Here is a 143,173-nt window from a genome sequence, read left to right on the forward strand (position 1 = left end):
AGTTCTGTCTTCCAGTTTCCTCCCCCATCAGTAGTCTTGTCCTGGGTTATGTATAAGGACAAACAAAGGGCATGGAGGCAGATGTTGCTTGGATAAATGCCTCTGTCTATCCTGCCTTCAGCCATCACCAGAATTGTTCTGCAGGGTAGTGGGAGGAGAGACACTAGGAAGAATTTCAAAGTCCAGCTGGAGTCCCACCAACTCTAAAAAGCCTTCCCCAAAGGCTCCAGCCCATCTTTAGCTTTCCCTTCACTAGACCTTCACTGGATTTTTCACCTGGATCCAAGTTTGACTTAATCACACACTTTGTTTTGTGATCGGTTTTATGTGTCTCCACAACTGATCAGAAACTTCTAGAAAATATGGACTATGTTAAATATAACTACATTATACAAAATTGCCCAACATTGCACTGGGCGGGGATTATCCCTGCCTGCCACCTAGGTTTCCAAGCTACCAGACACGATGCTGCCACAGCCAGCTTGCTAAACATAGACCTGAAGTAGCCACTCAGGGCTCTGGGCAGTCCATTCCCAGCCCATCTCCCAGCCTCCACTCTCTACACTTTCTGCCTCTGGACCTTCGCTCACAGCTCCACCCCAACCCGACCCCCCACCACCCCCCCCCCCGACGCCAAAAAACAGGCTAAAGCTTACTCTTCAAGATTTTCCAGGTACCTCCAAATACCATCTCTTTTCTAGAGCCTTCTAATGTTTTTGTCAGAAGTAATCACTCCCTGGAATTTCCAGAGAAGTATTTTCATACTTCATATTTCAACATATACTGTCTAGCACATAGTAAGCACTCAATAAATATGTTTAAAATAACTAAACACCTTCTATTGTGGTTATTTATGCTATGACTATCTCTTTTTCCTCCACTAAACTATAAGCTTTATTATCTCTGTATGCCTCATCTGGGCCCAATAGATGTTAAAACAGTAGACATTCAATATATGTGTACTGAATTGAATAGTAGATATTCAGTAATGAATAAAACGAATGAATAAAATTCACTGAAATGAGTGTATCTAAGTAGTAGGTACCAGCTTAAAAGGTTTCTATATTACATTTCTATAATACTTAGTACAAGTGACCAAAAAACCCAGTTTCGTCTAGATTATACATTCACAATGAGTCATGTAACTAACTCATTGGTAGGAACAGCAAGGGTACAGTAGGATATGAGGTAGAGTTGATTCAAATGCTTCCAGAACTTCCTCTTTAGCTTTCTTCTCTGTCTCTCTCTGCAGGTAAGCTTTATTCTTTCCTGTGGCAGGCTTCTTTCATGTGGCAGGGAATATAGTCCCTCATACTTCCAGAGCTTCACTCCTCAGAGTGTCCACTGCTGGAGAGAATCAAGCCTCATTTTCTTTTTGGCCTTAAACTCAAAAATCTCAGGAAAGAATATAATTGGCTCAGTTTGGGTCAGGTAGAGATGGGGCCTCTAATAAAATGACAGTTCCCATATTAACAATGAGGAGAAAGGCCACCTTAAAGAAGACCTGGGTCTGGGTGTGGGGAGGATATTTGCTGGTCTAGACAGATAAAACAGTAGATATTCACAGTAAGGAGAGGTATAGTCTGCATTCAAGAAAGCTGGCGAGAAATGACACAGGTGATTTGGGGAACTCAAAGTGGGACTCTCAAGAGGCCAGAGGAACACACTCTGTTAAACAGCTAAGGGAGAGACAAGGCTGACTGCATTTTCTTCAAGTAAGAGTCAGCTTGAGGACAGGGTCCACAGTGATGGAAGCCCACTAGACTGACCTGCTCTGGGGAGGCCATGACACCTGGATGAGGAGAGCGGGGCTAGAGCTCAAGAAGTAGAGAACATGCAAAGTCAAGGGCATGGCAGGGATAAGAAGGAAAAGGGTCTAGTCAGAGGCTAGTCAGCCAGCCATACACAGCAGCCCAACCAGGAACTTTCGATGCTAGAGACAGTAACCCCCCTCTTGCCATGGTGGGGGAAGGGGCACAAATCTACTCTCCCACACTTGGCGGTTACTTTTATGTGTAGATTTATCTCTATTGATCTTTATCCATTCTAGATTTCAAGCCCACTGCTAAAAGAAACAAGGCACCAAGGCTTCTGGGTTTCCAGAAAACACAGGCTTCAGGGGCTGGAGATCAGGTAGGTGGCAGCCACCCCACTCCCACATTCTCCCTCCTGTCTACAAGGGGGCTGGAGTCGGGATGGGGTGGGGGGGTTCTTCCCTCATCCCGCAACCCCCCACCGGTGAAGGAGACACTGGGCAGATCTACCTGACACTGGCCCAGGGACCCCAGCCAGCCAGAGGCAGGACAGACTTCAGAGCCCCTTTTGGCAGCACCTGCCCTGCACAGCCTGCCTCCCTGGAACCCAAGGAGTTTGAGGAGAGGATCTAGCCTTTCAAATACTAACCAGGCATCATTTCCCGGCCCCCACATGCCAGGCGGCCAAAGCAGACTCTTCCTTTAATGGGCCCACACATCTGGCCTAAATTGTTACTCCTCCAAGACAAGTTTACGGAACAGTTAGGCAAGGCCTCCAGGCACAGCCACTGCAGACAAGCTTAAAATACACTTTAATACATTTAAAGCACCATTTCAGAGACTGCCTTTCTCATGATAAAGATGCAACTGACACTCACTGAGGACTAAAATGTCAAGTTGTTGCAATCCGGCAGGGAGCCTGACAAACCATTAAATCTGAAGCTCTGTTCTGCTGATTCCTTTCCTTTCATTCCCCTGTCTTCCCCAACAATTGATCTGGGCTCCTGAAACTGACATGCTTCCAAACTCTAACAAGGTACCATCTCTATCCCTGCCATCAGTTCTTCCACTGAAATGCCCTGGGGAGTGGAGTGGGATGGACCAGAGGAGTTGGGAGAGAGGCGGGCAGTGAATGAGAGCACACCTCACCTTTCGTGTCCTCTAAATGCCAAAGAGGAGGAGACTTTCAATCCCTAGGAAAAAAGGACTGCTTGGAAAACAATCCATGATGGCTTTCAAAGAGGGTGACCCTAAACTCCCCTCCACACCCCTGGAACCTTCCATCTGCTGGGCTGGGCTGGAAAGGAGAGGCACAAGGATAGGCAGGGGCTTATTTTGGATTCAGCTCCCAAAATAGATGGCAGTAGGCAATCTCTAGCACCACATTAGGAAACTCTGAGTTCCGAGCCCAGCCCAACCACTCTAAAAAGTTTCTTTACTTTTGTCTCTTTAACTTTCCCTGGCTCAGAAATAGGACATAGATGAGTGATTGAGAAATATTAGAATAGAAAAATAAAGAGAGGAAAGAAAGGACCCCAATGTTAGGACACGGGGAAGGGTGTTAATAGGCAGAGGGAAACCAGTTGTGTCTAATTCACAACTCTGTTTCTCCATGTGCACATGGTTCTTCATCCCAGGGTAGGGAGATCGGATGGCAAAGGAGGACAGGTGTGGTGTGAGGTGTTGAGTTAGCATGGGAGGATCAAAGAGGTCTCTTCCTAAACCCTGAAGTTGTGGCCAGTCACCTCTCAGCATAGTTTACGACTCTAGTTTGTAAACTCATAGTTTACAACACTCTGAGGTGTGTGTTAACCTGCCTTCCATTAGCATATGAAGGGGTGTGTGTGTGTGTGTGTGTGTGTGTGTGTGTGTGTGTGTGTATGCGCCTGCTGAGGTAGGTGTGGGGATATATCAGTCAATGAAGACATGCAGCGAGAACCAGTTGATGGTGCATGTTTGCACCTGAAAGCCAGAATTTTTCAGGCAAAATCTAGGAGTGGCACTGTTGCACAATGCTGGTGGGTGTGAGGCTGCTGGGTGTGATTAACAGTTTATAGTCTATGTATAAGTGTGCATGGATGTCTGAGTGTGTGCAAACTAAAATGGAAATGTGTGCTGGAACATGATACAAGTGCAGGAGAGTACACAGGCTTTGGAGACAGTCTGACTTGGCCTTGCATCCGTGCTCTGTTATTTACCAGGTGTGTAATCTTGGGCGAGTCACTGATCCTCAATCTCCTCAACTCTGAAATGAAGATAATAAGACCCTTCAAGATTGCCATGATCATTAGAAACCATATATACAAAGCTTTTGGCGCCATAGCCCACACATAGTTGAACTCAAAAGTAGGCAGCTATTGGGACTTCCCTGGTGGTCCAGTGGTTAAGAATCCGCCTTCCAATGCAGGGTATGCGGGTTTGATCCCTGGTCAGGGGAACTGTGGGGAACTAAGATTCCACATGCCGCAGAGCAACTAAGCCCGTGCACCACAACTCCTGAGCCCACGCGCTCTGGGGCCTGCGCGCCACAACTAGAGAAGCCCACCTGCCCCAACGAAGATCCCACGTGCCGCAACTAAGACCTGAAGCAGCCAAATAAATAAATATTAAATTAAAAAAAAAAAAGTAGGCAGCTATTATCATGCACGGTGGATGTGGGTACAGAGGCAAGAGGGAGCAAAATGTGACCTGGGAGTGTGTGTATGAAATCTGGGTGAGGACTGTGTACTAATGTGTGTGTATAAGCAAAGCAGTGTACAGGTGTGTGCATCCAAAGCAATGCCTTCGCCTTCTCCAGTGGGCCCCCTACTCAGACAGGGGCAGGAGGGTGGCAGGGGACGGTCCAAGTTTTCGCAGACACCTTGGGTTTCTGGGTCCTGGGTCTAAGTGAGTAAGAGGTTGAGAGGAGCTGCAGGAAGCCAACCGCCTGCAGAAGCTTCCTTTTTTCCCTCCACCCAGCAACAGTTGAATACCGCCACCCACATCCACTCCCGCTCCACCCACACCCTACTTTGCTTTCAACAAGGGAGAGAAAGGGCGGGGAGGAAACTCCACAGGAAAGAGGATTCCTCCCCTTCTTTCCCCATTCCGCCTTAAAACAAACCAGGAAGCAGCCGCAGCTTCGAGCCACCTTAACAGTGGAGTAATGGTCTGGCTTCTCGCCAAGTCCCACCCCCGTTCCGTTTCTCGCTCCGCCCCTTTCTCCTCCCGCTCCGGCCGGGCTGGTGAGCTAGAGTCTGCCGGAGTTGGCTGGAGCTGTTGCCATGACAAGCATTTTCTCAAGAAAGCTCTGCTGTTGAAACCGTCTAAAGCTGGGGGTTGAAAGGGGGCACGAACTTCCTGGGGAGCCATCCCTCCGAGGAGAGTAAGACCAGAGACACCCGCCCAGCTCCCCTGCACCCTTTCCTTCCAGAAACCTGAGAGGTCCTTCCCTTTGGGAGGGCCGGGGGAGGAGACCCAGCCCACTCCCTGGTCGTGGCTGGAAAGGCCGAAGAGACCAGACAGCACCTCCGGCGTGGTTGCCACATTGGACCGGTGGGTGGTCACCCCCACCCTACCCCTGTGCATGGAAAGCCAGAGGGAGATTCCCGCGTGGAGAAGCCTGGATCTTTGCTAGAAAGAGAGGTAGGCTTGCAGAAAATGAATTGAATCTTGATTTGTAAACTTAGTTTCTTTCTTTCCTCTCAATGGCTCTAAAACTCCCTGAATGGCTTCTAAAACTCCCTGAATTTCCTCTGACTAGCATATTTCTTGCGACTGGGTTTAGGGTGTGTATATGTATGTGTGTGTGTGTGTGTGTGTGTGTGTGCACAGATTTGTCAAATACTGTATTTCCTTCCTAGATTCAGCTCTTAGAAACCATATAATCAAACAAGTGATTTCTCCTTTTTTCCCCCCTGGTTTTTGTCATTCCTGGGCTGTGGCGGTAGGGAAGTGGAGGGACTGTATTCTTCATACCCAAATTGAGCTTTTGGAAAAAGCATTTGTTTTCCCCCATTCGTTCCTGCCCTCCCCCTCCCCCCTGGCTTGGGAATGAGACGCAGAATGGAAAACTGTTGCAAAAATATTTTCCGGGTCTGTTCCCTTTCTTGAAAGCACCAAAGATAAACGGAAAAAAAAAAAAATGAGTATGAAATCTTCAACAGGAAGGAGGGACACCAGTGGGGACTGAGAGAGGGGCTCACTGGGGGGATGGCTGGAGGTAGGAGCTAGGAGAAGTTGGGGGTAGGGAAGGGGAATGTACAAATTAAATTTCCTTGGCTTTGTAGAGAAACCTCGCAATTTCTCTCTACCGCTTGCAAAACATCCTCAGACTTTCACGTCTATAATTAGTCGTGGAAAAAGCTGGGAGTTCCCTCGTACCGTTGTTGTTTGGTTGTTGTTTGAGTGTGTGCGGAGAGTCAAGAACCAACTGTATGAGTGTCTCTGAGGGCACCGCCCCATATATAGCTGTTCCCAAAGGGGAGAAGAGGTGAAGTTGGAAAGTTTGCAATTTCAAGGCTGGTGACTGTGGGGCTGGTGAGTGGTTGGGGGTTGGTCACAGGCATCCTTGGGAGGGTCCCTGAGCATCCTGGGCCACTGCGCTGTCTTGCTGAAGAGGTATAAATTAAGGCTGGGATTGTCCCTCCTGCTTTCATCCACAAACATACTCACTGAAACACTTGGCTTGCTCTTGGTGTGGAAGAGGCAGGCTGGCATCCTTTCCAGACGAGTCCAGCCTCGCACACGCTTCCATCTCACTGAAGGATCCACCACTCTTCTCTTGCTGGGTGTGGGGGATGCGAGAGTGGCTAACCACATCCTGGGAGAGAGTGGGCACTCTGCTGGCCAGAGACAGTACCCTCGTGGGCATTCCTGCCGGACTTACAATAACTTGCAGTCGGTGCCAGCCAGCCTGGTAGGGGGGAAGCTCAGCTGAAGAAATAGGCGGGCACTCAACTGGCACCGCTGGGGGAGGGGAAGTAAAATCCCACTCTACCAGGCTACCTCCTCCTCTGGGTGGGGTGTCTGGCAGGCAGTCTCAAGATCCTCATCTCCCTCCTTGAGCCTCTCCCCAGAGCTGCCCCTTCTGGTCCTTCCTATTTGGACCCCCCCCCCCCCCCGCCACTTCTCCCTCAGCTCCAGGCCCTCTTTACGAGGAAGGAAGGGAAGGGAAGAGACCTGGGTCACCCTAGGCTGCGACAGGCCACGGAGAGGGACCTAAGGGGTTAGGAGGAGCTGGGTGGGGGAAGGTTTAAGAGAAGGAGGAGGCCAGGAAGGGTTGTGGAGCTGGGTTCCCTCGCTGGTTGGCTAGGGGTGGTGGCCTGGGAAGCTGACTCTGGGAGCGGGTAAAGGGTGCTCTATGAGGTGGGTCCTGTACCGAAGCTGGGGAAGGGGGGGGTGTGCGTGGAAAAGAAGCACCTGCCCCCTGCCCCAGCTAGTTTGGCTGGAAGAGTGGTAAAGGCAAGAGGTTAGAAACTGGAAAGAAGGAAGCAAAAGGATTGGAGGATAGCAGAAATGGGGGCCGGGAAGCAACAGGAACCAGTTTTCATCCTGAGGTTTTGGATGACTGGTCCGCCTGCACCCAAGGACAGACAGCTCCTCTCTCCCTAGATTCTGCTGGAGAAAGGAATGAGGCCTTACCCAGTGGGCAGGGGACCCATGGCAGGACCCATGCCTTGGTTCTGGAGAAAGCCAGGGAGGAGAACCCATTTCTTTGCTTCTGCCCGGGAGCCCCATCGTCCCTGCCACCATCTTGCAGAGGTACAACCCCGAAATCACACCGCCCGCCACCCCCCTGCTTGCGCCCTCCCATTCTGGGGGCCCATAATCCCACCGTTCCTGCAGCCGACCTTCCCGTTTTCAGTGCTCTGACTAGGGGTAGATTCTGGTAGGCTCGGGAGGACTTCTCCTTGAGAAGCAGGGCGCGCACCGAGGCGCCTGTCCCGTGGCCTTGAGTCGTGGGTGGGTGGGGCGGCGGGGGGGAACTCCCCACAGCCCCCTCCCTTCCCGCCTGGGCCGCGGGGCGGGGTCGGTGCTGCCTCACAATCTCGGCCCTCTCCCCTCGGCGGCTCTGCGGCCACGCCCGGTCGCAGCCACTCCTGCAGCGCCGCTCCACCCTCGGGCTCTGCGGGAATCTGAGTACTCCTTGCACCGGGCGCTCGGAGCTGGAGCGGAGGTTTCCTGCCTCTGGGGCCGCGCTGAGCCTGGGTTCCTTCCCCTCCAGTTACCATCTCCGTGTCCCTGGCTAGGTTCAAGGTCAACTCGAAGGAACACAGCTCGTTTTTACCTCTGGGATTCCTGGCACCTAGGCGCTTGGTCAATGTTGGAAGAAGGAGGTGGCATTTTGGGGGAGTCTGGGAATCAGCAGATCTGAGGATCAACCTCATCCGGGCTGACTCCTAGCTTGCCCTGTCGTCTTCGGTTTACCCCCTGCACGGTGGAAAGCCTGCTCCCGCAGTAATGGTGGGAGGGAGTGCTGAGTCAGATTTGTGGGATTTCTACGGCTTTTGGTGTCAGAAGAAAGTCAAAATGGGAGGGCGCAGTTAGGGGCAGAACTGGCGCAGTTTGCCTGAGGTGTGAGCGCCAGAAGTCAGGTGGTGCGGGGGAGGGGCAGAGGTCCCTGAGCAAGGGTAAGGGGGAGCCTTACTCTTTCCCACTCTGACTGCAGCCTCTTGAAAAGAAGAGGGATCCTGGGCCACTCAGCCCAGCACTGACCCAGCAATTCAAATATTACACAGGAAACTGCCTCTTATTCAAGAATTTAGCTTCTCTCAGCAACCCCCATGGCCTCTTTTCTCTTTTTTTCTATTCTCCTGGCCTTGGACCCAGCACCCAGAGAGAGGGATAAGGCCTGCCCATCTAGGGCATTCCAGATCCACCAAAGCCTTGGAGGGAGGAAAGGAGGTTGTTCATTCTTGGTCCCAGGACCTTAAGAATCATGTTTGGCTTAGGTTGACCCAGGTATTTGGTTTGACTTTGAAGAGGAATGCCCTACCCTAGGCCTCGCTGCCTTCCCGGAGTAATTCTTCCTGCCCTCTGACCTCTTCCCCCCAGCCTACCCTGAGACAGGGCTCTCTTCCCAGCCAGTTCCTTGCTCCTCAGACATGCATGCATTGACTTCTGTCATCTCTGATTGGTATTTGGTGGGTAGAGGTGAGAAGGAGGGAGGGATGAGAAAGGCAAGGTCTCTGGGTCACAAGGAAGGAGAACACCTGGGCAGAGTCAACTGGGATGACATCCTTTCCCCACTCATTTCCCCCTTCTGTAGAATGGGTCAGAGGAATAAAGCTGGCCCCGGGGCTGGAGTCCAAAAGGCTTGTGTGGAATGTTTTGTACTCTGCTTCCTCTCCCAGCATCTCTCTTTGTCTCCTCTTTCCTCTTTCCCTTGTATGAGCCATTCTTGTTCCACTGACTTATTTCCTCTGCACGTGTTAAAACAGAAATGACGGGGACTTCTGCCTCCACCTTAAGCCAGTTCTCTGTGTTCAGCCCACATAAAGGCGGGCTGAGGAGGGAAACCAGGCAGGACCTAGTTAGAACCAGAGGCAAGGACTCCCAGTCAGGGGAGGAGCTTTTGGAGGCAATTTGTGTTGGGAGAGGGGGTAGCAGAGAGGCCAAAGGAGAGAAAAGGGAGGTGAGAACATAGGTGTCAAGGGGCGAGGGTCCCTCCCTCTATTTGGACTCTCCTCACTCTAGTTCTTCTCTGGCTACAGCCTTCAGCCTCATCATTTCTCTCTGCTCTGTTTTCCCAAGTTAAGTAGAGAAATCTTTGGGATAACTTAGGGAGATAGACTGCAATGAAGTCAGTGAGATTCCTTTGCTTTTACCTTCTTGCCGGATCGCTAGGGCAGAGGGAGCTTGGGGTAGTGTGTTTATTGGTGGGGAGGTTAAGAACTCTCAGGTAAGTTCAGGGTAACTCTCAGCTCAGAACACGTCCTAGCATCTTGCTATGATCTTCCACCTAGGTTGCAAAATCCATGTCAGGAGTACAAATTAGTACGGCCCCTATGGAGAGCAAGTTAGCAACATCTAACAAAACAACATATGCATTTACCCAGCAATCCTATTTCTAGAAATTTATCCAGAAAATGCACATTCACAAATACAAAAAGATGTGTGCACATTCTTTAAGACATATTTGTAATAGCCTTACAATATTTTTCTTTAAATACCCTTCTAACAAATTTATTCACTTTTTAACCATTCCTGTGTGGTAAAAGTCACACGTTTTGGTGTCCAGTTCTATGAGTTTGGACAAAAGTGATCATCATATAATCACCACCGCCATGAGATACTGAACCACGGTGTTTGCCTTTCCTGAACGTCCTATCGATGGAATTGCACAGGATGTGGTCTTTTGTGTCTGACTTGCACTCAGCATGACACAGTTCAGATCTTCCTATGTTCTTGTGTGTCTCAGGAGTATGTTCCTTTTTATTACTGAGTAGTGGTCCATTGTTTCAGTTTGTTTATCCATTCACTAGTTGAAGGACATTTGGGTTGTGTCCAGATTTTTGGAGATTGTGAATAAATTCGCTATGAACTTTGGATTCAGGTTTTTGTGGGAACATCATTCACTTCTTTAGGGTTATAATTTATAAGAAACTGCCAAACTTTTCCAAAGTGGCTGTACCATTTTGAACCAACACTGTATGAGAATTCCATTTGCTCTACATCCTTACAAGCACTTAAGGTATGGTCACTTTTTTTTTTTGGGGGGGGTAGTGTTTTAGAGTGTTCAGAGGTACAAAATTAGTTGGTAATTAGACTTATTTGATGTCATCAGCCTGAAATGCAATCACCTAGTAAGAAATAAAATAGGCATCTCTGGATGTTATCAAACAAAAAACAAAAAAAAAGCAAAAAGAGCATCTGCTGGGGTAGAATGAGAGCCATCCTACATGACAACTGAGACTTCAAAAAAGTGAATTCGTTAAAAAAAAAACATTAAAACTATGTGTTTGGGGAGAAGGGTGGGGAGGCGGAAACCAGTCTAGATTTAAAGAAACTAAAGAGATATTATAGCCAAATGCAATGCAGAAACCTTAATTGGATCTTGGGTCAAAAAAAAAAAGACCATAAAAGACATTCTGGGACAATTGGGGAATTTTTAATATAGATATTAGATGACATGTAATTTTTGTTAATCTTTAAAGGTGTGCTAGTGGTCATGACAATGGTTTTATAGGAGAATATCTTTATGAAAAAGTATTCAAGGGCACAGTGTCTGCAAGTGGTTTTCAAATGGTTCAGCAAAAAATGTATATATATACCTCAAGACAGGGCATACAAGATGCTAACAACTGGTGAATCTAAGTGAAGGGTCTGGAGTTGTTTATTGTACTATTTTTTTCAACGTTTCAAATTTGAAATGTTTCCTAATACCAAGGTATGGAGAGAAGTACATGCTAGGAAGGACTCCCAGATTCCTAGACTGCCCTCACTCATCGCCCTGACTATGGACCAACGGACCAAACGGGGCATCTTTTCTCAGCTCTCTAGCCCCAACTCGCCACCCTCCCCGGGGAGTCTTTGTTTTCACTCTCACTGCTGTCAACATCAGGCTTTTCTTTCTGGGTGGGAGCAGCTGGGGCACAATGGGCTGGGCAGCTGGGCGGGCCAGGAGCAACGGGTGGAAGCAGGCACTTCCCCACAATGCCATGGGCCAGCTGAGGAAGTCTGCGGACTGAGGGCTTCCAGAATCACCCACCTGCCTTTTGAGGAGAGTCCCCAATTGTAAGAGGAGGAATCCACCAACAGTCCAGAAGTTGTTTCTGACCAACCTTTCACATCCCTTCTGAATTCTATAATGAGGTGCTTCTGAGAGAAGCCAGCTGTGCCTGCCCTGAGCCTTCATGTGTGGACTAAGCAAGGGCTCCTAGATCCTCCCTTGCTGGAGCCTGCATAGCGGCTGCACTGTCACTGACCCAAATTACTGTGCTGTTCACCACTGCCTTTTCAGCCTGATCCTAGCTCTGGAGAGATATCAGGTTTCCAGGAGGCGTATCTCTCACTCCCCCTCTCTTTTCTCCCTGAAAACCCTGGGACTAAGGCCCTGTGTGACTCAGGGTTTTTTTCATGTAGGAGAGGGCTGTTGATCCTTTAGTCAATTCACCTTCTGTCTTGCTTAGGGAGGCTGAAAGAGCAGAAGCCAGGAAGTTGAAAGGGGGCAGACAGGGAGGAGTTTGTTCTCATGCGCTGCCAGGCCTGCCAGAAGAACATGGGACTGAGAGTCAGAAAACTGGTGATCGTGGGACTTCTCTGGTGGCGCGGTGGTTAAGAATCCGCCTGCCAATGCAGGGAACACAGGTTCTAGCCCTGGTCCGGGAAGATCCCACATGACACGGAGCAACTAAGCCCGCGCACCACAACTACTGAGCCTGCGCTCTAGAGCCCACAAGCCACAACTACTGAGCCCGCGTGCCATAACTACTGAAGCCCAGACGCCTAGCCCGTGCTCCACAACAAGAGAAGCCACCGCAATGAGAAGCCCCTGCACCGCAACAAAGAGTAGCCCCCGCTACTAGAGAAAGCCCGCACGCAGCAATGAAAACCCAACGCAGCCAATGAATAAATAAAATACATTTATTTATTTAAAATAAAAAGAAAACTGGTGACCTGGGCTTTTGACTACTGTGTGACCTTGACAGAGGCAGGTGATGTCTCTGGGCCTTCGTCTCCCCCACTATAAATTGAAACCAAGCTTGGACAAACAAGCATTTCATTTTTTTTTTTTTAATTAATTTATTTCTTATTTTTTATGTTTTTGGCTGTGTTAGGTCTTTGTTGCTGCGTGCGTGCTTTCTCTCGTTGTGGTGAGCGGGGGCTACTCTTCGTTGTGGTGCGCGGGCTTCTCATCGCCGTGGCTTCTCTTGTTGTGGAGCACGGGCTCCAGGCACGTGGGCTTCAGTAGTTGTGGCTCGAGGGCTCTAGAGCGCAGGCTCAGTAGTTGTGGCACACAGGCTTAGTTGCTCCGAGGCATGTGGGATCTTCCTGGACCAGGGCTCAAACCCGTGTCTCCTGCATTGGCAGGTGGATTCTTAACCACCGCACCACCAGGGAAGTCCCAAACAGGCATTTCTGATTCAAGATTCTCTTTTTCTACAAAGAGGCAAAACTCTCAACACCCAAACCAAGCTCTTTATCATAGTCTAGCACAATGTAACAGCCTGTAGCTAAGTTCCATCCTTCTTCCCAGGATGACCAGACATAAGGAGACCTAAAAAGATCTGCCTTGTGGACAACCACACCCTCAAGTTTTGGGACTAGAACAGGTTCTTAGAGTCCCCATCTCCACCTGTCTGTAAGTTCAATTGAGTACCTACTCAACACCTTCTAAGGCCACGATTCTGCTACGTCCTAAGCTAGAGAAAGAAAGATTAGCTAGAGATACAGAAATCCAAGCCTTCAGGTAGTTTACTATCTCCTAAGGAACATGATTCCCCCCAAAGAGTTATTAGGTCCAACCATATGAAATTGCCAGTTTGCAACCGCTTTTAACCTATAAAAGGCAATTTAATGTGATTCAACATAATATTAATATTATTAGATATTGGAAATCAGGAACTACAGTCAGTGCCGTGGGATGGAGAGATGAGATTTTCATCTGAACAATGGATCGGGTTTGGAGAAATTTGGGTAAAGCCACCAGTTGCTAGGCCGGCCTATCCTACCTCTCAATCCAGACTTTCGGCCCTGGAGGTAGACACATTGGCCGAGCCCTTGTCCAGACTCTGGTTGAGATTTCAGCATTAGCATTTCTGGTAACTGGCCAGGGCAGCTGCCCATGTGTAGAGAGGAGAGTGCTGTCCATCTATAGTCCACTATTCCTGTGCCCTGAATGCCCTGCTTCATATCTTGGGGATTGAGAATGGAGGAAACTAAGAAAGGAAGAAATAGGAAATATCCATCTAATATTTTCCCCCTCTAGTGGCAGACAACAGCGGGGACACACACTTGAAGCCTCATCTGGCACAGTGATATAGGAGCTGAAGGGGTATTAGTGGGAATGTGGGGACCAGAATTTGGCAGGGCTCACCTGAAAATTATTCTTGGGGGAGGTGATTGCCAAACAGGATTTGAATGAGGAGAGAAAATAGCCTTGATGAAGGAGACGATGGGGGTGGGGGTAGATTGGGAGGAAGGGTGGTGCTGCTGCATCTGGCTGAGGACACTCAGCATCGTGGAGAGTCAGATGCTCTGGCAGGTGAGGGAGGCTGTCTGCTCCCTCCTGCTGAAATGCCTCCAGCCCTCTGTCTGAGCCAGCACCTGGGTCTCAAGCAGGATGGCATCTGGCCTCAGCAGCAGCCTGCTGCCTGCCTGCTCTCCTGGTGCTCATGGACCATTAGGATGATTTTTTGATGTTTTCTCCCCACTGTCTGTACTACAACCTTCTTTGTGGGGAGCACTCATAGGACATCTATTAGGATGCTAGGATAGGCAGAGCTGGCATCCAAACTTCCAGGGACTTTCTGACCTTGGTACAGGGGAGGTCAGTCACCAGGCTTTGGGTGGGGGGTAGCTCATTTTATTGAGCCAGGCATTTGAGATGGATAGAGTTGGAGAGATGGTCCAATTTCCCTTTATCCCAAGTGAGAAAACTGAAAAGTAGAGACTTGCCCAAGGACACCAGACTAGTTGGAGGCCAAGCCCAGTTCTCCCCACTCCAAGTCTGTGACTGGGCCCCTGAGCCCCTCAGTGCATCACTGCGTGAGCCAGATCAATACCAAACCGTGTTGGTACCCAATTTCTCTACCCGTGTAACTGGGAGAATTATTCCAGCCCCTCTTAGGATGACGTGTGACACAATGAAGTCATGTGCTAGAAGCTTTTTGGAAGAAAGATGCTAGAAACCATAAAAGTGCTGTGCTGTGATTGCTATTGTTGCTGCTATTATTAACAATTAAGGTCATTAGGACTAGAGAATATGCAAAGGAGAAGCACTTTTGGCACCACCCTTATCACTGTGTAGCTCCTGATGGACCTGGTTTTCTTCCACAGCCCCTCCCAGGCAGCTGGGCCTTGAGCTGAGAGAGGCAGGATAATGAAGAGGGGAAGCTCAAGTCCTGGAAAAGGACCTCCTTCTGCCTGGGTGTCCCCAGCCCAGCCCTTTTCTCAGGATGTGGCCTCTCGGAAGGAGTGTGGAGGGGAAGCGCTCTGACCTTCACTTCTTCCTTGGCAGCTGACTAACCCAGATTGGCTGGGAGCTCTGATTTTGGGGCTAAGAATCAGCAGGGTTGAGCCACTGTAATGGGACAGCACAGATCGATTTTATTGCCAGAGCCAATCTGTCATTCGTTTGCTTGTTTATTTATTTATTTGTTCATTCAACAAACACAAAGTAAGCACAAACTGTGTGCCAGGTGCTATGTTAGTATTTGGAGAGAAGTGGCGTCCAGAAGTCAGGGAAAGACTAAAAATCATCTACTTTCAGCTCAAGGGCAAGTATCCTGAGCCTGGGCGCCCACAGCAAGCTCTGATTGTAGCAGTGTTCCAGAGAACTTGCATTTGTGTTCTTGCAGAATACCTTTAACCCCCGAACTCAGGAAGATAAGGCCTAGATTCCATGAAGAACTGAGCTGGGAGAGGCACCCCTGTGTTACCAATGAGACTGTGGCCTGATGATGAAGGACTTGCCCTTGTCCTTTGCCTTCTGGGCCAGGGCCTGGTGCTGGAGCTGGATGTTGGTCCAGCCTGGTATACCCAGTCCTTGGGCTGGCATCCCAGTGTCATCTGACTTTGTAATCCCCTGCTTATGTTCTCAGAATCTGATGGGGCAGAGACATTCTGTTGCAGGGATATGCAGAGTTCCATCTGAATGGAACCTCGGAATGAAGAAATAAACTTCAAGAGAAACCCTCCAGTTTCTCCTCCAATCCTTACTTCTCATTTCAGCCCTTCCACGCTACTTGGCAGTGTGATATTGAAGGATAAAAGAGTGGATTTAGATTCAGTTGATACATGTTATACACATCTTTATTGAACCTCAGTTTTCCCATCTATAACATGTATATAATATCTACCTTTCCTTATCTACCCTGTAGAGTGTTGTGATGGACAAATGAGATACGGTAGATGACAGCATTGGGTAAACGCTGAAGTGCTGGATGTATGTAAGGCTTATTATTCCAGTGCCCCCCGTCTCATTTTCCAGTTCGCATTTCGGTCGCCTCTACTGCCCAGTCGTTTGACGCCACTTGCCAGCACATCCTTCTCTGATCTCTCACTGTCCACTCCAGATTCTGCTCTTACCATGTCTTCTCTCCTTGCCTAGATCAAGATCTAAAACAACACTTGTTGCATCTTAAATAATAACAACAATAGAAGTAATAGTCTGAGCTAACATCCATTAATTATGTGCTAGGTATTAAATTTGGATTACCTCATTTAATATTCTTTTTTTAAATTAATTAATTAATTTATTTATTTTGGCTGCATTGGGTCTTCGTTGCTGTGCACGGGCTTTCTCTAGTTGCGGCACGTGGGTTTCTCATTGTGGTGGCTACTCTTTGTTGCGGAGCATGGGCTCTAAGCACGTGGGCTTCAGTAGTTGTGGCACGTGGGCTCAGTAGTGTGGCTCATGGGCTCTAGAGTGCAGGCTCTGTAGTTGTGGCTCAGGCGCTTAGTTGCTCCACGGCATGTGGGAGCTTCCTGGACCAGGGCTCGAACCGGTGCCCCCTGCATTGGCAGGTGGATTCTTAACCACTGTGCCACCAGGGAAGTCCCATCACTTAATATTCTTAGCAGACAGTAAAGTAATACTAGTATTATCTTCATTTTACAGATTAGTAAAGATGTTCATAAAACACAGGCTGAGGTGCAACCCAAGTGTAGCCCATTTCTGAATTTCCTCTTTCCATTGCTGAATGACTGAGTGGTTGACAAGAATAGGGAGAGATTCGACAGCATTTATTGAATGTCGGCTAAATACGCTGATTTCAAATTATGTCACAATAACCACCGTCTGAGACAGATACTGGATTTGTCTTAGACATCATCTGGTCGCAGAACAGAACCAACCCAAAGAAGCACAAGTAAAAGGGGGCTTTAGGAGGTTACAGAGAAATATCACAGGATTAGCATCAGGCAGTGCAGCGCCCGGTGGACCGCGTCTTTTCTCTGGAAGTGCTAGCGCTCTCTTCTCTGCCTCCTGGTCCACACGCGCAGCACCCATTGTGGTTCACCAAGCAACGGGTTCAATCTCCAAATTGATATGACCTTCCTGCTTAGCTCTCCAAAGTAAATTAACTCAGTTTCTCCATCCAAATGTCAAGAGATGCTGATTTCCAGCTCAGGTCCAATGTCCACCCCTGCTAATTATCCGTGGCCTGCTTGAGGAGAGTGTGGACTAATCAAATCATGACCACCCAGGCCTATCCCTTCAACAGGGGCTATGGGTGGGAGCAGATGTTTCTAGAGGGGAAATCCTTGACCTTAGGTAGATGCAAACCCAAGTATGCTCTTTACCACACCGGACTGTCACTAAGGACATCGTGGAGATGATGCCCTGCATGCAGCCCCTAAAGAAGAGAGCATGTGAGTTGTCCCAGAATCTGCATGTTCAGGTGGGCCTGGAAAAATAAGAATACCATTTTTGAACTCTGCTATATGCCAGGCATTTTATGTACGTTATCTTTTATCCTTACAACATCCCTACAATGTGTCATTGTTTCATTTTATAGATAAGAAAGCTAACACTCAGCAAGCTAAGTTAGGGCTAGGCTGATATTTGACCCAGGCCTGTCTGACACTAAGACCCTTTCTATTAACCAAGACTCACCAAAAAAAGATATTTTATGTTGATCCTGCTGTAATGTATGTTCCATGAGGGCAAAGATCTTATTCTTTTTGTTCACTTATGTATCCCACCTAAAATAGTATGTGGCATATAGTAAGTGCTCAATTAAAAAAATCGTTGAGTGGATTTTGTTTTAGTATCTTCTGTACTCCTGGGCTTCCCATGGTCAGAGGGAAAAGGGTAATATTCTGACTGTTGGGGGATGGGCCACTGAAATAACTGGGGTAACCCTCTGGGTGTGCCTCTGATCCCTGCTCAACTCTACTTTGATGGGAGACATTAGGAACAGTCCCTCAACATGGAGGAGTCTAAAGGAAAGTATGGCCCTATATCCATCTGTGTCTCCTGTCCTGTACATCTGACCTAAGACACTTAGCCCTGTGAAGGGAGCAGGTGAAAGGAGATTTCCCAAACACTGGAAAATTCACTTACTGGAACAGGATTTCCCAAACACTGGAAAATTCACAACCTGGAACAGGTTGCCAAGCTCCTCTATCCCTAGAGAAAATAATGCTAATTTCCATTGGGTTTTCAGCCCCAGGGTCCAGAGTTTACTAAATCCTGAATCTCTTCCCATGCCCTTCTCTATAGCAATGCTCTCTGTCTTCAATCACCCAGACAACCTTCCCAATCCCAGATTTGGGAGAGTCAGACGGAACTGGGTTCAAGTCTGCCTTGCCATCCTTGTGACCACGGACAAATTTTTCCATGTGACTGGACTCAACTTTCTCTGAAAAAAGCAGATAACATATTAATAAATAGTGCTACATGTTCTGAGGTCTTGGCCCATAGTAGGTCCTTGCTGAATTTCAGTTTTTCCTCTTCCATCCCTCCAGTTCTCCCTTCCTTCTCCATGGATCCCACAAGCCTGCCCACCTGCTCCCTGATAACTTTTGGGCTGACTACCTTTATAAAAGGGTCATAGCCCATTGTCTCCAGGTAACTGAAAGGCCCAGAAGGCCCCAGCTTCCTGCAACTCTCCACCAAAGGACTTTAGGGGCTGACTGGGGACTCCCATCATTACCACATGGCAGGTTACCCTCTCAGTGCCAGTTCCAAGATTGTGCTTAATCCTTGCACAGCAAGAGTTCTGGCAGAATAAGGCAGAGTGGCAGGTGGAGAGCTACAGTCACCTCACCTTGTTTGCTCCTGCCTTGCATTCCTCCCCCGGGAGGTAGATACTGTAAGCGCCATGCCGGGAAATCTCTTGTTGATGCAGGGAGCCAGACTGGGTGACAGTGCTCTACTTGGTTGTAGAAGCTGTGGCCCAAGGATGCCATTGCTATCATGCAGATCATCTGCCAGCTGCCAAGCAGGCTACTTAATAAACAGGCCAGGAGACTTCCCTGGTGGCGCAGTGGTTAAGAATCCACCGGCCAAGGCAGGGGACACAGGTTCGAGCCCTGGTCCGGGAAGATCCCACATGCCACAGAGCAACTAAGCCCGTGTGCCACAGCTACTGACCCTGCGCTTTAAAGCCCGTGAGCCACAACTACTGAAGCCCGTGAGCCTACATCCCGTGCTCCATAACAAGAGAAGCCACCGCCATGAGAAGCCCACGCACCGCAACAAAGAGTAGCCCCCGCTCACTGCAACTAGAGAAAGCCTGCGCACAGCAACAAAGGCCCAATGCAGCAAAAAATAAATGAATAAATAAATAAATTTTAAAAATTAAACAGGCCGGAGAGTCCCAGTCTGGGATCTCCTCCTCTCTGCCCACTACGCACCCACACAAACTTGAGCTGGTATGAAGTGGCAGCTTGGCCAAGGTAATGCATGAACCAGAACTTGCCCTCCCTGAGCTGGAAGGGGCTTGGCAGTGAGAGGCTGGGTTCTTGCTCCTGCTTCCTGTGGATTACTTAAGTGCTCCAGGCTCTCTTGGAGTGGAGGAGATTCTCTAGCCCCCTCCCAGTCTCTCAGGGATGGCATCCAGTGACTGGAGATGCTTTCAGAAGAAGTGAGCATGTGAGTATTAACCAAGTTCGTGTGAGCAGGCTTATGGCAGTGTGGTTGCTGGGCCGTGTCAACTTTTTCGGCTCTGGCTACAGCATCAGCCTAGCCCACGCACAGCCTGTGAGCTGCTTGAAGGGGGGAGTGGTGCCTTCGTTAGCTCTGTTTAGCCAGTGTTTAGCACAGTTCTTGGTTCAAGGAATGATCATCAGTAAACGCTGGATGGATGAATGACTGAATAAACAAATAGAAATTTTTCTGTAAACTAGAGTTAAGATCACAGCAGAGTTTACCTTTTTTCTTCCCAGGGTCACCATCCCTGTTCAACACTTCATCATCTTATGCTGAATAATTGCGAAAGACTCCTAATGACGAGCAGGGTGGTCTAGAGGAATGAGTTCTAGATTAGAAGTTGCGAGATGTGGAATTTGAACCCTTTAAGTTGCTCTGTCACTTTGGGGATAGATCGGGGCTGCTGTTTGTTCAGGTGCAAAATGAATAGTCTGGCCTAAGTATACTGCAGGGTTGTTTTAACTCCCAATTCTCCTCATACCCAAACAACCCTGCAGATTACTTAGAGCTGGTTAGCAAATTTTAAAAATAAGATTTCCCATAGAAATCCAAATTTCTTGCCTCTTCTCCAAAAGTGGAAGTCTGACAAAAATCCTACCGTTTTTCCATGGCAACAGTTAGCAGGAACTGAGTACCTGCCGCCCCATTCAGACACGCGTATGCTTTCTAGTTTGCCACGGACTCCTCCTCTCCCTGCTGCCTACTGCCTAACGCTCAGCCTGCTTCACTCATTTCTGTGCCTGCCTGGTCTGTGTAGGCATTTGAATTTGCAAACCTAGAATGGGGAAAGCAAAACTTCTAAGGGTGGAGGCAAGGGCACCTAGGAGGGGGTAACAGCTCAGCTGGGCTTGGTGGCAGAGACTGGGGGATCTTCCTGGGAGGTTGGTGACTGGGTTGTGAAAAGAAGCAGTAGCCAGTGCCCCAGGAGACTTTGCTTAGGGACTTGGCCTCCAAGAATTGTTAAGCCTGTCTGAGGAAGCTGTCCCCACTTCACCTGTTTCCTTTTCCTCGGACCCCTGCTGGGAGATTGTGAGGCTCCCTGGGGCTGCCTCTGTATAACTTTACATGGCCACTACAAGGTGGGGAGGAGGGCTGGGGCTCCATCTTAGAACCGTGGCAATGGTGGTAATTCCCTTTTCACTTCTTTCTGTTGTCCAACCTCCACTAGTGTTTTGGGCACAAACAGATCAGACCATTGGAATAAATACAACATGAGGCAACCCAGGATCCCAGCTGTATTCAGATTGGTGAAGTGCACGTTCTCCTGTTAACTTACTCAGCTTATCTCATGCACCTGTTGCTGTAAACAGCTGCACTTCAGAGCTCCCCAGGGCTGGCCAATCCCAAAGTCCCTTGTCTAACTGGAAGCTCACTTGTGCCCCAGTGTAAGTCAGGGCTGTTTCTCACTCAGTTCCTTAGTTATCCTGTCTAAGCCCTAGGCAACTCTGCCTCTCTCTTACCCTAAGCAGGCAGAACATCCCCTGCATACCCACTCACAGAATCTGTTTTTCGTACTTTCTGGTTTGCATGCTTTTCTTAAGGGATAAGTAAGACTTCCATAAGTCCAGAGATAATTGTTAACATTTTGGTGTATTCTCTTTTATTCTTTTATATATGTAGGTGACTCTAAACATTTTTAAAACAAAATTGGGACTACATTGAATATCAAGTTTCTGATTCAAATTTTTTCTTACCCAATACTAAGTCATGAGCATTTTCCTACATCCTAAGAAACTGGCCACAGGTCAGTTAAAAATATGGTCCATGGAATCAAATAATAGCAGGCAACCTGAGGCAAAAGGTTGATGTGATTTTGGAAGGGAAATAAAGATACTGTTGCCTGCACCCTTTGCCTTGAAAGTTGACAGTCTGGAGCCAACCTGGGTGGGGCACAGGGGTCTGAACCTGGGATGAAGAGATCAGAGAGGGGAGAAAGCTTGGAATTCTTGAATTACCTTTGAAAATTCTTTCCCTCTGTGTGTCTGGATCCCACATGAGGGTCCAGGCCAACTTGTGTTTGAAGTGAGAGTTAAAAATGTAAAGTGCCTTTTACACAGGCTCCGTTAAGGGCCGGGCTCTCTGGAAGAAGATGTGGAACACCCTAAATCAAGCCCCGTATAAACCTGTGAGTGGAATTACTTATTAATGGCAGAGAGGCTGGCTCCTCCTGCTCTCACACTAGCCCCTGGTTGGAAAGAACCACATGGCTTTCCTGCCTTCTTTCTCTTAAATGGGTATGTGTGAAAGAGGCTGAGTATATTTTATCTTGGGCTGTATATATTTTTTATTATTTTTTCAATTATTTAAAAAAATTTTATTTATTTTTGGCTGTGTTGGGTCTTCATTGCTGTGCACGGGCTTTATCTAGTTGCGGTGCGCGGGCTTCTCATTGTGGTGGCTTCTCTTGTTGCGGAGCATGGGCTCTAGGCACACGGGCTCAGTAGTTGCGGCACATGGGCTCTAGGGTGTGCAGGCTTCAGTAGTTGTGGCACGAGGGCTCAGTAGTTGTGGCTCACGGGCTCTAGAGCACAGACTCAGTAGTTGTGGCGCAAGGGCTTAGTTGCTCCACGGCATGTGGGAGCTTCCTGGACCAGGGATCCAACTTGTGTCCCCTGAATTGGCAGGCAGATTATTAACCACTGTGCCACCAGGGAAGTCCCATCTTGGGCTATATTTTTAAAGAAAAGAAATGTTTTTTTTTGTTTTTGTCTTTTAAATAATCATTGAGGACTAGATCAGGGAGGGGCAGAGAGAAAGGAGTTAAGAAGAGCAAGAGGCTGTCACCACCACCAAAACTAGCAAACGTAGGGCTGGGGACAAAGACAAGGTCGAGTGCATATGATGGAGACAGAAAGTCCCTGTGCTTTTGGTAGGCAGCTCAACACCCCTCAACAGTTAGGATGCTTTGGAATGAAAGCCTAAGATGTCAGCCTCTTAGAGGTTGCACAAACCAGCAATTATACATTTGAGAGTGACAAAGAGTCTTGGTGACCACCATGATGGATATAGGCTTATCCGAAGAATGTTGGCACTTGTTCAGTGCAGGCTCAAGGGCTGGGACACGAAGTCTTGGGTTCATCCACGAGCTGGTGCCACCTCCCTACGTGACTCTGGGGAAGCCTTCCACCATTTTGTCCCCTGGCCCACAGGGAGGTTTCACCTTTGCACTTTCCTCCTTCCTAGGGAGGTTTCATCCCTGTACCTTCCTCCTTCCTAGGCCATCTTAGGGAGATAGATGAGGAAGGTGGAGGGAGATGCTTTGGTTTCCATTATGAAATAGAGGAATCTTTGTTATTATACTAGTTACTCCAGAACCTCCTGCCATAACACAGGAAGATAACAGACTGGGTGTTATCATTGCAGGTGTCACCCAACTGCTAAACTTCAGCCTTTTCATTCTCCTTAAAGTATCAGATAATATAATTCTGAATACCTTACAGGATCATTACAAGAATCATATGAGACAATGGATGTAAAAGTACTTTGTACAACGAAGATTCTTGAGTGGGGAAGCCCCTCCTCACTCATGTGACTCCTCTGAGGTTTGGAAGGCCTTTTCTCCAGCTCATCTAAAATTTGAGCCCTCTTTTTTAGGTAGGGTGGGTTCTCTCCATGCTGTAGATGGAGGGTGAGACCCAGCAAGTGTGAATGGTTTGCTCAAAGTAGGTAAAAAAGCTGGAACTCTAGAGGCACTAAAAAGAGCCCCTTAATGGAGTTCCACTCGACCATGCCACTAGCTAACAGCGTGACCTTGAGCAAACCCCTTAACCTCTGAACCTCAGTTTCTTCATTTGTCATTTGTTTCTAACCATGAGAATTGTTAATAGATAATCTAGGGGGAGAGTGTAGAATCTAAATAGAAGTGTTCTGAGAAGTTAAAAGCACTATACATGTGTGAAAGTACACTGTTAGAGATCAGAGGTGTTCCTGAGGATGTCAAGATGAACCAGTGTTTAAGACTACAAATCCTAGAATCCTATTATATCAGAACTGGAAGGGGCTATCACTCAACTCCCTCAATTTTACAGACGAGAAAAATTGAGTGCAGGGAATCCACACAGTCCCCACTTGTACCCTGACCAGGTCACACTCTACTCTAGGGCCCAGGTTCCCCACATAAGTGCGGTGCCCTCCAGTTTGACCTCTCCCTCATCCCAGCGTGGAGGAGTGAGCACTGGAGATCACGCACTCTGCATACACACCATAGTGTCCTGTGTCACAGGCTCTCAGATTTAACACAGCCTTCCCTTCCACTGGGATGCTAACATCTAGAATCACCCCAGTATTTGTCCCTGCCCTCTGACATCATGCAGCCGCTGAAAATCAACATTCGTGAAGCGCGCGTGCTGGGCAGAGTGGGGAGCTCGGCCCTGCGCCCAGCGGTCACAGCAGCGCCGGGACAGGGCTCTCTGGAGGAAACTGTGCTGAGCAGCCGGCTGAGCCATTGAAACCGCAGGGTTGAGCTCTCGAGTGTTTAGGGAGGCTAGGTGAAGGGCGGGGTGAGACCTGGAAGGGTTCCCGAGGCTGAAGGGTGGCGATTCCTCCCCGGGGTGTGGCACAGGGAGGACAAGAGTCCTGGGGGAGGACCGGGGGCTGCCCGGCCTGACGGCGCGATGAGTCACTGCCTCTTCTGAGCAATCCCGGGCGGAGGGGTGGAGGCGCCCGCCTTCTCCCGGGCTTTGGTGCAGAGCCAGACTTGGAAAGGGCCGAGGCATTTGCTGCCCCAGCTGCTGCCGGGGCCGGGCCCGGGCGCGTTGGGAGCCCAGCTGCGACACGTCGGAACCCGGCCGCCGCGGGCCAGGGCGAGGGCGAGGGCTAGACCGGCCCAGCGAGCGGAAGGGGAGGCCCGGGCAGCTGCGGCGGCCCAGCTGCTACCCTGGGGCTCCGCCCGCCTACCGTACAGAGGCCGGCGCGGCAGCGTGTGGAGGCTGTGCCGGGGATTTCGTGCTGGCGGAGGCTCGGGAGCTCATCGCTGGCCTCCCGCGCCCAGAGCCTGCATAGAGCTCCCTGTCTGGGTGGGGTTGGTGGCAGCAAGAGGACCCAGGAAGTCTCGGCGGGAAGGGGTGGGGGTTCTCCCCGAGCTATTTTACTTTGGATCCTAGAGGAGACTGGCGCTTAGGCCTCTGCCCCCAGTTGCTGTCTCCCTCCATTGTGAAATGAAATGCCTCTCTTCCACCTCTCCCCACCCAAAGCGGGGGACCAGGTCACTGCCGACTTCTCCCTCCCACCTTCCTTCTGTGCCCCTCCCGCCTTCTGGCTCTCTGGTCTCTAGAGGAATAATGCAAATCAGCCCTCTGCCCTGCTTCACTTTACTCCCACCTCTACCCGACACCGCGCCCGCCCCCACGCCCCCACGCCCAAAATCAGAATTTCTAAATTGGTTGATATGTTACTAGCTAACATGGTCAAATGCAGTATATTGACTGTGTTGTTAAATGGCAACTTTAGACCGTGAAATCGACAACAGAAAGTCTTATCTAAAAGAGTCTTGCTAACTTAACTTTTGGTAGATCTATGACTTTGATCACGCAGATTAAAAAATGTTGCTGGCGGAAATACTGGAAACATTTTTCTTTCTTCTCTCTCTGATCTCTAGCTCTTATCTTTTTCTTCCTTTTATTTCTCTGGTGCACAAAAATGGATGGTTCATGATACATTTTCTTCACTGGTTTATGCATGTCTCTCTTTTGCTACTTATTTATATAGGTTATTAATGTATTTTAATAACCTGTTAAAGACGCCTGAACTCACCACCCAATCCAAAAATGAGATCACTCCCATATTTTGCATCCACCTGTAAGCCCTTTCCATGCTATCCCCCTACCTCATCACCCATCCCAACCACTATCCAGAATTTTGTGTTTACCATTCTTTGGATAAACATACGTATGCCTAAACAAATATATTATTTAATCTTCATATTCTTTATTAAAAATATATACTGTGTACAGTCTTCTGGGGCTTGCTTATTTTCATTCAATATTATAATACTAAGATTCATCCCTGTTGAGTGTAGCTGCAGTTCATTCGTTTTCACTGTTATGTAATATTCCATTAGCGAAGCTATCACCCTTTTTCACCATAATGAAAAGTGCTACCACAAACTTTCCTGTTCATGTTTTTCTCTGCAAGTCACTCCTACGTATCAGTCTCAGAAGGGAACTGCTGGGTCTTAGTATGTGAATATTCAGCTTTATAAGATAATGACAGATTGTTCCCAATATGTTTGTGGTGGTTCTGCCTCTACCAGTAAAGTGTAAGAGATGCTGTTGGTCCATGTCCTCTCAAGTGCCTGGTATCATCAGACTTTCAAATTTTTGCCAACTGAATGGTGTAAATAGTGTCTCTTAGTGGTCTTGATTGGCATTGCTCTGATTACCAATGAAGTTGAACAGCAGAAATAACACTTCACAGATCAGACCCACAAAAATTGCAGACATTGGAGTTATTGGATATAGAAAAATTTAAAATATATTTAATATGTTAAAAGAAATAGGAGGGTATTGAAAGAATGATGCAGGGACAGGAAACTCAATTGACCAGGCAGATATCCAGAGAGAACTTCTAAAAATGAAAAAAAATACAACACAAGAAATTAAAATTTCAATGAATAGCTTAAAGTAGTATTTTGTAGCTAAAGATAAAATTAACGAGTTATAAGATATTTCTGAGTAACTATAGACAATGGAAGATGGAAGAGATGAAGATGGAAAATGTGGGAGAGGTATAGAGGCATAGAAAATAGATCAGAGATTGGCCACATAGTAAATATTTTAGGCTTTGTGGCCCATATGGTCTCTGTCATAACTACTCAACTCTGCTGTTGTAACATGAAATCAGTTACAGACAATATATAAATGAATGGATGTGGCTGTGTGCCAATGAAGCTTTATTTACAAAAACAGGCAGCAAGCCAGATTTGGCCCAGGTTGTATAGTTTCCCCACCCCAGGAATAGAGTAAAAAAGATCCCAATATACACTTAATTAATGCTCCATAATGAGATAATAGAGAAAATAAGAGTATGACAATGTTTAAAGCAGCAGTGGTCAAGAATTGATGAAGTATAATCATTATATTTGTGAGGCCTAATGAATCCCAAGAGGGATAAATAAAATTCACCATTAGACACACAATAATGAAACTACAAAACACCAGAGATAATTTTAAAGTAACCCAAAAGATAAATTATCTTCAAGGGAATGACAATTACACTGACAACAGATTTTTCAACCTCAACAGTAAAAGCGAGAAGATAGTGGAATAATATCTTCAAAGTTCTGAAGCAAAAAACTGCTAACACAATATTCTGTCATCAGTGAAAATCTTCCAAGAATGAGGGCAAAATAAGGCCCTTTGTAGACAAACAAAACCAGGTTTCTACCAACAGGCCTTCCACAAAAGCAACTTCTAAGGGAAATAGTTCAAGAAGAAGAAAAATTACCCACAAGGAAGGTACAAGGAAGAATGATAAGCAAAGAAAATTGTAAACATGGTGCTAAATCTAAATATTACTCACAAAGAAAATAAAGATAACAGTGTCTAATTTATAGCAATAAAGTGAAGCTGTAATTAAAATTGCCAGTAACAATAGCATATAAATTGGAAGATAAGTAGAGTTTAAGTGTTCTAAGGTCCGAGTATTGTTTGGGAAGAGGTTAAAGATATTGATTATCAGAAGTTTTTAAGTTAAATATACATTCTAGGATTCTTAAGATTTCTAGGCTAACACTAAAAAACTAGGAATAATATAACTTCCAAACTAGTGGAGGGGAAGAAAATGGAAAGAAAGAAAAGAATGAAGACAATAGGAAATGTGACAGTTTAAAAAGGTTAAGGCTATGCTATGGAAGAAAATAATAACTGTTACCATTTATTGAGTAGATGTCATGTTAGTCATTGTGAATCATTAATCTTCATAATTTCAGGTAATATACAAAAGAGTACCAGGCACAAAGTAGGCATTAAAATGTCAGTTTCTATTATTACTATATGTCTGTGCTTAAAACAAGATCTGGAACTTAGTAAGCACTCATTTATTGAAAAATGAATTAAATGGGAGTGAATATTGATCCCTATCTAAAGATGAACAAACTGAGTCTCTGAGAAACACGATAAAAAGAAAAGCATCAGGCAGCATGAGAATGAAACTCGGCGGCTCTTCTACTTAGGAGCTTTGTGGTTTTCAGCATAAATGCCCCTCAATTTTCTTATCTGTGAAAATAAGTCAAACAGTGATTGACACGTGACAATGCTCATTAAATGCTTAGTGCTCACTAAATGATAGATACTATTGGTAGGGAACTTGTGCAAAGTCATAGAGCTTGGATTCCAATCCAGGTATTTGGAATTCAACCACACCTACTTTCCCCTCTACCATGTAGTAGACTTTCCCTCTCTTCTCTGATGCAGAAGTATCCATATAATAGCTGAGAGCAGGAGCTTTGGATTCAGGCAGACCTGGGTTCATGGCCGGGCTTGACCACTATAGGACTTTAGTTAACTATAGGACTTTGGGCCTCAACTTCTGCAACTGTTGAAAGGGGATAAAAAAAAAAAAAGCTATTAAAAAAGGTGGTTGTAAGATTGTGAGACTGCATGCCAATCACTTTGATGGTGGAGATCACAAATTAGATCCCAGTTTAATATAAGAGAGAGTAAGAGCTTTAGGGAGCAGTAAGAAGAGAATGGTTTCTAACACTGGAAAAGAGATTAGTCTGGATGACCTTAAGGTGTTCATTTCTTCCTTAAGCAGAAGCAAGGGAAATACTGCAGTGCTTCTCCACTCACCTTCTGAAGGTGAGCAGGTCTCTAGTGACTCCAGACCCAACAGTTGAAATGGGCTGATTGATAGTGTTAAATAATAACCACAATAATTATATTTGAGTGCTTACTGTGTGGCAGCACTGTGTGCCTTTACATGGATTATTCAATTATCTCAAAATCTTTTGAAATATTTTAAGTGGGGTTACTATTATCATCCCCATTTTATCAGTGCCAAAATGGAAAAACAGAGACATTAACTAACTTTCCCAAGGTCAAACAGGTAGTGATGGTGGATCTGGGGTTTGGGCCCACCTGCCCACAGAGCCTGTGCTCTTGATCACTGCACTATACCTTAAAAGGTGACTGGTCCCTGAGAAAAAGAACCCTCATGTCTGGAAAGCACCTTCAAGGCAATAATGTGGGAAAAGTACGGCCTTTGCCAAACTCGGGTTTGGATTCTGGCTCTGCTTTACTGTGTGGCCCTAGACAAGGTATTTAACCAGTTTTCTTCTCTGTAAAATAAGGGTGGTAGTATCCACTTAGTTTGTTGGATCAAATGAGATCGTATATGAGGTCCTTAGAAAGACTGGATACCCTGTATTTCCATCATGGGTCAGGAAGGCCTTAGCTGTACCTGTTCTAAGCAGATGCCTATGCCTATATTTATTTTTGGCTGCGTTGGGTCTTCGTTGCTGCACGTGGGCTTTCTCTAGTTGCGGTGAGCAGGGGCTACTCTTCGTTTCAGTGCGCGGGCTTCTCATTGTGGTGGCTTCTCTTGTTGCGGAGCACTGGCTCTAATTATGCGGGCTTCAGTAGTTGTGGCACGCGGGCTTAGTTGCTCCGCGCCATGTGGGATCTTCCTGGAGCAGGGCTCGAACCCGTGTCCCCTGCATTGGCAGGCGGATTCTTAACCACTACGCCACCAGGGAAGTCCCTGCTCTCTTTCCTTTAATCGAATTTCTTTGGGCATATCATAATTTGCAATAATATGGAGAGAACAGCCTCTTGCAGCAGAACACGGAGGGGTGTCACTGTCCCAGATGGTGGGAGAGGGTGCAGCCAAGTGTGCTGTTTGTAAACTCTGCTCTGAAGCCTCTTCTGGGGTTTCACCTTTCCAGAGGTCTCTTCCCAACAGGTACATAATGTGCTGACGTCACCTGAACCCAGAAGTGCTAGTGGAAAAGGAGAGAAGGGATTATCTGGGGCTATAAGCTTGCCTTTGCCTGCATTCTTGGGTCCAGAGCCTACTGCTGCCCCAGGGATGCTCTGTTTTCAGTGCTGTAGGCAAAGGGTCTAGAGACTCTAGAGCAACTTTGGTTTTCCTGTTTATATTTTTAAGTTTTTGTTTGTATGTTTTTGTTTTTTATATTTCTTCTCATCAATCTCTGTCATTTCTGGTCTCCTGCTTGGCACATCAGTATTTCTGTGTGTACTATACTATAATTGTAGGGTTTATTATTAGAGACGTATCCTGTCTTCTTTATTTAGACTTCTGTATCTGGGAGTTCCCTTAAGGGAAGGGCTCTCTTCCTTTCTCTGAATCTTCCTCCACCCTTTTTTGTTCTCCCTTCTCTGCTTCTCTCCCTTTCACACCCCCTCAATGCACCAGAGCTGCATAGCCTTTATGTGGACCACAATCTGTACCCTCAAGGTGTCCGTGGCTAAGATGATGACACACACCGTCATCACACATACACTCAGCATGTCTCACAGTTACTTCTCGGGGGAAGTGGGAGAACCTATACTAATCCTCTGAGCTCATCAGGACAGGAATCTCCCAACATCCTGGGTTGGGCCTAAAATCATCTGACTGTTTTATATAGGCTGCTCTCTTATCTCTTATTCCTGTTTCTCTCCACTTTCTTTATAGGAACTTGTAGCATGTAGTATGTCTTAGCTTCTAGGCTCTTCCTGTGGTTGCGTGGCCTTAACTGAGTCATGTCACCTTTAAGACCATGTGTTATAAAGTCTGTAGAAGGAATAATATCATCAGTCCTGTTTATGTTAAAAGACTGCTTTCAGATCACACATCAAAGTGCTTTGAAACTACGAGGCAGTACCCGGATGTGAGCTCTTACCACAATCTTCTTTGACTCTCATGAACTTTTCTGCCTTTCTCCTCAGTTTTCCTGACACCACTTAACAGAAAACCTCAGGCAGACAGATTCCCAAGATAAAGCTGCAAAAGTTGGAGATTATGGAGAGGTCCATGAATGGAGAGTATCAATGTCTTCCTGGCACACAGAGCCAGGATCCAGACCCAGTACTGGGAGGTATAGGAACAAGGTGGCCAGAGGCACCGTGAGCCTCTGACAGAGGGGCAGCCTTGGTTGCCTCCATTCTGCAAAAGCTTCTTAATGCAACTGATCTTCATCCAAAGGCAATGGGCCTTTGGATACAAAAGAAGTAATAAGCCTCTCAACTTCATATGAGGCCAGTTACTCTCATTATCTCCTTTTTTCAGATGAGGAAATTAAGGCCTAGGCAGAATGGGTTTGGAGGAGAGTGTGCTGAGGGGAAGGCAAGCCTAGTGCTACTTGGGAAGAACTGTTAAGGGAAAGCCTGTGACCTGTGAGGGGCAGGAGCCTGGCCAACAGTGGGCAGATCTGGCCCCCAGGCAGAGCTCCATCAGGGCCTGGGCCCACGGGACTGGCTGCTTCTGGTGTATCCTCTGGTCACACTGGATTCACTTCTGATTTTCTTCTTTAGATATTTCTTAGGGTCTACTGACCCAAGGCAATGTGCCAGGTTGACGGTTAAGCGCAACTGGCAGCCCGTAAGACACCTTTATAAAGATGTTAGCAAGATGCTCCCTTCAGATGAACGCAGCACATGGGTGCATAGCCTACCTGGCAAAACTTAGCATGTCTCATCTCCCAACCCCCTCCTTACCATGGCTCATCATATTCAGGGCACACTCTGCACACCTGTATGTAGCAGCTCTGGAAAGCTGTAAGAAACCTCTGCTTTGCTCAGGGTGTGGGCTGACCCAGAGTTGGGGGGTGGGGGTGCTGTGAGTGAGCGCTCCCTGGCAGTCACGTGATGGCTGCAAGCTGGCCTGCAGAGCAGACCCTGGAGGTGTTGGATACACACAGGTGAATGGGTAAGTGAGGTATTTCCGCCCTTCATTTGACACCTAAGACAGATTTCTTTGCATCATCTGCCCCCCCGCTTTCCCATCTAGATTTTTTTAAGTTAATTAATTAATTATTTTAAAAATTTATTTTATTTTTGGCTGCGTTGGGTCTTTGTTGCTGCGCGCGGGCTTTCTCTAGCTGCAGCGAGTGGGGGCTACTCTTCGTTGCAGTGCGCGGGCTTCTCATTGCAGTGGCTTCTCTTGTTGCGGAGCACGGGCTCTAGGCGCGTGGGCTCAGTAGTTGTGGCTCGCGGGCTCTAGAGCACAGGCTCAGTAGTTGTTGCACACGGGCTTTCTTGCTCCGAGGCATGTGGGATCTTCCTCGACCAGGGCTCAAACCTGTGTCCCCGGCATTGGCAGGCGGATTCTTAACCTCTGCGCCACCAGGGAAGCCCCTAGATTTTTTTTTTTTTAATATTTACTTATTTGGCTGCGGCAGGGTCTTAGTTGCAGCACGTGGGATCTTCGTTGCAGCATGCGGGATGTTTTAGTTGTGGCGTGTGGGCTCTTAGTTGCAGCATGCAGGATCTAGTTCCCTGAACCCAGGCCCCCTGCATTGGGAGCACAGAGTCTTAACCACTGGACCACTAGGGAAGTCCTCCATCTAGATTGTATAGTCTTTTTGTCCTAGTGCCCAGCACAGTGTTTGACTCACAGAGGCTTCAGTGTAAAATGAGGGGATTTGTATTAGGCTTTCCCCAAAGTTCCCTGCCGGGCTGTGATTCTGGGATTCTGTGAGGTGTTTGCTGTAGCTGGTAGGAAGTGCAGAGGATCTGCTCCCTGAAAAGCCGAGGAACTTACTCTTGAGTGCAGTTACTAATAATGAAGTTGTGATTAGGTCTGGCCTGCCTCCTAGCTTGTGGCCAGTCAACCCCTGGCCCCACTCTGCTTTGAGAAGGTAGCGGGGCATACATGGTACTTAACCTACAGAGGTGCTGCAATCACTGCTTCTGGGTGTAGTGGAGTCCTGAGCAGGTCTGTCTCCTTTCCATCTCTCCAGTGTGAGTCAAGCTGGCAGCAGCTCTAGAGGAGGCATCCAGGGGGTTCTTGTACAATGCAGAGAGCTGCCCATGAGCATGAAAGGGAATTCCTAGGCCAGGTGGCCCCATTCACCTGCCAGCTCCTGCTGGAAAGACATGGTAGCATTTTGGCACTTGACACCACTTTGCCCCATCTGGCTCCTTTTGGAACGAGAGTAAAGAGTCCTGACCAGGGGGCCTGGAGAGGCAGTACGCTGATGCTGGTGTAGGGAGCGGCCAGTGGGGTGGGCCTCAGTTCTGGGGAACAGCACCTCTACGCATCACTTCTGGGGATAGTTGTCTCACCTGTCCTCTTGCAGGCAAAACTCAGAGGCTTTGGAGGTCCTTGCCTTTCCCAAAGCAACTCAGTTTCAGCCTCTGTTCTCCTTGCCTCCTAGGTTAGGTTGGCTGGGCATTTGATATAGAAGAGAAGTTGCTCATCTTCCTATGTAATTCCTAGGTTTATTTCACCCCCTACATAGTGCCTTATCATCCTAAAAATGGGGCCTTCACCCTAGCCTCCCCAGGAAGAATGGGGACTATCAAGTCCATTTTCTGTCCCCTGTAACCTTCTGTAAACTTCTCTTCATTTTACGATATCCCCCTCCTGTCTTGGCTCTTGAAACTACTCCCATTGGAAGAAAAAGGCAGTTTACCCTCCTACCCCTCTTTAGGGCCATATTCTGTTTGTTCTCTTGGAAACCATGGCAACTTGGCCTAAGAGGCCACTTCTACCACCTTGGAAGTTAATGCTCCAAAGCCTTGTACTCACAGCTGCGAGGTCTCTAACACGTTTTTCCAAAGTGGAACAGGAGCCTCTGAATTTTCAGTTCTGCTAAAGGAAGAAAGTTTCAAACAAACCAACCCCTATATAATCCTTTTACAAGTTGGTTAGGAATGGGAGAAACGTTCCCTGTGAGATCCAGAGTATGAATATAGGCAGCATTAGCTGGGAATCCTGAAGCGTATTCTGGAGCGTCTGGTCCACACTTATTTTTCTTACACTCTTTTCTCCTTTCCCTTCTCACAATTACTCGGTTGCTTAGAAAACTCTGTTGGAGGTGCTTATCTTTTAGCTTATACCAACTTTTTTCTCTTTTTCTTCTTGACATGTTTGTACTTCTTGCTCTGGTGCTACCTTTTAAAGCCCCAAGTAGGGAATCCAGGGAGCTGTGATGATTAACTGCAGGAGCCCGGTAGAAGAATTCCACAGCCTTAGACGGCAAAGTTTCCATAGCCTCACTGCCGAGGGACTTCCCCCACGGAGTCCTCTTTCTTGAGTTGGCCACTGGAGGTGGGAGGGGAGAGAGTGGGCTGGCCTGTCCTTGGCTTCTCTTTGGACTTGGAGGCTTGCCATGGGAGGGTTTAGTGGCTGAAGCCTTGAAGGGAGGGCACTGACCCCTCCCCCCATGCTGAAAAGGATTTTCTCTGGAGATAGAGGTCTTAACTGATTTGGAACAGCTGGCCAGGGCATGTGAGACTGGAGCTCCCACAAACCTTTGCAGAAGCAAATGTTAGGTAAATAGTGTGAGATGCCTACAGAGTTCTGGCTCTGCTGGGTTAGGACGCCTTCTGCTGCTCCTCCTCTGGTCCCCTCTGCAAATCCTTGAATCCTTGCACGGTGGTGGGGAGACCTAGGAGAAGGTGGCCATGTCACCAGGGAGCTGAACGTTTGCCTCCATCTGTCTATTCCCAGCCCCAGTTTTATAGGTTCAGAGTGGAATTCAGGTGGAATAGTGGAGCCACCTTGCAGCTTGTGGTTGGGTAAGACTAGTTTATCATGTTCAGTTCTGAATTTTCACCTTCTGTGGGAGTACTGAAAGGAGCCAGAGTCCAGTTGTAGCACAAGTTGTATTTTACATCTGTCTGATCTCCCAGCCTCTTCCTCCATCAGGCCACTTCCTATTTATACTGGATTGGGAACTTGGCTGAGCATACTAAATCCTGACTTTACTTTTTAATCCATAAGAATAGTCTCATATCCTTCCTCTCCCCCCATCTCTGTTAGGGCTTCTCACTTCTGAGTCCTCAGTGTTTGCCTCTGCTTCAAGCATGGTTAGATACTACATATTTGACTTATCCAGGCAAGCTCCAGGTAGATTTGGGAGAATGCAGATTGGTTCATAGAGTTCATCCTGTGTGCCTTTGGGCCCATCATCCATGACCCATGACACAGATCGGCCCTGTGTTGGCGCAGCTGTGGCAGCCCCATGAGTGCCCGGCTTGCCTCTCAGCACTTCCGTACTCTTTCACTATTTGAGCCAATGTGGACTTGACAGGGCTGATTGGTTTCAGAAATTACCCAGGTAAGGAGAATGGAATTCTGTCCAATTAGGTTGTCCCCAGAGATGTGGAAAAGAGAGAATGAGAGAGATTTTGAGAATGAGATAGATAGATAGATAGATAGATAGATAGAGGAGGTGAGAGGAAGAGAGAGAGAGAAGGAAGGAGGCAAGAAGAGAGGGAGAGATGGGGAAAGGGATATACAGAGATGTGAAAAAACAAAGTGAGAGGCTTGGAAATGAGGTATAGAGAGAAAAATGAGGAGGTGGAAAGAGATTGGTACTGGGTATTTTTCCCATGATTTCTGGTAGCTCAGTGCTTCAAAAATAATCCAGAAAACATCCTTTTTTGCCACTTCCTACAGACCTCCCCCCAACCACCATCATCATAGTTCTCCCAGGTTTTTCCTTGGAGGTATGGCAGTGATGTTCAAAATGCTGTGTGTGGGAGTTTAGAATCAAATGGGTGTTAGGAGAACTTGAATTCTTTATAGTTTACCTTTGCTTCTGCCTAGAGAGCGGATGATTCCTACAGTGATGGCTGGTTTCCCTTCTGTCTGCACCAGAAAAGCCCCGTGACTGTGTCTTGGAGAACAAGGGTGATGTGCCTCCAATACACCAACACGATATAGCCCCAGAGGCAAGAGGGGGAGATGGGGCCTGTGCTGAGGGGGTGTTTCTTGGGACTTACAGACAACTGATTCTCTGTGCAGATTGGGTCCCCTTCTGGGCCTTCCATCTTTCTCCTTCCCTTAGAAACAAAAGCATACTGGAGCAGAGAAGGGTGGTTCATTCATGAACTCCACATGTTAGGTTGGACACTGGGACAGACACTGGGAGAGAGAGGTGATACAACCTTTCTGCTCGCTCAGAAGAATACACAGTACCTTCCTCTTTCTCTCCCGTGAGATTTCCATAAACAGCCACCAGCTGGGGCTGAGTCACCTCTCTGCCTGCCCGTTGTTTCTTTCAACAATGGGCCCTGTGTCCATCACTGTGGATCTGAGCCCTTTTGAATAGATGCTCTTTCTAACCATGATTTTTGGAAGCTTACTCTACCTTGGGGGTTCGGAGACATGTCTGTTTCTTTGTCTTTTATGTATTCCCAAGTAACGGCCACGCAGCCTGAGTAAATACCCTGAGACTTAGGAACAGAAACACTGGTGTCTATGATGCTATCAGCCTACTCCCGACAATCCAGGACGGTGCCCCATATTGGGCCCTTTCCTTACCTCCTCCCTGCTCCCTTCCTACCCTACAGGAACAACGGGATGCTGATGACAGTTGGTTTGACAAGCCTAGAAACCATGCCTGCTCTGCTCTTTTGACCTCAAGGTGCTGCCAAGACTGATTTGTGTCCCAAGTTCTGATTTTCCCAGCAAGATATCAGCTCACCCGGCTGTCAGTTAGGACTTTGACCTTTCCTGGGGCAGCAGAGGGTGCTTCCCTTGTGGAATCAGCAGCAGCTTCCCCCTTCTTCCTCTCTCTTCCCCTTGGGGGCTGTTCTCATTGATAGCCTTTCTGAGCCATAGTGGTATCTGCAAGACATTCAGTTATAATCTGAGATGGACAGAATTGAACAGTCTGTGAGATTTGCTCTTCTTAACACTGCCCTAACTTTATTTTTTAATCTGATTAATATGCCCATCAGCAGTGGGGTTTTTTCTCCTACTAAGTGTATAACAATCCAAAAGGAACTGGAATAAGGTGGAGAAAGAAGAATGGTAAAAATCCTGCAGCATCTTTTGTATTCCAAGCAGCTGTTTCTGGAAGGTGTCTCTCTATTCCTTAGATATCATTTAGTGGCTGGCATATTTATCAGTCAGCACACACTTTCAGCTCAGTTGTGTATGTGTGTGGGTGTGTATATGTGTGTGTGTGAGATTACCACATGGTAATCTTCCACTCTCTTGCCCCTCTTGAGCTGCCTATGCCTGATGGCCCATTTCTTTGTTCTCATTTGTTACTCTAAGTTTGACTGGGCAAGTGGAGAAGGTAGGAGGCTATAGTGCCCCATCCAGTAGCTGGAGGTAGGAGGTACTCGCTATTTCTACCAAAATCTTTTCCCAAGTGCCTAGTGCCCTGGAGACATATGTGTCCAAGGATAAATCAACCTCGCTTTTGGTCATCCTTCAGCATCTGACTCCTTGGTGCTGGTGAGAGGTCCTCACCACCCTGGCTAGAACCTTGAATCTTGTTGTGCAGGAGTATCCCTTCACCCCAGAGCTCCCTGAGGTGTAAGAATTGGATGAAAGTTCTCTGTACAAGTGGCGGAAACATGTGTCCCTTCAGAGGTACCTCAGAGGTCATTTCCTGCAGCCCTCCAGCCAGGAGTGACCAGGCCCCATGCTGGGTAGCACTGCACCCAGGTTGTAGGGGGTGGGGCTTGCTTTGAGGCTCTCTTCCCACGACCCCTGGTGGAGGTCTCCGTATCTTCATCCTGATGATACAGGCAGCCAGTGGGGCCTGATGGGGAGTAAGGGGCTGCCAGGAATGCTGCTGGCTGGAGCCAGCCTTTGACAGGAAGGAAGAGGACAAAGCGCCTTTGTCTCTTCTCAGTGTGAGTGGTGCAGAGGTGAGAAAACCCTGAGTTTGGGCCTTTCTCCTTGATGAGCTGAGGCAGAGGCATGTAGGGGCAAGAAGCCATACATCCCCTTCTTTAAAGGAACTTACTTACTCTACTCCTCACTTCGGTGTTCCCCTTGCTGGCTCAAACCGCATGCTCTATAGTCCTGGCCATACTCTTTTTGTTCCTGAGAAAGTTGTGCTGACTCTTTTTTTTTTTTTTTTTTTAAGCTGTTTTAGGGGGTTGGGAAAGGAAAACTTTAAAAGTAAAATAATACAAAACAGACCACTCTGCCATTACAGGCACATAAATAGCTGCACCATAGCCAGGCTGCAGACTCACTTTGCCATAGCAACCTCGGCGAGTGTTTATAGCAGCCTGTCGCCCCAACTGGAAAACAGCAGCTGCCTTGGCCTCAGCACAGCAGGCAGGCACCCCCCGAGAGGTGTTGCAGGGGCCACAGGCCAGCCCTTCTGCGGGGGCCGTGGGAACTGACAGAGCAAAAGCAGCATGGGGGGCTTCCCTGGTGGCGCAGTGGTTAAGAGTCCTCCTGCCAATGCAGGGGACACAGGTTTGAGCCCTGGTCCGGGAAGATCCCACATGCCACGGAGCAGCTGGGCCCGTGCACCACAACTCCTGAGCCTGCACTCTAGAGCCCACAAGCCACAACTACTGAGCCTTCATGCCACAACTACTGAGCCTTCATGCCACAACTACTGAAGCCCGCGCACCTGGAGCCCGTGCTCCGCAACAAGAGAAGCCACAACAATGAGAAGCCTGCGCACTGCAACAAAGAGTAGCCCCCGCTCACCAGAACTAGAGAAAGCCCGCGTGCAGCAACGGAGACCCAACGCAGCCAAAAATAAAAAAAAAAAAAAAAAAAAAAAAAAAAAGCAGCATGGGGTTCAGATGTGCTGGGGGGCAGTAATATTTGGGGAGCCTGAAGTGAGTGGTGGGTCTCTTTTGTGTCCGTTTTTCCCCACCCCTGGGTACCACACCGTCTCTCATCTCCTGCCGAGTAGGAAACAGGAGTGCAGAGGGTGCGTAGCTGCACCAGAACCCGAAAGGGGTCTGGGTTTTCCTCTGACTCTCACCAGGTATCTTGTTTTAACTTTCTGAATAAATCTTGGCTTCAGTTGCAGCCTGTTCAGGGAGGTCCTCTCAAGTCTAATTTTCTCAAGGACTCACAGGAGAGGAGCTTTCCTTGGGAGGATCATGGGTCTCTCTGGGAAAGGGGGCTGCCCCAAGATGAATGGAAGCAGAGATCAACATTCTGGAAGGACTAAAGGAGGGCGAGATGTGACGAGAGCCTCCTGTGCGTCCCCTGTCAGGCTGGATCTGAGGACGGTGTCGGGACTGGGCCCCCAATCGAGGCTCTCAAAGTGCTTTAGACTGGTGTTGGCTGGAGATTCTCACGACGTTGGAAACTCTGCATCGTTCTCAAGTGTGGTACCCAGACCAGCATCAGCATCCCCTTGTTAGGGAGCTTGTTATAAATGCACATTCCCAGGCCCCACCCCAGACTTCCTGAACCAGCAACTCTGGGAACCCTCCTGGGAGTCCTGAGGCTCACTCAAGTTTCAGGATCACTGCTCCAAGGCACAACAGAAGTGCAAGAGAGTATGGTCTGCCCACTTTCTAAAGACCACAACTGACTTAGCGCCTCCTGTGTGAAGAAGGAAGAGTGAAGCTGGGGGATGAGGCGACAGCTATTCGGGAATGCTCCCGGCTCTCTTTCCTGGTGAACTCCATCTTCTCAGCATGGAGCCCTTGTCCATTCGCCTGGGAATTCCGGGAAGCAGCTGGGCTGAGAGAGGCTGGAAGAGGCAGTGGCGGGGGCTGGCTCTCTGTACGCTGTACCGGCAAGACTGCCGTGGAGCGGGGGAGGCGATGGGACGCCGGCAGGCATGGTGTCCAGGGGGTGGTACGCTGGCTAGTGTCTGGGTCCCACAGGAATGTTATTTTGCTTCCTCTCCTGCTGAGCCCCTGGGACAGCTGCCCCGGCAGTCTCTTTTGGTAGATGCCATGTGGCCTCCTCAGTCTGAGGCCAGGCAACTTCCCTCTCACCCCGAGGCCTCCCCAGAGCCTGCGGCCCGGGAGCAGCGAGATCCTGACTGACTCCAGTAGTCAAGGGAGATTGGCCCTCCCCCCGCCTCCACGAGCATGGCGTGATTCTGCTGAAATTTGTTTCTAAAAATAACACAGGATCCAATCCAGCTGCTAAAAAGCCCCTTGCTTCCCTTGGGACGAAAATGTGGAAAAACCGCCGTAGCCCCAAGAAAGGCAATCTGTGTTGCCCAAGAGAGTGTGTGTACTGGATATTTGAATGCTGCTGCCCAAGGGTCTGCCTCTAACCGTCCCAGTTTCGAGCAGCTGCACCTTAGTGTTAGAGGCAGGTACCCTTCTAACGCATATCCTGAGCATTTCCCACAATCTGGCCAGCACTCCCTTCATTAGACAACAGACCTTCTGGATGGCACTGCTGCTCCCAGCTGAAGTCAGCTCTTGTCCTCCTTAATCAGCTGAAGGAGTGGGAGGTTGCTCTTCCATCCTCTACATTTTTTTGAGCTCTGGCTTGCTGTGAACATTCCCTCAACACCCCTGAGTCACAGGAGGCCACGGAGGTGACCCGGGCCAGTATGACTCATAATATTTGGAAAAGAGGGTATATTCCCTATGGCTCTAGGCTCAAGGGACTGCCCGTTTTCATCTTGATCTATTGATGCTATTATTAGGATGAATGCAGGGGGGTGACAATGCCCCACTAGGCACATGCCAGCTTCCGTTTCCCACCCCATGCTGTGAAGCTTCCTGTCTTCATCTTGATGGTTCCTGGAGTCTCTGAGAGGGGCCGGATCAACAGGCCAGATGATCAGGAAGAGACTGTCATCAGCCTTGGGTCAATTCTTGGTATCACTGTTTAGAGAAGGCTGTGCTATCTATGCGCCTGACCTTCTCCCTGCCCTCTGAAGGCATCTGGCCAGAACTGATAAGTTTTGTCCTCATTGTCATAGCATATCTTAGACAGTACAGCCCCTCCAGGCTTCAGCATCATAGTATGTTTTATTTTTTTTAGACCTCAGGTACAGACTATTGAGTCAATCATACTATGGATTCATGGCCCAGTGTTATCGTTGGTCCATGCAAGGCCCTTCCTGTGCTCACTGTTTCCCCGTATCCCATGTCTTTTCCCTTCCTTGCCTAGGAGCAGCATTCTAATGTGTTAATATGTATCTTTTTGTTTAAATACATCCCTTAAAGTGTATAGTTTTGCTTTAGATGCATGTGTTTTTAACTTTTGTTAAAGCACCTTTTTTACCCCCACTAAGCACTGTTTTTAAGATAGCAATTTTGTTGTGTGTATATCTGATCTGTCTTTCTAACTGTGGCATAATATCCCCTCTTATCTAGCTCACATATTTTACCTGTCCGTCACTGGGAGAGGGGATTCCAGGTTGCCTTCAACGCTCTGTCACCACAAATAATGTCCCAGTGAACATCCTTACACATGCCCCTTTCTGAACCTGTGTGAGAATTTCTTTGGGAGATGTACCCACTTGATGACTGCATCCAGGGTATGCATAGACTTAGTTCGGTCAAGTACGAGGTGGCTCCAAGGAGGAGGGGAAATTCTGGATCCCTGAGACCCAGGGGTTGAGGACAAGACATTTTCTCCAGATAGATGCTTTGATTCTAGCACTGCATTTCTGCTGCTGAGTTGAAGAAGACACTCTCAGGGTAGCAGACTTGGGGAGGGGGAGGGTAAGGGAGGGAGCCTCATGTATACCACCTCCTAACCAGCAAGTGATGTTTTCTCTTTAGGAAGGGAGTACCCACCAGAACCCAAATCCTAGGGGCTGACTGAGAATTAGCATCGAGTTCCAAGACCAGGAGCAGAACCACAGGCTACAGTGTGCCATGCTGTAGTCAGTACAGAGGCATGGTTTTGGTGCCTCAGCCCTCACTTGGCTTCCTGGCACCGGCATGGCTATTGCTGAGGATGACAGGTGGTGCCGCCCACTACCTGAACTTTAGCCAACATCCTCTGCCTCTGACCTTCTTCCCATATGCCTCCAAAGGGCCTCAGTAGACTGAAGGAGGGTATGTGCGCAGGTCTGCTCTGCAAGTCAGCAGGCATTAGGGGAGCAATTAGGGCAGGGCGGGCATGGGGAGGGAAAGAGAACCTGGGACCACGATGAGGATGGCTGCTACACCCAAGTGGTGGGAACTAGCACAGGTGGGCTAGACTCTGGGTTATGGGAATAAGGGGCCTGTAATGAGGAGGGAGCAGAGCAGCCTTCGTGTAGAATTTAGACCTTCAGAGAGAAGGGCCAACCAGGGATGTTTCATGCTGGGCAGCCTGCCATGTTCAGGTGCTTGCCAGCTTTCTTGAAAGCCCCTCTAAGAGGTATGACAGTGCCGAGAAAAGGAGTGAAGCTTAAGACACTGTAGGTAATGGCTGAGGAACTGCCCCTGCTGGAGAAAGGAGGGAGAGGCTCTAGAGCCGGGGCTCTCTGTGCCTCTCCCCAGTCCCTACAGGCTGCCAGGCCCTGGGTGTGAGATGAGGAGTGGAGGGAGCCCTCAGCCCCACTCCTTCAGTCTCTAGGTGGGAACTGGATATACTTGGAATCATGCCAATCCAGAGCTAAGGGCATTCTGGCTGGGGGGATACGTATGTGTGGGGGTGGGGATGGAGTGGGGAGTGTCTGCCCCTCACAAGCTGTAGCTCTGCCCCTACGCCTGCCCTGATGTGTTGTAGAGGCTTCAGGGGTTGTGGGTCAGGGACAGATAGATAGGTTTATACGGGCCTTCTGATCAAACTTTAGAAAGTAAATCTGTAGCTTTGTTTCCATTTTTCTTACAGGATTGTCCTTGTACTTGATGCAGGGTAGCTTTGGATTCAGACTAGGACACAAATCCTGGTTCTCTGAATCTCTATTTCCCTGCTATAAAATGGGGTGCCCTCCTTATAGGGCTGTTAGTGAAGATTCAGTGAAGCAATATGTAGAATAATGATAAATAACTACTATTTATGGACCAGCCACGACATATCAGCTGCTATGCTAGGCTGCTGCCTATACAGTACACACGTGTGTGCGCATGTGTGTGTGTTTACATATATGATTTCTCTCGGGGAAGTGTGGGCTTGAAGCAGGTTTCATATCTCAGTTTGGTGCATTCTAAGGTGGGACCAGCCTACTCCTGTGCCACCCCCCTCCCCACCCACACAAGGTCTTCCCTTCTTGGCACTGATGCTCCAACCACAGCATCTCCAAGTGCTACCAACTCACTTCTGAGCAGAGGCTCCCAGCCCAGCGAAGAGGGCAGGGCATGAGAGTCCGCTCCACTGAACAGCCCCTGCCTGCAGCCCAGAAGCCAGAGTTGAGCATAGCTACTTATTATTCCAGGCAGGTCTGGCTGCAGTGCTGCACCAGCCTGAAGCCCTAGGCCCCTGGCCCCTCCTGTTCCCTTTCTCCTCTTTCCATTCATACTTCATTTCCCATGCATCGTGCCAGATTCATTAGGAGCCTTTGGCAGGGGAGATTCAGGGGGTGGGTTCCTTTCAGATTCTCAGAATACCCTACTCCCTACATAGGGAGTTACCCTTTCTCCTCATAGCCTGGGGATGCACCCCAGGAAAGTTAAGAGTAAGGGATTTCTTGACAAAATTGGAGGAAACAGTGTCTGACTGTTGTTTATGGTTTGGTGACTTAAGGCATGAGGTTTTTGTCTCTGGCAGCGCCTCAGTTTAGAACTTGCTAGGGAGCTCAGCTGCACATTGAGTCATCAGGAAATATAGGGTGGTCTGCTTCTCAGGTATGTGTAGGAACAGGAGGGGGTCTCTTTCACCCTCATTGCCTGTGATGTGATGTAGTTGATTCTGAAAGAGAAAGAGCAAGTGTAAGAGTCAGCATTTCCTCTGCGTGGTTATGTGTATTCTCCGTACCCCAAAGCTGCCTACTTTTTAAAGGACTTATATTTGTCAGAAAATGGGGAGGTCCAGACTTGAGGGAAGGAGTAAGGTATAACAAAAGGAGGACCAGGCAGTCAAGGCCACTGACTTGCCAAAGAACAAATCACTTTTTATGTCTTTGGACCTCAGTGTCTTCATCTGTAAGGTGGGAGTCACAGCTGTCCTACCTAAAATTGATGTGACAATCCTTTTACATGTCACTGCAAGTTGTAGAACAGATGTTACAGAACTTTAGGAGGAAAAAAATTAAAATGATTTAATGATCATATAACTAGTATGATTTCTTGCCCCTGCAGGAAGGGATGAGAGTTTGCTCTTCTATCCCATCATCATTAAGCTGGCAAAATGCTAGAAACGGGGAGTGAGAACATACCTAACCCAGGAGGCACTGAGCCGAATGACTAATCCTGACCTGACAAGAGGTGGTACCTCCTAGGCATCTGAGCATTGCATCTGAGCCTGAGCCTGTGTGAGCATTTACATACTATTCTTTGCCAGTTGCCTAATAAGGTTAGGGGCTAGGCAAGCTCAGCAGTTGCAGAGAGCTCTTATTCTAAGAGCTCAGAGAGAAGTATTGGCACCAGCTATGCCTCTGAATTCCGGAAGAACTTTCACGGAGAGCCCAACTTAAGAAAGGGTCCCAAATGGGCACTGTCCCTGTGACTTTGTGCCAGCAGCTTAGTGCTTGACCTACATATGTGTCTCTAGAGCAACCTGAAGCAGACAAACCTCATTCCTTTCTACTTGTCCCATGTGTTCTAATCTTAAGTGACCTTTTCTCATTGGTTGTCTACGTGAGTGGAAGAATCTCTCCTCTTTGATCTCTTCAGACAGCCCCTACTTCTCTAGAGATCCCAGGCCACATTGCCTAGTGGTTATAGCTAATGGTTCTAACCTAGCTAATGGTTACTGCTAATGAAGCTGCCTTGGAATTTTCCATTCTTTTGGGGGTGTGGGAGTTCCCCCTGGCAAGGAAAGATGGAGGGGCACGTGGAAATTATTGCTCTTCTGCTTTAAGGGCTAGATTTAAAAAGTTCATTAAGATCAAATCAAGCTTTTTCGCATCACTTGAGTGTCCTATACTGGACACTGGTCATCTTTCATCTAAGATTTCAAAGCACTATTTCTATTTATAATCCCTTTCCTTTATCACTTTCTTAGGATGGTGTGAAAAGGTAGGGCTGATTCTTCCCCCAGATAAAGATGGGAGGAGCTGAGCCCTAAGAAAACTGAGCACTAAGAAGGCCAAGTGACTTGCCTGAGGGGTACCTGGGAAGATGGTGAATCTGGTTCTGAATCTACTACTGGTTTTTCAATCAAAAAAATTAGCTGAATGCCTGCTCCATGCAGGTGGTCATCTAGGCACTGGGGAGAAAGCAGTGAACAAGACACATGAAAAGTCTCTGCCTTCATAGAACAAACATGGCAGTGGGTAGAGAGTTTAAAAAAAAGTAAAATCTTCTGATTTCCAGTTAAGCTCTCAATCAGCACTGTCCTCAACATCCTCTTGAAAGGCTAAGGAGTTCAACTTAAGGGTCAGCTGGGCTTCTTGCTGCTATAGCCCTTCCCACTGCTTCCAGACTTGGAGAAGAAGGTGAATTGGAGAGAAAAGCCTGTGGTACTGTTTATCCCTATGCCAGTATGATTGAAGGGAGTTTGACACTCTGCCTCAGGTTCTCTCCAGACCTCCTTGTTCCCCAGGATTCTCTGATGACATCTAAAAAGAAAGGGAATATGATGTTTAAAAAACAATAGCAACAACAACAAAACAAAACCCTGCTTGCATAACCCTTTGTAAGTCAGAGTAGCTCTAAAAATTTATAGTAGAAGGAGGAGGCAGAGGGCAGACTGGGAGAGAGAGGGGTTTAACCACCTCCATCCCAGTGGAACCTGCCAGGAACAGGATTGATTATAATTAGCAGGAACTTTGGCCACATGTGATTTTTGGAAAATTAATTGATAAAAGAGTCAAGTCCTTATCTGATGGTCCTTGTGCTCCTTTGTTCACCTTCTAGAAGCAAGGATGTCATCCATTTATTAGAGAGGGGCTGGGCCCCCAGTGTTTGGGTGCTGTGTTCAGGAAGAGCCCCTTCACATTTAAATAGCCAATGTGTGGCAGTCCTCCTGCATGCCACACAGCAGCCCCTTTCTGACGCTGAGAACGGAGCTCAGGATAAGCCTTTTCACCTTCATCCTCCCTGTTCTTACCTGTACATACTCCTGACCCTCTTTCCCTAGTGAGCACGTGTAAGAGGTAACACATGCCTTCCTGGGGAGAAATGCTGGTTTGAGACCCTCCGGTGTCACTCACACTCAGACTAACTTTGCTCCCCTACTCACCCTGTTGTGGCCCTAGGCTCTATCTGAATCAGTAGCTGTCATATTCCTGCCACCCCAGAGGAACTTTAACACTCATAGGCTTCAAACTCACTCTTTCCTCCTCAGAGGTCCTTCTGTCCCCTTTATGTAAAAAGGTTCCACCCTGTATCGCCTACTGACAGAGCATTTTACTCATCCTTACCCCCCAAAAGCTTTTTGGAGCAGTGGGGGGGCTTAGCTCCTGATCTATGGACAACTGCAGCATCCTGAAGAATTTCTATACAGCATCAGGCTGAGTATTCTGAGGGGCTGCAGAGGATTGGGCATCTTCTACCAGGTTGTCCTCCTGGTTTGTAAATGTGTGTATTAGGAGTAGGGGAGGGTGCAGGGTATGGGGGAGGGTGGCAGACTGGCAGGCCACCCTCCAGATCACTCTGGTCTGGACTCCTTTTCTGACCTCTTCCCACCTCTTAGAAGTAAGGTCAGACTAAAAGATTCTGTAGCAGGTCCCTCAAATAGACAGGGAGTGCATTAGAACAATTAGAGGTCATAACCTTTTATTTCCAAGTTTCTGAAGTTGTAGGATTTGTGTTGCTTGGTTTGGAAGAGGTGAGGTATGAAGACTGGGGTGTATCTGAAATTGTTGGAGTCTACAGGCTGCTGGGGCCTCCCAGGGAGGAAGGGGCCTCAGCTCAGGCCTCAGCTATCAGTTCAGCTCAGACATCAACCGTCACCTAAACCCTGTGCTAGAATGAGTACCTCTTGCCCTTGCAGATGCTGGATCTCCATGCTGCTCTAATTGTTTCTTTTTGTCTATCTTTGAATCTTTATTCCAGAGATCCCGTTGTCATCGGTATCCAGGGAACCCTCCTCTTCCTCCTCCTCCTGCCGCCTCTCTACCACTGCAGTCGCTGGTTGTTGCTAAGGTTGCCTCCATGGTAACATGCACATCCTGTTTACACCTCCATCTGGGCAAGTTGGTCTAAGCTAGGAACCTACCTACCCTGGACAACCACTTCCATCAGCACCTGGGGACACCAATCATCGTGACACGTGGTCCCGTTCCACTCAGTTCCCCCATCCTCTTCCTCCTCCCACTGCCAAGCTTCATACTCAGAAAAGGATCTGGGCTACGGGTTGCTACTCTGAAGCTTATTGCACAAGATATAGTCGATCTATTTCCCATCTGGGCTCCCAGTGAAGCAAAAAGTAAGAAGAAGTGAGGCAGAGAGGCAAGAGACCCTGATCAGTGGAAGGGAAATTTCACATTTTCTCTGGTTGAGGGGCTTGGTAACAGCAGGCAAAATGACGAACCCAACAGAACACGCCTTGCCAGCCAACTCGATAATTGAGAGCCATGAAGGGGAATTTGGCTGCACAGTAATGGACCTGAGGAAGCTCATGGAGCTGCGTTCAACTGATGCAATAAACCAGATCAATGTCCACTATGGAGGAGTAATGAATCTCTGCAGTAGACTGAAAACCAACCCTGTGGAAGGTAAAGGCCATACCAGGGGTGGGGAATTGGAGGAAGGTGGCTAGTGTTAAAATATATTATTTTCCCAACTTCTAGAGAAGGAACATTTCTGGAGACCTTGCTGGTATATCTGTGTCTGGTGGGTAAAGTATAGTATCTGAAGAGCTGAAAGGAGGTGCGGCTATGGAGAGAAATGTCATTTCTTTCCCAGAGATGATGCTGAGTGACTGTGGTATTCTCTGAAGATCATTCTTTCCTCCTTTTTCTGTATCAATGTACAGAAGGCAGAAGATCTCTATTTTATAAATGTTTATGTTAGAGATGCTTTTATCAGTGATCAAGTCCCTTATTCTGTATCAGTCTTTGATTGCGAAGGGTTGAAGATATAATTCTTCCCCACACTGATCTTACAGTGTAAGATGAAGAAAAGTGGGTGAGTCCATCTACCTAATGTAGCACTTCTCTATGGTACACAGTTACAAACAGGATGGTAAGTCATAACCTAGAGAGTTGTACCCACCATATCTTTGGATTACTCACTCTGTTTTCTTTCAGGGAATTATTGATGACTTTTTCAACCCTGTCCTATGCACTTTTAGTATAGTTGTTCTTAATCTATTCTTAAAAGAGAATGAAAAATCCAGCTTAATGTTTACCTGGCTCAGCCCAGTTGCCCAGTGAGCCATGGTAATTTTGCCTCATTGAAATGGAGAGAGTACCAGAGGAATCTTATTTTCTCCTTTGCCTGGTTTCAGCATCTGTTACAGGTCCTTGCTTGGTCCTATCAGTCAGGCAGGCCACGGTTGAGTAGCTTGAGATAGAGCAAAGATCTTGTCCTTTAGATGCCTTCGGCCTCTTGACGTATACCATTTCTGACCCTTCCTTGGAGGCCACATCATACTTCTTGCCAATTCTAAGAAGTTTTGACCCCTAGCCAATGTTATAAGTTAGTGACTTGGAGTCCAGACTCTCTAGGATTAAAAAAAGGAAGAGATTTTTATCTAGATATCTGTACATTGCCCATGTCTTATTTTATTTTATTTTTTGCAATCAAAGAGAGCTGCCCTACACGTCCTCTATACTTCTAGAATTCAGTTTCTTATCTCATAGGCTCTAAGTTCAAATATTAGCTCTACCATTTACTAGCTGAATAGCATTGAACAGTTTGCTCAGCCTGCCTAAGTAAACATCATTTTCTTCTTTGAAAATGATGTTAGTATCTAGCCTGTAGAGTTATTGGAATTAAATAATGTAATGTTATGTACAATGCTTACGCTTATAATGGGTGTTCAATAAATTAGTCGTCTCACATTAAAATGGAGTCCATGTGTCTGAAGATATTTGCCAGAATATGAGTGCCTATGGAGTGCAATGTGTTATTACATCTGGAGAGGCTGCTGCAGTCTACTTGCAACCACTGTCCATTTTCTCCATTCACCTGTTGATGTCAAAAAGCTGTTTAAGATGGCAGTGCTTAGTTGCTTTAATGTGGCTTAGCAAAGGCCTTCTGTTTAGTATCTAATGACTGCCCTTTGGATAATGCCTGCTTCTTGTCAGCTAGATTTCTTTATTCTGCCACTTTCACAGTAGCATTGACCTTAAAGAGAGGGTATTCTATTATGTTTAACTGAGATACTGCAATACTTTCGAAACATTCATCAGAATTTAAGCAGGATCTTTCTTTTCCCCTTCCTCTTCTGTTCTTATCCCTTGGGTCAGTTGTTTCTCTCACAAAGTGAAACTCAGAAGTCCAAATAAGCTGGAACCTAAGAAACTCCTAAGAACAGGGTCCAGACTTTCCTCCCGATTTTCCAAACCCTTTCTCATAGCTGTTATTGTTAACTTCCTGATTCCCAGAGAGCTTCCATTCCCAAATGCCAGCATATATATTGTACTTTAATCTCAACATCAGATATCAAATGCTTAGATTCTTTCCCAGTCCTGGTTTCAGACCTGTAGTTGAAAGTCACCCTTCTGATGTCAGGTGCCTCTGTTGCTACAGACCCTGGCCATGCCTATATCCCAGTACCTCTACCATTGTCACAGTTGTCCACTGCCATTCTCCTGCTTCCTTAGATCACAAATATGTATCCTGATTTATTTCAATATTACGACTTACCCATAGGGCTGGTCCTGGAGCTGCTGAGGCAGGGTGTCAGAAAATAACTTTTCTGCGAGTAATTTTTAGCCCCCAGTGCCAACAATGACCCCCTCATATGTGAGAAAGGTAAAGGGATAGGCAAAGGAGACACAGAAGAGCTATGACACAGAAGTCTCTCCCCAGACAGGGATGGTGCTGAGCAGTTTGGTTGGACAGGCTGAGAAAAGAACATCAATATCCAGGTGCCATAAAAAAACCGCCTGTTCACAGAAGACCACTGAGGTGCCTGACAGCCTAGCATAGCTGTGGGAGGCCCCTGCAGGCTAATAATAAGAATAAAGAAATTTTCCCGGTGTTAGAATTCTGCTGATTGGAAACCAACGTGAAGTAAGATAGGGGGGATTGGTTCCTAGAATATGACTCTTCCCCTTAATTTTCTGTTGGATTGATAGTATCTTTAGTATAGATTGGTAGATTGTTTTAAACCATAGCTACTAAGGGGTCTTATGGAACTTGGAGTTTATAACATTTCAAACACTAACATGTTTTTTTTATTCTGTCTCTCTCTCTCTCTCTCTTGCTCATAACAGACCAAAAGGTTTAAATGACTTGCCTAAAGTCTTACCACAGGGTAGAACTCGATGGAATAATTCATGTTTTCTGATTCACAGTCCATTAATGTTCTGCTGCCCCTTTGGCTAGAGCAGCAACACGGAGAATCTCAGAATCACAGATAATTTTACAATTTGTTTTATATTCCAATGCCTGATAAAATGTCTAACCGTGACCCAATGCTAATGTGAATTTAATGTTGGCTTGTGTTCCTTGAGTACAATGGCTAGTTGGAACAAGAGGAGATGCCCCAGTGGCCATGAGTTGGTTACATTCGAGACGACGTGGAGGTGCTCAGCCTCCATGGCATTCAGCAATGACCAGACACAAGGTTGAGTGTGAGCAAAAAAGGGAAGGAAAGCTGGGGAAACAAAAAAGGGTGGGGGAGACGTGAAAGACGACACATGCTTTCATCTAAGCCACTAAAGAGTTCAGCCTTCATGGCCAGGTTAAAGAGAAGCAGAGAGGCAGAGGTGAGGCTCTAGTTCCTGGATAAGTGGTTGTTGTGTTGCCTGAGGTTTATCAGTAGGGAAAACCTGAGCATTTTGCGCCAATGGAATCTTTTTAGTTTGCTTGCTTCTTTCCTCTTTCCAATTTCTTTATTCCCCCTCTTTCTATTGCCTCTTCTTTCCCCATTACATCCCAACCCCAACCAATCTCTCCAATCCCCAAAGAGCTGAGCATTTTGGATGATACCCGCTAGAAGATAGCTTTTTATCTTCTGATCAGTTTTGCATGCTATCTCCTGGCTTCCAAGAGCAAGAGAAACCTTTGTGAATCTGGAATGAGAATTACCCATGGCTTAAGGGGAAGAAAGGAGAGGTATTTTCCTTAGTCTCAGTCTCCCTTTGTGTGCAGGAAGAAGGGAGAATCCTAGTTGAGAGATTCTTTGGTCTAGATAGAAAGTTGTATGAATTCTTCTTCCCCATAGAACTTTTCCACATTGGTCCTCAGCTGTGTTACCCTTTTTAGGAGGAAGAATGATGTTTTCTGAGGAGGAGCTAGGCCAGCAGTTAGGGGGGAGGTCTGGGCCCAGATGAGAAAGGGCAGAGAAGGGGAGCCTTGACTAAACAAGGAATCATTACCTGTGGGCTTCTTTCAGAAAGCTAAAGACTATTTATGTTGAATTTGGATCTATAAGAATGTTGGTGGGAATTTCTGTTTCATGTTCCCTCTGTACCCTGCTATTCCTTTTCTCCTCTGCAGAGTTGAGGGTGTGACAGTGGGATACAGAGGGTTTCTAATTTCTTTTCAACCACATTAAACAAATATTTAATGTCCAGCAGGTGCTGGGGACACAATGGTGAACACGACAGGGACAGTTCTTCCTTCCATAGAGCTTACAGGCAATAAGAGGATACACAAAAATTAAGGCAATTTCAGAAATATTGTCATAGTGCTATGATGGTATTATGGGAGCACATAGTACAGGGACCTAAGCTGAGGGGATTGTAGGGAAGGAAAAGGGGGCCTAGGAGTCAGAGATAGGACTCCTCCATCATGTGATTGCCTAGGGAAGCTCTGGCCTGGCCATGCTCTGTGGTAATTGCTACCACTTACTAAATGTTCCTGGCATAAGATGCAAGCATCTTTGCCTTGCCTAATTACTGAGCACCTACTAGGTTTTGGGAGCTGAGATTCTTTGGGGAGTAAACAGCAGGAGGGGGAAAAAATCTGTTTTAAGACAGCCCAAACTTTGATTTTGGTTCATTAACTGCAGGATTTAGGTTAATATCTCCTGCCATCTTAAGGTCTCTGGGGTTTAGCTGTGTTCCTGTTGCCATGCCTTTTGAGGTCAGTGGCATGTTCTACCAAGAACTATCCATTTTCCCATAAGCTGGGACATACTGGGAATGGGCTCTTCCTCAGTGTGGGAGATTGAAATTTCTAGTAGCATTGTCAATCTGAAAGAAAATTGCACACGTAGCCCCAATAAATGTTCACCTACAGTACTTCTAACACTAATATTATTTACATAATGGGATCTACAAGAAATAGAAATGGATGAAGTAATACAAAAAGTTCCAGTACCTTTCCCACGCTCTAACAGATGAATGCATGCCCCCCATTTAGAGACCACTGCTTTAGAGAATGTTGATGTTGCAGGGGATGTAAAGAAATGGGCAAGTGGATATGGGATGGAACGGATATGAGAAGAAGATGGGCAACTGGCTTCTCTGAGATTTTCCTCCCTATCTGTAGGGCTTATAGTCTGTTTTAGAAAATCCACTTTTAGGAGTCCATCAATTTTAACTTAGAAGCATAGCCAAGCTACCTCTCTTTCCTCATGCCCTCTGCCCCATAGCCGTCACCTGGAAGATGACAAATAAATTATTCTAAAAACAATTCATGTGGGCATGACTGCTGAGAATAACAATCTGTGGTCCTCTCTGCCCATCACACTTTGGGCAGACATATTAAGTTTAAGGTATGACAGAGACTCATGCGGAAAGAATATCTTAGAGGGAGGAGAAGGGGTAGAGATGGGCAGACCAGCTCAAACAGCCAGAGAGCAGCTACGCTGTGATGTGAGTAGCTGTGAAATATTTAGTACTTGGCAGAGGGGTGGGAAAGGTTTTCACAAAACCTGGGGGAAGCAGCATCAACAGTGGGATGGTAGATGATTGAGAAAGACAGGAGAGAAAAAGCGCCCTCCCTCAGTCCCTCCTCCCCCTGCAGGGAATTCCACGTTGCATCCTGGGAGTTCCCTGTCTGGTTTGAGTTATATGCCTAGGGCTGAATTAAGCCAACCGTGCGTGACAGCTGTGGGCCTGCTCTTTCCCAGGCCAACCCCAGGCTCTGTGAATTCTTTTCTATCCAGCTCCTCCTTGCCCAGAGTTGGGCTTCTGGCTTAGCTGGCATAATGCTACCAAGCAGGGGGTAGAGAAGTCTGGAGGCAGGGAGAATAGTTACATCTCCTGAACCTGAGAGCCCTCCCTGCTTTCTCCCCTTCCACCAGGCCTAGAACCTTTTGTGCCACATTCCTTTGGCAACTCAGCAGAAACTCTTGCGAGTTTTGTTTTGCTTTAAACCTTCTTGTCATTGCCTTGCACTGAACCTGTCAGCCAGGGGAGGGAAGAAAGATAGCATTCCCTCCTTGGCTGAGGCAGATGTTGCATCCACCCTTGGAAGTGGAGCTTTCGCTCTTTTTATTTAGCTCTGAGGTGTGAGTACGGGGGGGTGTGACACCGGAGGGGAGTGTGTGCATGCAGCGTGGGAGAGGGCGGCCGAGCAGAGGGTGAGGAGGGCACTCCGGGGAGCTGTCTCTTCTCTATGCCGGAGTTGGAGTGTTCAAAAAAGGCATACAGCAGAGGGCCAGATAAGGGGAGACATTCCCTGAGGAAGCTGTCCACCTAGGGCAGGGCTTTAGGATTGAGAGTGAGAAAGGGGCATTCTTCTTCTCTAAGTCCATCATCCTCTCGTTGTGACCTTAGGGAGACTGCCTTCTCTCTGGGGGCTGGAAGGCCAGCAGGTACAGAGCACATTTCCAAGCTGTGGGTGTGTTAAGCTAGAGATGCAGAAGCAGGGAAACTGCTCTGAATCCTCGGAGGAGTGGCAATGGGTTAGCAGCAGGAGCTGTCAGTCCTTATGTTGATTTTAGGCTACTCTTCCCTTTTGCCCCCTAATCCAGGGTTTTTAAGGTAGGACTTGAAAGGTATTCTGATGTCTGTTCTTATATACCAAATAGGATTGCCTTCAAATCAACCCAGAGAAACCTCTCCCTTATACTATTTTTGTAGGAGAAGATTCTGCTGTCCCATTGGCAAGGTATCATAACTCAGACAGCTGGGAAGTCCCTCATGATGTCTAACCTAGCCCCACCCTTTCTGGGCCTGAGCTGGCTCTGATAAGGGATGCCTCTGCCGACAGTCCTCGGCCTCCTAGGGAAGCTGGCCCTGGTCCTTCCCTGCTGGAGCCAGGCCACTGAGGGCTGGGCTGCCGCTTCTCTTCCCAAGCCCTGGGTCCCCGCACAGGCTCACAGCAGACACAGATTTTCCACTGCTGCTTATTCCGTCTCCCGCCAGCCTGGGCAGGGCTGTGTAATTCCCCAGCGTGGGGTGGGGGCGATGACTTCACAGACTGACATTCTTGTCACCTCTCCTAGCTCATGTGTTAAGTCTGGCTCTTGGGGCCAGATGTACTCCCGATTTGGGTGGATTTTCTCTCTTATGTTCTTGGGGACAAGGTTTCTTCTCATTTTCTTGATGTATTTTTAGGGGAAACCCTTTTCCAGTGTTTCCAGCATTTTCTCCCTGCCAAGTCTTCCTTCCCCTCTTCGGGAAGCGGTATATTTTAGACGCAACTGTGGAGATAAGGGACTAAAACCCCCTCCTGGGCTGGACAAGTATTTATGTGAAATCACAGCTGCTGAGATCAAGGCCTGAGAGCCTCTTGGGGGCAGGAAGAATGGGAATGGAAAGCCCAAAACTGGGGATTGGCCGAGCTCCCGGTCCCACATGGCTTTCCTGTGCCATGCCACATGTCAGAGAGGATTCCCAAGGCTACTACGCTGACAGCCCCAAACTGCCCCTCCCTGCCACACGGCATGCTGGGAACTTGGGCAGCCACTTGACTTCTTAAGGTAGCTATTGTAAGAGCGTAGGGTGACTTAAGGTGGAGCAGAGAGATGAGAGAAAATGGCAAAAGGGAAGTAAATGTGTGACTTTGACGGCATCTAGGTAAGAGCAAGGCCTGACCTTTTTTGTTTTCCATAACCTGTCTTGTTTCATTTGCTTGGGTCCAAAAAAGGCCAATAATGAACCTTTTATTGAATACAAAATTCATAGGTTAGAGTCTGACAGACCTGGTGTCACCATCCCTGAGGACAGGAAAAGATGGGACTAATTCACTCCGGTTGTAAATAAAGAGTGGGAACAGGACTGATTTGCCTAGAGGTGTAGAGAAAAGCAGCACGTGGGCCTGCCCCGAGGTAAATAAAGGAGGGTGGGTGACCAACCATCCCTGTTTGCCTGGGGCTGAGGGGCCGTCCCAGGAGGCAGGAGCTCCAGTGCTAAAACCTGGAAAGCCCTAGACAAAGCAGGACAAGTTAGTCACACCAGAATGAAACCTCAGCTGAGTGCAGCTGCCTCCACACCCCAGCCCCAGTGTGTGTACGTTGGCATCCAGCTGCTTCCTGTAGAGCGGTATAGACTGCCGCGTACTTACTTGAGTAGTTACAAAACCTCTCCAGGCCATAGTTTGCTTATATGTGAGGTGGGGTTAATAGCAGCTACTACATAGGGCTTTGCAGTGTTTCAGTGAGAAGACACAAATGTGCCTGGTGAAGCATCTGGCACAATTGTGATCGCTTAAATGTTCACAATCTTATTTATTACTCATTCATGTAGTTCAGTCAATAAGTTTGTGTGCATACTATGTGTCAAGCACTGTTCTAGACCTAAGGAACAAAGGCAAAAATCCTGCCCTTGTGGAGGGGGATAGACAAATGTAGGATAAATATATAATCTGTTCTGAGAGAAGACCTGTAGAGGGAAACAGTTAAGCAGGATAAGGGGATCAAACGTGCTAGGGGCAGAAAAGTCTGTGTTAAATACGGTGGTCAGGGTGGGCCTCATGAGGAAGGTGGCATTTGTGCAAAGACCTGAAGGAGGTGAAAGGATGAGCCCTACCTAGTGAAGAGGAATCTGAGAAAGGAAACGTGTGCAGGGGCCCTGAAATAGAAACGTGTCTAGTGCATGCAGAGAATGGCAGGAAGGCTAACTTGACGGCATCTCAATGAACAAGGGGAAAATGGTAGGAGTTAAGGGGTGGGGGGCTGGGGGCTCATAAAGGGGGCTTATAGGCCATCGTAAGGTCTTCTGTACCCAGTTTCATTCCAAGTAAAAGGCACCAGAGGATTCTGGGTAGATGAGTGTCATGGGTTGGGCTGTAAGAGATCATTCTGGAAAGAGAAGAGACTGAGAACAGAAAGGCAAGGGTGGAAGCAGCAGGCCAGTTAGACAGTCGCTGTGGTCCAGGCGAGGGATAACCGTGGCTTAGACCAGGATGGGAGCTGTGGAAAATGAGAAGTGAGGGGACCTTGGATATATTTTGAAGGTAGAGCTGACAGATTCCCTGACTAAATGGATATAGTGGATGAGAGAGAGAGAGAGGAGTCAAGGGTGATTACAAGGTATTAATATGAGAGCAGGGAGAGGCAGGGCTACCTCAGATGGGGTGCTTTTAGCTAGACTGTTCTTGTTGTTGATGTCATTTTGGCCTTCATTAGACTTATTGGGATGTCCCTTGATGATAACCTCTAATATCTGATGTCTTGATTTGCCCTCATAGTCATCTACTCACCTTTGTTAAGGAGGGAATAACATCTCCTTCCTTTACATTGTGAATCCTGCTTTCTTGAGAAACATCCTAGGTAGATTAACAAATGAGCAGAACTCCTATTTCCCTCCAGCAAGCCTGGCCGTCCAGCACAGCAGTTCCAAGTTGGCACAGACTTGCTATCTCAGGTCCCTGAGAGAGAGAAGCAGCAAGGCCCTGTCCCCTGGCACCTCTGCCTCTGCCTGCCTGGGGATCAAGATGCCCTGCCCAGAAACACTCCTTTCCCAGGCCCTGGATTTTCTTTCCTGCTGAGAACTGACTCCTCAGAGTGGTGGAGGCAGGGATTCTCTGGCAAGCAGCCCAGCTTGCTTCTAGTGCTTTGGCCAAACCTGCTCCCCTGCAGAGCTCTGCTGTGCCTCTCAGATTTCCAGCCAAGGTGGTGCTTTTGGGTCCAAGGAGGCAGGAGGCCCTGGATGAGAGCATCAGGTGCCACTTCCCCTGTTTCCCTCTCCCGAGCACTGGCAAGAGGAAGTGGTCTGCAGTCCCCACTCCACAATCGTGGGTGCCAGTGCACACCCCCACTTTACCTCCAGGCAGGGTCCCCAGGTAGATTTCAAGTAACTCTCCTGATGGTTTTTGTTTTTAGGGTGGAGAAATGGACCCTGCAAACAATACTCCCTTGGGTACCTATTTTCCCATTTTCAAAATCTTGCTCTGTCTTCCTTAGTTCTAACCCAAATCTCTCTCCTTGCCATTTAAAGTAACACTCTTGCATCCTATTCAGTGGAGATGGAGAATAGATGTCTGCCCTCCTGCTAAGCCCCCATTCCCCACCAGTGGAGTAGCCCTTCACGTTGACCAAAGTGTGAAAAAGTCCTCTGGCATCAGTATCCCCATTTTCTCCTTGCAGCTTCCGGTCATCTGCTTTTCTTGCACCTCTGTGTGAAGCTGTGTTAAGTGTCCCCATCCTTTGATTCTAACCCTCCTCAGCTGCTGATCTTTTTTCAAGACAAAGGTTGCCTCACCCTGCCTGTGGGGAACCCACAGTATAGCCAACAATGTCCAGTGCCAAAACCAGGGCTAATTTGCTAATCAAGTTGTGTAAACAACTTGATAAATGTCACCTGGCATTAATTAAAGTTAGAGGCTGTCTCCTCTTCCCTTAAAGTGTAACACCCCTGGGGCCCAGGAGAAGGGCCTAAATATAAGGAAGACACTGGGAATAATTCTGCCTCACTCTTCTTCTCTCTGGCAACATGCCTGGACTATGTGTGCACACTCACACAGGTATGTAAGCACACGTGTGTTAGTGGGGAGCATGCTGATAATCAAGGACTGAGTACTAACTCAGTGGCTTCACCTTCATTGTTCTCTTTATATTCAACCTGAATAATAGTGCTTCTCCTAGTACTTTGTCTAAGTAGTACTTCTCTTAGCACCTAGTACATCTCTAAGTACATAGTACTTAGCAGAACAGTAGTACCTCTTAGCGATGTGTGTGTGTCTATGCATGTATGCCTCTGTGTGTGACAGAAAAGGATGGCTGTGTGCAAAACAGGGATGCCCAAAGTCGAAGTCTCGAAGCCTCTACTCTGTTGATCTCCTGAAACCACTGAAACTTGGACAGGACAACTGGTTGGGCTCTGTCTCCTAGCCTCCTGGCATGACCTTGGGCAGATAGCTTATTCTTTCTGGCTTTTGTGTATGAGCCAGTGGGTGGAAGCCAGCTCTGTTTTTATTTTTTTATTTTCTTTAACATTTTATTTTATTTTATTTTATTTTTTAATTTTTGACTGTGTTGGGTCTTCATTGCTGTGCACGGGCTTTCTCTAGTTGCAACAAGCAGGGGCTACTCTTCGTTGCGGTGCATGGGCTTCTCATTGCGGTGGCTTCTCTTGTTGCAGAGCATGGGCTCTAGGCGCGTGGGCTTCAGTAGTTGTGGTGCGTGGGCTCAGTAGTTGTGGTGTGCAGGCTCTAGGGCGCATGGGCTTCTGTAGTTGTGGCACGTGGGCTCAGTATTTGTGGCTCACAGGCTCTAGAACACAGGCTCAGTAGTTGTGGCACACGGGCTTAATTGCTCCACGGCATGTGGGATCTTCCCAGACCAGGGATCAAACGCATGTCCCCTGCATTGGCAGGTAGATTCTTAACCACTGCGCCACCAGGGAAGTCCCAGCTCTGTTTTTAAATCATGACCAGCATTTACATGTTAATGTGAGAGGAAAGTTCTGTGTGAGTCTCAGGAAACATTTTAATGTTTGTGCTCTTAGAGCTGGAGCCTGGAGCAAACTCCATGAGGAAGAGATGAAGTTTTAGGTCTAGGTTAGCTTACCCTGGAGACCAAGAGAAGGTAACCAACTTGTGACCAACTTGTCTTGGTTTGCCCCCACTTTTAGACTGAAAGTTTCACACCCCCTGAGTCTGAGCAAAAAGTCTGTCAGCCACAGAGACCAGTCACCCTAACTGGATCTCATACTTGGGCAGATCGGGAAGCAAGGGATCTTTTTTAAAGGGATCTTTTAACTGCCTTCTTCTGCCATTCATCCCTACCCCTTTTTTCTCACTCATTTGCTCCACTCTTATGTCTTTTTCAGGCCTATCTGGAAACCCTGCAGATCTGGAGAAACGTAAACAAGTATTTGGACAAAACTTGATTCCCCCCAAAAAGCCCAAGACCTTTTTAGAATTAGTGTGGGAAGCCCTTCAAGATGTCACACTCATCATCCTGGAGATCGCAGCCATCATCTCCCTGGTCCTGTCCTTCTATCGCCCCCCTGGGGAAGAAAATGAACGTGAGTATCTTGAACAGACCAGCATGACTCTGATCTGGGTTCTTTCCAGCACCACCGAAAAGCACTTATTATTCACGTTGACAGATTATAGCTTAAAAATGCCCCCCCATTATCCAGAGTGGGTTCTCCAAAGGAAACTAACAAGTAGCTAGTAAGCTATTCTTCCAACCTATCCTGATTCCAGGGTCTTTTCCCCCTTTTCCCATCAAATCCTTATTCAGAATGTCTTAAATCCTCTATGCTCACTCAACCAACAAAGCCCTGCATCTCAGAGTTCCCCCAGTTGTGTGAGCATCTTAGGAAGTAGTAGTGGGAGCTACCATGTTGGCGGTCACAAGTTCTTTATATGTGACTTGCCTGTAATTTGTATTGATATGTTTCATGCTATTTAGTCATTTGCTTCTTTTGGGTAAACATAAATAGTTATATTGGTGGTGAGATGACGCCCAATCCTGCTGTCCTCCAGTATCCTCAGAGGAGAGCTATTCTACCCAAGAGAATAGCTGTTATTCTCTTTCCCTGATTTTCTATCCTGGGGGGTTGCAGAAGCACAACCCCCATTTTTAATGTCAACAAAAGCCCCTAGGTGACCCTTCTTTTCTCTACTTTCCCTGGGCTAGAGTGTGGTCTAGCCGTAACTAGCCCAGAAGATGAAGGGGAGGCAGAAGCCGGCTGGATTGAGGGGGCAGCCATCTTATTCTCAGTGATCATCGTGGTGCTAGTGACTGCCTTCAATGATTGGAGCAAAGAGAAGCAATTCCGGGGGCTGCAGAACCGCATTGAAAAGGAACAGAAGTTCTCCGTTATCCGAAATGGTCACATCATTCAGCTCCCTGTGGCTGAGATCGTGGTGGGTGACATTGCCCAAATCAAATACGGTGAGAGCTCTGTGTTTCTTGTACCTGTGCCACCCTCCCTATTTGAAGGCTAGGTCCTTTGGCATAAGGGGGCTGCTTGGAATTGCTGAGGACCCAAAAAGATAAGACCCCAAATTGTGTTAGCTTCTAGGTTAGAGTTTAAGGAGGTTATGGGAGAGAAATTCACAGAAAGCAGTAACTGAAACTCCCAAAGACTGTTAGACTGTACCCTGTGTGTCTTAGATTAAAAGTATATAATATTCAGTCCACGGGAAGGTGTTTGGGGATCAGTAACTGTTTGAATTTATAATACCCGGAATGGAGTCTTATCCCAGGTTGTCAGAGCTGAAGTTGCTTTCAAAGGCTCTCCAGATTCTCCCTGGGCCTTTGCCCTATAGGCAGGGCCCATGGGAGCAGCCCTGAGATGGGGTTGGATGGTCCTTACCTACGCTCTTTTCCTGTTGCCCCTTCACCTCTGTGTACTAGGTGACCTGCTGCCTGCAGACGGAATCCTGATCCAGGGCAATGATCTCAAGATTGACGAGAGCTCTCTGACTGGGGAATCGGACCATGTCAAAAAGTCCCTGGAAAGAGACCCCATGTTGCTCTCAGGTATGGCCTCTGGCTACACCAGTTCCTATTCTACCTCCCCCCCAGACAGTCAGCCACAGAGACCATATCCAGACCTTGCTCTCCCTTCTGGCCCTGCCCCAAGGTTCAACTGAGGCAGTAGCATATTAGTGGGTTGAATACAAGGATATCAAGCAACCTAAAAGAGGTTGCCTATGAAGCAGGTGCTATAGGGACCTTGGAAGGGCTCTGCTGGCTGGGGATGGGTGGTGGGAAAGGAGCCTTACCCTAAAGCAGTTAGACACATTGTTTTCCTTACCCCCCAGTTTGCTTGTTCTTGATCTTTTCCTACTATCTGCTGAGTATATCACTATCCATGGGAGAGGAAGAAAGAGGGATTGCTTTTCCCAGGTTTATGTTTCACACCAAAGAATGGCCAGGTATAAAAAAACAACACATCTCTCGTCTTCTTTCTCATTTAGGGACCCATGTCATGGAAGGTTCTGGCCGAATGGTAGTGACTGCTGTGGGTATCAACTCTCAGACTGGAATCATCTTTACCCTCTTGGGGGCCAGTGAGGGGGAAGAGGAAGAGAAGAAGAAGAAAGGTAAAGGGCTTTCTGGATGAGAGTCTTTTCCCTCCCACCCCCATGGACAAACTAGGAAAGGGAGCAGATCTGGATGCAGTACCTGGTTGGAAGAATCTGCAGGATGATGAGTGCAGATATCCAAACCCCTTGTTGAGCTAAGGGTATCATCCCTGGCTCCCCACGGTGCTCTAATGAAAACCAGATCCTGACTCTAGGCTCCCCAGTCAGGTTGCATTGATTCCTGTGTCTATTGGTGGATTGTAAAGGGATGAGGTAGAAAGCCTGCCCCAAATGAGCTGGCGAGGTGCTCAACTCCCCTCTGTGTAGTCCTCCAACCCTTGCCCCTTTTTGCCTCAGACATGGGGGATTACATGAATCATCAAGGCTAAGGGAAAACTGTCCAGGAGAAGAAACTGGATTCCTGCTGAAACTATGGGCTGTCAGTGGAAGAGAGACACGGCCAGGAGAATGGGAACAGAGAGGGAATGTCTACCCCGAAGTTAGCCCTGTCTTTGCCATTCACTTGTTCCTGAAAGAAGGAAAAACAGAAGGCAAAAAAAGATACCAAACCATATCTACACCTTTCCCTAAGCATTCCTTCTTCCCTTGGAGGAGAGAAGGATTTCTACCAGTTGGCTGGAGGACCATCTTGGGCTGTTTAGGGAAGGACAGTTAATGAGAAGGAGACAAAACACATTCACTCAGGAACTAGACTATCCGTTTCTGCAGCTGCCTGCAAGTGAATAAGGAGGCCGCTTGCTTGGCGCTGGTAAACTGACATGGAGGCACCTTGCAGGGCCTTTGCCACCAGGCAGAAACAGTTCAAACCTCTCGCTTCCTAACCCCCACCCCATTTCTCCAAGTGGTGTGACTCGGGCTGGGAGCAGCCTCCCAACAGCAACTGTGCCCCAGAAGAAAGCAACTCAGAAGTGGGTGTGCACTCACCTGCATGAGTGGCCTGGTCCACACCCCAAGGAGTCATGAGAGCCCCTAATGAAGATGGAGGTAAACAGATGTGAGCTTCCTTTACATTCCCTTTCCTGCAACTCATCCCCTTTGCTGTTGCCCTTTTGGGCTCTGAGCAGGACCGAAACATTGGATATCTGATCTCTTAATAGTCACTTTGGGTCTCCACCCCATTTTTTTCTTTCTTGTTCAAACAGGTAAAAAACAAGGAGTCCCTGAAAATCGCAACAAAGGTAACCTTTCCACCCACTCATTTGCCATCTCTACCTGCCCACACTCAAACCAGGCCTTCCCAGGCCATCTGCCTCCTCCCTTTTCCTCTCCATAAATTTGTTATCTGCTGCTGTGGCCCAGATGCCTTATCCTGAGGAAGGTGCAGAGATTTGGGGGTGGTCTCAAGCTCTCAAACCCAATCTAAGATGGGACAACAGCATCCTCTGCTGTTGGCTCAAGGAACCTCATGTCAATCTTGGAGAGCCTGTGAGATTGATCTGCTCTTCCCAGGGTGCTGAACTCTTTGCTTCACTGCCCTAGGCCAGATGTAAACAACAACGGTCATCAGTTTCTGGGTTGGAAGACTTCAGGATCCTTATGGTGGAAGGAGTTGGGATGGGCAGTCCCTGCACCCTCCTCTTGTTGGCTTCCTCATCGGTGTCCTCTTCTGATCTGGATTCCTTCTCAGCTAGTCTTCTCGGGGCTGGAGAGAGCCCTTTCTCCATAACCTCGCTCCCCACCTCTTTCTTTGTTCTCTCCACAGTCTGTTTTCTTCCTCCTAATCTGATGTGTGTTGCTTTTTTGGTGGCTGTGTTTACATCCTGTCTCTGTCTTGTTTGTGAGTCTGACAGCAGAGACAGTATCTCAGGAAGGGCATCTAACCAAAGGGGTCGAGCTCTGCAGGGGTGAAACTGGAGGGGTGCCAGGAACCAGCAAGAACTGCTCTCTTGAGACGGCTCCTAGAGATTTTTTCCTTTTGTAACCCACATCATAGTAGTTTTTAGAAATAAAGGCATCATGTCGGAGAACCAGGGCTCCACAAAAATAATTCTTTAATTTTAGATTTCTTTAACTCTTCTTTTTAAAGCAAAGTGGATTTATATGTCTGTCTTTATCCTGGCTTTCTCTTATTCCAGGGAGTCCCTCGTACCAGCTTCTTCCCTTTTCCCCTAGGTCCCACTCTGTACCTCCCTACCTTCATCAGACAGGGGAGAAAAGAGATTTCCTTCCCTTATCGTTCAACTAATACGAGAGGGAACTGGAAAATACCCTGTGTCTGGGGTCTGTGTTTCTTCCTTGACAGTCTATATATATATAGATATAGCTATAGATATAGTGAGAGAGAGAGATGAACCTTTCAAAGAGCTGACTAGGACCCTTATGCTCTAGGAATATCTATCAGCCTTCCCCTTCAGCCCCTTTCTGCAGTAAAGATTCACTATATTAAGCACTGAATTCCAGGAAGGATGGTTGTTGGTAATAGCACTTAGTGGCATGACTAATCCTCTGGCTGGAATAAACATGGCTTGGGGGTCTGAGGTAGTGCCAGGAAGCTGCCACTGAAGTGGAAATCCATACCCTAAAAGCACCAGATTTCACCTCCAGTTGTTAAGATATCATTCCAAAAGCCCTAATAGAGGGTCAAAGTCAAGTTCCCTGTCTGGCATGGGGTGAGGGTGGTCAGATCTGATGTCAGGGGTCCAAGGTATATTCCAGGAATAAGACAGAAGGATTTGTTAGTTTCCACTTGCCTGCTACTCAGTGCTACTACCTTGCCTGCTTACCTGTCCTATTTGTGTGTACACCCTAGCAAAGACTCAGGATGGAGTGGCCTTGGAAATCCAGCCACTCAACAGCCAGGAGGGGATCGACAATGAGGAAAAGGAGAAAAAGGCAGCCAAGCTGCCCAAAAAGGAGAAGTCGGTGCTGCAGGGCAAGCTGACGCGCTTGGCTGTTCAGATTGGGAAAGCTGGTGAGTAGGGTGGAGCCTTCTTGGTTTGTTTATCAGTGCTATTCTGGATCCTGGCTACTTTGATTGCCTTCTTTCTACACCAACCAGGTCTGGCAGAAAGAAGCTAAAATTCCAAGTGGCTAGTGCAGTCCAGGTAGCTGTGTCTCTCTCTGCGACTGTTTAGCTTTTGCAGAGAGAGATGTTTTCCTGTGTGTTAGGGTTAAAGGCGCAAACAAATGGGAGATTTACATTAGCAAGAAGGAAGACTTAATAGCTACTCACCTGCTTGTGTATTGGCTTATAAACTCCTTACATAGGAATGGCCAGGCATAGAGCAATCAGTTCAGAATAAGGACTGGAGGGAAAAGGAAGACAGTGATTAAAGAGGTGCTTTGCAGAGCAGAGGTCAGTAAAGGCACTCCTGTGCATCGTGAGAGGAAGCAGCTTCTCCATCGCTTGCCTCTGCACTCTCCTCTCTCCTGCCTTCTTTCAGTGGTGGGGTGGGGCGGGGGATTTGGAGGAGGGAACAAAGGAAGATTGCTCCCTCAGCGTACATATCCCTTAAACTACAGTCTTTTCCCACGGTTTATTTGCTGACCTCACCTCTCTGTTTACTACAGTCAGAGTCTAGTCCAGTACATTTCTGTGTGGGGCCTGAGAGTCTGCGTTTCTAACAATCCCCCAGGTGACGCCAGTGCCGCTAAGCGCACATTGAATAGCAAGAACCTATGCTGTCCACTACTGCAGCCACTAACCATGTGTGGCTGTTTCCATTGAAATTAATGAAAATTAACGAAATTAGTGAGAATTAGATATAGTTAAACATTCAGCTCCTCAGTCACATTAACCTATTTCAGTTGGTCAATAACCACATGTGGCTAGTGGCTGCCATATTGGACAGTGCAAATAGAGAACATTTTAAGCACCACAGAGAGTTTTATAGAGCGTCAGTCTGGCCTATTCATCCAGTTCTAGTACCTAGCTAATTTTGACCACCATGAAGTCTCTTGCATATAAACAATACACAGATGAGGGACTTCCCTGGTGGCGCAGTGGTTAAGAATCCGCCTGCAAATGCAGGGGAAATGGGTTCAAGCCCTGGTCCAGGAAGATCCCACATGCCGCGGAGCAACTAAGCCCGTGCGCCACGACTACTGAGCCTGCGCTCTAGAGCCCTCGTGCCACAACTACTGAAGCCCGCGCGCCTAGAGCCCGTGCTCCACAAGAGAAGCCACTGCAATGAGAAGCCCGCGCACCGCAACAAAGAGTAGCCCCCACTCGCCGCAACTAGAGAAAGCCCACGTGCAGCAACAAAGACCTAACACAGCCAAAAATAAATAAATTAATTAATTTTTAAAAAAACAATACACAGATGAGATAAATTGCAAGTGTGGAATCAAATTGCTGAGCCTGGCACACGGGTTTGAAACATTAAACAGATCCTACTGTTGTGCTCCTAATCCCTACCTTATTCTTTAGGGAGTACAAGCTACCTGAGGGCTAGCCACTGGTCTCCTCTGTTTATTCATTTCGCATATTATCTAGACCAAGGACCAGGGGGAAACGAGTGAGGTGCCTTGCACCACCCTGAGAGTGAATGCCTCCTTAAATTTTGCAGCCTAGGTGCCTTGCTTGCCTCACCTCTTAGGCCTGACCCTGATGAAGCAAAGTACAAAAGAATATGCTTTCAGTGATACAATCACCTCTAGCCTTGTTCTGATTCCTCTGAATCACTGGGCCCTCAGGAAAAGCAAAGACACAAATCAAACTATGATTTGAAGTGGAACTTTTCCCAGATATTGTGCCACAGGTAGATACAGATGCCCAAATACTGATCCCCTCAGCCCTCAGAGTAGCCAGGCAGCACCCAAGGCAGCTGGAGCCCCTAGACCAGTTGTTTTCTGATCTTGAGCAGATTCTTCCATTGTAGGATATGTAGGATGACCAACTATCCCAGTCTGCTTGAGACTTTCTCAGTTTTAGCACTGAAAGTCCCGCAGCCCAGGAAACTGCTCAGTCTCAGGCAAACCAGGATGGTTGGTCCCCCTCCAGTGTGCCATACCAAAACCTCTCTGTGCCTTAGAGAGACACATAAAAGGGGATGATAATAGTAACATCTCACAGGATTGTTGTGAGGATTAAATGAGTTAATACCTGTGAAGTGCTTGCCTGACTCATAGTAAGCACTATATTAGTAGTTGTTATTATTGTCATCTTCTGTCTATGCCATGTCAGGAGAAAGGTTGGGAAGCACCACTCTAAGGGATAGTTATGTAGGTGATGTGCTAACACCATAGGGGCAACACTGTGAACAAGTTGTGAATTGCCTGACATCCTCAGGCTACTAGGGAAGAAGTTAAAATTGATAAACTACTAGGAAATAGGCACCTGTAGTCACTACATTATGATTTGTAGGAAGAGAGTAGGTCTGAGATAGAATCATAGAATACTATTTTAGAAAACTAGACCAATCCTCTTATTTATGAATGAGGAAATAGGCCCAGAGAGGGTCAAGACCAGTCCGAAGCCACGAGTCAAGTTGGTGCAGTGCTGAGAATAGCACCCATGTCTTTAGAATGCAAAGCCACCTCTTTCCCCTACACTGTAATGTATAAGCACCAGAGAATGGATAGGGGCTTTGGGTATGACTTAGATAGTCACTTTAAAAATGGATAGCAAAGGCTACAATTTATGCCAATCCATCTCTGGCTAGGGCCCTAGGAATACCCTGAAGCCTGGGTTCATTTGACTTGTTTCCTGGACAGGTCTGATCATGTCTGCAATCACAGTTCTCATCCTGATTCTGTACTTTGTGATCGACAACTTTGTGATACAGCGCAGACCATGGCTGGCTGAGTGTACTCCCATCTACGTCCAGTACTTTGTCAAGTTCTTCATCATTGGCATCACTGTGCTGGTGGTGGCTGTGCCAGAGGGGCTGCCACTGGCAGTCACCATTTCACTGGCTTACTCTGTGAAGGTGAGACTGGAATGAAACTGTGTCTTCTTTCAGAACAGAGACCGGAGGGGAGGGTACCGTGTAGCCTCTGGTGAAAGGATGGGCCACTCTGTCTTCATAAACTCTGGGTGATGTCTTCAGGAGCAGAAGTCACTGGCACTTTGGAAGGACCGTCTGGATCAGTTGCATCAACGTTTAAGTAACCCAGTAGAATCTTAAGAGTATTTACAAAAATGGTATCCTGCATTTTTGTGTGGGACCAGAGAATGAAATGTGGAGAGATGCTGGCTAGGAAATGGCCTTTGACCTGTATTTGGGAAGTCTTTTCTCTTCTCCTTTGTAGAAAATGATGAAAGACAATAACCTGGTACGGCACTTGGATGCTTGTGAAACAATGGGCAATGCCACAGCCATCTGCTCTGATAAGACAGGCACGTTGACCATGAACCGCATGACTGTGGTGCAGGCTTATATCGGAGAAACCCATTACCATCAAATCCCAAGCCCTGATGTCCTTGTGCCCAAGGTCCTGGACCTTATTGTCAATGGTATTTCTATCAACAGTGCCTACACCTCCAAGGTTCTGGTAAGCGTTTCCTTTGCCAGGACACTTAAAATGGGTAGGTGGAGGGAACCATTAATTTTTTCTTGTTTATTCTGCCTGAATTGCCATCCCACATCCCATTTCCCACTCCCCAGTGAACATGTTTGGGGTGAAACTAGGAAATAATCCGTGGGAGTAGATTGGGAGATGGGAGGGAAAGGGGGAGGCAGGTAGGAATCTATAGCTATGAAGTGACCTCCAATCACCAGGTAAAGGCAGTATCTCTAAAAAGATCTTGGGACTTCTCTGGCGGTCCACTGGTCAAGACTTCGCCTTCCAATGAAGGGGGTGTGTGTTCAATCCCTGGTTGGGGAGCTAAGATCCCTCCCACATGCCTCAGGGCCCAAAAACCAAAACAAAAAACAGAATCAATATTGTAACAAATTCAATAAAGACTTTTAAAATGGTCCACATCAAAAAATCTTTTAAAAAATAAATAAATAAAAAGAGACCTCATGCTGGTCAGGAGTAAATGACTCAGTTTCTAGAAACTAAGAGAGAGTGTTAGAATAAGACCCACACAGGGTGAGACACCAGCACCAGCCCCAGGGCAACTAAAAAATCCCCAAGCCCTGGGTGGCTCAGGGACCACAGTCAGCACCCCCACGGGCCCTGGGTACATGTGTGAAAGCCTCGAGCGGAGTCCTTCCCTTCCTAGGTTCTCTCCCCAGCTTCGGCACCTCATCCAACACTCCCACGTGTGTTTTTCCTCTCAGCCTCCAGAGAAGGAGGGCGGCCTGCCGCGGCAGGTGGGCAACAAGACCGAGTGCGCCCTACTGGGCTTCGTCTCGGACCTGAAGCAGGATTACCACGCCGTGCGCAGTGAGGTGCCCGAGGAGAAGCTCTACAAGGTGTACACCTTCAACTCGGTGCGCAAGTCCATGAGCACCGTCATCGAGAAGCCCCGCAGTGGCTACCGCATGTACAGCAAGGGTGCTTCTGAGATCATCTTGCGCAAGTGAGCGCCCCTCCCCTGCTTCTTCCTCCCTTCAGGATCCTCCCCTCAGGGAGGTCAGGGTGCCAGGCCTCACGCTGAATCCACCTGGATGATGAGCAAACCCTCCTTCCAGGCGGTGACATCGTGACTAACATCTGAGCTTGGTTCAGGCCAAGCCTTGCTGTTAAGTACTTTGGATACTGTACTTACTCTTCACAGCTCAGCGAGGTAGATGCTGTCATTATCCCTGTTTTACGGATGAGAATTCAGAGGTGCTGGGAAGTTCAGTAACTTGCTGGAAGTGATACAGCTCTTAGTGGCACAGCCACGGTTCAGACCTAGGCAATCCAAACTTCCATTTCCTATTCTGAAAAGAGATAATAACACCCACCCATCTCACAGGGTTACTCTGATTAAATGATTCAATGTATGTAAAATGCCTTGCACATAGCAAGTATTGATACTAGAAATGTTAGTTCTGTGTTCCCTTTTCCTTTTTATTCTCAATTCTGATCACAGGAAGTTGCATAATCAAAGTGGCTAGATGATCCATAGGTCATTAAAAGGTGACCTACGTGGATCACCTACGTGGATATAGGGCCAGTAGCTAAAAACCAGTGCCCCAGCTTGGCTTTCGCCACCCCCTTTCGAGTGACACGTTCTTGTTGAGAACACCCTCTGCACTGAGCACTCTAGATACTGAGGACTGAGGAAGTGTCTCCACCTTTGCGAAGCTCAAAAGAGCAGGCGATCCACAAATGAGCCTTAATATTGTATTCACGTATGAGTAGGAGCAGACAACATGGGAGAATCAAATGCTCTGCCCACCTAGACATTACCCACCTACTGGCCACCCCACCTTGGAAAAAGGGGCTCAGCTTTGGGTTATGAGTGGAGATTTATGGCCACAGAACAGTGTCTTTAGGAGTAATGCAGAGTGGCCAGGATGTCTGTAAATGACTATGCAAGCACATAGGGGGGATGCTGCTTTCTGACTGTGTGCCCTGCCAGGTGTAATCGAATCCTGGACAAGAAAGGGGAAGCAGTGCCATTCAAGAATAAGGACCGAGATGAGATGGTCCACACCGTCATCGAGCCCATGGCCAGTGAGGGACTCCGGACTATCTGCATAGCTTACCGGGATTTCAATGACGGAGAGCCCCCATGGGACAACGAGAGCGAAATCCTCACTGAACTGACATGTATCGCAGTGGTGGGCATTGAGGATCCTGTGCGCCCAGAGGTGAGGCTTTGACTTGAAAAAAGGGCTAGGAAACATGAATGGAAGTCTTCCAGTGGCCCCGGTCCATGCGCCAGCCCAGTGTGACCTAATGCGAGGCCACCCAGGAGTCGCAGGAACTGGGGTACTAGCTCCATTTCTAGTTGTAACTTAGGAAACTTAGGCAAGTTACCTAACTGTTTCTCATTTGCTGGGATAGATGTTTCTGTGCTTCCTGCTTCACAGAACTGCTGTAGAGTACTGAACTAATAGAAAGTGGCATTCCTACAGTTCATGCTGTCTGACGGGTAAGAAGCATAGGTTTTACTGGGCTTATTGTTTGGTACTCAAGAATCGTCAGGAGATGGAATTAACTGGAACACCAACTTTGTCTCTAGCCACCTTCTTTCAAGCAACACATTCTTGTCAATCACCCCTAGAATAGCTGCGCGTTACTCTCAATTCTAGGGCATTGAAAGAGTCTCTGCTTCTAAGGAGTTCAGACCAATGGACTATCAACCATCAAGACCCAGAGGCATGACAGTGTGTCATGCATTTGGGAAACTTAAAAGAATTGATATTGTTGGAGTATGTGCCGGGGGGTGGAAGGTGGTTAAAACTTCTGCTAGAAAGGAAGGCAGTAGCAAAATCTCAAAAGGCCAGGCGTGCCCTGCTAAGAAATCTAGATTGTAAGTGGGAGAGTAAGCTTTTACACCTGGCTCCTGAAGCAAATTTCCCCTTCAACTCATGGTACAATAAGGCAAATTCAAATGTGAGTATCATGGATAGGACAGAAGCGAGGTGGCACCAAGCAATATAAAAATGACCAGACTTAGCCCATGCCCCATGGTTCTGCTTTCAGGGTGCCTCTCCCCTGTCCACAATGAAGGGACAACTGAACAGGAGCAGCTTACCAGGCCTCACCACCCCCACCTCCTCCATTCCTCTTGCCTCATTCTCCACAGGTACCGGAAGCTATTGCCAAATGCAAACGAGCTGGCATTACTGTCAGAATGGTGACAGGTGACAACATCAACACAGCCCGGGCCATCGCCACCAAATGTGGCATTGTGACACCTGGGGATGACTTTCTGTGCTTAGAAGGCAAAGAATTCAATCGACTCATCCGAAACGAGAAGGGCGAGGTGGGTCTTGGGTGGGAGGAATCAGGGCCTCTTTTATTAGCGGAGGGCTGGTTCATGTGTAAGGCATCTGGGACAGGTGGGAGAAAGTGGGTGGTTTTTAAACTAAAATCTATTCATAGTGAGAGGTCCCTTTTACCAAAGCTGTTCAGACAGTAAAATTGGATTTTTTTCTTCTATCTTCATTCACAAGCTATCTTTTGAGACAGTGTCACTAACTTTTCATGTCTTTCCATTTTTTTCAATTGTGGGATGATTTTGTACTGATTTCCTTCTACCTCACCCCTCCTATGTCACTGCCTTGTGACTGACAGTGGCACAGGTTGGTAAGAGGACATGGTCTGGGTGTGGAGCAGGCCAAAGCTTCCTAGTCAATGTAGAAATTGAACCTAAGACCTCAGAAGCACTACTTTAGCCACCTGAGCCAACAGCTAACCCTGGCCCACCTCTGTCAAGGGTCTAAGAAATACGGAATTGGTTCCCAGGTAGGGAATTGGTAGGAAAAAGAAGACAAGCAGGGCCTGAATGGTCACCATCCATGAATCCGCCCTGGAGCCTGAGTTGGCTGCTTCACCTCCACTGGAGGCCAGGATAACACTCCCCCGGGGGCCATGGAGTACCAGCTCTCCCAGAAGCTCAGCATGGGTAAAGAAGTAAGATTTTCCCAGATGGCTGTTCTGAGCTTGACTGACCCAGGTGTGGTCTGGTGTTGGCAGGTAGAGCAAGAAAAGCTGGACAAGATCTGGCCTAAGCTCCGGGTGCTGGCGCGATCTTCCCCCACTGACAAGCACACACTGGTGAAAGGTGAGGTTGGTTCCTGAGTAGGTGCCTAGGATAGAGGAAGGCAGGCCGGGATGAGCACAGATAAGAGCCATCAACCAAAGCAACTCTCTCGTCCTGAGTAGGGGGGTCCTGGGAGAGCTTCCCCGCTCATGGGACAGTTTAGCAAACATCTGAGGCCCTGGTGAGTATAAGGTATATAATATAATAAAGTTGTTTTTAAACATTATCCTATCTTGTTTGTTGATAGTACTGTGAATTAAGCAGTACAGGTTAAGCCAGTCCCATTTTGCAAATAAGGAAGTTTGAGGCTGAGACAACAAGTAACCTATCCAAATTGCCCAACTGGTAAGTCGAAGTGTTACCATTCAATCCCTGGGTCTCTGCCTTCAAATCATCCAGTGCTTTTTCCACCACATAATAGCTGCCTTGGGGCACTGGACAGGATATTCGACAAGGTCAGACTTTCTTAGCTTAGAGTGCTACCCGTGAAACAATTTACTGCCATCGGGTGACACTATAGAACCTGTAGCATAGGGAAAAAAAGAAGGAAAGAGCGTAGAAAAGGAGGTGGTGGCAGGGACCGGAGAGGAAGACCAAAAAACTGCCTTTCATGGGGAAATGGCCTCAGATGGCACATGTGGAACTCACTGTAGTGTGTCTGTCTTTCCCAGGCATCATCGACAGCACTGTTGGGGAACAGCGGCAAGTGGTGGCTGTCACTGGGGATGGCACAAATGATGGGCCGGCTCTGAAGAAAGCAGATGTTGGTTTTGCCATGGTAAGCAGCTCAGCGTAGTGTCTCTCTCTGCTGCAAGCTGCCTCCTCCAGTGGGAAGCCAGGACAGGCTCCTGGTAACCTGATGCTTCCTGTACCTTCACATCCCCCTTTGTGCTCTTTCTCTAACTCCATCTCGCCTACCTACCTGGCCAATAATAATATGTATAATGAGGGACCCATCAAGTATAAAGGCAGGGAAATCATGAGGTATCATTACCCAGCAAAGCAAGACCAACTGAAACTTGCCCATGAACATGATGATGTTGTCTGCCTAGGCACACTAGAAAATTCACATTCTGTATGGAAAATGTGCACTCTATAGTTAGCACTGTTCGTCACTCTGCTTTTCACTTGTGAGGCCCGGAGCATCAGAGTCACTTGGAAAGTTCATTTAAAATCATATATTCCAAGGTTCCACAGTCGGCTATCTTGATTCAGTAGCATCTGAGCTGGGTCCCGGAAGTGTTTGGATTTTCTGAACAGGCACACTTATTGATTCTGATGCTCAGGAACATTTAGAAGTCCCCAGATTGCAAAGTACATTCTCACACTCAAGTAACTTATGATTGTAAGCTTCCCATACACATTGAACTGTTGGTGATTTTTAAGCAGGGTAAGAAGATTCAAGAAGAAATCTGTCTTTAGGGTGCTCTCTTTAACCAAAAGATAAATTTAAAAAGTTTTTACTCTAGGAAATTTCAAGAATATACAAAAATAGAATAGTTTATTGAATCCTCATGTATCTGTCACCCAGCGTCAAATATCAACACTTGGCCAATCTTGGCCCACACATATACATTTCCCCATCTCCACCTGAATTACTCTGAAGCATATCCAAGATATTATGTCATTTCATCCAGTATGTGTCTCTGAAAAATAAATATGTATCAATAAAATATATCTAAACGAATCATAGTACCATTGTCTCACAACAAAATTGATTCCTTACTATCATCAGATACCTAGCCAGTGTTCACATTTCCCCAAATGCTTCATAAATGTTGTTTTTATAGATTATTTGTCTAAATCAGAATGCAAACAAGATCGATACATTGCAATTGGTTGATATATCTCTTGAATCTATTAATCTATAACAGTATTTCCTTTAAATGTGCTCTTCCTGCCAACTCTACCTGGAAACCTATAGAAATGCAGATTCTCAGGCCTCACCCCAGATCTACTGAATCAGAAAGCTTGGAGTTGGGGCCCAGCAGTCCATGTTTTAACAGTCCCTCTGGGTGATTCTGACACATCCTAAAGTTCGGCAGCCACTGACCCTATAGGATCTATGTGTTAGGGGTCCCCAAGACCACCATTTACATTTGTGCATTCACTGGAAGGACTCAGGGGACTCAGCATATAGTTGTCCTCATGGTTAAGATTTAGTCCATTGGTACAGTAAGAATCTAGTAAGGCAGAAAGTCACAGGTAGAGTCTGGAATCCACACACAAGGTCCCTTACGATCTCTTCTTCCCGTGAGGGGTCACAGAGAGCACCTTCTTCCCCCAGCAATGAAAATGCAGCAATACATGTGATGTTTCTGCCCAGAGAAACCCACCAGAGACTTGGTGTCATAGGTTTTTATTGGGGTTGGTCGTATAGGCACCTTCTGCCTAGCACGTGCTAAGATTCCAGACTTCCAGAAGGAAGCAGGTTTTCAGTGGAAACCATATGTTTGGGCACAGTCTAGGCACAGTGAATCACTAATTAATTTTCAGTTAATTGTTGACTGAGGGCCAAGTTTCCAGGTGCTAGCCGAGGGCCAACCTTGCAAACAGGACCTTCTCAAGAAAGCAGTCTCAGGCCTGCTATGTTAACTCTTTTCTGCACAATCCCTTTCCATCTTTTTTTCTAGCTACTTAGTTTTGAAGGAATAAGGTTGTTTTTCTACATAGAATATACCATGGCAGGGATTTTGTTGATTGTATCCCTACAGTGTCCTTTAACCTGTTCTTTTAGCCCTTGTATTTCCTATAAACTAGTACTTAGTTCTATGAGCAATCAGAGTCTACATACATCCCATCTTTCATTAGGGGCTGCAAAATGACAATTTTCTGATTTTCTTTATTTATTAACTTGAATACTTCTGTAAAAAGAAATTTGCCCTCGTCGACTATTTGGTTACCGTGTGGTTCAGTTCCTACATGAAAGACAGGTTAAATGCTTGATTTTTTTCCCTTTATTTACCAGTTTTCAAAATAATGAGTTGACTTTTTAGGATCCTCCAAAGGTGACCAATGAATTGTTCACTTTTTTAAATTTACTAAACTACTCTACTAAAAGTTAATTGTCTATTTTTTTAAAGTATCATTATGAGCTCATGGTTTTAAGTATATGTGATATGTTTTGATCCATTGCCCTTATTATTATTTTGATGTTTATACTGACCCATCATTAGCCTCTTCAACACTGCTAAGTACTTTGGGTACAACCTCAGCTGTCTGTCTTTAATAGCTTTCTTGGTCTCTTGTATGATAAGATGTTCCAGATTCATCATGCATATTTCTTGTCCTAGATCTAGAATCATCCACTTCTCAAAGGAGTTCTGCTTCATTTCAGTGAGAAATGATATTTAGAGAACACAATCTGAATGTCAGGATGTTCCTTACTTCTGAGTAAATTATTGTTTCTAGAACTTTTCAGTGGACAAAGCTAGGAAATATGTCTTTTATGTCTCTTTTTGTTTTTGTGTTTCTTTGTTTTAAAGATAAATACTTCATGAATTCATATTGGCATTTCCAATTCAAATTTAGAATTCTAGAACTCTAACTTCCTATTTTACTTTCCTGATTTTATATTTATCTCTTAAGCTGAAAAGTTTGATTCCTAACGGCATTAACATAATTATTATTTGCCTTATCCTAAAATATATGTAATAGTCTCAAAATAGCAATAATAATACAATTACTCTACTAAAAACAGTTAAAGATTTTTCTTGTAGTTCTTTTTATCCTGTAGGTATATCCTACTGTATCCTAACATCAAGTTACTGTGTTTTTCAAAAAGTCATTTGGAACTTTTCCCTTGGTATGGTTGTGCTACCAACTGGTTATATACCAGTTCATTTATATCATGGGTTTCTTTTTTCTTCCATTTTTGAGATTGCTTCTTTTAAACTTAATTTTGTTTTATACTTGTATAAAGTAGTTACATAATTGTAAAGTAAAATATACCAACAAGGTCTATTCATAGAAGTCTAGCTTCTATCCCTATCACCTCTACCCTGTTGCCTCCTTCTTAATCCCACAGATAACTTACTTCTTTGATTTTTGGTTTATCTTTCTGTTTGCTCCTTTAAAATACAATCAAATGTGTAGTTTATTTATATCCCACTCTCTTAGATAAATGATACTTATCTATATTTATCTATATACACACCATATACTCTTTTTTCCACCTTGCTTCTTTTCATTTAACAACCTAACTTAGAGATTATTCTGCAGTAGTACATATATAAAGATACTCTTTCTTTCTTTCTTTTTTTCTTTCTTTCTTTCCATCCTTTCTCTTTACAGTGCATGGTACAGCATTGTGTGGCTGTGTTAGAGAACTTTTTGATGGGGAAATTGAATTGTATAGTCTATCTGACAGATATTCATTTGTTGCAATCTGGATAGGAAAATAATACTACCAGGTAAACAGTACAAATAATCTACTAGTGCAGGTCAGATTCACAAACAAGCCCCTCTGTAGGTTATAGGGGTGGTAAGACATGGAATAGAAGAATAGGCTGGGGATGTTAGGGACAGCTTTGCCAAGCAAGCAGGGCTTAATTAATTTAATGGAACCTTAAGGACAGATAGGATTTAAATAGATGGGGAAAGAGGATGTTCCAGGCTTGGAGAAAAGGGTGTAAGTAGAAGACTGGACTCTAGAAGTGAATGAGAGATTCAGGGAATTGTGAATAAAGCAGTAGGTTTTGAGCAGAAAGATATAGCAGGTTGGAAAATGAACCAGAGTTCACTTGTTGAGGGCTTTGACTACCAGACTAGAAAGTTTATTGTTTCTAAAACACTGCTTTCAACCACTGATCTGTCTATTTAGAAACCTTTAGTGGTTCCCCAGTGACAGGATTTTGAATAAGGACAGGACATCTGAACTGTACTGCCAGACTACTCCTCCTGGGAAAAAATGTAGAGTAACTTCAAGGTGCGGGTGAGATAAGGATTTAAATTAGGTATTGGCAGTGGCAAAAGAAATTTTAAAATTTAGAGGTAGAACAGATAGGACTTTTTCCCTATCTTCTAATTATTTTCTAAGATGGGGAAGTAGGAGGGACGGGAGAAAGGAATATCAGAGATAACTGTAATTTCCAGTCTGAGTTCAGGAGTAAGGTGGTGGCATCATGGCCCAGTCCCCTTTCCCACAGAGTGACAGTGACACATTTTCCCTTTATTTTCTTTGGGAGAGAAGACCGCTCAAAATATGGCGGTTTAGTCTGTAGGATTTGTGTGGCTAGTGTGCCCTCTAGTGTTTATGCTGAGTTCTGAAGCTTGGAGGTCAAGATATGAGTTCAGAATGTACATGAATTTTGTCCAGTTCCTCACTGTTTTCCTTCCCCTTCTTACCTCAGGGTATTGCAGGCACGGATGTGGCAAAGGAGGCCTCTGACATCATCCTAACAGATGACAACTTCACCAGCATCGTGAAGGCAGTGATGTGGGGACGAAACGTCTACGATAGCATCTCCAAGTTCCTGCAGTTCCAGCTCACTGTCAACGTGGTGGCTGTGATTGTGGCCTTCACTGGAGCCTGTATCACCCAGGTGAAGGGAATGTGGGGTGAGCTGAGATGGGAGGGATGAGGCTGGGGCTAAGGAACAGGGGGTGCGGGGTACAGTATGTCGACTGAGGAGTAAGGACCAGAGTTTCCGAAGGGGTGTTGGGGCAGGAATTAGCTCTACTAGGTCTCCATCTGCTCATGTGGGATGATGATAATTTATCTACCATTAATGTAGCACTTACATGTTAGCCAGTGTGATGAGCACTTATATGTAGTTTCTCTGTTCTTCAAAAACAACCTTGCAAAGTAGGTATTGTCCCCATTTTACAGGTGAAGAACCCAAGGCTCAAAGAGGTTAAATAAGTTTCTCAATGTCACTCAGCTAATAAATGGTGGATAGCAGGAGGTAGGCCATTTCAAGGGCAAAGATGAGGCTGATGAGTGAGGTGGGGGGTGGTCTCCAAGGAAAGCTAAAAGGAGTGGTTCTTCTTCCCACCAGGATTCCCCACTGAAAGCCGTGCAGATGTTGTGGGTTAATCTCATCATGGACACTTTTGCCTCATTGGCCCTGGCCACAGAGCCTCCTACAGACTCTCTGTTGAAGCGTCGCCCCTATGGCCGAAATAAGCCTCTGATCTCACGCACTATGATGAAGAACATCTTGGGTCACGCAGTCTATCAGCTCACTGTCATCTTTTTCCTTGTCTTTGCCGGTGAGCCAAGGGGGGGGTGGGCGGCGGCGTTTGGAGTGCTAGAGGGAGATGGGGGCAGACAGCAGCCCAAGGAAAGAAAGTAGCAGGGAGCAAGCTGAGCACAAGACGGGAATGATAGCAGCTTCGCTTACTGAGTGCATCCTCTGTTCCCGCTATGTGGTGCATTGTGCCATTTTATTACTCCTTTTAAGAATCTCCAAAGGGTGGCTTTATGTTACCTTTGTTTTAGATCATAAAACTGAAGCTTAAGTCACATATTGAGTAAATAGGGGCACGAAGATTCAGACCTATGTCTTCCAGACTCTCGTGCACATAGTTCTACCGCAATGCAGCACTACGAGAAGGCAAATAGTGATGGAGCAAACTGAGAGAGAGGGTCAGAAATGTTGAGGGACTTCCCTGGTGGTCCAGTGGGTAAGAATCCACCTTCTAATACAGGGGGCACAGGTTCGATCCCTGGTCGGGGAACTAGGATCCCACATGCCACATGGCACAGCCAAAAAAATTTTTAAAAAAGGGCGGTGGGGGGCTTCCCTGGTGGCACAGTGGTTAAGAATCCGCCTGCCAATGCAGGGGACACGGGTTCGAGCCCTGGTCTGGGAAGATCCCACATGCCGCAGAGCAACTAAGCCCATGCGCCACAACTACTGAAGCCCGCGTGCCTAGAGCGTGTGCTCTGCAGCAAGAGAAGCCACCACAATGAGAAGCCCACGGACCACAACGAAGCGTAGCCCCAGCTCAACACAACTAGAGAAGGCCCACGCACAACAACAAAGACCCAACGCAGCCAAAAATAAATAAATAAATAAAATAAATTTATTAAAAAAAAAAAAAGAAATGTTGAGACCAGGGCTAACACTGAAAATATTTGATGACTGTTGTGGTTCGGATACTGACCAGTTAGCATGGACACCAGTCATAAGCAACCAGTGAGGTCATACTCAAGTGTTCTGACTCAACCTGAACCCTCCTTGAGAGCATACTTATCCTCCGATGCATCCCTTCTCCCAACTAGGTGAGAAATTCTTTGACATTGATAGTGGGAGGAGAGCACCTCTGCATTCACCACCCAGCCAGCACTACACCATTATTTTCAACACCTTCGTGCTGATGCAGCTCTTCAATGAAATCAACTCCCGCAAGATCCATGGAGAGAGGAATGTCTTTTCGGGCATCTTCCGCAACCTCATCTTCTGCTCTGTGGTCTTGGGCACATTCGTCAGCCAGGTGGGATTCTAGCTGGAGTTGGGATAGGAGGTCTGGGAGGATAAAGGCCAGAAGCTGGGGGCCAGGATTCCCTGAGCGCCCGGGGAAAGGAGTGAGGGAGTGATGGGGACTCAGGCTGTGGGTTGAACACTTTGGGGTTCCCAAATGCTTCTGTTTGTTCATTGCTCTAGAATTGGATCCTGCTGTGTCAAGTGCTCCAGTGCAAGGCAGCATGTTGGTAGTGAATAAAATAAAATTTGTGGAATCCTTTCCTTATCTTTCTAAAACACAGCAATTTCACATAGTGACCAGGAGGAAGATCACTGTCTTCTAATCCCTTTCCATGCCTCCTGCCAGCATACTTGAAATGTGCATGCAAGTGCTATGTGGGATCTCTCCCTGTCCCTCCTTGCCCCTTTGTTCTGAAAGGGCTCATGGTAGATAATGGTACGCAATTCAGAGAAAAGGAGAAGACATGGAATGTTGCCATATGTAGTTGACAGATAAGCCTGACGTAGGCTCCTTCTGTGGGAAGTGGGGTCAAGGGCATGGCTGCCCTGGTGGTGAAAGGATTGAGCCCCTTCCTTCTTGCCCCAGTCAGAGGTACACTAAGACATCTGCCAATACAAGAGATTATGAGCCTGCCCTGTAACAAAAGAGCTCCTGCCTCACTCTTATTTGCCCGCTCCTAAATTCCTCTTCTCTATCACTGTGGCTTCTCTTTGTCACCTACTGGCTTTAGTCACAAGAAGCCTCCAGCTCCCCTTGATCCCCCAGCCTTTGCATTAATAATGTTCATAGTAGCTGTATCTGTCTCCCCATCAGAGTGCTCTATAAAGACTGTGTCTGTCTTCCCTTCTCCCCACCTGGATATCTTCTCTCTCCTTTCCCAACAAGCAGATCAGGGTTTACACCACAGGGATCCTGGGGGAGGGGGCTGACGTGGCTTTGATGGCCTTGACTGGAGGGCTGGCTACCTGTTACCTCCCAATGATGGGCTGCCTCTCTCTCTGTTCTAGATTATCATTGTGGAATTTGGGGGGAAACCCTTCAGCTGTACGAACCTCACCCTGTCCCAGTGGTTCTGGTGTCTCTTCATCGGTATTGGAGAATTGCTGTGGGGCCAGGTGAGTACGGGCACACCCTCCCCGTGCAGTCACATGGCCGGCAGACCCCCCCCCCCCAGATGAGATGGAACGAGCAACTGTGGAGACGCCCAGCTCCTCGCCTTCATATTCTTCTTCCCTCTTCTCTCTACCACCAGGTTTGCAAGTTCTTTCCATCTTGTAGGATCCCAAAGCAGAATGATCAGTGCCCACCACTTCAGAGGCTTCTGATCTCTTCTCTAATCATGCCTGGAGACAGACAAATCCCTTAGCTTCTCTGAGATGGAAGTGGAAATTTTCAATGGAATTTTGCTAAAAAAAAATTAAGGGTCTTAGAAGTAGAAGAGTTTGCAAAGCATATGTCTTCAATGAAGCCGCAGTCTGGCCGTGAGCTGCTGTGCTGTCATAATGTAGGGCTCCCTTGCCTCTTCTGTTTCTCACCATCGCCTTATCCAGGATGGGTGCCTGACTGTCATCTAAGATAAATCCGGACTCACAAGGTCTCTAGAGAAGCAGTATAGCGTATGGTTCAAAGCACGGACTTTGAATCCCGGTTCTTCTTTTTACAAGCTGCATCATAGTGAGCAAGTTTATTAGCAACTCTGCCTCAGTTTCCTCAACTCCGGATAACAGGATCATTGTGAATCATTGTTAATCAGCAAATCAGTTTCAATACAGAAATGACTTAGAACAATGTCTAGTACCCTGTAAGTACTCAATAAATGTTAGCTATTAATATTATAATAATATAATCAGGTTTGATAAGAGTTTCATTCCTTCCCTCATACCACTTTGCGAGTCCCTCTCATCCTCAGCTCTGACCTGGCCTTTACCTCTGCTTGCAGACCCCAGGTCTCTACTGATTGGTGCCCAGCCACCTGGGTAATGGAGGCTTTGCTCTAACTGGCCCCAAAGATCCCTCCCTAGAGCTGCAGGCTTTCCCCCATAGACCTGCTAGTTGTTTCTTTCATAGCTCCTAGATGCCTCCCTGATTAATCCCTATCCCCGTTCCTAACAGGTCCTTACACCCTGCTCTGTTTGCTGAAGTTTATTTACCAGTGGGTCCCTAAAGCACTTCTACACTTGGGTGGAGCTTGATTATTTCACGTACTGTTTGAAACTCTCACCTGGGTCTAGTCTCACATGTGGCCATGTGGCCTTGATGCCAGGTAACAACAGCCTTCCTTCTGTATCACAACAGCTCCTTCTAACATCTAAAAGCAGAACGTGGACATTCTTTCTATTTCAAACACTTGACTCCATGTTGGACTGCTCACACAGTCCCCCTTTCCCAGCTGAGCCCTTGTCTTATTTGTAAAGGAGAACTGACTGACAGCTTATAGAGTGATTTATTTTGAATTGCAAGTCCCAACCTACTGCTCCATGTCTTCTGATAATACTCATATGTCCCTTCTTCTATGGGCTATCCCACCCAGTTCCTCACCCCAAGCCCAAGAAAACTTTTAGTATCCTCTCACTATAGTTTTATAAAAGAGGAATTACTTAGCATATGGTAACTAAGAAGAGGGTCATTCCCCTCCAACACCCTTCTTTTCCCCTTGCCCATACACATACATTTTGACCATCCTGTCTCCAGACTTGTTTTCTCCCAGGTCCTTGTCTCTGTCTCTTCCTACTGTGTATCATGCATTATGGTTCTACTTCCTTTAAGAGACAGATGGCAAAATGCAAAGAAAGAACTGAGACAGGAGGAAGAGAATGAAGTATATAACAAGGCAGATGGCTGGTCAAATACTAGAATATAAGTTCTCCTTTGTACGTCCACAAATACAGAAAATCTTCCTGAGGGCCTGACAGCTGGTAGGCACTTGGCAAACGCTTGCCTGAATGGGTTGGCACTTTTCCCACTGCTTTCCCAGTGGAAAGGTTGATCGGGCAAAGAGTGACCTACCCAAGGGCCTGACCCATAAAGTTGAGTGACAGCTCTTCTCGCCGTGATTCTGGTGTCTACCCTTTTGCTGCACCTGTTCTCAGGTCATCTCCACAATACCTACCCAATCCCTGAAGTTCCTAAAGGAGGCTGGGCATGGCACCACCAAAGAGGAGATCACCAAGGATGCTGAGGGGCTGGACGAGATTGACCATGCAGAGATGGAGCTGCGCCGAGGCCAGATCCTCTGGTTCCGGGGCCTGAACCGTATCCAGACTCAGGTACTGTGATAGTGGCCTATCCTCGCCCTGGGAGAAGGAATCTCCACCATCTTTCTTGAGAGGTGTTGGGAGGGCAGCAGTTCTTGCTGGCCAACGTCTCTCCCCTTCCTAAGGCCCTCTCACTGGTGGGCGGCCCGAGCTCCCTTGCTTCAGGACAGACAGGCAGAGGCAGTGGTATGGGCTCCTCTGAGAGGAGAGTGATCATGGAGGGCCGAAAACACGGGACACTAAGTGCTAGCATCATCCTCTAGCTTTAGGTTCGTCTGAAGCCCACTTCCCACCCTCTGTCAGGTGGGCCATCTTCCTGCATAAGGTCTCTTGTAAGCACTAGGCCTAACCTCAGGGTGGGAAATGTTCAGAGTCTTTCCTGACCCTGCAGAGGGAAGGATTTAGACAATATCTCTATGCCAGCATCCCCAGCAGACATTTACTGTATATCTTCAAGCTGCTATTAGGGGAATGTAGGTGTTATCTGGATTGATCTTTGTAAAAGAAACTCGCTCTCTTATGTCTTCCCCACTCAAAATTTAAGGCCATGATGGGGAATCTGATGGCTAAGTGTATATAAACGACAATAGTCTCTAAGTGCCTGAGTATCTTTTACAGGATTCAGACTTGCTTCCCAGAAAGGAAGAAGCTATAATTTCTTCAAACCTTTTCCCTTCCTGCAATTTCTAAAATGGGATAGAAGCTGCTCCTGCTGCTATTAAGTCCCCTCCTATAGCCCTACAGTAACTTTTTTCCCCCACTTCCTGCGCAGCAACTGTAACTACCTTCTCCTGGGTAAATGGGCTGGTCTAGACATTGATAATCCTATCACTTTCCCTGTTCTTACCCCACATACCTCTATTGTGTTAGTCCTGAGATTTCCCATCTCAAGGAATTGTAAATCTCCAAGTTCTCAAAGGTGTTCACCAGAGAACAGGCCTATCCCTCTTTGCTGATTGGCTAGAGATCCCAGAAGTAAATTTCACTCTCTAAAATTAGCCTTGCAGATGGTTTCAAAAGTTCCCTAGTGGAGCCCACCACTTCCTAGGGAAGAGGTGAAATGAATAGTCTAAGCTAAATATAGTAGTACCCTGCTTATCCGTGGCTTTGCTTTCCTTGGTTTTAGTTACCCGTGGTAAACCACAGTCTGAAAATATTAAATGAAAAATTCCAGAAATAAATAACTCTTAAGTTTTAAATTGCATGCCGTTCTGAGTAGCTGATGAAATCTCACGCCCCCCACTCTGTCCTGCCCTGGACATAAGTCATCCCATTGCCTATCCTCGCTACATCCTCGCTGTATACACTACCCACCCATTACTCTAGGACAAAACATAGTATATACAGGGTTCAGCACTATCTGCAGTTTCAAGCATCCACTGCGGGTCTCGGAACATATCCCCCATGGATAAGGGAGGACTACTGTAGCAGCTGGGAATTTGTCTCCTATAGACAAGACAACAGATGGAAATGGGAAAGCAGGGCTAGGGAGGGAAGCACTGGGGCTCCTTTCCCCTCTCTTGAGTTCCCCCTCCCAGAGAGGGAAATCACATGGGACCTGCAAACACTACCTCAGCATGTCCAGAGTTTCCACACACACTCCACCCTCCAGGCTGCCAAGTCCATCACGAGCAAGGGCCTCACGTGCCCAGAGAACTTGGCATCTTTGGCTCATGTCTCTAAGGCCTCGGTGCTTCCCTGTAGGTCTGCTCTTTTCAGAATAACCTGTCTGCTTTTCTTCCCTTCAGGATCATCTGCCTCCTCTTCTACTATGTAATTTTTTTCCTAGCCAGAATGCCCTCGTTCCAGTGTCTCCTGGCTCCTTCCCAATCTTCTCTCCCGGGGCTGAGATTCATGGATCTTCCTTCCCCTCCACTACCAATTTCCATTCCCTCGACTGTATACCTCTCTGGTTTCGCTGTCTACGTAGCTTTAGGTATACTACCTTTCTCTGTTGGAGCAAAAGGCGGTTGGACCAGAATGACGTTAAAGCCTAAACTTAGGCAGCAAAGGCAACCTGTTAAAGATGCCATGATGAGCATATCTATGTCATCCCACCTGACTCCATAAGCAGATGACGGTGCTAACCTGCATCCTGGATCCTAAAGCTCTCTCCTGGCATCAACTCTTCACCTCAAAAGGGTTCTAACGAAATTCCCTGCCATCCGATTGTTGTTCCTTGTTGTCATTCTTGCAACACTTATGGGTGGGAAGTGTTGCCAGGCTATTGTCCCATCCTGGTCCCTTTAGCTTTGGGAGAGCTAAAAGCACTAGAAAGCAGAAGGTTGGGAAACTTGAGGTCTAGAATCTTGGGAAGGTAAATCTAGGGTCCAGTTTCATTGTGGAGGTTGGGACCTTGTGACCCTAATAAGCACTGAAGAAGGTGACTCTCCAGCCCCTTCTTCTGTGTGGCTGAACCCTCCCCACATGCAGACCTTTTCCTCTTATAGCATCAGGCTCCTCGGTCCCCTGGAACTGAAAACTGTATCATGTGATGAAGAGTGGTATTTTAGCTCATACTTGGTCTGAGTCCAGAAACTAGCCCTAAACATTTCATGGCTTCTCAGGAAGCTTTATAAGTAAGAACAACTATCTGACTCACAAGGTACCTGCTTTCCCACCTTCTCACCTGGGGAAGTAAAGTTAGATGAGTGAAATCAGCACCTTTCCTACATCCCTGGTCAACTGGCCCTTGGTCAGGCAGAGGTCAGGGATGAGGATGGTAGGTTTGACTGAGGCCCTAGATCAAGACCACTGTCGGAAAACAAATGGCATTCATTGCCTCTGTCTCTGAGGAGTAGGACACTGAAAACCAGAGACAACTTGTATGGGGCTGGTCTTGCAGCTGCTGACCACTGCCACCACCGCCAACCAACTCTTCCTCCCCCCACCCCGTCTAACTGCTGAGTTCTCGTCTGCACTTGTGCCAGCCTCTCAGGGTCTCCAGTGTGCGAATGCTGCTAGTGGCATTCTCTCCACAGAGCCTGGCCACTGGGTTCCTGAGCTCCACTTTCAGGGGCCTTGTCCACTTCTGCCCAAGGACAGGGAGTCTCAGAGAAGAACCCAGAAGAGGGTGAGCCCAGCAACTCATGGTCCAGGAGCCTTTCCACCATGGCACCTGTGTATGGACTACTACATGCCTCTGTTTAAACACATGAGTTGTTTTCCTGGAAAATCTGCAAAAATAGGTAGTCAATTTAATTGGTTTAGAGGTTCCTGAACCTCAAAATTCAGTAATATATACACTTTGCCTACTATCTTAAATTGCATGCCTTATTTTTTTAAGAGTACAGGTCAAAAAAAAGAAGACAGTACAGGTCAGAGCAATGAATAAGCTGTCACTCTCTGTCAGGAATCATGAGTGGGAAAGTCCATTTAAATTTTTAGATACTTTTGGATACCAGCACACCTAAAATGTCCATCATAGGCTAAAAGGGAAGAGAAGACTGGATTCTGGCTAGGTATTTAGACTCCATGGCAAATTGTTCCTTAAATGAAGTGTGATGTGCAATTAATGTTTTTCCCCCTTCTCTTCACCATTGTTTTGTGTGTAAGGGACTCTCTCTCTTGCTCTCCCATCTCCTGTCCCCTTTTCCCAGCTCTTTCCATCCCCCTCCCTAACCCTCTTGGACCCTCCCTTCCTCTTTCTTCGCTTGTTTCTGACTGTGGAGCAAAGCTGTCTCACTTTCTGATTCTTTGCAGATCGACGTAATTAACACATTCCAGACGGGAGCCTCTTTTAAGGGAGTCCTAAAGCGCCAGACCATGGGTCAACACCTTGATGTAAAACATGTTCCTAGCTCATCCTATGTAACAGTTGCACCAGTCAAATCTCCCCCCACCACTTCTGTTGCTGCTGCTGTTTCATCTCCTACTCTGGGCAGTGAGTGATGGTCTATTATGATGCATGATTTGCTAAAATGACCACAAGAGAGCACGTGGCATTCACTTTAACCAGCTGTGGTTATCTTTTCCTTTTGGTTTTTCCCTTTGATCTTTGACTTAAGGGAAGAAAAGCGGGGCAAAAATTCCACTCCAGAACCGGGCTGTGTGCCATTTTATTTAATTTTATTATTATTTTTTTAATGTTGAAAAGCTATTAAACCGTAACCATTTTAAAGACAGTAATCCTGTTTTCTGATTGTTCCTCTGCATTGCCTGGTCCTTCCTTGAGTTTTGTTTGTTTGTTTTACTTTACTTTGTTTGTTTGTTGCTTTGTTTGATTATGTTGTTGTTCCTCTTCTCTCCTTCTGCTCCTTTGAGTCTCAACTCTTATCTCCCAAGGTTAGGTGTAAGGTTAAGCCAAATGAAGACTCAGGAAGTCTTTTGTTTTCTTTTAGGAATTTCTGAAGAGCAAACTTTTTTTTTTTTTTCCTTCTCCTTTCCTCTAGTTTGTTTTACTTATAGCCAGCACTTCATATCTTATTTTGCATGTAAAGTTTTAGGAACCCCTTTCTCAGCCAGCCTATCAACCGGAAAGCTGTGAAGGCTCAACCTAAGATCTGGTGGATTATTGGTAGATTATTGGATTCTTGCTAATGCTTATGCCTTCCTATTCCTGATCTTTTTACCTTCCCCAAGTGGGACACAGAGAGGAAATGGAAAGCTCTTTGCTGATAATGCTATTAAGGTATTTGGTGGGGAAGGAGTCTCTCTGTGTTAAGTATATTGTGGGCTTCAAATATCTGAGTGTTTAGTCTGTTTCTTCCTCCCCCACTCCCAATCACCACCACCGTAACCCTGGGATGGGGGATAAAGAAAGAACAATTGCACTATCTGTGGTTCACTTGATTGTGAGTGTGTAGGCTGATCAGACTTAGCTTATCTGTTTTCTTTCTAGCCAACTCTAAGTGTTCTCGTGTGAGATATGAGGGGCAGGGGGAGAGGAGATTTCTATAGATGCATATTCTTTAGGCTCAAAGGCAGTCAAAGAACTAAGTAAGTCTTACCCTACAAATATGCAAGAGCCTCTCATTCTAGTCCTTCCATATTCCTCTCATTTCCTTTTTTCTTCTAGTTTTGTCATGTCCTTCTAACTAGTTACTGTTCTTTCTTAAATCATGCCTCTCTGTTAGGAAGGGTAGTGTCAGCTGCCCTGGTAACTTGAAGGTAGAAGGAGACTAAGGAAAAGACAGAGCCCACTGGGCTCATGTAGTAGAGTTGCTGGTGGAGGATATGGTGCAAACCCTCAAAGACTAGAAACTCAGGAGAGTCAGGCCGCACCTGCTCTTTCTCCAGCTGTACCTTCCTATTGGAGGGCCTAGAAGTTATAGTCATGCATTTTAAAACCCATTTCCCATTCCAGAGTTCCAAATGAATTCATTTATTTATCTAACCTTCAAGTAGATAAATCTCTAAGATTTCTCTCTGTAAGAAGGTCCTAATCCCTTCTCTTCCCCTGGTTTCTGACAAAGGAGCAGAAACCTACAGAATACCAGCTGAGGAAATGGAGTCTTCATCTGCCCATTCATTGAGCTCCAGAGAGTGGTCTTTAGTGCTCATACCTAACCTAAGGTCCAGCCTGGTTTGGGCTTCTGAGCCATGAGAAAGGGTTGTCCTTCAGTCATCCACTTTCACCTGTAGGATAGGGGCCACAGAAGAGACACTTCCCAGAGACTTTGAGAGATGATGACTGGGGAAGGAAGGGTTGATTGACCGAGTGGAGAGGACCTGAAGCTTTCACAGCACCCGCCTCACTATCTGTGTCTTATTCCCCATACACTGCTCATGCACGAGGCACCATGCATCAAGAAAGGAAGATGCCACCACTTGGGGTGGATTGGTGATGATGCAGCTGTGTGATTGTTCATCGGCACGTACTATATAGTCTCTGAGGCCAGTGTTGGAGTTGAGGAGCATTCTGGCGCAGCCCCACCCTTCTCTCCACCTGCCAGGCCACAAGATGGTGCTTCCTAGCTCTCTGACTCCTCTTCTCTTGAGCTTCCCTTACAGGTGGCTGCTTTCCCTTTAGATTCCAGAAGTCCTGTTATCTAGCTGGATGACTGTTCCTTGCTCCCCCAAAAGAGAAATTGTCCCTATCTTTTCCATCTACCCATCCCCAATTCACTGTTATCTCCCTTATTGTTTACCTGTAACAGTGATTGATCACCCCAACAGGTGAGAGGAAAAGCCAGCAAACGGGGCTCCAGACCCCCATTCCAACTCCTATTTTTAAAAATCTGTTTTCTAGATAGGACTTCACATATAATTATTTTAACAAAGTATTCAATTGCTTCAAAAAAAAATAGAAGCAGGAAGTTTGGAAATCACTGATATTGAAGATGATCAACTCATGGTATAAAGGTACCTGTATTCAATTGCTTCAAAAAAAAAAAAAATAGAAGCAGGAAGTTTGGAAATCACTGATATTGAAGATGATCAACTCATGGTATAAAGGTACTTGTTCTCCTGTAGCACTTGTTAGAAATGTTGAGATCTGAAGAGTGAGTGAAAAGTATGGGCTATATTATCACTCCTACAGGGGGTGGTATGGCTTTGAGCCCATTTCTTGACTAGGGCCAGGGGAGAAGGCACTGGGTTTGGACTCACTTAATCCAAGTTGCCTTGCTCTAAGATGTTTGACATAGATCCATTAAAACTTGGGATTTCCTGAAAGCCAGATGGAACCTATATTCCATCTGATCTCACCTAAAGATGGAAATGTAGGTCCTAACTTTTCTGTGCAGCATGGTGAATGTGTGCCCAGGTTGCTTGATTCTTCTTGGCTGAAGCGTTGAGTGGATTCCATTGAGTGACAGAGTCCTTTGCCTTCTGAGCTCTGAGCACCCTCCATCCTGGGTGAGTCTGCCAGTCTGTTGTGGAGTGAGGCAAGGTAAGGAAAACCTTAGCCGGCGGAGACACAACTTTAATGAACCTTCTTTGTGCATTACTTTTGAAGGTTCTGTACAGTGATAGGAAACATTGAGACAAGCAATCCAACCAGTTTATTTGCCTGCCTCTTTGGGTGCTCTGATGTCTCCATATTCTTGCCTCTTTTCCAGGAACATATTCTTTGCTTAAAGAGCAGAGTAACGAAAGATGTGCCCTTACCCCAACCCTCATCATTTCTCCTTATCCCCCTCCCCACCTCAACAATTTCTCCTGCATTACTTCCATTTCTTTTCTGAGGAAAGAACTTTGGGACAAGACTAGGATCAGCCACCTCCCAACAACTAAAACTGTCCTAGGACCACTTTCTTTTCCCCTGGCCTCTCTCTCCAAACTCTCAGGATCCAACCTTCTCCCCTCCTCCAATTCTACCAACCCAAGTTGCAAAGCATCCCTCAGCGAGGCCCCCAGTTCAGAAAAGCAGCTGCCAAAGGAGCTGCTCCCTCCCTGTGGATAAGGTGAAGGCTAGGCCCAGGGATCAATTATTGTCGATTTTTCCTCTTCTCTAAACTGAATCCCTTCCTTTGTTGTGCAGTAGAACAAAGACTTTGACACTTATAGGGCAGTGCATTTCCCTTTGCCCAGTCAAACTGCAAATTGTTTCCTTTCCCCCATCCTCTTGGTCCACCCCATCAGAAAAGCCTCTTGTTTGTAGCACTGCCTCCTGGATGGGGTGTTTTCTGTCCTGGTCCCATCCTTTCCCTTCTCCACATAAGATCACATTCCTCTTCATAATTTACAAACAGCTGGAGAAAGCTGCATGACTGGACACAGCTGCTGTGTGTCAGAGACATGGCCATGCGTGTCCGGCCTCATCTGAGCTGAGAGAGCGGGCCTTCTGTCAGTGTCAGGGGGAGGCATCTTTTGATGCCTGTATTCATTCACCTCTTCCAGGGGAGGGACTGAAGGAATGGAGTTCTACTTTCTTTGGGGGAAGAGGACATGGTGGAGGCTGTGGAATATAAATAAATGCATGTTTCCTGACTGAAAGAGCAATTATTAAATTGTAGAGTATAAGAGTTTTCATTTCTTGCATGCTGCTGACACAAATGAAGATTGGTTTGTCTGCCTTGCTGAATGGTATTCATGGTCACTTATCACCCAAAGTGTATTGTGTGTGAATTGATATGTGTTTGGCTCTTTGAGGGTTTTAAACAGATAACTAAACTTCAGTGTGTAATTTTCCATTCCACATTCACAAAATGTTTGGCTTCAACACAAAAATCCACATGTCTGAATTATCTTTTAAGTTCGGCTATTAATTTGCACCTAGTTCCAACGTCCTTGCCCTCCATCCAAAAGAACTAATGAATCTTTTTGTTTCCTGTTTCATTTTAAGAGTGGATTGTTTGGGAATGCTAACTTTGCTTTGGGTTTTCTTCTTTTTTTTTATGCAGCTTTTGAAATATTCCAGTTGTTTGCCATTACTCACTCTCCCCACCCCACCTCAATGCTTGAAATTTGAGCCACGTGATGTTTCTAGTGTTTCATGATCTCCTCTCATATGTTTGGTTTTGGTTGTTGAGCAATAGTGTTTTGTAGTTTGGGTTTTGTTTCTGTCCTCAAACCCCCCAGTTCCTTGTTCTACTAACCAATTCTTGCCTCCGTATTTTCTCATCCTCCTTTTCCTTCCCCTGGTGTAGATCAAAGTGGTCAAAGCATTCCATAGTTCCCTCCACGAAAGCATTCAGAAACCCAAGAACCAAAACTCCATCCACAACTTCATGACCCACCCTGAATTTGCCATAGATGAGGAGGGGCCACGAACACCACTCCTGGATGAGCAAGAAGAGGAAAATTTTGAAAAGGTCTCTAAGCCTGGGACTAGGATGCTTCCGTTGGATGGTGAGGTCACTCCACAAGCCAACAAAAACAACAATGCAGTGGATTGCTGCCAAATGCAAATTGTTGCCTGCCACTCAGACAGCCCTCTACACAGCCTGGAGACATCAGTTTGAACTTCATTCTCTGACTCCCATTCCTGCCTTCCTTATTTCCCTTTTCATCTACCCCGTCACTAAGGGGATGATGGGACTTTTCACTGTCATGTCAGCTGCTCCCAAGTATGTGTGAACCCCCACCTGGCCATGAAGAGGCAAGAGCACAGACCTACGAGGACTTCAGCTGAAACCTGAGTTGGGGTTTGTAGCAGGACCCAGTTAGACCCCAGGCAAGTAATGAATGGTAGATCTACTCCTTGCCTGTATCAGTTGTCATTTTTAAAGAAAGGACAAGAATCCTTTTGGCATTTACCCCAACCCAAATTCTCACCAGTATTCATACCTGTGTCATCCATCTCCTCATTTCTGGATTTTTACCCTATGAGTCTGTGCTGTTTACAAGCTCAGTTAAAAGTTCAGAGTGACAAATATCCTCAAATGAAATGTGTTGAGGTAAGAATGGAAGGTATAGAATCAGCCTATAGAGTGATTGTTTTAAAACAATTTTTCCATTTTGAAAACTTATACCTAAAGCCCTTTACCTCTTTCTGCCCTTCCAGTCAAGCCTCCCCATGGTCTCTTGGTCTTTTGTGACCATTGTCTTCCTTAGCGTCACTATTTTTTTTTTTTTTTAAGTTGTGATGATTAGAAAATGGAAAGGACATGGATGAGTTAAGTCGACTTTGACCATTCTCCCTTCTGGCCCCAGTGGAGCCCTTGATTTAGTTCTAGAGGCAGATAAGTTTCTTTGCTAACAGGGTCCTTTGGAAGCAATTGAGAGCTGGTAAAAATATATTCCTGTTGTTGCCAGGTTATCTACTTCTAAACTGCCATCTTGTCAGGTGTGTGTGGTTTCTAAGTGCCAGGGAGATCAGCATTGACGTGAAGCTTGCATATATGCGGTTTGTAGTTTTTACCTGAAGCCTGAGCTTTCTCCTGTTCCTAAAGTGGTGGCAAAGGAATGAATTAAGAATGACCTTGCCTCCTAACTGGACTTGGAAAACAGACCATCAAAGTCAACTCTGTGGAGTCCTCCTCAGGGTGACCACTACTGCTTTCAAAGCCATCCACCAAGGCTCTTCCAGGGCAGGACCTGATTGTTGGGAGAGTGAGTACTGAGCAGCCTTGGGAGAGACCAAAGTGCCATTCCAGCAGCATCTGAGCAAACCTTCCTCTCAGAAACCAGAAACCTTGAGCTTAGACGGCTGGGGACCAGCTTTGACATGCCCTTTAGTTTTCTAATTCTACTCTTTGCCATGTCCGCTAACATCAGTCTCTGAAAAGGCCCCAGCCTTTCTCAAATATTCTGATTTTGAAAACATGTATCCAAAGTGGGAGGCTTCAGTGACGCTTTGCCGACTTAAAGGAGCAAAAGACCCACCCTGAAAAGCTCGCCTCCTTCCACCCTCCCTCTTGCACACCCCACTCAAGCCCCCTCCAGAATGTGCTCAATGCTGCACTGTTAAGCCCTGTGCCTTCTCTCCCTGAACACTGCCCAAAGCGTCCCCTTCCCACCGGTCTCTCAGGAGCCAGGGACTTGGCTAGGAGATTTGTTAAGTGTTCCTTAATGCAACAGGGTGGAGCCGCGTTTGCAGGATCTCCATTTCTATCCCTACCATGCTGCTGTAAGCTCTTCCGTGTAGGGGTCAGCTCATGTCTGCCAATTCCCATCTCCCACTGGGTAAATGAAGCCTACCCCCTCCCCTCTTTCTAGAGTGATGGGAGTAGGGAGAAGGGGCTTGAGGCTGTTAGGAACTGCCAAATTTCCATTTGGGAGTCAGGTGACCCGAACCTCTCCTCTCCGGCCTTTTCTTCTGGATCCCTCCTCCTTCACCCTTTCACCTGAGCTGCCCTAGGAAGGAAGAATAAAGAAACAGTTTCCCCTGCACATCCCTATTACTACGTCAGCTACCGATCTGATTTTGGTTTTGTAAAGGTTACATGTTTCAGTGATCTTTTCTCTGTCTTCAATACTAATGGGGGGAAAAATAGCTCACCCGAGGCGTTAGGTGTTCACATATATATTTATTAAGTACAGTGGAAGATTTAGTTCTGTCGAGTCTTTTTATTACCTCAGATCAGTTTTTAAAACAAACTTTGGAGGCTATTTTATCATTCCTGCTCCCAAAAGACTCTCATGGTGCCTGACAGGTTACTTGTGAGGGCTTGTGTCTACTTGTTTAAAGTCAATGGGGATTTTGTGTGTATTCTAGTTTCCATAGTAGGAGAGAAAATATAGACATATTATGCAAAAAAATATAGTTTTCTTTAGATGAGAAACTGATATTTTTTGAGTCAGCCATATGTATTTTGTTTAAAGGATTTAAAATAAAGTGCTGTCATGTAACCCTGTGGAAGGGAGCACATAACCAGCTGTTAGACATGGCAGGTGACTTATAGTATATTTGCAATTGGTTTTAAAACCAGTGCACCAAACTTCCTTTCTCCAAACAGCCATCTTTATACTTAGGGGAAAAAAATTTGTTGGGTTCTAGAATGTTTTTAATATAAATTTGTTGATGTGGAATTAAGTTTAAGTGTTTATGTGCATATATTTTTTATATAAATTTTTTTTTCCTGTTCAGTTTCAGTGATCCAACTGGCAGTGAATAAATATGGCATAAGTTAATAAAGCTTTCCCCAAAAACGGGTGCTTTGGATTTGAAAAGGGTCTGATGGGGAAAAGGGGGAAATATTTTCTTAGATTCCTCTCTTGATAAACCTAGAAGAATGGGCAGTGGATTACGGATGGGAAGGAAGGCATCCAGGAAGAAGGGACAGCCAGCAGGAAATGAGTGTGCACCCCCATGGAAATGGGTACCAGGAACTCGTGATCAGGATCAGGGACCTCAGATAGATTTATATTTCTTGAAGAACAGCTGGCAGAGTGGTACCCAAGACACTGGGCTGCAAGGATACTCTCTCTGATTTGGGGTTTGCATTTTTTATGGTTCTTTTCACCTCCTGTTTCCCCTGGAGTTTTCCATTAGCGACTTTTTGTGCAAGGATTTGATTTAAGACTTCCTTCCCTGCCCTAGAAAAGTTTCACGTAATATATTAGTTGGGAGGTAGAGCTCTAAGTGGAAAAATAAAGGCTGGTTCTAGCCTGGGTGACAGTCTTGACTAGATCCTTCCCACAGGTGCCCTCTGCCCTCTGAAATGACTCTCCAACTCTAAAGGTTGTAGAGAGACCACCGAGAAATCCCGCCAGCACTTGTGAGTTCCTTAGAGTTTGCGTTCCTTCTTCCCGTTGAGCTTCAGAGGGGGGAGTCTGCACACTTAAATCTGAGTGATGACCTTACTGCCAAAAACCAGAGGGGTGTGGCAAGCTCACATGTGCCCTGAAACCTCTGAACACGTCACTTCCTTTCTTTCCTCCTTTCCCTGCCTAGTGATTGAAGCAGCCCATGATGCCATCACGAAGTGCGTACTTCCTCACTCTTCCTCACTCTCCGTATCTGAGGACCACCCCACCACTGTGGTGGGGGTGGGGCACTTATAAATGTCTGCTCTTCTTAAGCCATTCCAGGCTCTTCCTCAGAAAAGACCAGACACCCTTCCATTTAGCTCAGTGCTGTCCTTTGCCTTCCCAGCCCTGCTATTGGGCCTGCTGTCCCCTTTCCTCCTGATTAGGAGAGATGGAGGGAAGTGAGCTCCCCATGGCTGAATTGGCCTTTCGTTCATGTTTCTCCCCATATGTATATATGCCATATGTGAATATGCCATATATATGTGCCAACAAATCTATCTGCGTTGTTCTTTTCAAATCAGCAGATAGGAATTTTGAGTTTCTTCTTTTTTTTTTTTTTTTTTTTTTTCTTCAGTAACTAGTATAACAGGCACTGGTATTTTTGTATAAAAGGAAAAAAAACAAAACAAAAGATTGACTATTGTGATCTGCATGACATAAACAAACAAATGGTGATATCAAAGCAACGTGTACCCCAGTGTGTGTTGCCGTAATCTGCAGTTCAGCTAAACTGTGCACCCAATCTGTATTTGCATTTTGATATTATTTAAGCTCTCTGTACAATGTTTTGCATGTATTTATAGGGTTCTTAGAAAAAAAAATGCTATGAACTGGCAAATCTGAAATTCAAATATGTTGTTCCATTGAGAAAGGAAGAATAGAAGGGGAGTTTTAAAAGAAGGGGAAAAAAAGGATAATTTTTTTGGAACCAATAAAGCTGTTGCTGACGAGCAGAAACCAAACTGTTGTGCACTGAGAATAAAAACCCATGCCCACTTGAGACTGTGCTGTGCTCAATGTGTATCCACTTCTGGGTAATGTCAGTGGTTGTCAAAGTTGAGAAGGGGTCTGCCACGGCTACATGGAGAGCTTACCTGTGCAAGCCCAGAACTTAGCCTGTCACTGGACCCTGACATGCTTCTCTGCCAACGCTTGCCTCTGGTGACTCGCAGCCCTGGTTGCCAGTTTCATTCCCTTGGAGTACAAGCTTTGCTCTGCCCACCTTGGTTAGAATCTGCAGTCAGAGAACTGTGAAGCTGAAGCTTTTGAAGAAAGGATGAATTTGGAAGGATGAAAAAGAGTCAGGCTTGGCAGTCCTTTCTTTCTTTTCTTTGTTTTATTTTTTTTGTTTTTAACAAAACGCCTATCGGGAAAATTAGTTTCCCGTATAGCAGCTATTCCCTGTCTTCCTTCTGGGGTTCTCCAGTTCCCACCTTCCCAAAGGTTTTTGGAGAGGTTGGGAGTTTGTTTGTTGTTTGTTTTATCTGTTCCATTCACTGGGTCTCTAGCATGACTAATAGTAGGCCTTAGTTTCAGGTCAAAACAGCTTCCTGGCAGGTCATTTAAGTTCTGAGCTCTCATATCTGAGAAGACAGAACTCCTTCCAGCAACTCTCATCCAGGCACACAATCAAGTCCCCTTCTCTCTTTTAAAACAGCAAGGAGGATTTCCCTGGTGGTGCAGTGGTTAAGAATCCGCCTGCCAGTGCAGGGGACACGGGTTCAATCCCTGGTCCGGGAAGATCCCACATGCTGCGGAGCAACTAAGCCCATGCACCACAACTACTGAGCCTGCGCTCTAGAGCCTGCAAGCCACAACTGCTGAGCCCACGTGCCACAACTACTGAGCCCACATGCCACAACTACTGAGCCTGCACTCTAGAGCCCGTGCTCCGCAACAAAGAGAAGCTACCACAATAAGCCCACGTGCCGCAACAAAGACCCAACGCAACCAAAAATAAATTTAAAAATAAATAAATTTTTTTTAAATAAAATAAATAAATAGAACAGCAAGGAAGGAAAGGACTTTGTTGGCTCCCCAAGGTATTTTAGGAAAAGTATGATGTTGAAGAATAGCCCAACTCTCCTGGCTGTTTGAACAGGCTGGTTCCGAAGGAGGAACGAGCCCTTGAAAGAGTCTTCTGTAGTGAGAGGCCTTATCCCCACTTTTCCTGCCTGTCCCAGGTTGCTCTCCACAGGCACAGCCACACTGCCTTAGTTTCTTTGAAACATGTTGGGGAGAAAATAATTAATAACCAACCAAACAAACGGTCTGGGACTTATTTGATAACAAATTCACAAAACAGAACTAAAGTCTCTTTCTTTCCACTGTAGCTTCCATCCCAAATACCCTTGCTTAAAACGGGTGCAAAATACACAAAATACACACACACACACACACACACACACACACACACACAAAACTAGAGTCCTTTCTAAAGCTTGGCCCTATATTTCCCCTCTTACTCTCACCTTGTCTTCGTTGGGCTCTAGAACTGTGCCTCTCTGCTACGCCAAACAGGATTTTTTTTTTTTTAATTTATTTTTTGGCTGCATTGGGTCTTCATTGCTGCGCGCGGGCTTTCTCTAGTTGTGGCGAGCGGGGGCTACTCTTCATTGCGGTGCACGGGCTTCTCATTGCGGTGGCTTCTCTTGTTGTGCAGCACGGGCTCTAGGCGCATGGGCTTCAGTAGTTTTGGCACGCGGGCTCAGTAGTTGTGGCTCACGGGCTCTAGAGCGCAGGCTCAGTAGTTGTGGCTCACGGGCTTAGTTGCTCCACGGCATGTGGGATCTTCCCGGGCCAGGGCTCGAACCCGTGTCCCCTGCATTGGCAGGCAGATTCTTAACCACTGCGCCACCAGAGAAGTCCGCCAGACAGGATCTTAAGGATCCATACCTCCTAACCCCAGTGTGTGGTGAGGCATGAAGAAGAGCTACAAAGTAGCTTTCTGGCAGAGGCCAGTGTTTCCTAAGACATTGGTTTCATGGGGTGTAAAGCCAGCTCAGCTCCTTAGGCCTATATTACCATATGGAAAAAAAGCATGCTCTTTCCTTCCATCTTTTCCCTACCCCTGCTTCTAAAAAAAGTAGTTTCTTTGCCCTCCATCTTTAATAATGGCTTGTGAATCTCCTCTTTCTCAGCTACCATATCCTCTCCCTGTGGCCATCGGGTTTGTTTGAAACTCTCCATCAAGACTGACTGATTTCCCCCACCCCCAAGTATATACACGCTACTAGGAACTCCCTGACTTGAACTCTGCGCAAATCCAAGGATTACTCACTGGATTTGAGTGAGTAAGCTGGTTACCAACCAGTATGCTGGTTACCAACCCCCTGACCTGGGTCCATGTCACTGCAAGCAGGATAAAAATGCTATGTCCTTTACCAGCAAACTTTGAAACCCTGTTGTAAATAAAACACACCTATTACTATCTCTGTGTTATGTTGTTAATATCCAGTTGTCCCCAACATGCACCTAAGCCCCGAGAAGTAATAACTAGCTAGATTCATAGACCAGAATACTTTTAGCCTTGACTCTTAGCCTTTTAGGCAGTGACTTCTGGGTTCTGGGCTTGCCCATATCTTGTTGGAACTAATTGTAAATCTTCTCTGAAATTTATTTCAAAGAACACCTCCCAATCCTCAGTAAATACACACATAGAAGGGAGTGGTCTCTTGGGAATGTTCTCCCAGTGTCACCTCCTGGGAGGCTGGTGTCAAAACCAAAATGCCACTTCACACTTACTTACAATGAGAATTTAAATGACCCACGTATTTGGAAGCCCAAATTAGAATCAGAAGTTTAACTGATGCTCATGAAGTACTTGAGCTGTCTGAGTGGCTGGCGCCATCACATTCAGAGCCAGTTGCACCGTCCCTACTCGGCTAAACCTGGCCCCTGAGTTCAGGCTCAGGCCCCACTTGGTTTCTCTGATGTCCCCTGGCCATGCAGACCATCCTCCAAACAGCACAGTTGATTAGGTTAAGTTTCTTGTTTTAATTCCAGATCTTCATATCCTGGCCTTATTTAAAGCAAATATAGGGAATTCCCTGGCAGTCTAGTGGTGAAGACTCCATGCTTTCACTGCCGAGGGCATGGGTTCAGTCCCTGGTCGGGGAACTAAGATCTCACAAGCCGCTTGGCGTGGGCAAAACAATTAAATTAAAAAAATAAAGTAAATATATATGAAAACTTTTGAAAGAGAACGTGAAGGTGAGGAGGGAAGGTCTGGAAACTAGTGATTGTCTTCAGCCACGGTTATCCAAACCCTTCATTTGAGTCAAGCATTCCTGCACCTTTTGCATTAAACCTTTGAATTGAAACTGCTGCTAATCAGGTAGGAGAGAAAAGGGGTTGGAATGTTCTTCTGCTCACCCTTTGGTGGAGGAGCTTAAACAGAAAAATTAGATAGAGTAAAATCCTGATGTGAAGTGTGCTTCTTGACTGGCTTGATTTTCCATCTCTACAATGAGAAAGTGGAACTACATCAATCATTTTCCAGTTATACTTTGAAGACCTGAAAGGGATTCCTCAGCAATGATTCAGAGCCCACGGTGTTCATTTTTTCTTTTTTTTAAAGTGTTTGGCTTCCAGGTCAGCTGTAGTTTTAAAAAATGACTTAAAAGCACTATGAACTAGTTATCTCTAAGGTCCCCCGGCTCTGGAATGCTAAGGTTCTAATTAACAAATCAAATAATCAGTGCTGAAATGATCCAAACTTAGGTGACAATGTCACAAGTTGTGTGATTAAACACACAAGCAAGCGTAATTGGGTTCCTGTCTTCATCGTCTCCCATTATAATTATCAACGTAAGCATAAATAATATAGAGTAAAACTTAGTGATTACAGTCCATTCTGCAGAGATTGTTATCTGGCTGTTCTGCTTTGGAATTTGCTGTGAAGAAGAACAGTAGTTCGGGAATCCAGAGATCTAACCCAATGGAATGGCATAAAATTAGAGAAGCAAAGTGGCTCATTTGAGCTTTGGTGGAAAGAGCTGGCCTGGGAATTAGAAGGCCTGTGTTATAATCCCAACCCTGCTGCTAATTTGCTGTGTGACCTAAGGGTCTCTCCAACTCTGACACTCTTTCTTGCTCTGGTGTCTAAAATTGCTATTAATAACCATAAGAGAACGTCTAGATGGTGTTTCTCCATTGCTTTATCTTCCCTGAAATGCGGCACTGTGTGTGCATTGAGCACTACCGCATACTGGGACAGTACCTGCAGGCTTCACTTGGGGCTCAGCCTCTCACACCTGCAACAAAGACAAATTGTTCCATAGCCCCTAAAGTACAAGAAATCTGTTTCTCTTCTTTTCTAAATCAAGTCAAATCTAGCACCAAACTAGCTAGCACTGGCCAAGGCCTGTGAGCAGCCTCTGCTAGTCATTTTTTATGGTCTCATCTCCTCCACTTGAATATTGGTCCACTCATTCATTCATCAAGTATTTATTATGCCAGACACCAATGTATGCACTGGGGATACAACAGGGAACAAAACAAAGACCCTGACCTTTTTGAATTTAGTCTTGTGGAGAGAGCCAAAACAAACAAGTAAATACAGAGCATATGGAATGGTAACAAGGACCAAGGAGAAAAGTAAAGTGGTGTAAGGAAAATAGGGAGCACAGGGCAAGAGGGTTGCTCTTTTGTAGAGTGGTCAGGGAAGCCCTCTCTGACAAAGAAGACTGTGAAGAGAAGCGAAGGAAGTGAAAGGGTGAGCTAGGTAAATATGGAGAGGAAAGAGATTCAAAACAAAGGGCATAGCAAGTGCAAAGGCCCTGAGGCAGGTGCTCTTGCTTTGTTTGAGGACATGCAGGGAAGCCAGGGATTGGCACTGAGTGACCAAGTGGGAAAGTGAAGAGATAAGTTCGGAGATGGAGGGCTGGAAGTGGACGCAAGAACCTATAAGCCAGTATAAGGTTGGCTTTCATGAAACAGGAATTCATTGGAGGGTTTTAACTGAGGATTCCAAAGATCTATCTTACAGTTTAAGGGGATCACTTTGGCTATTGTGTGGCTGCAATCAAGGGAAAATGGAAGGACAGTAATGCAGCTTTAGCTAGCACACATGCCACACATGGGCCTAGGCTAATACTAAGGGATACAGGTAAATTCAAGCCCCACTGTCATGCTGTTGTCCTATGACACACAAAATAGTGAAAAGAAAATGCTTGTTCAGAAAAACTTGCCACGCCAGCTTGTTCAGGATGTCCTAGTTAATGAAATGATTGAAATAATATTTTATTCACTCACACAAGAAGGAAACAAAGAAAACCATCTTGACCTGTGCCTTCCCCATTCCAGCTTCCCAGGCCTGTTGTCATGCTGCTGCCTGGTCCCCAGGCAGGCCCTCTGCTCTCGGCGCCTCCTCTGACCTGCGCTGTGCTCTAATCTGATTCTTGATGCGACTACCCATCCTGCTCCCTCTGCTGAGGAGTCATCAGCCTCCTGCCAGAGCCTCTCTGCCTGTGTGGGCTCAGGGAATGGAGGCCAGCTCTCTCACAGCTCTGGGGCTGAGGGAAGACCGGGCTGTCAGCCTCACAGCTATCTATGCTCCGTGGCTCTCCAGCTGCCAGGACTCAGGGGGAGGCTGCCAAACGAAGAACTCCAGAAGGACCAAGCTGGCCGAGGTCGGCCTTCTCTCAGGACACCAGGCTTAAGGAAAGGGCTCGCTTACCTGTCGGCAGTGCCAACCCACCTCCTCCACTGGGGCTTAGCGGAGGGGACAGAAGCTGTCCCCTAGTCTGGTCACACTCCTTGCTTCCAAATTCTCCTCACTCTTCCCAAGGACCTTTGGTTGAGTGGGGGCAGGCAGCAGAGAGGTGAAAGAAATATTTCTGTACTTTCTAAATCGTTTTGTCCTAATCCTGCTTTCTCACAACGTTAACTTAAAAGGAAGGTATTCTCTGCCTTTGTTCTGTTTCAGACATGCCTGGACTGGAGAAGGCCTCCAGGACACGAGCAAATGAGCATAGAGGGGTGGGATTGCTGCCATTAAGGCTCCAGCTGTCATCCTGCTCCACTGTCCCAGCCCCCAGACCTTCAAAAACAAAGCCTGACTGCAGTTGTCTTTCACACAGGGCAATTTTGGCATTCTGGGGGGCCCAGAAATACAAAAGCCACCGTTAACCCCTTCCTAGGACAAAGGAGACCCAACACAGGACCTCAGGTTGCCCTTCCTGTGAGGTGCAGGGAGAGCAGTGCAGAGATGGCTTTGTCCTTTGGCCCATTAGTGCACAGCAGGAAAAAGACAAGGACACTCATTTCTTTCTCAATATCTCACCCTGTTACACACTTAAGTCATAAATTCACAGCAGCAATAAGTGCCTGAGAGAACTTCTCCAGTCAGGCACCGTGCCAAATGCCAGAGATATAATAAATTAAAACACAGTCTCTGCCCTGAGAGGGTTCAAAGTCTACTTGGGGAGACACACATTTAAACAACTAATCCCAACAATTGAGAGGTGCTGTTACACACGGTGCCACGGGGACACAGAACACCAAGAATCCAGTTCCAGGTGCAAAGGGCTTCACAGAAGTGGTGATGCTTAGGGCACATTTTTTAAAATAACAATTTTGTCTTTTATAAAAATGACACTTGATCTTTGCAATAATTCAAACAATGGGTCTGAAAAAGAAAATAACAAAATACCTCAAGCCCCACATCCCAGAAGTAACCAGTATGAACTCTTAAAATGTGATTTTATTGGAATTCTACAAGAGAAAAAGAATCTGCTGGTAAAATGAAGGAACTAGTGCAAAGGCCTAGAGTCCGAAAGTAACAATGAGCTGGGTCTGCTTGGAGCGCAGAGTGCCTGCAAGGGGGTGGCCATCCGAGACTGACCACGGCAGGAGAGCCGGGACCGCTTCTGTTTTATGTGCAAAGCCAGTGCCTGGTACTGTGCGGTGGGAGATGTCCCAGAGATATGTGCTTAAAGAATAAAGGACCACGCAGAAGGTAGGCAGACTAAGCATCGAGAGAGGAAGAAAGGCCTGAGAGAGCAGTCCATTAAGTGTAAAGAAATGAGTCTCATGCATCAGGAGATGACATGATAATAGCAGCCCCATTTAATGAGCTGTTGCATAAGCCAAGCATTTTTCATTGTTCGACCAATTAATTCTCACAACAGCATTACCTAAACACTATTTTTATCGTCATTTTGCATCCAAGGAAACAGCCAAAAAGATTAGAGGACCTGCCCGACATCACCCAGGTAGTAATTTAAGATCTGATACTCTTAACCCAGTGCTCTGTCTTTCCTGAGAGGATTCTGAAAGATTTTTGGTATTAGCAACAACGCTTAGCGTGTAGCTCCGCCCCCTCAAAGGGCTTTGCTTGCTTGGACACGTAAGTTCTGTCTATTTAAAACCAATCTTAACACTTTAGAATCATATGTCACATTCAACCCCTCAAGTCATTAAGAGTGATTAAAAGCCAACACTAGAGCAATCAGGTTTAAAACACATAACCTGTCACCCAGGAGTGAGTAGTTTTCTTCCACTATCACGATGAATAACTTCAGGTATCTGTTTTGTGTTTTGAGTGGTGGGTTTGATTGGTTTACGTACCATGGGGAGGGAAAGGAGAGCAGGGGAAAGTGGCGCAGCCAGGGCCTGGAAACCCAGAGCTCACTGTGAAGCCTGGGAACTTTCTATGTGGAGGCTGTCTCACTCAAGCGCGGGGGCAGGAGAAAATCATAAGACCGGAGAGATTAGTCTGACTCAAGCCGACTGGGTAGATTAAGATAACATGATAAGACCTTGAGATGATCACAGGCAGGGGGAAGTGCTTGAAAAAAAAATTTTTTTTTAAGTAGCTGTCAGTGTGCTGAGGTTTGGTTCTATCTGCACTTCCCATGTACCATCTTCCAAGTTCCCAGTTCACACACCATCCCCTATTGGCACCAATGGCTCCGGACAGGCCTGTAGAGCCGTCTCTCTTCCTTCGGTCCCAGCCACAAGTGTGATGCAGCAATGGATCTTCTTCCCCTGTGAGGAGTCCTAGTTCTTACTCAGACCCATCCAAAGGAGAGGTGGACAGAGACCCAGGTTCCAGCTCCAGAACCAGCTGCCTCTGAGTCATCTCTCCTTCCTGCCAGGTAAGGCTACTTGGAGGGAAGGCAGCGAAGACCTGCACTGGCAGAGCCCAGGGGAGAGCTGGCCAGGGCCAACCTGCAGGCCTTTCCCCTGGGAGCCCTCTGGGAGCCTGGACACCGGGCAGGCACCGACACCTCAGGGAAGCTGAGGCCTCAGTGTCCACTGGGATGACATAAGAGAGAAGCATGTGATGAGGCACTGGCTGGCTTCCCTGCCATCCAGCTGGGAATCCATTTCCTTGTGGAAAGTGACATCAGAGGCTCTTCTTCACTAGTAGTCTTAGTGGCCCCTTTTCCTTGGACTCTCCCAAGACGAAAGAGTGTCAGGAAATGCGTAAAAGGAAGAGGGGGAGAAAGCTAGAAAAAAAGCTTAGAACAATCTTTGAAGGGACTTCCCTTGTGGCACAGTGGTTAAGAATCCGCCTGCCAATCTTAACAAAAAAAGAAATGGTTCTGAAGAACCTAGGGGCAGGGTAGGAATAAAGATGCAGATGTAGAGAATGGACTTGAGGACACAGGGAGTGGGAAGGGTAAGCTGGGACGAAGTGAGAGAGTGGCATGCACATATATACACTACCAAATGTAAAATAGATAGCTAGTGGGAAGCAGCCACATAGCACAGGGAGATCAACTCAGTGCATTGTGACCACCTAGAGGGGTAGGATAAGGAGGATGGGAGGGAGATGCAAGAGGGAGGGGATATAGGGATATATGTATATGTATAGCTGATTCACTTTGTTATAAAGCGGAAACTAACACACCATTGTAAAGCAATTATACTCCAATAAAGATGTTAAAAAAAAGAATCCGCCTGCCAATGCAGGGGACACAGGTTCTATCCCTGGTGGGGGAAGATCCCACATGCCGCGGAGCAACTAAGCCCGCGAGCCACAACTACTGAAGCCCACGTGCCTAGAGCCCGTGCTCTGCAACAAGAGAAGCCACTGCAATGAGAAGCCCGTGCACCACAACGAAGAGCAGCCCCCTCTCGCCACAACTAGAGAAAGCCCGCGTGCAGCAACGAAGACCCAACGCAGCCAAAAATAAATAAATAAATAACTAATAAATTTATTTTAAAAAAGCTTTGATGTTTGGGACACTGGGTAGACACGGGGAGTGAATCTTCCAGCTTCTGAGACAGGTGCACAACAGGCCAGACTGGGATGGATCTTCTCTTGAAGAGCCCTGTAAGCAAGCTAGCCAGCAGCCGGGGGCCCCGAGGGCAGGCCCCCGGGGCCATGTCAATCCGGCTTCATTCTGGGGCTTCATTCTGGGGCTCGTACCCAGAGCAGAGGTCCTCAAAATGTGAAACACAGACCAGTTCTGTCAAAATCACCTGGGAAGTGTTTATGAAAACCACCGGTCCCCCTCTGCACCCTCCGCCCACGAATCAGCAGCGGGTGCCAGGGATCTGCATTTGTTTCTAAAGAGCACCTCCCCAATGCTCTTTAGGTCTGCTGAAACAAACATGGTAAATCTGGAGGCTTATAAAACTCAGTGTCTCAGAAACCCAGGACGAACAATCACAGATCCCTCACCACATTGCCCCATCTTGAATCACGCTCCGCCCAGAACACAGCGCGCCGGCCAGCCCAGGGAACGGGGTGCAGACATGATTGCTTCTACCTTATTAAGAGCTGAGCAGCATTTCCTGGGCCCCGTGCTTCATTAGCACGTTGGCGGTGTTGCTTCCTGTAACTGACTCTCTGTTTCCATTCTGGCAAAGTGTTTGCTCTCTTCTCTCTGCTTTGGGGGTTGGGGGAAGATGAGCTTCTCACGGAGCCTGTCTCTGCCTTCTTGGCAGCTTCCCCATCAGTGCTCCTCACATCCCCGCAACAAGGCAGAGACCCTGGCTTCCCCCTGAGCCTCTCTGCGGAGCACCACACCCAGACGAGCTTGCCCCTCCTGCAGTCGGCATCGCAGCTACATCCAGGTAGAACCAAACCTGTTGTTTCATATTTTGGGTCAAGTCAGCCTGACATTTAAGGGACAGAGGCAGGGTAGGGAGTTGATTGGGCGGTAGAAAGTTCTAGAAAGATAGATGGGAAACTTTAGAAAGAAAGAAATAAAAACCAATGGACTTTATTTGTGAGGGACTTTGGTAAATAAAGATTTAAGAAGATGAATTTTGAGAGTAAAAAGTTGTATGTTAGGGAATGTTCGGAACACATGGAGACCAGGAGGAGTTCTGTCATTCTTATCTACTACAAAAAGTGGTTATACCACACAGGATTATATGTGAAACACAAACCAATTCTGCCTTTTCTCCTAGGAGTCAGCAATTTCGGAAGAGCCAGGGAAAGTGGCAGACAGGCTGGCAAGCAGATGACGATTAAGAGAAGGCTTAGAAGGAGGAGCTGAAGCCAGAGACGGTCCTGGGATAATGGATGTCACCATACCGACCCGCTCAGAAATCAGAGGGAGGACCTCACAGCCCAGCACTCTGCAGGGAACCCTCAGCAGCCCAGACAGGTAAGTGGCCCAGGTGGTGAGCTCTCCCCTCCCCTGATTTAGACAGAGGGCCCTGGTCTACCCTGGGAGGCTTCTACCCCAGCAGTATTGCCACCCCTCACCAGAGTGGTCCCCTGAGACCAATAAACTCTAGGCTCAGAGAAGTTTACTCAGAACTGCTTGGAGGAAAGAAATGGGTATTGAGGAGAAAAAGGAGTTGATAGGAGGAGATGAAATATGATAACACTGCATTTCCTTAGAGCTGTCTGCCTGCCCTGGTTGGATTTCTCACGCTCAGAGGCCCTGATTGCTGTCCTCGATCGTTTCTGTCTCAGGTCCCACCAATCACTCCTCAAAGAAACAAAAACAAAAACTAGTTCCCACTCTGATGGAAACAAAAAGCCCACTTTTTTCATGTGTTTTAGGCCCTAAAAACTTGCCATGAATAAAAATGGAATCATAGATATGATAAAGATATATCCTTAGAACATAAAACCCCACAGAACTAATCGTAGATATAAATTTTACAGCTAAAAGCTTCAATATTATATTAAATAAAAAATTCATCAGCCGTTGAAACTTTGACAGTGGGAGGTATACATTTCAGTGTTATCATAACAGCACAGCTCAAAATAATAAATTTTAAATCACTGTAGTTTGGGGAGGTAAATATCATTACCATGACAAACAAATACATGTCACTTGCAGGTGGACAGAGGCCTTGATGGAGAATGAATTCGTAAAGTGTCAGAACCCTGCAGCTCCCCCGGCAAAAAAATCCTATTTCTATATTCATTCATTTGTTTGATAATTTACTCATTCATTAATTTAACAAATATTCATCAGGCCCCTACTGAGTACCAGGCACTGTTCCAGGCACCAGGTGAACCGGACAGACAAGTTCATAACCTCCTGGAGCTTACAGTCAAGTGGGAGAGTCAGATAGAAACAGATGAACAAATGCATGGATAACATAATGTCAGTCAGTCATAAGTGCTATGAGGAAAAACCAAGGCAGAGTAAGGGGATTGAGAGTACCAGGGAGGCTGTGGCCAGGGAGGACCTGTCTGAGGAGGTGACATTTCAGAAGAGACCTGAATGAAATGAGGGACTGAGCTATGGGAGAGGGAGCAGCAGGTCTGAGAGACCAGACTGCTTTGCCAGGAACAGCACGGAGTCCTGGCGGTCAAGGTCAGAGGGAAAGTGGTAGGAAATGAGGTCAGAGGCAGGCAGAGGCCAGAATAGAAGAGGCCAGGAAGTCCTCACTGGGTAGGGACTATGGATGTTATCCCAAGTGTGATAGGAAGTCATGGAGGGTATCATAGCAAGCAGAGGAGGGACGTGATCTGATTTACCATTTAGAGGATCACTCTGGCCCGTGTGTGAAGATAGTGTGTTGGGGCCAAGAGTGAAAGCAAAGAGACCCATTAGAGAGATTCTTGCAAAGGTCCACTTGGAATGCACTGTGGTTCGGACCAGGGTGGTGGTAATGGAGGAGCAAGAGGTGACTGGTTTGGATAGATGCCCAGGGAAGAGCAGACAGAATCTGCTGGTTAACTAGAAGTGGGGTGTGAAAGAAAGAAAACATTCAAGGATGGCTCCAAGGTTTTTGGCCGAGTCATTAGATGATGGGAAACACCAGAGGAGCAGGTTTGTGGGGGGAGAACAGGAGTTCTGTTTCAGACATTTTTGGTTTGAAATGTCTATTAGGCAACCTTGTGGAAATGTCCAATACAGAGTTGGGTAAACAAGCCCAGAACTCAGGAGGACAAAAATCTTCCCTGATAGATGACCTGGTTTCTAGTAATTGGGGGAGCAGGTCTGCTAGTGAGTCCTTCTGTAACCTCAATTGGCTGCTTCTTATAGGCAAAGCAGAGCAGTAACTCCGTGCCTGCCTGGGAATTGCATGTAACCCAGAACTAGCTCCATGCATTTGCATTGGTTAAATTCCGCAGAACACCAGAGTGTTGCTTAGAGACCAGCTCCACAAGTTGGTGCTACAGGGGTTATTCAAGTGCAGACAACCTGGACTCTTGTCCCAGAGCTGCTCCCTAATTTTAAGTTGGGTAATCTTCTCCTTCGAGCAAGACAGAAAGCCCAGGAGCAGGGAATGGGGGAAGCAGGAGCAGGTGGACTTGACATTACAAGTTTGGAAGACAGCATGAAGCCATAGAAAGAACAGTCTTTTGGCCCAAACAGACCTAGACTCACGTTCCGTCATGCTCTTTCCTACCTATGTGATCTTTGACATGTTACTCTACCTTTCTGAGTCTAATTCTCGGATTCCTTGGTCACAAAGAGAAATGGGATTGTTGTACAGATTAAATAAGGTTCACATGCAAAACACTGTCATCCAGTAGGCATTCAAAAGGGATAGATTCCTTCTCCCATGTCCTATTTCCCTCTCTCCAAGGGAAGATGACCCTCTCTTCCACCACCCAGTCCATCCCACCTCAGCGTTCCTTCACCGGGCTCTCATTCCAAATCCTCGAGCCCTACCTCCTAAAGGAAGCATCTTCTCCAACTTCCACCCTCCTATGGCTGGGTCATGGCACTTGGTTTTCCTCGCAGAGCTAAAGACCACTACAGCAGCATCTTTTCTGGGTTTGCGGGACTCCTTGCCATCCTCCTGGTTGTCGCAGTTTTCTGCATCCTGTGGAACTGGAGTAAATGGAAGAAGCGTGAGTCCCTTGTTTGTCCAAAGTTGAGACACCCTAAGATCAATCAACTAGCCAGGTATTTAAAGCCCAGTTTACCCTCCAGAGATAAACTGTTGGGCTGGGTAGTCCTCTGTTCTTACCTGACACACGGGTCATGGTCTCCCTTGGGATCCTAAGCTGTGGCTCCATAAGGCTCAGTGCTGAGTGGAGTTCCATTTTGAAAGTCATTGCCCTGGTATCCCTGTGCCCTGCTTCTGTCCACTGAGTCCCCTGTGCTTCTAGCTCAAAGGGAATTGGTCAAGTCTGAAAACATATTTTTCATGATACATGGTGAGGGTGGGCAATATTTTCAGGGACCATCTCATCCCCAGGGGGCCCCGCATTCTGTGCAGCTGGGCCCAGCCATGACCTCCGTGTCTCTCATTGCCTTGCAGGGCAAGTTCCTTACTTCCGAGTCACCGTCATGCCCTTGCTCACTCTGCCTCGACCCAGACAAGGAACCAAAAATATTTATGACCTCTTGCCCCGAAGACAAGAAGAGCTGGGTAGGTTTTTCTTTCTAATCCCTGGAGTCCAGACCTACAGAACTTCTACCCCCGGAATGTACCTCTCACCTGGAAGCAACTTTCTCTAAAGTTGCAGACCTTTCTGCCCTTCAGGGAGCATGAGAGAGAATGGGATAGATAGACTGCAAGATGCAACTCCAGTGGGGGCTTGGAGAGCTCGAAGAAGGGAGCGGGGGGTCATCTGGGTTGGGGGTTTTGTTTGTTTCTTTTTCCGATTTCATTGATAAAAAATGGACATACATCACCGTATAAGTTTATGGAGTACAGCATGATGGTTTGATTACATAGACAGCAGCTTTGGTTTTTCTTGACGTAAGTTAAGACGTAAGCAGGCGACAGCTGGGTATGTCTAGCATTGGGAAAGACATACAGAAGGAGAAAATGGCCTCCAGCCTCAAGGCAGGGAGGGTTCGCCCCAGGAGCCTCCTTCCCAGCCTCCTCAATTCCTGTGCTAGTGTCCTTTTGTCCTCAGCTAGCTGAGGAGGGTTCCGGGTCCCCTAGCACATCATCCCTGTAGCCCTGACCCTCTCCCCACAGAACGCCAGGCCCCAAACACCAGACATCACACAACCCACTTCACCCAAGATGCAGGGATTGTACAGGCTGAAGCACTCGGAGGACTGGCTGACTATGTTCAGGTTTTGTTCTCTGTCCTTTCAGGAAGACATCCGTCAAGAAGTATTCGTATTTTCAGTACCGAGAGCCTCCTCTCCAGAAATTCTGACAGCCCTCCCTCTGAGCATGTGGTAAGAGTCAAGAGAAATGACAACCCGTTTGGGAGAAATGATATGTCTCTGGCAGAAGAGCTGAAGTGCAAGAGTTCTAGGTCTTGGCTCTTGTTTCACCGCAAATAGCATGTCCTTTGGCACACACACTCTCCCCCTGCCCCCCGCCCTCGAGGCCCTATTAATAAATTGGGACGACTAGCCTCAGGACTTCCCTCCCAACCAAGGCAAAAAACTTAGAAAGAGAGGAGCAAGCACTTGGGATTTTAGGAAAGGCACCAGGGCACATGTATTCAAGGACACGATGTTAGAGCTGAAATGTGTTTTCCAAATGAGTGTTGTCCCCTTCAAAGTCATCACCTTGGGAGGGTACCTAAATATTCCAGCAGTGCTGTTCGTGCTCAAAATACTCTTAAAGTCCTACTTTGGCAATTACTTCTGAGCCTATGTCAAATTGTTTCAATCCTCCTCCATAGCAGAAATACTCGTAAGTTCACTCAGCACTGTAACTGGTGTAGAAAGCACTGAGCACGTCGGGGATACCTTTGCGGTTACAAGGGGACTATTGCAATTAATAACAATAATCCCGTGTGTCTTGTAGTCTGGCTCTGAAGGCAGCTCCCCAGGAGGAGTCACACCAGGGACAGTAGAGGGACTGTTTTGAAGATCAGGGTGCTTATTTCCATAGATAAGTTCTCATTAGCTTGTGAAAAGAATCAGTTCCTTTGGTTTTGTGACCGTCCTTGGGTAAGTACAGCCATGCTGCAGCTGCTGCTAATTCGGTTGTTACCCAGCCTTTCTTTACTCAGGGGCTTAGGTTGATTACCATGCGGCCACTCCATGTCGCCACCTTTGCTTCCTCTTCCTCTTGCATGTCCCATCCTTGGGCTCTGCTCCTGCTTCTAAGACTTCCTGGGGCAGAAAGTCTAAGTGGCTGATAAAAGGAAGAGCAGAGGAAACTCCATTGCTAAAGCTACTTCTAGGACTCAGGTGGGCCCTGAGGGAATTTTGCATCTAGAGTTTAGATCTCAAACTGGCTTAAGCCCACAAACATGTTTGGATTGTACTCTGTAGTGTTTGAAGGACATTTTGAACCAGTTGGCAACATTTAAAAACCCAAATGATTTCACATTAAAGTCCAGATGTCCAGCTTTTCTTGAAAATCAGAAGTTCTGGAAACAACAGACTAGCATCTCTAATTGGCCATAATCAGCTGATCTGCGTGTCAGCTGCCCCTATACTAACATAACAACAAGCATTTTTTAGTGTTTTCTTGTTCCAGGAGTTATTCTAAACACTTTACGGTCAGTAATCCATTTACTCCTCACAAAACCCTCATGGTGTAGATATTATTATGATTATACCCATTTTATAAGTTAGGAAACTAAGGCACAGTGAGATTAGGTGACTTTCCCAAACTCAGCACAGCGTGGTGAGGCCTGGGACTTGCACCCTCAGTCTGAGCCTAAGCCTCTACCTTTAACCACTATGCCGCGCCTCTCAGTGTGCTCTGGGGTGGCAAGCTCTCTCCAATTCATAATACTTCCCCCACTCCCCATTGAAACCCCACAGTGTGGCCAAAAAACAGTTGCAATTTATTGTCAAATTTACACTGCTGCTTTCCTTAAACTCAGCCTACTTCACTTATTCCTACCTAGCATCTGAAGCCTTGAGGTTTGAGACCCCTGATTCAGACCTTTTCTCCAAAGTGAAGAACTGAGAGAAAGAACCATTAGATGTAGTAGTACTGGGCGGGGAAGAAGAAAGGTTTTGTCCATGTTTCTACTTCTATCCTGTCACTGGCTTTCTCTTCTTACTCATAGCCCTCCCAAGCAGGTGATGCCCTCCATGTGCACAGAGCCCATACTCATGCCATGGGGTATGCAGTGGGCATCTATGACAATGCCATGGGGCCCCAGATGTGTGGAAACCTCACTCCCTCAGCGCACTATGTCAATGTCAGAGCTTCAAGAGATTGCCCAAGCACTTCTTCAGAGGATTCAAGAGATTATGTCAATATCCCCACAGCAAAGGAGATTGCTGAGACTTTAGCTTCTACCAACAGGCCTCCTGGGAACCTCTTCATCCTCCCAAGTACCAAGGTGCTGGAGTTGACTGAAGAAATAGATGAGGGCTGTGGGAACGCCAGTGACTGCACCAGTTTGGGGTCTCCAGGAACTGAGAGCAGTGATCCACTCAACGATGGGGAAGGGTCTTCTCAGACCTCAAATGATTATGTCAACATGGCAGTGTTGGATCTCGAGACCATCCAAGGGAAGCAGCCCTGGGGAACTTTTCAGTGCTGCAGAGATTATGAAAATGTACCACCAGATCCCAGTGGAAACCAGCAACAGGAGGAGAAGGAAGCGACATCCTCAAATACAGACCACGTAGAGGGCAGGACAGATGGTCCCGAGACCCACATCCAACCTGTCGTGCAGTCAGGGAGTTTCCTGGCCTTAAAGGATTATGTGACCTATCAGTCATCTGCACAGAGTGAGAACAGTCAGATGAAACATGGAGAAGAGATGTCAAATGAAGACTCTCATGACTACAAGAATGTGTGAGCTGCCAAGGTAGGAGGTAGGGACTTTGAGCAGGGGCCTGACACATGGCTCCTTCCTGATGAATTAAGACCCAGCCACCCAGCTGGAAAGCCACATGGAGTGGTCTATCCTGCCAGATCCATAGCCATTACAGGGTCTAGTGAAGACCCTTGACCACCCTTGTATTTCAGTGGATTCATTTGGTTACGCTAAAAAGAAGCTGAAATGAGTAGGGAGCTAAGAGGCTCACAAAAGCAGAGGTTTGAAAAAGTCAGAAAGAAATTCTTCTCAGGCAGGGTGCTGTTATCTCTCATACCAACTTAAGAATGCTGAAACTGCCTTATAGGACTGTGAGGAGGTTAAAAATGGAAGAGTACTTTAGTAGACAGTGGAAACAGGAAGTAGTCTAAAATCATTACCTTCACTAATACCAGCAGGCTGCAAAGCAGGAATACAGATTATTTGGTAATCCAGGCAGAGGCCAAAAGGAACGAGGAAGTTGGGTTGGGGTGGGGGGACAGTTGCTGCTCTCAAATGAGTGTGGACAACCAAACGCTGGAGAAAATGCAGAACAATAGGAACTCTCGCTCATTGCTGAAGGGATTGCAAGGCATAACATTCACTCTGGAAAACTGTTTGGCAGTTTCTTATAAACATAAACCTATTATACAACCCAGTCATTCCACTATTAGGTATTTATCCAAGTGTGAAATTTGTATTCACAAAAAAACCCATACATGACTGTTTATAGCAGCTTTATTCATAATTTCCAAAACCTAGAAATAACCCAAATGTCTTTCAACAGATGAATGGATAAACAAGTGTCCTATATCCACACAATGAGTTTATCCACACTCAACAGTAAAAAGGAGTGAAGTAGGTTCATGCAATAACATGGACAAATATTAAACGTATTTTGCTAAGTGATAGAAGCTAGACCTAAAAATCTACATATTGTATGGTTCCATTTATATGACATTCTGAAAAAGGCAAAACTATAGGGGTGGAAAACAGATCAGTGGTTGGCAGGTTTGGGGAGAGGGAAGGGGTTTACAACAAAGGAGCTGTACAAGGGAATTTTTAGGATAATTGTTCTGTATTGTACTATGGTGATGGATACATGATTGTATTCATTTGTCAAAACACACACAAAAAAAGCTGTATAGCACAAAGGGTGACTTTTATTATATGCAAATTTTAAAAAAATTCACCAGGCTGTCAGGGGAACCCACAATAAAATTCAGATTGTAAAAAATGAATCTAACTGCTTCACAAATGTATGACATAATCTGACTGAAGGGAGTGGGGGAAGAAATGAACGGGCCTAAGTAATTTTGGAAAACAATGTTCTGCTTGAAACTGTAAGATAAAGACACAAAGAACTGAAAACAAACACTGCAGTCTAGTTGGTAAATTTGTAGGGCATACTTGAACAAATAAGTAAATATATTACAGGTAGGGAGAGGCAGGTTTCTTACTGTCAGAGAAAGAAGTGACAAATAAGCAAGTAGAAAAGGAAATATAGACGTGTATATACATAGGCTAGTATACATATATATTTCCTAACTGTCCACTGGAGGGTCTAGAAGCAATCATGGTCCAGTAGCAGTGAATGCACTTAGCTGTCAGAGCTTGGTTTCTAAACTTGGTAGACACCACCTTAACCATGTGATCAAGGTCAACTCACCAGTAATAAGTTATATTGCTATGTGATCAAGGAGAAGGGTACTTCACCTCCGTGGTATTCTTCCCCAAAATCCACAACCCCAGTCTTATCATGAGAAACATCAGAAAACTCAAATTGAAAGACGTTCTACAAATACCTGACTGGAACTCTTAAAAGTGTTAAAGTCATGGAAGACAAGGGAAGACTGGAGAAACTGTCAGACTGGCAGAGACTAAGAAGACATGACGACTAAAATATAACATGATGCCTTGGATTGGATCATAGTACAGGAAAAGGGCATTAGTGGAAAAAATGGTGAAATGAAAAAAAAGAAAGTCCATATTTTAGTTAATAGTATTGTATCAATGTTAATTTCTTAGTTTTGATAAATGTACCATGGTTATATAATTAACATTAGGGGAAGCTGGGTGAAGGGTATACAGGAACTCTCTGTACTATCTTTGCGACTCTCCTGTAAGTTATGTCAAAACAAAAAATAATTTTAAAACATGGACAAAGCTGGAAGTGAAGACATCTAGGCTCATTCCACTTAAGTAAATGTGCCTTTGTTCCTTTTTCTGCAAAATGGACATAATATAAAGCATATGCTACTGTAATTGTTCTGGATATTTGTCTGTTTTCTGCATTGTTCTGTTAATGTATGTACTCAGTCTCTCCTATCAGACTGAAATCACTTTGCCTGTAGGAAAATATAATTAAATCCTTTGTATTCACCCTAGTTCTTGGCACAAGGCCCAAGATAAAGTCAGGTTATCGATGTGACAGTTGATGATGTGGTTTCAGTGCATGTCTTTATAAAATGTTGAGTGAGGTTTTTCTGTGGTTCAGGAATGGAGACTAAGGCTTAAAGCTAAGTACCCAAGGTATAAAAACATCCCACATTCTGAGTTCAGAGCACCACCAGCTGTTAGGGGTCTGCCAACACCACTCAAGGCTTACTGAGAGTAGGAAATTAGTCCTACCATGTACTGCTCTCCACCACATCGCATCCCTGCTCCACAGGAGAGGACTGAGATGTGACTGCGGTTAGCCTTTGAGGACATGCTGGTCAGGAAGAGTTTCTTTCCTCCTTCACTGCCCCCATCCCCAGGGATGCTAACCATCTCTTCTGCAGAGTACCTGATGCCCCAGGAAAGGGAGAAAGACCAGTGTGTTGCCAGAATTGAGAGAAAGGGCTGTGGAGCAGCTGGCCACCCACCGTTGGCCATGGCAGCAATAAAAGTGTCACCAGAGGAAGGCATCTGGACCTGGGTCATTTTGTTGGCACCACCTCAGCAGGGTGCCAAGGCAAGGGGCCTCTAGGATAAATCTGTGAGGTATAGACCATCTGAGGTGGCTTCACAAACACTTGGGTGGGTGCTATAGACTGAACATTTGTGTGCCCCCAAAATTCATATGTTGAAACCTAATCCCCATTGTGAGAGTAATAGAAGGTGGGACCTTTGGAAGTGATTAGGTCATGACGGTTGAGCTCTCGTGAATGGGATTAGTGCCCTTGTAAAAGAGGCCCAAGGGAGCTCCCTCACCCCTTCCTCCCTGTGAGGACACAGCAAGAAGATGGCTGCCTATGAAGCAGGTGTCAGGCTCTCACCAGACACCAAATCTGTGAGTACTTTGATCTTGGACTTCCCAGCCTCCAGAACTGTGAGAAATAAATGTTTGCTGTTTAAGTCACCCAGTCTATGGTATTGTTGTCATAGCAGCCCAAGCAGACCAAGATGGTGGGATAAAGACAGATTTTTACAGGAGCTAGCTCTCTCATACCTGGTGGCTATATTTTGGGTAGATTTCTTCATTGCTCTCAGATTCACTCTACATGTGACCAGCATTTAAATTCCTGCCACACAGAGGGCACCACATCAGTCTGATATTGATGGCCAGTAAAGGTTGGCCTGGGAAGCAACAATAAGCACAGAGGGAGGATGGCAACCTCACTCAGTCAAGTAAGGAGAGATTTATGTCAGATGTGAGATGAAGATTCAGACAGAACTGAAAAACACTGGCATGTAAGGATTCTCATAACCAAGAGACAGTTATGTAGTTGAACCCAAGTCCATGTGCCCGACATACAGTGAGGCCAAACAAACTGAAATGTCAGCGTTTGGAGCAGAAAAAGGTTTATCGCAAGGGCCATGCACGGAGAATGGGTGGTTCATGCTCGGAAGACCTGAACTCCCCAGTGGTTTTCAGGGAAGAGTTGTTTTGTTTTGTTTTGTTTTGTTTTGTTTTGTTTTGGCTGCACCACTTGGTTTACAGGATCTTAGTTCCCCAACCAGGGACTGAACCTAGGCCACAGCAGTGAAAGCGCTGAGTCCTAACCACTGGACCGCCAGGGAATTCCCAAGGAAGAGTTTTTAAAGGCAATATTTGGGGTGAGGGCTGCAGGGTGTACAACTTTCTTCGGACTAGTTGGTGGTGAGGTAAACAGGGTGGTGTTCCAGGAATCTCAATCATCAACCTTCTGGTTCTCACCAGTCTGGCGTCTCAGCATGTATTTACCATCCTCCAACTGGATGGGGGTCTTAGTTCCTGCAGAACAACTCGAAAATATGTATCAGATTGTTATGTGTATTCCCTGAGGCAGAACTAGGACTCTTCTATCACTGAATTATTGTTTCTTGACTACTTTTCCTGTGTTTCTGCATTCTTTAATTAGTAACTGCTTGAATTTGAATCTGTTCTTTGGAACTCAGGGAAGGCCTAGGAGACTACTAAAGCCTTCTTCTATAAACAAGAAGTGGGGGGTTATCTTTTGTACCTGGGAGGGCCCCACAGGATCCTGCTCGGTGTCAATCCTTGCTTTTCTTTGATACTCCTCAATCTTGAGGGGAACAGGAGCGGGACAAGAAAAGGAATAAAGTTTTGGATAGAGAGGTTAATCATAAACTCAGCAGAGGAACTCAGTTTTAGGGGGACTCAAACCCAGCCAAAACCTAGATGGAACTTGAACCCAGGGTCTCTTTTTTTTTTTGTCTGTTTTTAAATAAATGAATTTATTTATTTGTTTGTTTGTTTATTTTTGGCTGCATTGGGTCCTTGTACTGCTCACAGGCTTTCTCTAGTTGCAGAGAGCAGGGGCTACTCTTTGTTGCAGTGCGCGGACTTCTCTTTGCGGTGGCTTCTCTTGTTGCAGAGCACGGGCTCTAGTCATGCAGGCTTCAGTAGTTGTGGCACATAGGCTTAGTTGCTCCGAGGCATGTGGGATCTTCCCGGACCAGGGCTCAAACCCATGTCCCCTGCATTGGCAGGCGGATTCTTAACCACTGTGCCACCAGGGAAGTCTGAACCCACAGTCTTTTAATTGAGATCACACACCTGGTCTCAGGACTTAACGGAGCTCAGGTTCTTAATGTTTCATCACAGAAAGAATTTAGTGAGAGACAAAGTGATAGGTAAGAAGTGGATTTATTTAGAGAGAAACACACTCCACAGAGTGTGGACCATCTCAGAAGGCAAGAGCGGCACCAGGGTATGAGGTTGCCAGTTTTTATAGGGGTGGGTAATTTCATAGGCTAATGAGTGGGAGGAGTATTCTAGTTATTTTGGGGAAGGGGCAGGGATTTCCAGGAACTTGGCCACCACCTACTTGTTGACCTTTTATGGTCAGCCTTGGAACTGTCATGGCGCCTGTGTGTGTGTCATTTAACTTGTTGATGTGTTACAATGAGCGTATACTGAGGCTCAAGGTCTAGCTGAAGTCTTGTCTGCCATCTTGGACCTAGTTGGTTCTAACCAGTTTATGTCATGTCCTATGGCTTTGTCATTCTTTTAAAGGTTGTGCCCTGCCCCCCTTCCCTCCTGTTTCAGTTTCAGTTATGAGATGAAAAATTATGGGATCAAAATGAGTTGTTAAGAGAGCTACCACCCAGTAAGAAAGGGAGGTTCAACCTACAACTTGGGTGGCAGGTCCCAGAAAAAAGAAAGCCAGCTCATGCTTATACCCCAATGAGCTGGACACCTCAATAAAAAAGAAAAAACAAGCCCCAAATGGAGTCATTTGCCCTCCACTACATCAAACCACGGCTTAATTGCAGTGTCAGTTCTGCCCAGAAATGTGACCTGTAAAACAATATGAAATTTCCTGATCAGTACAAGTGAGGTAATCTGCATGATAAAGATCCTTGCTATTCCCTTCCCCTCAAAAAGAAGAGGACCTGGCCCAAAGTAACCTTTTTCTTTTGCTAATAGCTTTCTTGTCCCACCCTGCTTTCTATAAAAGCTTTCCATTTTGTACCACTCCTGGAATGCTAGATGGGATGCTGCCTGATTCTTGAATCGCCCAATAAAGCTAATTAGATCTCAAATTTACTTGGCTGAATTTTGTTTTTTTAAATATCAGTTACCCTTACATACATTCTCCCAAATTGAGAATAATTAATAAATTATTTTCTCAGATAGGTAACCTTTCTGTTTATTTCTTGTTCTGAGAATTTTTACAAATGAATGGATGAAAGACTTTATTATAATTCTTTCCCCTTACAGTTTTTTTGCAGGAAGGGGGACCCCTTCCATGGCCCGAGAGTGGGCTCTTGTCTAACACTCGGAAATGAATTATCCAAGGAGGCACACGTGCTGACAGAGCAAGAGACTTTATTGGGAAAGGGCACCTGGGAGTAGAGCAGGAGGATAAGGACTGCTTTGCCACCTGACTCACAGTCTCGGGTTTTATGGTGATGGGATTAGTTTCCGGGTTGTCCCTGGCTAATCATTCTGACTCAGGATCCTTCCTGGTGGCGCGTGCATTGCTCAGCCAAGACGGATTCCAGCGAGAAGGATGCTGGGAGGTTGGTAGGATGGGCTGGCATCTCCTTTTGACCTTTCCCAAATTCTTCCGGTTGGTGGTGGCTTGCTAGTTCTGTGTTCCTTACCAGGATCTCCTATCATAAAATAACTCATGCAAATGGTTACTGTGGTGCTGGCCAGGGTGGGCGGTTTCAGTCAGTGTTTCCCCAACAGTTTTTTTTGTTTGTTTTGTTTATTTTATTTTATTTATTTTATTTTTGGGTGTGTTGGGTCTTCATTGCTGCACACAGGCTTTCTCTAGTTGCGGCAAGCGGGCTTCTCATTGTAGTGGCTTCTCTTGTTGTGGAGCACGGGCTCTAGGTGCACAGGCTTCAGTAGTTGTGGTGCGCGGGCTTAGTTGCTCCACAGCATGTGGGATCTTCCCAGACCAGGGCTCGAACCTGTGTCCCCTGCATTGGCAGGCGAATTCTCAACCACTGCGCCACCAGGGAAGCCCTCTCCAACAGTTTTATTTTCTCACATTAGTTGCCAGGAAATTTTGAGTTACATTGAATGCCCAGTTGTGAAACAGGAGCGAAGGGGGGAGGGCACAATCTTTAAAAGAATGACATAGCCATAGGACATGACAAAAGCTGGTTAGAACCAACTAGGTCCAAGATGGTGGAAGATTCGACTTCCAGTAGATCATGAGCCTCATTATACACTTATTGTAATACATTAGCATGCTAAATGACACACCCATCAGCACCATGACAGTTCTGAAGCTAATCATAAAAGGCCAAAAAGTGGGTAGTGGCCCAATTCCTGGAAATCCCCACCCCTTCCCCCAAAATATTTGGAATAATCCTCCCACTTGTTAGCCTATGAAATTACCCAGCCCATAAAAACTAACCACCCCGTATTTCGAGGCCTCTTGCCTTCTGATGGCCCACACTCTTGCCTTCTGATGGCCCACACTCTGTCTGTTGAGTGTATTTCTCCCAAGGTCACTCTCACCTTTTGAGATGGACCACATTCTGTCTATGGAATGTGTATCTCTTTAATTAAATCCATTCTTACCTATCACTGTGTCTCTCACTGAATTCTTTCTGCAATGAAACTTAAAGAACCTGAGCTTCCTTAAGTCCTGAGACCAGGTGTGTGATTTCAATTAAAAGACCGTGGTTTCAAGCCCCAATCTGAATTCTGGCTGGGCTTGAGTCCTGGCACATGGGTTCATGTCCCATCTGAGTTGTGCAGTTTCAGCTGCAGTAATTGTCCCATCTCATATGCCTGATAATGCTAAATATGAAGAAATTTTTTCAAGATCAGGATGAGAAAGTAGATATAAAAATAACTTATTCATTATGAGTCCTTAATTAGTTAAATATAGTAAGTTAATTATTCAAACTTGTAGCATATAGATTGTGACTTCCTTCAGAGTACTGTTTAGTATCAAATACAGAAGCTGGCTATGTCTCCTCCTTCTGTCTCTATCATTCACCCTCTAATGGTGAGCAGAGGACATTCCCTCTGGCATGTCTCCTTCCTGAACACTCCATTAGTGTCACGGTGCTTTATCGTCACTTCTGGTTTTCCGTTGGGCTGAGAGCCTGTATGAACTTGCAAATACTTCCAGAAACTCTCAGTCTTAAATGAGTCAATAAGCTGGTGTCACAGAAAGAAGGCAATGGTGTTCTAGGAAGCACAAACAACCAAGGAAATCTATCATAGCTATTCTTACTTCTGTTACTATTACCCAAATACTGGCTTCACCTCTTTGTGGGTGTCAAGCCAAAAGACTCAACCAAGCCAAGGAGCAGAAGGAAGGATTTATTACTTACAGCAAGTAAGGAAAACACTGGGGATCTTTCCCAAAGCAGTGTCTCCTCAAACAGCAAAAGTGGGGAAGATTTTTTTGTTGTTTTTGTTTTTGTTTTTTTAACATTTTTTATTTCTTTAATGTTGTATCTATTTTGTTTATTTATTTATTTTTGGCTGCATTGGGTTTTCGTTGCTGTGCGCGGGCTTTTCTCTAGCTGTGGCGAGTGGAGGCTGTTCTTTGTTGCGGTGCGCGGGCTTCTCATTGAGGTGGCTTCTCTTGTTGTGGAGCATGGGCTCTAGGTGCAGGGGTTCAGTAGTTGTGGCACACGGGCTCAGTAGTTGTGGCTCACGGGCTCTGGAGCACAGGCTCAGTAGTAGTGGCGCACGGGCTTAGTTGCTCCATGGCATGTGGGATCTTCCCAGACCAGGGCTCGAACCCGTGTTCCCTGCATTGGCAGGTGGATTCTTAACCACTGCACCACCAGGGAGGCCCAGGGGAAGTTTTGAATTGGGAAAAGGTTAGAGTCCAAGACTTAGTTGATTGAAGTCACGAGGGCCAGAAAAGGTCAATATCATCATTCTTTAGGTTCCAGCCATTTTGGGGTCTTAGCAAGATTTACCATCCTCCACCTGGCTGGGAGCCTTAGTTCTTGTAGAACAACTCAAAGATGTGTATTTGTTATATAAAAACAGTTCCATGAGGAGGAACTGTTTTTATATAACTCTGTTTTATCACTGAACTATTGTTTCTTGGCTGCTTTTCCTGTGTTCCGTTAAGATCATTCATTACTGAGATTTGTTCAAGGACAAGAATTATGGCCAGGCTTATATCACAAAATGGCTTTGGCCAAAATGACTTTTCTTATGTCAAAAAGCTATATCTGGTTCTTTTCCTCCTGGGACCCCCTACCTTATCTATGTACATTATTTCCTTGTATTGGTTAACCACTTATGTTTGTAGGGGAGCAGAATTTTGCCACCGCAAAATATGCCCTTTTGTCATAAGGATTATTTTAAACTGGTTATTTTAAAGAAACTGCAGACACAGGAGAAGCTCTGAAAACTGAGAAAAATTTACCCCATTGTAAGAGACATTGACATTTATAAGGGAAATCTCCAATGGAAGGGTGTCTCCCTCACTGTACCAGGAAGAGGGGGATGACTAAATCTTTAGAAATTCTTATCATTGGAGAAGGCAGCAACTTAAATCTGCATAACAACCTTACCCTTGTTTACTGTGCTTTTCCTGGTGATCGCCCATAACTGACTCCCCATCACCATGTCCTTTGTCTTTAGCTGAAGATGGTATTTAAGGTGCCCTTTTCCACCATTTTGGAGAGTTACTCACTTTTCCTAGGTCTGTCCCAAGTATACATGTTATTAAACTTTTGTGATTTTTTTTCTTCTGTTAATCTGTCTTACGTCAGTTAGGCCAGCCAAGAAACTTAGAAGGGGAGAAGGAAAATCTCCCTCCCTGCCCCCACTGAAAAAATTACATTATCAAGAAAGGGAAAAATAGGGGAATCCGTGGTTTTTTCTTCTGTCTGCCCTTACTCATCAAGTCAAAATTGGAGAGTGTTGATAGAATGCACGTCTATCCAGCAGTGGAGTTAATTTTTTTAATATAATTTATTTATTTATTTTTGGCTGCATTGGGTCTTTTTTTTTTAACATCTTTATTGGAGTATAATTGCTTTACACTGTTGTGTTAGTTTCTGCTGTATAACAAATGAATCAGCTATGTGTCTCCCTACCACCCCTCTAGGTGGTCACAAAGCACCAAGCTGATTTCCCTGTGCTATGCAGCTGCTTCCCACTAGTTATCTATTTTACATTTGGTAGTGTATATATGTCAATATTACTCTCTTACTTCGTCCCAGCTTACCCTTCCCCCTACCCGTGTCCTCAAGTCCATTCTCTACATCTGCATCTTTATTCCTGTCCTGCCCCTAGGTTCATCAGAACCATTTTTTTTTTTAGATTCCATATATATGTGTTAGCATACGGTATTTGTTTTTCTCTTTCTGACTTACTTCACTCTGTATGACAGACTCTAGGTCCATCCACCTCACTACAAATAACTCAATTTTGTTTCTTTTTATGGCTGAGTAATATTCCATTGTATATATGTGCCACATCTTTAAACATTCATCTGTCAATGGACACTTAGGTTGCGTCCATGTTCTGGCTATTGTAAATAGTGCTGCAATGAACACTGTGGTACATGCCTGTTTTTGAATTATGTTTTTCTCAGGGTATATGCCTAGTAGTGGGATTGCTGGGTCATATGGTAGTTCTATTTATAGTTTTTAAAGAACCTCCATACTGTTCTCCATAGTGGCTGTATCAATTTACATTCCCACCAACAGTGCAAGAGCGTTCCCTTTTCTCCACACCCTCTCCAGCATTTATTGTTTGTCGATTTTTTGATGATGGCCATTCTGACTGGTGTGAGGTGATACCTCATTATAGTTTTGATTTGCATTTCTCTAATGATTAGTGTTGCTGAGCATCTTTTCATGTGTTTGTTGGCAATCTGTAAATCTTTGGGGAAATGTGTATTTAGGTCTTCTGCCCGTTTTTGGATTGGGTTGTTTGTTTTTTTGATATTGAGCTGCATGAGCTGCTTGTATATGTTGGAGATTAATCCTTTGTCAGTTGCTTCGTTTGCAAATATTTTCTCCCATTCTGAGGGTTGTCTTTTCATCTTTTTTTATGGTTTCGTTTGCTGTGCAAAAGCTTTTAAGTTTCATTAGGTCCCATTTGTTTATTTTTGTTTTTATTTCCATTTCTCTAGGAGGTGGGTCAAAAAGGATCTTGCTGTGATTTATGTCATAGAGTGTTCTGCCTATGTTTTCCTCTAAGAGTTTTATAGTGTCTGGCCTTACATTTAGGTCTTTAATCCGTTTTGAGTTCATTTTTGTGTAAGGTATTAGGGAGTGTTCTAATTTCATTCTTTTACATGTAGCTGTCCAGTTTTCCCAGCACCACTTATTGAGGAGGCTGTCTTTTCTCCATTGTATATTCTTGCCTCCTTTAGCAAAAATAAGGTGACCATATGTGCGTGGGTTTATCTCTGGGCTTTCTATCCTGTTCCATTGATCTATATTTCTGTTTTTGTGCCAGTACCACACTATCTTGATTACTGTAGCTTTGTAGTATAGTCTGAAGTCAGGGAGTCTGATTCCTCCAGCTCCGTTTTTCTTTCTCAAGATTGCTTTGGCTATTCAGGGTCTTTTGTGTTTCCATAGAAATTGTGAAATTTTTTGTTCTAGTTCTGTGAGAAATGCCATTGGTAGTTTGATAGGGATTGCATTGAATCTGTAGATTGCTTTGGCTAGTATACTCATTTTCACAATGTTGATTCTTCCAATCCAAGAACATGGAATATCTCTCCATCTGTTTGTATCATCTTTAATTTCTTTCATCAGTGCCTTATAGTTTTCTGCATACAGGTCTTTTGTCTCATTAGGTAGGTTTATTTCTTGGTATTTTATTCTTTTTGCTGCAATGGTAAATGGGAGTGTTTCCTTAATTTCACTTTCAGATTTTTCATCATTAGTGTATAGGAATGCAAGAGATTTCTGTGCATTAATTTTGCATCCTGCTACGCTACCAAATTCATTGATTAGCTCTAGTAGTTATCTGGTAGAATCTTTAGTATTCTCTAGGTATACTATCATGTCATCTGCAAACAGTGACAGTTTTACATCTTCTTTTCCAATTTGGATTCCTTTTATTTCTTTTTCTTCTCTGATTGCCATGGCTAGGACTTCCAGAACTATGTTGAATAATAGTGGTGAGAGTGGGCAACCTTGTCTTATTCCTGATCTTACAGGAAATGGTTTCAGTTTTTCACCACTGAGAACGATGTTGGCTGTGGGTTTGTCATATATGGCCTTTATTATGTTGAGGTAGGTTCCCTCCATGCCTACTTTCTGGAAAGTTTTTATCATAAATTAGTGTTGAATTCTGTCGAAAGATTTTTCTGCATCTATTGAGATTATCATATGGTTTTTCTCCTTCAGTTTGTTAATATGGTGTATCACATTGATTGATTTGCATATATTGAAGAATCCTTGCATTCCTGAGATAAACCCCACTTGATCATGGTGTATGATCCTTTTAATGTGCTGTTGGATTCTGTTTGCTAGCATTTTGTTGAAGATTTTTGCATCTATGTTCATCAGAGATATTGGCCTGTAGTTTTCTTTTTTTGTGACATCTTTGTCTGGTTTTGGTATCAGGGTGATGGTGGCCTCATAGAATGAGTTTGGGAGTTTTCCTCCCTCTGCTATATTTTGGAAGTTTTTGTGAAGGATAGATGTTAGCTCTTCTCTAAATGTTTGATAGAATTCGCATGTGAAGCCATCTGGTCCAAGGCTTTTATTTGTTGGAAGATTTTTAATCACAGTTTCAATTTCAGTGCTTCTGATTTGTCTGTTTATATTTTCTATTTCTTCCTGGTTCAGGCTCAGAAGGTTGTGCTTTTCTAAGAATCTTTCCATTTCTTCCACGTTGTCCATTTTATTGGCATAGAGTTGCTTGTAGTAATCTCTCATGATCCTTTGTATTTCTGCAGTGTCAGTTGTTACTTCTCCTTTTTCATTTCTAATTCTGTTGATTTGAGTCTTCTCCCTTTTTTTCTTGATGAGTCTGGCTAATGGTTTATCAATTTTGTTTATCTTCTCAAAGAACTAACTTTTAGTTTTATTGATCTTTGCTGTTGTTTCTTTCATTTCTTTTTCATTTATTTCTGATCTGATATTCATGATTTCTTTCCTTCTGCTAACTTTGGGGGTTTTTTTGTTCTTCTTTCTCTAATTGCTTTAGGTGTAAGGTTAGGTTGTTTATTTGAGATTTTTCTTGTTTCTTGAGGTAGGATTGTATTGCTGTAAACTTCCCTCCTGGAACTGCTTTTGCTGCCTCCCATAGGTTTTGGGTCATTGTGTTTTCATTGTTATTTGTTTCTGGGTATTTTCTGATTCCCTCTTTGATTTCTTCAGTGATCTCTTGGTTATTTAGTAGTGTATTGTTTAGCCTCCATGTGTTTGTATTTTTTACAGTTTTTTTCCTGTAATTGATATCTAGTCTCATAGCATTGTGGTCAGAAAAGATACTTGATATGATTTCAATTTTCTTAAATTTACCAAGGCTTGATTTGTGACCCAAGATATGGTCTATCCTAGAGAATGTTCCATGAGCACTTGAAAGTGTATTCTGTTGTTTTTGGATGGAATGTCCTATAAATATCAATTAAGTCCATCTTGTTTAATGTGTCATTTAGAGCTTGTGTTTCCTTATTTATTTTCATTTTGGATGATCTGTCTATTGTTGAAAGTGGGGTGTTAAAGTCCCCTACTATGATTGTGTTACTGTCGATTTCCCCTTTTATGGCTGGTAACATTTGCCTTATGTATTGAGGTGCTCCTATGTTGGGTGCATAAATATTTACAATTGTTATATCTTCAAATGGATAACTAATAAGAACCTGCTGTATAAAAAAATAAAATTCAAAAATTCAAAAAAAAATGTTATATCTTCTTCTTGGATTGATCCCTTTATCATTATGTAGTGTCCTTCCTTTTCTCTTGTAACATTCTTTATTTTAAAGTCTATTTTATCTGATATGAATATTGCTACTCCAGCTTTCTTTTGATTTCCATTTGCATGGAATAACTGTTTCCATCCCCTTCCTCTCAGTCTGTATGTGTCCCTAGGTCTCAAGTGGGTCTCTTGTAGACAGCATATGTACGGGTCTTGTATCCATTCAGCTAGTCTATGTCTTTTGGTTGGAGCATTTAATCCATTTACTTTTAAGGTAATTATCGATATGTATGTTCTTATTACCATTTTCTACATTGTTTTGGGTTTGTTTTTGTAGGTCTTTTTTTGTTCTTGTAGGTCTTTTCCTTCTCTTGTGTTTCCTGCCTAGAGAAGTTCCTTTAGCATTTTTTTGTAAAGCTGGTTTGGTGGTGCTGAATTCTGTTAACTTTTGCTTATCTGTAAAGGTTTAATTTCTCCATTGAATCTGAATGAGAGCCTTGCTGGGTAGAGTACTCTTGGTTGTAGGTTTTCCCCTTTCATCACTTTAAATATGTCCTGCCACTCCCTTCTGGCTTGCAGAGTTTCTGCTGAAAAATCAGCTCTTAACCTTATGGGGATTCCCTTGTATTTTATTTGTTGCTTTTCCCTTGCTGCTTTTAATATTTTTTCTTTGTATTTAATTTTTGATAGTTTGATTAACATGTGTCTCGGTGTGTTTCTCTTTGGGTTTATCCTGTATGGTACTCTCTGTACTTCCTGGAGTTGATTGACTATTTCCTTTCCCATGTTAGGGAAGTTTTCAACTATAATTTCTTCAAATATTTTCTCAGACCCTTTCTTTTTCTCTTCTTCTTCTGGGACCCCTATAATTCGAATGTTGGTGCATTTAATATTGTCCCAGAGGTCTCTGAGACTGTTCTCAATTCTTTTCGTTCTTTTTTCTTTATTTTGTTCCCTGGCAGTTATTTCCACCATTTTATCTTCTGTTCTTCTGCCTCAGTTATTCTGTTATTGATTCCTTCTAGAGTATTTTTAATTTCAGTAATTGTGTTGTTCAGCACTGTTTGTTTGCTCTTTAGTTCTTCTAGATACTTGTTAAATGTTTCTTGTATTTCCTCCATTCTGTTTCTGAGATTTTGGATCATTTTTGCCATCATTACTCTGAATTCTTTTTCAGGTAGGTTGCCTATTTCATCTTCATTTATTTGGTCTTGTAGGTTTTTACCTTGCTCCTTCATCTGTAACATATTTTTTGTCGTTTATTTATTTATTTTTTAGATGAGTGGTGCTGTATCCCTCTCTCACTGGTTGTTTGGCCTGCGACATCCAGCACTGGAGTTTTCAGGCTGTTGGATAGAGCTGGGTCTTGGTGCTGAGATGAGGACCTCTGGGAGTCCTCACTTCGATTGATATTCCCTGGGGTCTGAGGTTCTCTGTTAGTCCAGTGGTTTGGACTCAGAGTTCCCACCACAGGAGCTTGGGCCTGACCTCTGGCCTGGGCCCAAGATCCCACAAGTTTCGTGGTGTGGTTAAAAAGAAAAAAAAAGGAAGAAAGAAAGAAAAAAAGGAGCAGTACAATATCAAAGAATAAAAAACAAAATAAAATTAGAAAGATAAAAAATATATTAGGAAAAATAAAACTATAATTGAAACAGCTGCAACAGGTAAAATGAAACCACAATAGAAAAAGGAAAAGAAAGGGGTGGGGGGGGGGGAAACAAGCCAAAAGGAGAGAACAATAACAAAGTATAAAGAATAAGATAAAATTAGAAAAATAAAAGATTTGTTAGGAAGAATAAAAATATAAAAGAATCAACAACAGTGAATCAACAAGGTAAAACAGAACCCCAATCTAAAAGAGGAAAAAAGAAAAAAAAAAAAAAAGCCTTGGCTAGGGGGGCGGAGTTTAGGCGGGGGTGGAACTTAGGCAGGGGTGGGGTTTAGGGTGGGCCAGGACCTAGGCGAGTGGGTGAGGGTGACGTTTGAGCATGGGGCGGGGCCTAGGTTCTGGACCCATGTAGCTGGAAAAAGCCCTGGAGGCGGGGCCTAGGCGGGGCAACGTTCAAGCTTGGGGCAGGGCCTCTGCTTAGGACCTGAGCGGAAGGAGAGAGGCGGCACGATGAATGGAGGGCGTCTGGAGTGTGGAGTTCTGGAGTTTGGAGGTAGGGCCCTGAGTGAGGGTGTGTCAGTGGGTCTTAGGCCCAGTGCCGTTAGAGGGGGTCTCAGAGGGGTTCTCTGAGTATAGAGGTGGGGCCCTGGGTGGGGGTGTAGGGGTGGGGCTTGGGTTCTGCACTGCAGGAGGGAGGCTCCGAGGACAGAGGATTAGGCCCTGGAGCCCAGCAGGGTCCCCAGTGCCTAAGTGGACAGGGAACGCACTGGCCGTGTTCCCTTCCGTTCCTTTGCGCCCCTCCCCCACTGTCTCCCCCAGGGTCTCCCCCATCGCCAATGGACCCCTAACCATTTGTGGGTCCCGCTGGGTGTAGGAACACCTCCCCTCCCCCAGCCACCCCTCAGGGGTGCCATTCCTGGGAGTCCGGCCTTTACTTTTGCTCCCCCTTCCTCCCCTCCCACTCCCTCAGGACCAGCATAGCTGGAGGGCTCCTCGGTGGGCAGAGGATCAGGCCCGGGATCTCAGCAGGTTCCTGGGAGCCCAAGTGGGCAGGGGAACCCTGGCCATGCTCCCTTTTGATCCTCTGCCCTCCCAATGGTTCCCCAATTTACCCCTTTTGGCGTGGGATCCCTTCCCCTCCCCCAGGTGCCCCTCAGGAGCGCCAGTCCCATCTCACCTCCACTTCTCCTCCCCCTTCACTCCCCCCACGCTGCACGTCCTACCCGGTTGCTGGGGGTTCCTCCTGTCCCCTTAGGTGTCCGTGGTCCCCCACCGGTGCCTGGTAGATACCCTAGTTGTGAAGAGATGCGAATTCCACATCCTCCTAGTACGCCATCTTGACTCTACATCCCTGCATTGGGTCTTCGTTGCTGTGCATGGGTTTTCTCTAGTTGCAGGGAGCAGGGGCTGCTCTTCGTTGTGGTGCACGGGTTTCTCATTGCGGTGGCTTCTCTTGTTGTGGAGCATGGGTTCTAGGCGCACGGGATTCAGTAGTTGTGGCATACAGGCTCAGTAGTTGTGGCTTGCAGACTCTAGAGCACGGGTTCAGTAGTTGTGGCACATGGGCTTAGTTTCTCTGTGGCATGTGAGATCTTCCCGAACCAGGGATCGATTGCATGTCCCATGAATTGGCAGGCAGATTCTTAACCACTGCGCCACTAGGGAAATCCAGAGTTAACAATTCTAATCACCGATTGCGGCATGTGGGGAGTTTCTGCACACCAGGTAATTCTCCAACAGAGCTTGGTATCCTACAGTTCAATTCACTTCTGACACTATCTACCCTGAGATAACATCAGTTCCCACAGGTTAAGGGTTCAGTCCTACAAGACCGCCTTCCATTTCCAATGCCAACTGCAAGTCCTGGTTGTTACCCGTGCTTCTGGTTATAAATCAGAGTTTCTCACAACTGCCTTCTTGGGTTCAATTAGTTTGCTAGAGCAGCTCACAGGACTCAAGAAACTAGTTAACTCACTAGATTACCAGTTTCTTACAAAGGGTATTAAAGGATATGACTCAATAACCAGATGAAGAGATATGCCAACTAAAGAAGTTACTCACCATCTGGTTCTGAAACCGAGCAGGACCCTGTGGCGCTCCTGGGCACAGAAGCCTTTCTGTGTCCCCCATTTCTTGTTTGTAGGGAATACCCTTCAGCCTCCATAAACTTCCCTGAGTACCAAAAGGCAGGTTCAAACAGTTGCTAATCAGGGAAGGGAGGGGATACAGAGACAAGGGAGGAGGAATCAAGAAAATATAGTGCAGCCTTGGGGCAGAGTCCTGGTTCCGCCTCAAGGGATACACATAACAATATCTTTGAGCTCTTCTGCAGAACTGAAACCCCCAACAGTTGGAAGATGTTAACTACTTGACGAAGCATTCTTCATTCCAGAGAGAAGGGCACAGTTTGATAACCTTGAGAATCACAGAACCTCATCAGGTGACCACCTGAGGCCAGATTAAAGGAATGGAGGCCCTGCACACACCCTGATCCTTATCAGCAACCCTGCCCTTGAACCACTGCTATAAAACTCCTCACCAAATCCCCCCTGGGTTGGGACACATAGTTTTGAGGGCATGAGCCTGCTGTGTCCCCCTTTGCCTGGCAAAACAATAAAGCTATTCTTTTCTACGTCACCCAAAACTCTGTCTCCAAGATTCAGTATGGCACCGGTGCACAGAGGCCCAGTTTTCAGCATCAGTTCTATAAGAATTAAGTCATTAGCCTCTCAGTCACTGACCTTCAACACACCCTGTAAGGAATTCAGGGTGGAGATCAGGAATTAGGCATTCTGTGCTCTGGAAAAACTGGCAAAACAGGCCTTCAGATAGTTAGATATTTTCAGGAGAAATTTGTTACGAATCTGCAGTCTTGCATCTTCCCATTCTTAGAAAGTCACTAAAACTGTTAGGGGAAACACTGACCAAAACCGCCCACCCTGGCCAGACAAGATAGTAGCTGTTTGCACAAGTTATCTTACAACAGGAGGTCCTGGTAAGGAACGCAGAACTAACAAGCTACCACCAAATGGAAGAATTTAAGAAAGGTCAAAAGGAGAGAGGAGACGCAAGTGAAGATATCCTACCAACCTCCCAGAATCCTTCTCGCTGGAATCCATCTTGGCTGAGCAATGCACACACCACCAGGAAGGACCCTGAGTCAGAATGATTAGCCAGAGACAACTGGAAACTAACCCCATCACCATAAAACCCGAGACTGCGAACAACATGGCAGAGCAGTCCTCCTGGGTTCCCTTACCCTCCTGCTCTCTGCCCGGTGCCCCTTCCCAATAAAGTCTCTTGCTTTGTCAGCACGTGTGTCTCCTCAAATAATTCGTTTCTGAGTGTTAGACAAGAGCCCACTCTGGGGCCCTGGAAGGGGGTCCCCCTTCCTGCAACTAAACTGTTAACTAAGCTATCTCAGCTATCTAAGTTCCTTATGACTAGCAGCAACCTTCTACTGAGATGTGTGCTTCATTGCACCTATACCCTTCGCCAAAATCACCTACACCCTTTGCCAAAATCACATACATACTGACCTCCCCCCTTACCTTTTGAACAGTTTCTCAGAGCTATCTGAGAGGCTGTCTCCCAGGCTCTAGTTGTCAGTAAGACACTGAATAAACTCAACTCACAGCTTTTACATTGTGCATTTTTTTTTCAGTTGACAGACATCAATACACAGGGTGCCATCCCAAACAAAGGAGCTTCTATTATCATGGTGGAAGCACTCTGGTTCATCAACCTGAAAGCTCTCCAAACTCTGTCCTTCTGGGGCTTTATGGAGGTTTTGTTTCACAAGCAGATTGATCAAATCGTTGATGACTGGCGATTGATTCAACCTCTAGCTCCTCTTTCCCTCCCTTCCCTTCCCTCCTTGTCCTTTCCTTCCCTCTAATCACATGGTTTGTTCTCCTGACAATCAGCCCCCTTCCTTAGGTGGGGTCCAGTAGTCACCTCATTAACATAACAAAAGGTATCTGTCATTCTCATCACTTAGGAAATTCTAAGAGTTTTAAGATCTCTGTACCAGAAATAGGGACAAAGACCAAATATATATTTCTTATTATAGGTCACTATATCACAGGAGTTAAAACAGTTGCGTTAGTTTTGTACAGTGTCTCCACTGCTCTGGTAAGAACAAAATACAATTGATTCTTGTTATTCACAGTAGTTATGGTCTAGAAAGTTACCACAAACACTGAATTGGTGAATACTGAACCACAGTGCTCCCAAGGGAAATACAGAGTTCGGTTCCTGCAAGCTTCTGATCACATTTTCGTCAACTGATCAATACATAACCTTCTTTTATGTGTGTTTCTCTTTAAAGACACTTTATTTAACATACAGTATTGATTCATTAACATTTGAACTCACAGTCAACTGCACTAACTCATGCCTAAAGGAGGCTTACCTAGCACACATATTTTCTCCATAAGGCACATCACAGCTTTCTTGCCCTTTGAACCCTAGACAGCACTTCAGCACTACACTTGGGGGTCATTTGAAACAGTGAAATCATGAACAAAAAACACAAAAATGCAAAAAATGTGGCACTAAATAGACCACAAAAAAGACACTTGTTTACAGTTTGAGACCTAAAACAAGAAAGCAGAACTTCACCTCTTTCAACCTGTAAAAAAATAAACAGAAACCTCAGTTGAATAGAGTGGGGGACGAGAAGGGGAAGCTCTCACCCCTGGGATGATAGCAGAGCCCAAAAGGAAAAAAGAAGACTCCTCATCTTTCTCAGCAAGGAGCCAATGAAAAGCCATGGACTCTTTGTTTGCTACAGTCCTCCCAATTTCCTTTTCCTCCTTGTCAAGTACCCTTCCATTGCCATGTGGGGACTTGCACATGGCACACCATGTTCACAGACCTCGAATTGCAATTCTCTGCTGTTTCCGAATAAACCCATCTTTGCTGGAGAAATATCTGGCAGTCTATTTGTTTTAGGTCAACAAACCTTGGGAGGGAATATGCATGTTGTCCAATTCCAGTTTTTCCCAAACTGTGCATGCACATATCCATGAATGACCAAAAGTGCTGAGAGTATTGATTTTGAGGTTACAAATAAATTTTAGCTAGTAGGCAAATTCACAAACACACAATCTAAAAATAGTGAGGATCAACTATGTGTATGCATGTACAAATTACAAAATAAAAGTTGTGTAATTTTGGTGATTCCACTGATGAGTTAGTTAAATGCTGATATGTTTACATTTAAAACTGGCATTTGTACAATATAAAGTTGAATGGTAAAATTATGTTAACAATTTAAAGTTCAAGCTTTACTTAGAATGACATTAAGTAGTAAGTGAAAAAAAACAAGTCAAGGGACTAGAAGAAAGGAAAAAGTTTTCTATTTTAGCACCTCTGACAACACTTTTTTTTCCTGATTTTTGAATAAGGGGTCCCACTTTTTCATTTTGCATTGGGCCTCACGAGTTATCTATGTGGCCCTGTTCCCAGGGGCCTTCTTTCCCTGTCCTCCAGTTTATGTGCTTGCCCCAGTGTTGTGTATTGGTTTGATATGATTTCAAATCCAGGTGTTTATGACCTAAGTGAAGTTGTTTTAATCTACTTGTTTATGACTAAGACAAAAAATGTTGTTTTTAGAAGTAAAGTTGTTTTGATATGAGAATGAAGTAAGCTGTGTCAGGATGTCATCATCTCATCTGTTGTTGATAAGCAGTCAGTAGCTTAATGGCTGAAGGATCCGGAAGGGGGCTTTTCCATAGAACATGTGGAGAAGGAACTATGGCCAGGGAACATTTAGACTATGAGTACCGAGATTTTTGTCTGGGCAGAGCTACTCTTTATTAACCTAGTTCTCCAAAGACCTTGGGGCATTGGCCCCTGCTTTGGTAAAGGCAACTTCTTTATTGGCAGTGGTGACCAACTGCTGGGAGACCAGCCAGCCTGCCAACACAACCACCATCGTTCCCTAGCAACGTGCTTTAGCAACCAGGGACTTTTATTTTTGCGCTGGCGTCGGATGTCAACTCTTCCAAGAAATCAAAACTCATAGAAAAGGTATTCCCTCAACTAAATTTGGACTTTATTTTTTTCATCTCCCCTTGCCTGGAGCAATCTATCATTGGTTTGGAGTATGTTGTTTCTTTCTTTCTTTTTTTTTTAAATTAATTTATTTATTTTTGGCTGTGTTGGGTCTTTGTTTCTGTGTGAGGGCTTTCTCTAGTTGCGGCAAGCGGCAAGTGGGGGCCACTCTTCATCGCGGTGCGCGGGCCTCTCACTATCGCGGCCTCTCTTGTTGCGGAGCACAGGCTCCAGACGCGCAGGCTCAGTAGTTGTGGCTCACGGGCCTAGTTGCTCTGCGGCATGTGGGATCTTCCCAGACCAGGGCTTGAACCCGTGTCCCCTGCATTGGCAGGCAGACTCTCAACCACTGCGCCACCAGGGAAGCCCAGTATGTTGTTTCTTTACTGGCTTATTAAGAGACAGTCTCCTGTATGCTATTGGCTTGTGAAATCATTGTAATTCCCACAGTGAACCTGTATTAAATAAAATATTTAACAAGAACAATCTCAGTCTCTGAGCATAATTTGCCACGCCCAAAGTACTGAGTCTCTTTACCTCAAGAAACACATCCTTTACCTCCTTTACCTCAAGAAACACATCCTTTACATCCTTTACCTCTTTACCTCAAGAAACACATCCTTTCTCACAAAGAGAGCTCTGGCTCCCTCAGTCCTTCACTCTCCCCAGCACTCTATGCCCCAAGCCTAGGTTTTGCAGGCTTCAGTGTCAGCTGGACAGACAATAAATGACCATCCCTACCTATGCTAGTAGATTCCTATAGAGAAAGACAGGCCCAGTCCAAAGGTCAAACAGATAAAGACTCTTCCATCTATGTTTCCTTTTTCTATTATATCAGTACAAGATACAGACCTCTGGCTGGTTCCTTTAATTAGTCAATCTATTAAAGTAATAAAATCTAAAACCATGTAAGTTTCAAATGAGACATGGGGAAAAGGTTTACAATCTCAGAGTGGCAAAGGTCTTTCTAAACATGAACCCAAACTTAGAAAGCTATAAAGAGAAAGATTGATAAATTTGATTACTGTATTAGTTTTCTGAGGCCATAAACTTAGTGGCTTAAAACAACATAAATTTATTATCTTACAGTTCTGGAAGTCAGATGTCTGAAATGAGTCTCACAGGACTAAAATCAAGGTATCAGCAGAACTATATTCCTTCAGGAGGCTCCTTGCCTTTTTCAGCTTCTAGAGACTGACTGCATTCCGTGGCTCATGGCCTTTTTCCTTCATCTTCAGAGCACACACTCCAACCCTGTTTCTGTTGTTGTATCTCCTTTTTTTTGGCGGTGCCACACAGCTTGCGGGATCTTAGTTCCCCGACCAGACATTGAATCCAGGCCCAGGCAGTGAAAGTGCCTAACCACTGGACCACTGGGAAATTCCCTACACCTCCTTTTCTGATTCTCACCTCTCTTGTCTCTTGTCTCCCTCTTATAAGGACCCTTGTGATTACATTGGGCCCACTCAGATAATCCAGGATAATTTCCCCATCTGAAAATTATTAACTTAGTCACATCACATAGTCCTTTTTACCACGTGGGGTAACATATTCACAAATGCCAAGGATTGAGACATGACCATCTTTGGGAGGGACATTATTTTGTCTACCACAACTACATAACAGATTAACATATCTGATGATAGATGAAGCTGATAGCATCTGAAACTCTGTTATAAGATTCAGAAAAGTAAAATGATATGTGCACACATAGGCATACACACACATCTGGGTTTTAAAAGAAAAACTGAGAGTAGGAAGATGGCTGCTAGGCCTGGCACATTTGCTGGTTTCTTGATAAACTGATTTAGATTATGTACCAGATAGGGTATTAATTTAGTGGAGGTGCTTCCTTTCCTGGAAGTCACAGCAAACATCAAAGCAGAAAGCAACCACGTAGAGCCACCAATGCCCTGGGAGATACCAGGCAGACACATCAGGGGAGGTCTCCAGTTGGCTAAATTTATTAAAAAATCCCTGAGTAGCTTACACTTAGATGCTTAGAATCTCTGACAAAAAGCTTGGGTTTGTCACAGGTGTGCTGGCTAACCCTGATTCCCTATAAGAGGTATGTGTTCTTGATAATCTCAGATCAAGACATAAGTCTCTAAGTGTGTTCTAATTTTGCAGAATCTCTCACACAAAAAATACGTATTCATCTGCTGCTGAGTGGAGTGCTCTGAAAATGCCAGTTATGTCAAATTGGTTGATAGTGTTGTTCAGGTCATACATATCCTTATTGATTTTCCTTCTACTGGTTCTATCAACTACTCAGAGAAGAGTGTTGAAATCTTCAAATGTAATTGTGGATTTCTCTATCTATCCTTTCAGTTCTACCCATTTTGTCTTCATGTATTTTGAAGCTCTATTGTTAGTTTCATGCATGTTTAGGATTGTTATGTCTTCTTTTTTTTAAATTTATTTTTATTTATTTATTTTTGGCTGCTGTGGGTCTTCATTACTGCGCACAGGCTTTCTCTAGTTGCAGCGAGTGGGGGCTACTCTTCGTTGTGGTGCGCAGGCTTCTCATTGCAGTGGCTTCTCTTGTTGCAGAGCACAGGCTCTAGGTGTGAGGGCTTCAGTAGTTGTGGTGCGTGTGCTTAGTAGTTGTGGCTCGAGGGTTCTAGAGTGCAGGCTCAGTAGTTGTGGTGCACAGGCTTAGTTGCTCCGCGGCATGTGGGATCTTCCCAGAGCAGGGCTCGAACCCATGTCCCCTGCATTGGCAGGTGGATTCTTAACCACCGCGCCACCAGGGAAGCCCCTGTTATGTCTTCTTAGTGAATTGACTCTTGTCATTATTTAATGTCCCTCTTTATTGCTGGTAATATTCCTTGTTCTGAAGTCTACTTTATCTGACATTAATATAGCCGCTACCTACCCCCCTTCCTTCCTTCCTTCTACCCTTCCTTCGTTCTTTCTTTCCTTTCTTTCACTTAAAAAATGTTTAACCCTTTTTATTTTGAAGTAATTTTAGACTTACAGGAAAATTCCAAAAATAATACAGAGATTTCCCACATATCCTTCATCCAACATTCCCTAATATTAACATCTTGCATAACTGTGATATGACGATAAAAACTGAGAAGTTAACCTTGATACAATATTACTGACTAAGCTGTACACTTTATTTGACTTTTATTAGCTTTTGGCCAATGTCCTTTTTCTGTTCCAAGATCCATTCCAGGATCCCACAGAACATTTAATTGTATATCTTCTTAGGCTTCTCCAGTCTGTGGAAGTTCATCATTCTTGCCTTGTCTTTCATGATTTTGACACTTTAAATGAACAGTACCTGTCAGTTATTTTGCAAAATATTCCTTGATTTGTGTTTGATGTTTTCTCATTATTAGATTGAGGTTTTACATCTTTCAGCATGATGTGCCCTTCTCAGTACATTATATCTGCAGGTACATGATGTCAATATGTCTTATTACTGGTGATGTCTAACTTGATCACTTGATTTAGGTGGTGTCTGCAAGATTTCTCCACTGAAAATTGACTGTTTTCGGCTTTGTAATAAATAAATATCTGGGGGAAGATACACTGAAACTATTCTCATACCTAATTTCTCCTCAATTTTTCTCCCATTAATTTTAGCATCTATTGGTGAATCTTGTCAGTGACAATTAATACAGTCATCTCATAATGATAATTTTCTATTTCCTTCATTCCCTCTACAATTATTAACTGGCATTTATCTGTAAGGGAGAGCCATTCCTTTTCTCCTACCAGCTTTCTTTTCGATTAGTGTTTGCAGATTATATCCCTTTCTGTACTTTTACTTTCAACCTATCTGTGTCTTTATATTTAAAGTGGATTACAGTTGACCCTTGAACAATGTGTGTTTGAACTGCATGAGTCCACTTATATGCAGATAATTTTCAATAGTAAATACATGGTCTGTGGTTGGTTGAATCCATGGATACTCAGGGCCAACTCTAAGTTATATAAGGATCAACCTCCTCATTGTTCAAAAGTCAACTGTATTTGTATGTAGCCTATGTTGTGGTAATTTTAAGAAATCACTTATTGAAATGAAATATAATAATATAAAATTAACACTTTTAAAGTGAACAATTCAGTGATATTTAGTACAATTTACAATTTACAATGTTGTGCAACCGTGATGTGGTCTTTTTAAAATACAGTCTGACAATCTCTGCCTTTTAATTGGTATATTTAGACAATTTACATGTAATATAATTATTAATATGATTGGATTTAGGGTTACCATTTTATTATTTGTTTTCTGCTTTTCCTTTCTATTTCTTTTTCTGTTTTTGTCCCCCACTGCTCTGCTTTCTTTTTGATTATTTGAATATTTTTTATTATTTTACTTTATCTATTGGCCTTTTGGCTATATTGTTTTGGATTTTTATTCTAGGTGTTGCTCTAGAAAATTCAGTATATATATCTAACTTTTCACAGTTACTCAGAGTAAATATTTTACTACCTCAAATAATATGTAGAAGCTTTTAACCATATAGGCCTCTTTACCCTTTCTCCTTTATACTATAGCTGTCATATGTATTATAGGAACATTTGAAAACTCCAACAGACAATGATATAGTTTTTGCTTTCACTCAGTCATATATATTAAAGAAACATGAGAGACAAAAAATAGACTTTTATATTTACCTAGCTATTAACCACTCCTGTTGGTCTTTCTGTCTTCTTAAATTTCCAAGTTTCCCTCTAGCATTGTTTCCCTTAAGCTTCAAGAACTTCCTTTCTTCCTGTTCTTTTAGAATAAGTCCGTTGATGACAAATTTTCTTAGTTTTCTTTCATTTGAAAATGTCTTTTTTTTTTTTTGGCTGTGCCGCACAGCTTGCAGGATCTTAGTTCCCTGATCAGGGGTTGAACCTGGGCCATGGCAGTGAAACCACCAAGTCCTAACCACTGGACCATCAGGGAATTCCCAAAAATGTGTTTATTTAGCCTTCATTACTGAAGAATATTTTTGTTGAATGTAGGACTCTGGGTTGACAGATATTTTAGTACTTTAAAGATTTTGTTCCACTGTTTTCTAGCCTCCACAGTTTCTGTAACAGAGATGAACAAACCTGACTCCATATTGTATCTATTCAATATGCTCTAACCTTTGTGCTCTGTTGCCTGTGCTTAGTCATGCTGGCTTTGCACCTTTTGCAAAAGAATGTTGCCTATAGTCTGAAATATACAGGATAGTCCATTCTCAAGGCTCTGACCTTTAAAGGTGTAACACTTTTCCTTTAAAAAGTTGCAGAACAGAGAATAACATTTGTCTTGTTGGAGGTTTATAGGAACATTTTGACCAGACCTACGTGGACAGCTGCAAGAACAAGGGTTCCAGCACCAAGAAGTTTGCAGCAACCAACTTCACTCCCTCCCCTTTTAGTATAAAAGAAGCCTGAATTCTAACTCAGGTAAGATGGTTCTTTGGGACACTAGTCCACCATATTCTTTGTCTGTTGGCTTACTGAATTAAATTGGTATTCTTTGCCCCAACACATCATCTCTTGATTTACTGGCGTGTTGTGCAACAAGCAGTACAAGGTTGGACTCAGTAACATTTCTGATGAGATATCTGCTGTAATTCAAATAGTTGTTCATCTCTGTGTCCGCTATATTTCATTTTTCTCTAGCTGCTTTGAAGAATTTTCTTTATATTTTGTTTTTAGCAGTTTAATTATGATGTGTCTTCATGTGTGCGGTTAGGGGTTTTGGGGTTTTGTTTTTTTTGTTGTTGTTGTTGTTTTAGTTTTTCCTGTTTGGGGTTCACCGAGCTTCTTGAATCTGCAAATTTATATCTTTCATTAAATTTGGGAAGTTTTAACCTATTATTTCTTCTAACATATTTCTGCATCAATCTGTCTTTCCTCTTCTTTGGAACTCCAATGTCATAAATGTTACAATTTTTTTTATTTTTTTTATTCCACAGAAACCTGAGATACTGTTCATTTTTCATCCCAACTGTTTTTCTCTTTGTTCTCCAGATTGAATACATTCTATTGATCTATTTTCAGGTTCCTTGATTCTCTCTTTTATAATCTCCATTCTGCTGTTAGCCCATCAAATGAATTTTTAAATTTCATGTGCTATATTTTTTCAGTTTAAAAAATTTTCTGTTTGGTTCTTTTTTACAGTTTTTATTTCTCTTCCAAGAACTTCTATTTTTCTATTCACTTCAGGTATGTTTACCTTTAGCTCATGAAGCATGGTTACCATAGCTGCTTTAAAGTCTGTGTGATAATTCCAACATCTGGGTCATCTTGTGGTTGACATTTGTTAATTGTCCCTTGAGAACTGGTCACACTTACCTTTTCTTTTTATGTAAAGTAATTTTAGATTATATGCTAGACATTTTTAATATTATGCTGTATAAGGTCTGGGTCCAGTTAAAATCCTCTTAAGAATGTTGATTTTTTTTCATTATAGCAGACAGTCAACCTAGTTAGGGTCAGACTGCTAGTTCTGCTTCACCTTCTGTGGGCAGTAGTTTCAATCTCAGTTCAGTTCTCAAAGCCTTTGCTGTACTGATTTCAGTCTGTCCCATGCAAGCACAGTTCAACATCAGCCCATGACATGTATAGGTTCATACACAGAATTAAGTGATCCCTTCTCCAGTTCTCTCCTCCTCATGAGTCCTCTCACACTCTCAGGCCCTCAGGGCCACCTTTTCCAGTTCCTCTGAACAGATAGGATTTTAACTGGAATTTTAATTGCCTACATTACCATCAAAGTACAGCTTTGGGCCCCATTTCCACAACTAGGGCCCCATTTCAAAGAAAAGGTAAGAGAGGAAAAAAATGAGGATCACATACACATACTCTCTTCAATCCTCTTTTCCTGTTTCTTCTTTTTAGAAAGATGGGGTTTCTACTACAAGTTTAGCCTCTTCTGCCACCACCACACAGTTTTATAACTGGTACCTGCCCTCCGGTCAAAGCTATGAGAAAAAGGAGGAAATTTTTTAAAAAACAAAAAATTCACATCTGTATGCCTCATTTCTCTAAGTTTTGACTTCTCTTGACAATTTATCTTCTTTTGTTTACTTTCCAGATCCTCATGTAGTTGCTTTTCATGTTGTGTCCAGAGTTATTAGCTGAATCCATAGGAGACGGAGGATGTAGTGGTCTTATTCCATCTTGGAAAGAACCAGAAGCTTCACCTTTATTATTTTTTATGTTTGAGTTATTTGATAAAAAAAAAATGTTCTGGCTTATTCAGCCTGATACAGAGTTCATTCTGCAGTCTCTTGTATCTTCTGTCAGATATAGTTTCTCCCAGGATTAAAGCAGGTTTGATAATATTCGTTGAAATGTGATGGTTGGGATGTTACATAAAAAGGTTGAGAACCACTGAGCTGACAAGCTATAGTTCATCTTCAGTTAGTTACAGCCACTCTGTTAGCCAAAGGTCAGCATAAACACATTCAGCTGGCCACCTCACTAGAGTTTGGGCCAGTGTTGATTTTTTTTAATGCTATTCTCAACAGGCTTAGCCTCTTAATTAATTAGAGAATTAAAATTTTTTGTTTGGTTCTTTTTTATATATCTTAAGCCCTATTAGGTTGTATTGTCTGTGTGCCCAGGGATACCAAGCAGTTCTTAAAACAAATAAACAAAAATAATTAATTAATTAACCCTTAATCGACTCCCAGAAGCCCATGTAAGGAAGAGAGCCTGTTTTATGCCTTTGCACAGTTACTCTTTGCACAGTTAGCCTGTGTTCAGGTCTGGATGATGGGGGAAGAGAAGACTCTTCATGTATCAGTCAGTCCATCAAATTCAATCAGCAGACCCTATCAACACTGAATAAGTCATCTGATGCTCACTGTCTCACATGACACTTTGGCAATACATGGATGGGTCTGAGGGCTTAGAAAACCAACTGCTGGTAGATCTGTCCTGCAGTCTTGGGGTATGTCTGAGCAGTCCCAAGCCCTCTTCACCATCACACTTCCTGAAGCACTGTAGTAGGCACTTTCACAAATATTATCTTGTTTCATAGGCAAAGACTTATCTGGATGCCAATTTGTGGGGCTTTGGATGGCCCTGGGCTACCTCACAGTTGAAAAATCTGCTTGAGCTAATATGCAAGTTGACAGCCAACACTTGGGGCAAATTTTTTACCATTCTTTTTACCAAAAATCCTTGATCTCTTAATTGTGGGAAAAGGCTCCACCTTCGATGCAAAGTTCTTCAGGAAACCTTTGCCTTTGGCAGAGTCTATATTCTCAACAGTTATACTAGTCTTAGAGGATATCAGGGATGACTCCTGGGTTTGGGGCCTAAGCAAATAGATGATGAGTAGATGGTATGTCATTTGCTGTGGTGGGGAAGACTGAGGAGAAACAAGTTTCGGAGTGGGGAATTAAGAGCTCTGCTTTGAATATATTATGTTTGTTTGATATATTTTAGAGAGCTGAGTAGAGATGTGAAGTAGGTAATTAGATGAAAGTTTGGAGTTTAGGGAGGCACAAGCCCGTAGACAGTATTTAAAGCCATGGAAGGGGAAGTGGTCCCCTAGGGAGAGAATCAGGATAGAGGAAAGAAGGAGATGCAAGTCCCAGTTTTGGAGCTCCATCATTTGAAAGTTGGAGAAAAGAGCCAGGAAAAGAGACTGATTGCCTGATGCTATAGGAGGAAGACTATGAGAGTATGTTGTCATAGAAGCCATGTGAAGAGAGTGTTCCCAAGAAGGAGTGGTCATCCATGGCCAACGATGCTGAGAGGTTAAGTGAGAAGGGGCATGGAGATGTTCTTTGGATTTGCCAACATAGAGCTCATAGTGACTTCAGTTTCTCTGTCAGTAAAATGGGTTGTTCTGAGGATTATAGATTATAGAAAGTCTATATCTAAGATGTCATTAGCCTGAGTTCAAATGATTTTACTTTTTTTTAATTGAGGTATAGTTGATGTACAATATTATATAAGTTTCAGGTGTACAACATAGTGATTCACAATTTTTAAATGTTATATTCCATTTATAGTTATTATAAAGTATTGGCTATATTCCCTGTGTTGTACTATTTATCCTTGTAGCTTATTTATTTTATACATAGTAGTTGGTACCTCTTAGTCCCCTTCCCCTATCTTGCTCCTCCCCCTTTCCCTCTCCCCACTAGTTTGTTCTCAACATCTGTGAGTCTGTTTCTTTTTTGTTATAATCACTAGTTTCTTTTATTTTTTTGATTCCACATATAAGTGATATCACACACCATGGACAAAGAATGTCGCCTGCCATTTCAGTAAACAAAGGATGTTGCAGCCATAAAGCCATCGGCTACTGCAGCAGCCCCTGATGGTGCAACCTGAGGGGAATTCAGGATGGAGAAAAACAGGATACTGGCCCTAGATAGTTAAAATGCATATCAAAAGAATAATTTCAATGAGCCCAGACTCTTGCATCTTCCTATACATAGAAAGGTACTAAAATCATTGCTTGAGATGTCAGTAATCTTTTGATGTTTGAATACATGGGG

The 143,173-nt window shown here is 45.5% G+C and overlaps 2 protein-coding genes across 4 annotated transcripts; both read left to right on the forward strand.

Annotated features, from left to right (window-relative positions):
- Positions 1–5,290: 5,290 nt before the first annotated feature.
- ATP2B4 (ATPase plasma membrane Ca2+ transporting 4) lies at positions 5,291–95,211 on the forward strand. 3 transcript variants are annotated; one of them, XM_059939546.1, is made up of 22 exons: positions 5,291–5,378; positions 46,452–47,113; positions 58,679–58,876; positions 59,497–59,754; positions 60,220–60,345; positions 60,786–60,911; positions 62,057–62,092; positions 63,664–63,825; positions 66,570–66,784; positions 67,107–67,349; positions 68,084–68,325; positions 69,316–69,547; positions 70,489–70,668; positions 71,382–71,469; positions 72,120–72,226; positions 76,800–76,991; positions 77,448–77,661; positions 78,677–78,888; positions 79,887–79,994; positions 81,969–82,145; positions 85,836–85,943; positions 90,665–95,211. In XM_059939546.1, exons 2-22 carry the CDS (start codon positions 46,921–46,923, stop codon positions 90,977–90,979), a joined length of 3,732 nt encoding a protein of 1,243 aa, XP_059795529.1. In that variant the 5' UTR covers positions 5,291–5,378; positions 46,452–46,920; the 3' UTR covers positions 90,980–95,211. The 3 variants fall into 3 exon arrangements, with proteins under 3 accessions (XP_059795529.1, XP_059795508.1, XP_059795518.1); XM_059939525.1 differs by lacking the exon at positions 85,836–85,943; XM_059939535.1 differs by lacking the exons at positions 62,057–62,092; positions 85,836–85,943.
- Positions 95,212–108,868: 13,657 nt separating this feature from the next.
- On the forward strand, positions 108,869–112,278 carry LAX1 (lymphocyte transmembrane adaptor 1). The gene is made up of 3 exons (XM_059904614.1): positions 108,869–108,965; positions 109,647–109,732; positions 111,535–112,278. Exons 1-3 carry the CDS (start codon positions 108,884–108,886, stop codon positions 112,276–112,278), a joined length of 912 nt encoding a protein of 303 aa, XP_059760597.1. The 5' UTR covers positions 108,869–108,883.
- The last annotated feature ends 30,895 nt before the right edge of the window (positions 112,279–143,173 follow it).

This window comes from Balaenoptera ricei, chromosome 1 (genome assembly GCF_028023285.1).
Source record: "Balaenoptera ricei isolate mBalRic1 chromosome 1, mBalRic1.hap2, whole genome shotgun sequence".
Lineage (NCBI taxonomy): Eukaryota > Metazoa > Chordata > Mammalia > Artiodactyla > Balaenopteridae > Balaenoptera > Balaenoptera ricei.

Bases quoted from the DNA above. Each gene is read 5' to 3' on its own strand.
- LAX1 (XM_059904614.1), top strand. From the start codon at position 108,884: ATGCCCTTGCTCACTCTGCCTCGACCCAGACAAGGAACCAAAAATATT. The intron at 108,966-109,646 runs GTAGGTTTTTCT...CTGTCCTTTCAG, and splicing joins CCGAAGACAAGAAGAGCTGG to GAAGACATCCGTCAAGAAGT. The intron at 109,733-111,534 runs GTAAGAGTCAAG...TCTTACTCATAG, and splicing joins GCCCTCCCTCTGAGCATGTG to CCCTCCCAAGCAGGTGATGC.
- ATP2B4 (XM_059939546.1), top strand. From the start codon at position 46,921: ATGACGAACCCAACAGAACACGCCTTGCCAGCCAACTCGATAATTGAG. The intron at 71,470-72,119 runs GTGAGGTTGGTT...TGTCTTTCCCAG, and splicing joins CAAGCACACACTGGTGAAAG to GCATCATCGACAGCACTGTT. The intron at 76,992-77,447 runs GTGAAGGGAATG...TCTTCCCACCAG, and splicing joins CTGGAGCCTGTATCACCCAG to GATTCCCCACTGAAAGCCGT.